This window comes from Pongo abelii, chromosome 17 (genome assembly GCF_028885655.2).
Source record: "Pongo abelii isolate AG06213 chromosome 17, NHGRI_mPonAbe1-v2.0_pri, whole genome shotgun sequence".
In the NCBI taxonomy this organism is placed as follows: Eukaryota; Metazoa; Chordata; class Mammalia; order Primates; family Hominidae; genus Pongo; species Pongo abelii.
This window is the reverse complement of record NC_072002.2, coordinates 40,276,322-40,395,978: the sequence shown is the minus strand read 5'-3', so window position 1 is coordinate 40,395,978 and position 119,657 is coordinate 40,276,322. Positions and strand designations below refer to the sequence as shown.

Sequence of the window (119,657 nt, the reverse complement as noted above, 5' to 3'; positions counted from 1 at the left end):
AAAGCACACTTCAAAATATTGTTGCTTCTGATATTTTCTGCCTTGTGAACAAAATAGAGCAGATGAGCAAATGGTCCATTAAATAAAGCAAATAGTCCATCAAACTAAGCTAATGATGAGAATTAAGATAATATTCTTTTAATTGGAGAAATTTTGTAAAAGCCCAAAGTATGAGACTTAAAAGATGTCTGGAAATTTAGCTATAGCAGAAACTCTTTACAACTGGCTACATTACTAACTATGAAACAACTCTGTCACTTTCTCCTTATCAATAAAATAGGACTATTAAAAAATCTGCAGCAGAGTATTCTGAGCTTAATATGTGTTTATGGGCATAATTACATAAAATGGTGCCTGGTGGGTAGTAATAGCCAGGTAAGTTTAGCTATTATTGCTTTCCATGTGTTGTTTAATATATGCAGTTTTCCGCTGGAGAGGATCTTAAAGTTGGTGAAATCAACTTTAACCAAAAAAAGAAAAAAAGAATAATTTCCTTAAAAGAGGAAAAATTTGATTCCCTGAATTCCAGATACTTAAATCAGAACTTTAATTGACTTAAACAATTTATTTAATTATTAATACTTTTTTTTTTTTTAAATGTAGGGACTTGGTTTCCCTATGTTGCCCAGGCTGGTCTCAAACTCCTGGTCTCAAGCAATCCTCCTGCCTCGGCATCCCAAAGTACTGGGATTACAGGTGTGAGCCACCACATCTGGCCTTTAGTTGACTCTTGAAGCAGTTTGTACTTATTGCCCCTCCATTGCTTTTCTTCAGTATTACAGTCTTGACAAGTTTGGTTTGACTGCAAAAAACCAGTAATTCCTAATGAAAACAATTCACTCTAACTGGTTACTTTACATTATTATGATAAACCAACATTTGTCCAAAGTGGTTTCTTGAGAAGTGTTTTGTGTACTTGTTAAATTACGTTTCCTTTTTATTTTGAAATAGTTATAGATTGACAGGAAGTTTCAAATACGGTAAGAAGAGGTCTCCTATATCCTTCACCCCATTTCCTCCAATGGTAATATTTTACGTACATATAATATGGTAACAAAACCAGGAAATTGACATTGGTGTAATGCACAGAGTTTTTTCAGATTTTGCCAGTTTTATATACACACCTATGTGTATGTGGCGGGGAGGCCTATGCAATTTATCATGTATAGATTGGTATAATGACTATCATAATCAAGATACAGAGCTGTTTCACAACCACAAAGATCTGTGGCGTTGACTTACAAGACATACCCATCTCTCTCTCCCTCTACCATCCCTGGCAACCACTAATCTGTTGTCCATCTCTATAATTTTGCCATTTCAAAAATTTTACATAAATGGAATCACACCCGATGTAAGTTTTTAGTGACTTTTTATTTTCTAAATAATTATAGACTCACAGAAATTTGACAGGACAGTACAGAATGGCCCCTCATACCCTACACTTAGTTTCTGCAATTTGTTACATCTCATACAGTAAAAAACCAGGAAACTGACTTTGGTATAGAGCATGGTTATACCATTAGAAGGCATTTTGTAAATGTCACACTGTATGATAGTATACACTTCAGAAATATGATAGCGTTAAAATGTTGACAAAGTTTAATTAACACATTCAGATTTAACATCCTCACTAAAATATAACAGCTGTGTACCTTTGGGTAGGTATATTTCACTTCACTAAAACTCAGTTTTCTGACCTGCAAAATGGTGATAATACTTATCTTCACAAGATTGTAGTGAAGAACAAATGAAATAGTCCATTAATGCACCCATGGCTGTGCCTGACACAGAGTAACCACTTAAAAAAATGTTAACTATTGTTATTTATCATTAAGTTCACGAAAAAGTAAAGATTACTCTGTAAGAGAGAAATTAGGAAAAGTAAAAATGTAGCATGAACTCATTTATACTTTAAAAATGTGTATTTGTAAAAATATGTGTATCCAAATGTATAAAGAGTGAAAGTACTTACCCCAAATTTATAAAAGTGCAGTTCTTTGCAGGAGGCCAGGAATTAGAAAATGGGACGACATGGTAGGGACAGGGAAGTTACCATTTTAAACTTTATATCTGTATTATTTTAATTTTTTTTTTTACCACAAGCATTGTTTATTTTTATAGTTAACAAAAACCATAAGAAACAGTTTAATGCCTAGAAGCTGCAAGCGATTGCAGTTTTGATAGTTTGGACCAAATCTCCCATTGAAAACAACTAGAAATACTAGTCTAAGATATATTTTTTAAATGTATATGCTGACTCTAAAGAGCTAACAAGGAATGAGGGTTTGTGGTGCCAAGATAAAGAAAAGTAGGAAAACCCAGAAGGTTAAGTGAGAAGTAAAGCAGACCTTTCATAGACCTTTGGAATTCAAAGCCTATTAAGGTAGAGGGGTGATGGTAAATGTCTAAGTTTTTGTTTAGAACCCAAAGAGCCACAGCCCAGAAGTAGGATTGAACCAAAAATAGACCTATTCTACACTTGGCTGTGGTCTCTGCACAGATCAGCCTCCACTCACTCATGCACCTTGCTCTGCTTCTTCTCTGACCATGTGTGACAAACCCAATATGGCTGAGATTGATAAATTCAGTAAGTAAAAATTGAAGAGAACAAAAACAAGACTAAAATCCACTGCCTTCCAAAGAAATGATTATACAGGAGAGACAGTTACGCAAATAGTAATGAGGACTGTGCTGCCAATATACACTACATCCCACAAGCATTGCCTTCTTATTTTACTCCTTTTAGCTGTTTTACTTTATAAGATGCAGAGAAGTGGGATTGAGTTTAAATGACTGTGCTACTACTCTTCACATCAAAGAATCAAGAAGTATTGAAAACAAAGTCTATACCTGCCTCTCCTATCTGCCTGTCTGACTAGCAGGGAGCAAAATGAACTTCCTTCAGTATTGGTGAAGGAAGAAGCAGGGTGGGATGACGTTGAAATCTAGAGTAAAAACTGTCCAAGGTGTCCTGTAATGCTGAAAAATGCAGTTTAATCAGAGTGCCTTTAAAAAATGATTTTAGTTATTTGTATACACAATTTCTTAAATAAAATTTAGCCTCTTTGAAAAAAAAATAGACCTATTCTCACAGGGACTAATACCCAGTTTTAAATAATCTCAATCCATAATTGGAATAAAGCTGTAGTTTTCAAACTGTGGCCCACACATTTTTGGAGGTACTCAAAAACCTTTCAAGGGATTGACAATGACAAAATTATAGTAAAAATATTAAGACAGTACTTGCCCTTTTCACTGTGCGGATATTTGCAATGACAGTGCAAAAGCAATGGTGGGTAAAGCTACTGAAACCTTAATATAAATCAAGGCAGTAGCATTAAACTTATTCTATGGGTTCAGTATTCCTTATCCAAAATGCTTGGGACCAGAAATGTTTCAGATTTTGGATTTTTTCCATATTTTGGAATAATTGTATATACATAATGAAATATATTGGGAATAAGACCCAAGTTTAAACACAAAATTCATTTTTTATTATGCTTTATAAACATAGCTTGAAGGTAATTTCATAAAATATTTTAAAATAATTTTGTGCATAAAACAAATGTTGTGTATATTGAGCCACAGGAAAGCAAAGATGTCATTATTTCAGCCACCATTGGACAATCTGGTTGTTTGACACCCCCAGCATTCCTGACTGAATTTATATGCTACTGATGAGCAATCATTTTCTTACACTTATTCACATATAAGTAATTAACAATAAACAATATGACATACCATTAATACAGTGAAAAAATAATGCTTTCAGGGCAATGAATCAGCACAGTATCATTACCAGAATGCCCATTAGTTGTCAAACAAGAGCAACAAGAAACAACAGGCTTTCAGTCTCCACCTGCTATGCTCTGATTTGACTGAAAGGTTACAATGCGCTATAATTTATTTTTTTTAGGTGAGAAGAAATGTCAGAAGCAGTTCAGGGACCATGAAGTGGGTCCTCTAGGAATAAGGAAGCATTCTGCTGGATGCTTTTTAAAAGGTTTCCTCCGGAGTCATCTGCCTCATTAATAACTGTTTTTGTGTTAGAAGTCTCTCTTTGATATTATAAACGGACATGACTTCTTGTTCTGTTATGAATGCGTCTGCTTTAGTTCTTCAATAAGCCCATTACACATTTTCACCATGTTGTCTACAGGCACTTTTTCTTTAGTGTTAACGACATCATCTTCTTCGTCACTGTTATCACAGTCACCTTGATTCAGAACCATTTAGCATTTATCATTAGCCAATGACTGAACATCTGGAGCCTTGTTATCAATGTTAAAAACTTCTTTGATATCCACTTCCTCCAGCTAAGTGACTGTATTAGGCTCTTATTGCATTGCTATAAAGAAATACTGAGCCTGGATAATTTATAAAGAAAAGAGGTTTAATTGGCCTAGGTTCTGTGTAGGAAGCTGTATTAGGATTTTCTAGAGGGACAGAACTAATATATATATTTTATATATATATATATTACATATATATGTATATGTGTATATATGTATATATGAGTTTATTAAGTATTAACTCACATGATCAAAAGGTCCCACAATAGGCCATCTGCAGGCTGACGAGCAAGGAGAGCCAGTATGAGTTCCAAAACTGAAGAACTTGGAATCTGATGTTCAAGAGCATGAATCATCCAGCATGGGAGAAAGATGTAGGCTGGGAGGCTAGGCCAGTTCCACTTTTCACATTTTTCTGCCTGCTTAGCTTATATTCTAGCTACGCTGGCAGGTAATTAGATTGTACCCACCCAAATTAAAGGTGGGTCTGCCTTTCCCAGCCCACTGACTCAAATGTTAACTTCCTTTGGGAACACCCTCACAGACACACCCAGGATCAATACTTTGTATCCTTCAATCCAATTAAGTTGACACTCAGTATTAACCATCACAGAAGCACAACAGCTTCTGCTTCTGGGGAGGCCTGAGGAAGCTTCCAATCATGGCGGCAGGCAAAGGAGGAGCAGGCATCTCACATAAGAAGAGCAGGGGCAAGAGAGAGTGAGGAGAGAGGTGCCACATACTTTTAAATGACTAGATCTCGTGAGAACTCGCTGTCATGAGAGCAGCACCTAGGGGATGGTGCTAAACTATTCATGAAGGAGCCACCCTCATGAATCAGTCACCTCCCACCAGGCCCCACCTCCAAATTACGATTTAACATGAGATTTGGCTGGGACACAGATCCAAACCATACCAGTGATGGACTCTGAAGATGTATTTTTGCATATCTAAGGAGGGCAGATGTCATTTTTTTCCTCACTTGACATATGAAATCCTTCAAAGTCACTATTTTGTTCATCATCATGACTGAACATAGTCATAGGCCACAGGTTGTGCCAGGCATGCACAACTGTGTCTTCGGTTACTGTTCCTAGCATTCGCAACAGCATGTATGGCATCCTTTATGCTAAACTCTTTTGAAAACCTTCTAACCCATGACTCTGTTCACTGTGGCTGGCATGCTGCTCAAGAAAGTGTTTTTAAAATATGTATATTTCACTGGTCTAAGGATACCCTGGTGAAATGGCTGAATTAATGAAGTCACATTTGCAGGAAAATACATAGCATAAATACTATTATTATTACTATGTTTTTTGAGACAGAGTCTCTGTTGTCCAGGCTGGAGTGCAGTGGTGCAATTTCGGCTCACTGCAACCTCCACCTCCCGGGTTCAAGTGATTCTCCTGCTGCCTCAGCCTCTCAAATAGCTGTGATTACAGGCATGCACCACTACGCTGGGCTAATTTTTGTATTTTTAGTAGAGATGAGGTTTCGCCATATTGGCCAGGCTGGTCTTGATCTCCTGACCTCAGGCTATCTACCTGCCTTGGCCTCTCAAAGTGCTGGGATTACAGGTGTGAGCCACTGCGCCTGGCTATACATATTTTTAAAGAGAATTTCAACTGGAGGATGAGCAGAACTGTTGTCAAAGAGTAAAAAAATTTTCAGTTATCATTCAGTGTAGTTTGCCTGCAGTGAGCATGAGCTGCTGGTACAAAATGTTTGTAACACCAATCTGAAGAGATGTTTCTGGTGATCCATAACTTTTTCTTAGCATAATAATGGACTGGTAAGAGTTCACTCCTTGAAAACAGCAAGAATGCAAGTTTTTGTCTATCACATCAAGTTTATATTTATATATGCCTGCTACATTAGCACATCCCAACACAGTTATTCATCCTTGACATCCTTAATTCCTTTAGGGGCTGTTTCATCAGCTATAGTCAGGTTCTTTCTGGTGCAATAATGCCAAAACAATGATGTTTTATTAGCATTATAGACTTGTTCTGGGATAAGATTTTCATCAGCAGTAACTCTGGGATAAGATTTTTATCAGCAATGACTTTGGCAAAGTTGTGAATGATTTTTTTCACTGATTTGTGATCATCAGATACTTTATCACCACAGAGCTTTAAAATTTTAATGCCATGTTGTTTCTTAAATTTCTGCAACCAGCTTGTTGAGTATTCACAGTCCTCAGTTTTCACTTCATCATGATAGATCTTTACTTGTTTCCTGATCAGCATACCATTAAGAGGCATGTGTTTACTGCCACACCAGTGGATCCATTCTTTCAATACATAATTTTGATCCTCATTTTTAGCTTTATGTAGCATTTTTCTATTTTTGTTTAACTTCTGTTAATCATTTTCAGCATAAAACCTCAACAGTTTATTTTTCTGTTTCTTCAGGTCATAGATAGTGGTCATTCCAACACCATACTCTTGTAATTCATTTAACACTTACACAGCTGTCCAGTTTTTCCAACAGTTTGACTTTTTATGCTATAGATAAACATAAATGCTTTCTTTTTTTTAATCACTGTTACCCATAGGGGTAGCTGTAGGCTTTTTTTTTTTTTTTTGACATTTTCTGTAATATTTTTATACCACAGAGGAGAGAATAAGCAAAAAACAAAAATAAAAACCAGTGGGTAATACACATAGATCTTGGCCCATGTAGAGCATGGTGGGGTACCTGGTATTGGCGCATCTGGCCTGCATATGTGCAATTTTATTATTATTTGTGATCATGCTTGGGTGGGGAATCTGGGTGTGTGTGGAAAAAATACAGCTGAAGGGGGCTGAGAGGAACTTTTTTCCATTGGAAACACTGAATAAACTGTATTGTGCACTGTGTTTTGATTGCAACTTGTCATATGAAGCCAGGTGTGGAATTTTCCACTTGTGGCATCACATCAGTACTCAAAATGTTTCAGATTTTGGAGCACTTCAAATTTTGTATTTTTGGATTAGGGTATTCCACCTTTAATACACATTATATTCTTTACCACTTTTTCATTTTCATGAAAAAAGCCAATTTAATTCTAGAAGGTCATTGTATACATAGTAAATTATTAATTATATTCGGTTTTGACTTCAAGTAACTATCTTTTTGATATTCAGAATGACAAAATGAGAAGTACACATAAAGCACTTCTGCTGCTGCCTTCAAAGTAAGATGGTTAGCTTGAAGAAAAAGTAGTTGTGTGAATCTTTGCGTTGCTAGCTGAACCATTTCCCTTTCTCATGGAACACTATTTGTACTTTAAAGAATGATGGACAGGCTGTTCATGGTGGCTCACGCCTGTAATCCCAGCATCTTGGGAGGCCAAGGTGGAGGATTTCCTGAAGCCGGTAGTTTAAGGCCAGCTTGGGCAACAAAGTGAGACCTCATCTCTACATAAAATTTTTTAAAAATTAGGTATGCATCTGTAATTGCAGCTACTTGGAAAGATTGCTTGATCCCAGGAGTTCAAGGCTGCAGTAAGCTACGATTGTGCCACTGCACTCTGGCCTGTCTGAGAGAGTGAAACCCTATCTCTAAAAAAAATAATAATAATAATTTTAAAAATGAACAAATTTTGGTTATTTAGAGTTAGATACTTATGCAGACATTTGAAAATGAACAAAGTGAGCTTGTCACTTAAAAAAAAACCCAAAAAAACAGGTCTTATCAGTTTCCTAGGATAAAATTCAAGTTTTTAGTAAGAAAGTTTTGAAGAGTTTTATTCATCACTATGAGGCTTGACAACTTCTGAATACTTACTTTACTTTAGAGATGAGATTGATAGTGATATAAATGTGATTTTTGATATAGTACATTTAGAAGATATGCATAACTCTGTGAACCAGTATTTTCCAATAACCAAAGCATGATACACACTTATGCATCATAAATTAAAGAGACATTCACATAGATAGAACAATGTATTTTAATTTTTTTTTTTTTTTTTTTTGAGATATAGTCTCACTCTATTGCCCAGGCTGGAATGCAGTGGCGTGATCTCGGCTCGCTGCAACCTCTGCTTCCCAGATTCAAGCAATTCTCCTGCCTCAGCCTCCTGAGTAGCTGGGATTACAGGCACATGCCACCACATCTGGCTAATTTTTGTATTATTTAGTAGAGATGGGGTTTCACCATGTCAGACAGGCTGGTCTTGAACTCCTGACCTCAGGTAATCTGCCTGCCTCGGCCTCCGAAAGTGCTGGGATTACAGATGTAAGCCACCTCACCTGGCCTGGAATTTCTTTTCTTTAAGAATGTTGAATATTTGCCCCCAATCCCTTCTGGCTTGTAGGATTTGTGCTGAGAGAGGTCCACTGTTAGTCTGATGGGCTTCCCTTTGTAGATGACCCAGCCTTTCTTTCTGGCTGCCCTTAACATTTTTTCTTTCATTTTGACCTTGGAGAATCTGATGATTGTGTGCCTTGGGGATGATCTTCTCATGGAATATCTTACCGAGGGTCTCTGGATTTCCTGAATTTGAATTTTGGCCTGTCTAGCTAGGTTGGGGAAGTTCTCCTGGATGATATCAAAAAATAGGTTTTCCATATTGATTCCATTCTTCCCATCTCTTTCAGGTACCCCAGTCAGTTGTAGATTTGGTCTCTTTACAAGCCCGTATTTCTTGGAGGTTTTATTCATTGCTTTTTATTCTTTTTTCTCTATTCTTGTCTACCTGTCATTTCAGAAAGACAGTCTTCAAGCTCTGAGATTCTTTTCTCCACTTGGTCTATTCTGCTGTTAATACTTGTAATTGCATTGTGAAGTTCTTGTAGTGTGCTTTTCAGCTCTATCAGGTCAATTATGTTCCTCTCTATTCTGGCTATTTTGGCTGTCAGCTCTTGCATTGTTTTATCATGATTCTTAGCTTCCTTGCCTTGGGTTGCAACATGCTCCTTTAGCTCACTGAAGTTCATTTTCATCCACATTCTGAAGCCTGTTTCTGTCATTTCAGCCATCTCAGCCTCAGCCCAGTTCAGAACCCTTGCTGGAGAGGTGTTGTGGTCATTTGGATGAAAGAGGGCACTCTGGCTTTTTGAGTTTTAAGTGTTTTTTGTGCTGATTCTTTCTCATCTTTGTGGGCTTATTGACCTTCAATATTTAAGTTTGTTGACTTTTGGATGGGATTTTTGTGTTGTTGTTGTTGTTTGTTTATTTTTCTTTTAATAGTCTAGCCCCTCTTCTGTAGGGCTGCTGCAATTTACTGGGGGTCTGCTCCAGACCCTAGTCACCTTGGTTTTCCCAGTACCTGGAGGTATCACCAGTGAAGGCTATGAAACCATTGAGGTAGCAGCCTACCCCTTCCCTCTGGAAGCTCCATTGTAGAGGGGGTACTGACCTGTTGTCCGCCCAAATGCACCTGTAGGAGGTGGCTGGAGACCCCAGTTGGGAGGCCTAACCCAGCCAGGTGGAACGAGATCAAGGATCCGTTTAAAGAAGCAGTCTGGCTGCATTTTGGTAGAACAGTTGTGCTGTGTTGGGGGAACCCTTCAGCCCCTGATCAGTTTGGGCTCTCTAAGGACTGCAGGCTGGATCAGCTGAGGTGCCTAAGCAGCAAAGGTAGTGGCCCTCCTTGCCCTCCAGGCACTCCATCCCAGGGAGAAATTAGAACCTCTGTTCACTGTAGAACACTGGTCGGGGGTAGCTGGAGGCCCCAGCTGGGAGGACCTGCCCAGCGAGGAAGAATGGATCAGGGTTTTACTTAAAGAACCAGTCTGGCCATGCACTGAAAAAACAGCCGTGCTGTGCTGGGGAACCACCTATGCCTCAGTTGGCTTGGACCTTCCAAATCCTGCAGGCTGGAATAGCCAAGTTACCCAAACAGCTAAGGTGGCAGCCTGCCCCTCCTCCCAGGCACTCTGTCCCAGGGAGAAATCAAAACTCTGTCCATAGAATACGGGCAAGGGAGGCTGGAGGCCCCAGCTATGAGATCCTGCCCAGTGGGGAGGAATGGATCGGGGTCCCACTTAAGGAAGCAGCCTGGCTATACTTTGGGAAAACAGTTGTGCTGTGCTGGGGGGGTCCCTTCCTGTCTGGACCATTTGGACGCCCCAAAGCTGGCAGGCTGTAATGGCTGTGTGGTCCAATCAACAAAGGTGGTGGCCCACCCCTTCCCCCAGGCACTCCATCCTAGCGAGAGATCAGAGCACTGTCTATAGAATATGGGTGGGGGTGGCTGAAGGCCCTGGCTAGGAGATCCTGCCCCATGAGGAGGAATTGGATCGGGGTCCTGCTTAAATAAGCAGTCTGGTCATGTTTTGGTAAAGCAGCTGTGCTGTGTTGGGGGATCCCTTTCTTGTCTGGACCGTTTGGACTCTCCAAAGCCCATAGGCATGCTGGAATGGTTGAGTCTCCAATAGCAAAGATGGCAGTCCGTCCCCAACCCTCTACCCCCGCCCCCACCCAGTCCTGGCTCTGTTCTGTCTCAGGCAGGGGCTACCCTGTTGCCAGTGGCTGGCTGGAATTCCAAGCCAGTCAGTCATATGAAGTGCTGTGGAAGTGAGGGCCCCTGGATTCAGCCCTCTTCCTAGGGATATTTACCGACCTCCTACCTTAAAGTTGCAGTCATTTTTGCTGGAGATCCCAGGGCTGGAATATGTAAAGCTCCTGGGTCTTTGTGAGTGCCTGAGCAGTTGCTTTGCTGAGGCTCTAGACAGCTCTGTGTGTCCGACCCCCAGGCCCTAGTGGAGTGGGTTTACGAGGGGGTCTCCTCATTCAAGGGTTGCAAAGATCCATGGGAGAAGTGTGGTTTCCTGGGGTCACACATTCACTGACCGCTTCCCTTGGCTGGGGCCGGGGGTTCACTTGACTCTGTGTAGCTCCTAGGTAGGCTGTCGCCTTGCCCTGCTTTTCTCTGTTCTCTGTGGGTCGAGTTGTTTCCCTGATCAGTCCCAACGTGAGTACCTGGATGTTTCAGTCGAAGGTGCTGTATTTACTCACCTCTTTCATTCCTCTCTGACAAAGCAGGAACATTGCCATCTTGGACAAACAGCACCATTTTAAGTTGCCTTTGATTAAAAAACTGCCTAAATCCAGCCCCAAACACATCAGCCTAATGGCTAATGTCCGCATGACCATAAACCACAAAGACATCTCCAACCAAAAACATTCCAACCCTGAGATAAACTCCCTTCCAACCAGAAACATTCCGAGCCTGCGATAAGCTCTTCCTCCTTAAACCCTTAAATACACTTAGTCTGTAAGAGAGAATGCTCCTGACCTAAATAGGCCAGAAGCCCCTCTCAAGTTTATTCTCCAAAAGAAATCTGTCTTTGTCTGTTGAGCCATTTTCATGTTTCTTTCTGCTTTCTCTGACCCTGGTACTCTACATGAGTGCCAAGCACGGTAGCTGCTTCTTATTGGCTATCTTGACCCCACTGAAACTAGGTTATACATTTTAACTTAAAGAAACTACCATTTTTTGAGTGTTGGTCTAGTATCAAGGAATATCCAGTGATTTGAAATCATTGAATGATTGATCTGAAGTTATCTAAAAAGGCTATTTAAATAATACTCCTCTCTTTCCTAATATATATCTTTGTGAGGCTAGATTTTTTTCCCCATATTTCAACCAAAGTAACATTTTAGCCGTTTGAATATAGAAGCAGATATGAGAATTCAGCTGTATTCTATTAAGCTAGACATTGAAGAGATTTGCAATGTCACGCTTTTCACTATTTTTTTTAATTTGGAAAATATAGGTTTTTTAATAGAAATATATTAAATATGCCAATATATAATGAGTTTATTTTTTCATTAATAAGTAAGATATTAGGCTGTGCATGGTGGCTCACGCCTGTAATCTCAGCACTTTGGGAGGCTGAGGCAGACATTCAGACTGAGGTCTGACTTGAGGTCGGGAGTTCAAGACCACCTGAGCAAGATGGTGAAACCCTGTCTCTACTAAAAATACAAAAATTAGCTGGGTGTGGTGACAGATGCCTGTAATCCCAGCTACTCAGAAAGCTGAGGCAGGAGAATTGCTTCAAAGTGGGATGCAAAGGTTGCAGTGAGCTGAGATCACGCCACTGCACCCCAGCCTGGGTGACAGAGCGAGACTCTGTCTCAAAATAAAAAAATAAATAAAGTATCTTTTAATTTCTATTTTGGTAATATTGATAGAACCCATGAGGGAAAAAAAAGCTACTTGAGGTCTTCAATAATTTTAAAGAGGCAAAGTGTTCTTGAGGCCAAAAGCTTTAAAGCACTAGGATAAAGCATTGCTAGTGTCCCTGGATGACTAGCTGCCTTCCAGAAGCAAAAGTAAATCCTCTGTACAGGAAAATAATATCATGCAGAGTCTCAAATAATTGTTGCAATTTTTCATATGCAATATGTCCTGCTCCATCAAAAATAGCCATGCACACAAAAGACGTGTTGTCACCAAACAACAAGGGAAACAATAGGAAGTAGAAAGAGATGAATATAAAGTTCAGATAATGAATTTATCAGATATATATTTGTAAAACAATTAAGATAATTATATTCAAGGGATTAAAGACAAGATAGAGATTTTCAGCAGGGGCTAAAAGTGTCAATAAACAGTCCATTGGAAATTGTGGAAGTGAAAACTACATTAATGGAAATTGAGAGCTCAATGAATGGATTTTAAAATGGGTCAACCTGGTTGAAGAGAGAAGTGAAGAGCTAGATGATAGTTAAAAAAAAAAAAATCTGTATCAAAGCATCCAGAGATAAAATGATAACACTGAAAAAAAACATATTGGATATGTTGAAAAATCTAATGTATGTATAGTTGGGGTACCAGAAGAATAGAGATTTTAAAATAGAGTAGAAACAAAGTTAAAAGATACTTGGTTTAGAATTTTTTCAAAACTGACAAAAAAATAAACCAACAAATTCAGGAAAAACTGTTACCACCAGGCAGAATAAAATTCACGCTTAGAAAAACCACAATAAATCTGCTGTAAACCAAAGACAATGACAAAATCTTAACACTATCCAAAGGAAAAAAATAGACATATTACCAAAAAAGGAGCCACAATAGGACTGTCAGATGATATCCAGGCGGTTACAATGGAATTCTGTCTTCAACTTGCTAAAATGAAACAAATGCAAACATGATATTCTGTATTTAATGGAAAATGTTCCAGATTACAAGGCAAAATTAAGGTATTTTTCAAAAGCAGAAACCAGTCACCGACAGACACTCAGTAAAGGAAATACAAAAGAATCTTCTCTAGACAGAAAAAAATGATCCAAGATGGAAGTTTGGAGATGCAAAAAGAAATGAAGAGCATTAAGGATAATGTATATGCACAAATTCAAATAAACATTAAATAAACTCTTATGGGTTTATAAGAGTATTAACATTTGTGACAAAATAATATGTAAATTTGGTAAGGGGGCAAATGGAGTTAAAGTGTTCTAACCTCCTTTCATTATTGCAATAAGTAGTAAAACTTCTAATTTATATTCAACTCAAGTGGTCCGGAAGGCATGTTGTAATCTCTGGGAAAACCGTTAAGAGAATCATATAAGAATGTTCGCTGGGCGTGGTGGCTCACGATTGTAATCCCAGCACTTTGGGAGGCCGAGGCAGGCGGGTCACTTGAGGTGAGGAGTTCGAGACCAGCCTGGCCAATATGATCAAACCCTGTCCTTACTAAAAATACAAAAATTAGCAGGGTGCAGTGGTGTGCACCTATAGTCCCGACTACTCAGGAGACTGAGACAGGAGAATCACTTGAACCCGGGAGGCGGAGGTTGCAGTGAGCTGAGATCGCGCCATTGCACTCCAGCCTGGGCATCTCAGCGAGACTCTATCTGAAAAAAAAAAAAAAGAAAAGAAAAAAAATGGGCCCAGTAGCTCACGCCTGTAATCCCAGCACTTAGGGAGGCTGAGGCAGGTGGATCACAAATTCAGGAGTTCAATACCAGCCTGACCAACATGGGGAAACCCCTTCTCTACTAAAAATACAAAAAATTAGCCAGGCATGGTAGTGCACAATTGTAATCCCAGCTACTTAGGCTGAGGCAGGAGAATCACTTGAACCCGAGAGGCGGAGGTTGCATGAGCTGAGATTACGCCCCTGCATTCCAGCCTGGGTGACAGATCGAGACTCCATCTCAAAAAAAAAAAAAAAAAGGATCGTATAAGAATGTATAATCATAAATAATAAAATAATCTAAAGAACACATGAGAAGAAAGATAAAGGAACAATAAGAGACTTGGGTAATAGCCAACAGTATTATAGTGGATTTAAAGATGCTATATTAATATTTATATTCTCTATAATGGAATGAGTTTTTTTAAACTTTTATTATAAGTTAAGGGATACATGTGCAGGTTTGTTAAATAGGTAAACTCAAGTCATGGGGGGTTTGTTGTAAGGTTATTTCATCACCCAGATATTAAGCCTAGTACTCATTAGTTATTTTTCTGGATCTTCTCCCTCCTCCCACCCTTTACCCTCTGGTAGGCTCCAATGTCATTTCCCTCTATGTGTGTGTGTGTTCTCATCATTTAGCTTCCACTTATAAGTGAGAACATGTGGTATTTGGCTTTGTTGCTTCAAAGGGCATAATCTCATTCTTTTTTATGGCTCCGTAGTATTTCATGGTGTATATGTTTCACATTATCTTTATCCTATCTGTCATTGATGAGCATTTAGGTTGATTCTCTATCATTTCTACTGTGACTTCTGCTGCTATGAATATATATATGCACATGTCTTTATGATTTAGATTCCTTTTGGTATATAGCCATTCATGGGATTGCTGGGTCTAATGGTAGCTCTGTTCTTAGCTCTTTGATGAATTGCCACATTACTTTCCACAATGGTTGAACTAATTTCTACTCCCACCAACAGTGTATAAGCTCTCCTTTTTCTCCACAGCCTCACCAGCACCTGTTATTTTTGACATTTTCACCACAGTTATTCTCACTGGTGTGAGATGGGATCTTATTGTGGTTTTGGTTTCCATTTCTCTAATGATCAGCGATGGTGAGCTTTTTTTAATTTAATTAAATTAATTAATTAATTAATTTATTCATTTATTTTTGAGACGGAGTCTCGCTCTGCCACCCAGACTGGAGTGCAGTGGCGTGATCTCGGCTCACTGCAAGCTCTGCCTCCCAGGTTCACGCCCTTCTCCTGCCTCAGCCTCCCAAGTAGCTGGGACTACAGGGGCCCGCCACCATGCCTGGCTAATTTTTTGTATTTTTTTAGTAGAGAGGAGGATTCACCGTGTTAGCCAGGATGGTCTCGATCTCCTGACCTTATGATCTGCCTGCCTCGGCCTCCCAAAGTGCTGGGATTACAGGCGTGAGCCACTGTGCCCGGCTGGCGGTGAGCTTTTTTATACGCTTGTTGGCTGCGTGTATGTTTCCTTTTGAAAAGTGTCTGTTCATGTCCTTTGCCCACTTTTTAATGGGGTTGTTTTTTTCTTGTAAATTTAAGTTCCTCATAGATGCTGGATATTAGACTTTTGTCAGATGTGTTTATTGAACAGATATTTCTTTCCCCATTGTTTATTTTTGTCAGCTGTTGAAGACCAGATGGATGTTAGGTATGTGGCTTATTTCTGGGCTCTCTGTTCTGTTTTATTGGTCCATGTGTCTGTTTTTGTACCAGTACTGTGCTATTTTGGTTACTGTAGCCCTGTGGTATAGGTTGAAGTTGGGTAGCATGATGCCTCCAGCTTTCAACAGTCAAGCTGAGAGCCAAATCAGGAATGCAATCCCATTCACAATTGCTATGAAAAGAATAAAATACCTAGGAATACCCCTAACCAAGTGTATTAGTCCATTTTCACATTGCTATAAAGAGCTACCTGGGACTGGGTAGTTTATAATGAAAAGAGGTTTAATTGACTCACAGTTTTTCAGGCTATAGAGGAGGCAAGACTGGTGAGGCCTTGAGAAACTTACAGTCATGACAGAAGGCAAAGGGGGAAGCACACACGTATTCATGTGACAGGAGAGAGAGAGAGAGAGAAGGGGGGAATGCCATACATTTTTAAACCATGAGATCTCATGAGAACTCACTCACTATCACAAGAACAGCAAGGGGGAAATCCGCCCCCATGATCCAGACACCTCTGACCAAGTCCTTCCTCCAAAAGTGGGAATTACAAACCAATATGAGATTTAGTTGGGGATACAGAGCCAAACCATATCATTCCACCCCAGCCCCCCTTAAACCTCATGTCCTTCTCATGTTTCAGAACACAATCATGCCTTCCCAACAGTTCCCCAACGTCTTAACTCATTCCAGCATGAATTCAAAAGTCCAAGTCCAAAGTCTCATATGAGACAAGGCAAGTCCCTTCCACTTATGAGCCTGTAAAATAAAAAACAATTTAGTTACTTCCAAGATACAATGGGGGTACAGGCATTGGGTAAATGCTCCCATTTCAAATGGGAGAATTGGCCAGTATAAAGGGGCTACAGTCTCCATGGAAGTCTGAAACCCAGCAGGGCAGTCATTAAATCTTAAAGCTCTGAAATAATCTCCTTTGACTCCATGTCTGACATGCAAGGCATGCTGATACAAGGGGTGGGCTCCCAAGGCCTTGGGCAGCTCCACAAACCTAGGTGACAGAGCAAGACTCCGTCTCAAACAAAACAAAACAACATTAAAGAGCAAAGAAACTTCGAAAGTAAAATGATGAAAAAGATACATCATGCAAACACTAAACAAAGAAAGCTAGTATAACAAAGTAGACGTTGGATCAAGATGCATAGCCAGAGAAACTTGAAGGACATTTTGTAATGATAAAAGGTTTAGTTTACTGGGATACCTAACAATTCCTAATTTGTACCTAGTACCAATCATTGTTGTAGGAGATTTTAACAAAGTGTTTTTTTTTTGGTAATTGATAAAATAAGCAGACAAAAAATTAAAACCATATAGCATATTTAAACAACCCAACTAATAAACTTGGCATGCTCTTTCACTTGTGTCTATCTCTCTGTCTCACACACATACCCCAAACAACTGTGGACTAAACATACATTTTGAGCAAATGTGGAACATTTACAAAAATTGGATATATGGTAGACCATGAGGCAAGTTTTGCAAATTGTAAAGCATTAAATGCATATAGAATTTTTGCATCCCTTCCCCTAGTACAGTTAAGCCAGGAATCAGTTACCGGCACCATAACTAGAAATTGTTTCATAACATTTATTTTTGAGACAGGGTCTTACTCTGCCACCCAGGCTGGAGTGCAGTGGTACAGTCAGATCTCACCATAGCCTCGAACTCTTGGGCATAAGTGATCCTCCCACCTCAGCCTCCCAAGTAGCTGGGACCACAGGCACATGCCACCATGCCCAGTTAGTTGAAAAAAATGCTCATGGGCCCAAGCAATCCTTCTGTCTTGGCCTCCCAAAGTGATTATAGGCATGAGTCACCATGCCCAGCCCACAACAGTTTCAATATGTATTTGAAAATTTTTTAATGTATTTTGAAATAACCAAGGGTCAAAGAAGAATTCACAATGGAAATTAGAAAATATTTTGAACTGGATCATAACAAAAATATAATGTATTAAAACTTGTGTGATGCAGCCAAAGCAATGATCAGGAAGAAAATGATAGCATTAAGTGCACACATTAGAAAAGAAGAAAAACTAAAAATCAATTACCTCAGTATTAATTTGAAGATGTTATATTAAACAATAAGATACTTGAGATTCAGGAAAATGTCAAAACCCATTTCAAGGAAGCTAAGAACCACAATAAAATGATGCAAGTGCTCGTAGATGAAATAGTTATTATAAAAAAGAACAAAACTGATTTGATAGAGCTGAAAAACAAACTATAAAAATTGCATAATGTAATTGTAAGTACTAACAGCAGAATAGACCAAGCTGAAAAAAGAATCTCCGAGCTCAAAGACTGGCTCTCTGAAATAATTCAGTCAGTTAAAAATAAAGGAAAAAGAGTAAAAGAGAATGAACAAAACCTCCAAGAAATACATGTTTATGTAATGAGACCAACTCAATGACTGATTGGCATCCCTGAAAGAGATGAGGAGAAAGCAAACTTGCTTGCAGCTTGGAAAACATATATTAGGATTTCATTTATGAAAACTCCCCCAGCCTTTCTAGAGAGGCCAGGATTCAAATCCAGGAAGTGAAGAGAACCCCCATGAGTTATTACACAAGAAGACCATTCCCAAGACACATGATCATCAGATTCTCCAAGACTGAAATACAAGAAAAAAATGTTAAAGGCAGCTAAAGAGAAGGAGCAAGTTACTTACAAAGGGAACCCCATCAGGCTAACAGTGGACCTTTCACCAGAAACACCACACCACAAGCCAGAAGAGATTAGTGGCCTATATTCAAAATTCTTAAAAACAAAACAAAACAAAAAAACCAATAATTTTGTATCCAGCCAAACTATGCTTCATACGTGAAGGAGAAATAAGATCCTTTTCATTCAAGTAGATGCTGAGGGAACTTGTTACCACCAGACCTGCCTTACAAGAGGTCCTGAAAGGAGCACCAAATATTGGAAGGAATGACCATTACCAGCCACTACAAAAATACACTTAAGTACACAGACCAATGACACTATAATGCACAAACAAGTCTATATAATAACCAGTTAACAACACAAGTGCCTTTTAATTGGGGCCTTTAGCCCATTTATATTCATGATTAGTATTGATGTGCACAGATTGAGCCTGAAGATTGATCCTGTGGGCAGATTGCTTGAGCTTAGGAGTTCAAGACCAGTCTGGGCAACATGGTGAAACACCATCCCTACAAAAAAAATAGAAAAATTAAGCTGGGCATTGTGGCATGTGCCTGTGGTCCCAGCTATTTGGGGGGCTGAGGTAGGAGCCTGGGAAGTCGAGGCTGCAGTGAGCCGAGATCTTACCACTGCATTCCAGCCTGGGTGACAGAGCAAGACCCTCTCTCAAAAACAAACAGACAAACAACAAAAAAGGAAGACCCAATGGTATACTCTCTGCAAGAGACCTGTCTCACACACAATGATATCCCATTGGCTCAAAATAAAGGGATGGAGAAAAACTACCAAGCAAATGGAAATCATAAAAAAAGCAGGAGTTGCGACCGTAGTTTCAGACAAAATAGACTTTAAACCAAGCATATCAAAGAAGACTAAGAAAGACATTACATAATGGTAAAGCGTTCAATTCAACAAGAAGACCTAACTATCCTAAATATATATGCACCCAACACAGGAGTGACCAGATTCATAAAGCAAGTTCTTGGATACCTACAAAGAGACTTAGATTCCCACACAAAAATGTTGGGAGATGTCAACACCCCACTGACAGTATTAGATCATTGAGTCAGAAAATTAAGAAAGATATTGAGGACCTGAAGTGAACACTTGACGAAATTGACCTAATAGACAGCTATAGAACTCTCCACCCCAAAACAACAGAATATACATTCTTCTCATTGCCACATAGGACATATTCTAAAATTGGCCACACAAGTGTACGTAAAATAATACTCAGCAAATTCAAAAAAACTGAAATCATCCCAACCACACTCTTGGACGACAGCACAATAAAAATAGAAATTAATACTTAGAAAATGACTCAAAACCATACAATTATATGGAAATTAAACAACCTCCTCCTGAGTGAGTTTTGGCTGAACAATTAAGGTGTAAATCAAGACATTCTTTGAAACTAATGAGAACAAAGATAAAGCATATCAGAATCTCTTGGACACAGCTAAGTCAGTGTTAAGAGAGAAGTTTATAGCACTAAACGCCCACATCAAATGGTTAGAAAGATCTCAAATTGACAACCTAACCTCACAACTAGAAGAACTAGAGAAGCAAGAGCAAACCAATGCCAAAGCTTGCAGAATATAAGAAATCACCAAAGTCAGAGCTGAACTGAAGCAAATTGATATAGGAAAAACCATAGAAAAGATCAATGAATCCAGGAATTGGCTGTTTGAAAAAATTAGTAAGATCAATAGACTGCTGGGTAGACTGATAAAGAAAACAAGAGGGAAGATCCAAATAAACACAATTGGAAATGATAAAGGGGACATTACCATTCATCCTACAGAAATACAAAAAGCATCAGACACTACTATGAACACCTCTAAACACACAAACTAGAAAACTTAGAAGAAATGGATAAAGTCCTGGACACATACAATCTTCCAAGAATGGACCAGTAAAAAATTGAATCCCTGAACAGATCAATAACAAGTTCCAAAATTGAATCAGTAATAAAAAGCCTATCAACAATAAAAAAAAAAAGCCCAAGATCAGAAGGTTTCACAGCCAAATTCTACCTAATGTATAATGAAGAGCTGGTGCCTTTACTACTGAAACTATTCCAAAAAATTGAGGAGGAAGGACTCCTCCCCAACTCACCGTATGAAGCCAGCATTATCCTGAATACTAAAACCTGGCATGGACATGACAAAACAAAACAAAACAAAACAAACTTCAGGCAAATATCCTTGATGAAAATTCATGCAAATATCCTTAACAGAATACTAGCAAACCAAATCCAACAACACATCAAAAAGCTAATCCACCACAATGAATTAGGCTTAATCCCTGGGATGCAAGGTTGGTTCAACATATGCAAACTGATAAATTTGATGAACCACAGAAAAAGAATTAAAAACAGTCCAGGCATAGTGGCTCATGCCTGTAATCCCAGCACTTTGGGAGGCTGAGGCGGATGGATTACCTAAGGTCAGGAGTTCGAGACCAGCCTGGCCAACATGGTGAAATCCCGTCTTTTCTAAAAATACAAAAAATTAGCTGGGTATGGTGGCAGACACCTGTAATCCCAGCTCTCAGGAGGCTGAGGCAGGAGAATTGCTTGAACCTGGGAGGTGGAGTTTGCAGTGAGCTGAGATGGTGCCATTGCACTCCAGCCTGGGCAACAAGAGTGAAACTCCGTCTCAAAAAATAAAATAAAATAAAAATAAAAAAGAATTAAAAACAAATCATGATTAATCGATGCAGAAAAGGCTTTCTATAAAATTCATTATTCCTCTATGTCAAAAATCCTCAATAAGGTAGGTAGTAAAGGAACATACTTAAAAACAATAGCCATCTTGAGAAATCCACAGTGAACTGAATGGGCAAAAGCTGGAAATATTTCCCCCTGAAAACCAGCAAAAGGCAAGGATGCCCTCTTTTACCACTCCTGTTCAACATAGTATTGGAAGTCCTGGCCAGTGCAATCAGATAAGAGAAAGAAATAATAGGCATCCAAATAGGAAGAGAGGAAGTCAGAATACTCTTGTTTGTAGATGACATGATTTTTTTTTTTTCTTTTTGTGATGGAGTCTCACTCTGTTGCCCAGGTCAGAATGCAGTGGCGCGATCTCGGCTCACTGCAACCTCTGGTTTCAAGCGATTCTCCTACCTCAGCTTCCTGAGTAGCTGGGACTACAGGTGTACACCACCATGCCCAGCTAATTTTTCTGTTTTTAGTATATTTGGGGTTTCACTATGTTGGCCAGACTGGTCCTGAACTCCTGACCTCGTGATCCACCCACCTCGGCCTCCCTAAGTGCTGGGATTACAGGTGTGAGCTACCACACCTGGCCACATGATTCTATATCTAGAAAACCCCATATTCTCTGCCCAAAAGCTACTCGATCTGATAAACTTCAGCAAAGTTTCAGGATACAAAATCAACATAGAAAAATTAGTAGCATTCCTCCCAACAACATCCCAGCTCACAGCCAGATCAGAAATGTAATCCCAGTTACAATTGCCACAAACAGAATAAAATACCTAGGAATACAGCTAACCAGGGAGGTAAAAGATCTCTATAATGAGAATTAAAAAACACTACTGAAATCAGAAATGACACAAACAAATGGAAAAACATTTTGTGATTATGGATTAGAAGAATCAATATTGTGAAAATGGCCATATTGCCAAAGCAATTTAGAGGATTCAGTGCTATTTCTTTCAAACTACCAGTGACATTCTTCACAGAATTAGAAAACAGATGGTGGCTCACACCTGTAATTCCAGCACTTTGGGAGGCCAAGGCCAGTGGGTTACTTGAGCTCAGGAGTTGGAGAGCCTACCTGGGCAACATGGTGAAACCCTGTTTCTAAAAAAAAAAAAAACCCACTATTTAAAAATTCAGATGGAACCAAAAAAGAACTCAAATAGCTAAGCCAATTGTAAGCAACAAGAGCAAAGCTAGAGTTATCACATTATACAACTTCAAACTATACTAAAGGGCCACAGTAACCAAAACAGCATGGTAGTGGTACAAAAACAGACACATAAACCAATGGGACAGAATAGAGAGCTCAGAAGTAATGTCACACACATACAACAATTTGGTCTTTGACAAAGCTGACAAAAACAAACAATGGGGAGAAAAAGAGTCCCTAGTCAATAAATGTTGCTGGGATAAGGCTAGCCATATGGAGAAAATTGAAACTGGCCGTCTTATCTTACACCACATACAAATATCAACTCAAAATGGATTAAAGACTTAAATGTAAACCTAAAACTTTAAAAATTCTGGCAGATAACCTAGAAAATACCATTCTGGACATAGGAATGGGGCAAAGATTTCATGATGAAGATGCCAAAAGCAATTGCAACAAAAACAAAGATTGACAATTAGGATCTAATTAAACTAAAGAGCTTCTTCACATGGAAAGAAACTATCAACAGTGTAAACAGACAAGCTACAGAATGAGAGAAAATGTTTGCAAACTATGCATCCAATGAAGGACTAAGATCCAACATCTGTAAGGAACTTAAACAAATTTACAAGAAAACAACAAACAACCCCATTAACAAGTAGGCAAAGGGCATGAACAGACACTTTTCAAAGGAAGAGATACATGTGGCCAACAAGTGTATGAAAAATGCCCCAAATCACTAATTATTAGATAAATGCAAATCAAAACTGCAATGAGATACCATCTCACAACAACCAGAATGGCTGTTGTGAAAAAGTAAAAAATAAGAGGTACTGGCAAGTTGGTGGAGAAAAGGGAATGCTTATACACTGTTGTGGGGGTGTAAATTGGTTCAGCCATTGTGGAAAGCAGTATGGCAATTCCTCAAAGAACTTCAAACAGAACTGTCATTCAACCCAGCAATCCCATTATTGATTGTATACCCAATGGAATCTAAATTATTCTATCAGAAGGACACATGCAGATGTATATTCATTGTAGCACATCTTTTACAATAGCAAAGACATGGAAATGCTCATTAATGATAAATGCTCATTAGTGATAGACTGGATAAAGAAAATGTGGTACATGTAGACCATGGAATACTATGTAGCCATAAAAAAGAATGAGATTATGTCCTTGGCAGTAATGTGGATGGAGCTGGAGGCCATTATCCTGAGCAATGTAACACAGGAATAGAAAATCAAATACCACATGTTCTCACTTATTAGTGGGAGCTATACAATGAGAACACGTGGATACTAGGATGGGAACAACAGACACTGGGGCCTACCAGAGTATGAAAAGTGGGAGGAGGGAGACGGAATAGAAAGAAAAAATACCTATTGGGTACTATGTTTATTACCCAGGTGATGAAATTATTTGCACACCAAACCACCATGATACACAGTTTACCTACGTATCAAACCTGCACATGTACCTAAACAAAAGTTAAAAAAAAAAAAAAAAAGGAAGATACATTTGAAAGGACAAAAAACAAACTAAAAAACAAAAACCTCCCCAAACCCAGGATATTAAACCCAAGAAAAGTGGAAGAAATGAAATAATAAACATAAGGATCGGCTGGGCGTGGTGGCTCATGCCTGTAATCCCAGCACTTTGGGAGGCTGAGGTGGATGGATCACCTGAGGTCAGGAGTTCAAGACCAGCCTGGCCAGCATTGTGAAACTCTGTCTCTACTAAAAATACAAAAATTAGTTGAGTATGGGTGTGGCTGCACGTGTAATCCCAGCTACTCGGGAGGCTGAGGTAGGAGAATGGCTTGAACCTGGGCGGTGGATGTTGCAGTGAGCCAAGATCACGCCGTTGCACTCCAGCCTGGGTGACAATTTTATGGCTGACTACTACTTGATTGTTTATACACGCCACACATTTTTTGAGACTCTGTCTCAAAAAAACAAACAAATAAAAGATAAGGGTAGATAAAATGAAATAAAAAGTATACAATAGAGAATGAGAAGAAAGCCGAAGTTTGGATTGTTGAAGTCTAGTCTTGAACTCCTGGGCTCAAGCCATCTGCCCACATCGGCCTCCCAAAATGCTGGAATTACAGGCATGAGCCACCATACCTGGCCAATTTTAGCTCTTAAGTATAGGTCTTTGTTTATATTTACATATGGTATTAGGTAAAAGTCACCTTCGTTCTTGTGTAGATGGGTATTCAGTTGCCCAGGATCATTTCTTGACAAGACTATTCTTTCTCAATGGAATTATGTACAAGTGGTAGCTTTTTAAAAGGTGTATTCTGGTATGTAATCTGAAACCTTATCAGTGATTTTTTTTGTGTGTATTCTGTTACATTAAAGTTCATTGGTCTGTTTTGTACTTGGAATAGAGTTGTATTCATCTTTGTTTTTATTTTCTGAAGTTGTTCAGATGATTTTAGGTCCCTTAACAGCTGCCAAATAACTCATAATAAGTTTGTTAATTTTTACAAAATAAAGCTTGCCCTCTATCTCTACTATCTGACACGTGAGAACACAGCAAAAAGATGGCCATCTGTGAACCAGGAAGAGGGCTCTCTCCAGAATTCCATCATGCTGGATCTCAAAACTTCCAGCCTTCAGATTGTGAGAAATAAATTTCTAGTGTTTAAACTATATAGTCTATGGTATTCTGTTATAGTAACCTGAACTGAGAGAGAAATTTTCTACTGTGCCATTTAACCCTCTGTTGTTTCTTTTATATATTTTAAAAAGTCATTTTCTTTATGATTTCCTTGGGAATAACAAATAACCTCTTAATTTACAAGAACCTAGTTTGGCTTACTACCAACTAAGTTTCAAAGCACACCTGTGTGTGCTCCAGTGTAGCTTGTCTTTCTCCACTTCTTTGTACTCTTTTTGTCGTACACATTACATCATTATATTTTATCAGCCCATCAGCATAGCTTTATAATTATTGCTTCATGTAGTTGTCTTTTGATATGAGAAGAGGAGAGAGTTACAAACAAAAATATATTTATACTGCCTCTTATATTTATCTATGTAGTTATCTTTGCCAGTACTCTTTATTTCTTTGTATAGATTCAAGTTACTTTCTAGTATCATTTTAGTTTAGCGTGAAGGATTCCCTTTAGTATTTCTTGCATGACAGGTCTGCTAGTGATAAATCCTCACAGTTTTTTTTATATGGAAATATCTTAATTTCTCCCTTTTTTTGAAGGATAGTTTGCTGTGTATCAAATTCTTTGTTAACATTTTTTCTTTTTTTTGAGAAATATTGATTTTGATTAAACATAATTTAAACTCTAGGCATCCACCATCTTTAAGCCTAACATTAGCAAAATTGTTGATATAAGGCACAGTTTTTTCCCCATACTTGTTACCTGCCTCTAGCTTTTTTAAAAAAAAGTTTATGGAAATCTTAAAGATAAAAATAGAAGTCCGAGGCTGGGTGCAGTGGCTCATACCTGTAATTCCAGCACTTTGCAAGTCTGAGGTGGTAGAATCACTTGAGGCCAGGAGTTCAAGAGCAGTTTGGACAACGTAGTGAGGCCTCATCTCTATTTTATTTAAAAAAAAAAAAGAAGATCAAGATTTTAAAATGTGTTTTAAAACTCCTACAAAACTTGTCAAAGTTGTTCCTTATTTTACAAAATAGCAACCAGTAAGGACAATAAAGGATATTAAAAACCATTACAACGGCATTTAAAACATGCAGTTTGTTTGATGTTTACCTTAAAAACATAAGTTGTTTTAAATAAAAAAGGAATTTAAAAACTCTAGAAAGAGGCTTCACATTTTATGGAGTTTTTCTTCTGCCATCTTTTAGTTGATGGTAAAGAATGAGGAATTTGCTTCTGCTCCTACCGTCACTGTTTCTCAGTTTATAAAAGGGATTTTTTTGCTTCTAATCTGTCTGGGGACATCTGGCTGGGTAGGGAGTCATAGGAGGTGGGTTGTATCATTTGGAGGAGGGGCCTTGCTTAAATTTTCTTTACTCCCCTCACATGAGGAGATGGGGGAAGATATTGAGAACCTGTACTTGTCTATATAATGTATGAGAGTTTATAACATCATTTCTTGATATCCCCTGAGGATTCTACTGCAGTCACTGGGAGGGATTTAGTTAAGTGTGGTCCTTAAGTGTTAGTAATATTAGCCCTGACTATAATGATGAGATCATCCCTATATCATCATCATTGTGGAAAATACTCTAAAAGAACCCTGGCAGCAGACTCTAGCCCTTAATTGAGGCAAGAGAAATGTGTTTAGTAAATGTAAGTGTTACCAGTGGAGGGTCTTGACTATGAGTCATCCAGGTTCTTGGTGTGTTGGACAAAGAATTGGACAAAATACCAAACAGAGCAATGGGAGACGAAAGCATAGATTTATTGAAGTCAAAGTACGCTCCATATGTACTGTTCAAGCCTGGGAGCAGGCTTGAACAAGCCAAGAGCCCCAGTTGCAAATCTTCTGGGGTTTAAGTACCCGTTAGAGATTTGCTATTTTTTTACTAAGTAATGAAGACTTGGCCCATGACCAGTCGGACTCTGAAGTGAAGTTATACCTTACACAAATGAAAACTTGGCCCTCAACCAATCTGAGGCTGATGTGAAGGCTTGGCCCCTGACCAGTCAGAGACTGAAGTGAAGTTATGCCCTCTGCAGATGAAGACTTGGCCTGCGACCAATTGGAGGCTGAAGTGAAGGCTTCCTGTCTCTAGACCCTATTCTCCTGCCTCACAAGAACATTTTGTGTGTGTGTGTGTGTGTGTGTGGCACACACACATACATGTCATGTACATACATTATATACATTATATATATACATATATATACACATTATATATATACATATATATATATATGTATATATATATGATTCCCTCTTATGCTAGTGCTAGAAGAAGCATCCTAGGTCCTTAAAATGTCCCTTATCTACATGTCTGCCTACAACTGCATGCTCCTATAAACATGGAATAGCAGACATTTTGAAAGCTAAAGTTTTGGAATAACTGTCCTGGGTGATCTTTCAGCATTAACCCAAATATTGGAAAGCTGTTGGCAGTTTTGTTCTGTCCCCTGAGATTTCTGATGAGAAGTCAGGTGTTAATCTTATTAAGAATCCTGGCTTATTAAGAATACGGTGGCTCACGCCTGTAATCCCAGCACTTTGGGAGGCCCAGGCGGGTGGATCAGGAGGTCAGGAGATCAAGACCATCCTGGCTAACATGGTGAAACCCCGTCTTTACTAAAAATACAAAAGAAAATTAGCCGAGCATGCTGGCGGGCACCTGTAGTCCCAGCTACTCGAGGCTGAGGCAGGAGAATGGCGTGAACCCAGGAGGCAGAGCTTGCAGTGAGCCGAGATCGCACCACTGCACTCCAGCCTGGATGACAGAGCGAGACTCCATCTCAAAAAAAATATATATATATATTTTATATGTAATGAGCTCTTTTCTTGCTTTCAAGGCTATTTCTTTGTCTTTCAACAGTTTGACCATGTTTAGGCATGGATCTCTTTTGGGTTTATTTTACTTGGAATTTGTTGCACTTCTTGAATACACAGTTTAATTTTTAAAAATCAAATTTAGAAATTATGGGAATTATTTGTTCAAATAATCTTTCTTTTTCTCTTTTTTCTTCTGGAACTCCCATAATGTGTATACTGGTGGGCTTGATGGTGTCCTGCAAGTCTCTAATGTTCTAAATACGGTTAATTTTTAAAAATTGATACATAATGATTGCCCATATTTCTGGTTTACATATGGTATTTTGACACATGCATACGATGTATAATGATCAAATCTGGGTAAGTGGGATATCTATCACCTCAAGCATTTATCATTTCTTGTGTTGGGAACATTCCAAATCTCTTCTAGCTACTTTGAAATATACAATAAACTATTGTTAAATGTATTTACCCTACTATGTTGTAGAACATTAGAATGTATTCCTTCTCACTGTAATTTTGTACTCATTAGCCAACTTCTCTTCATTTTCCTCTATTTTCTTTTTTTAATTTTGTTTTGAGATGGAGTCTCGCTCTCTCCCCCCAGACTAGAGTGCAGTGGTGCGATCTCGGCTTACTGCAAGCTCTGCCTCCCGGGTTCACGCCGTTCTCCTGCCTCAGCCTCCTGAGTAGCTGGGACTACAGGTGCCCGCCACCATGCCCTGCTAATTTTTTGTATTTTTAGTAGAGACGGAATTTCATCATGTTAGCCAGGATGGTCTCGATCTCCTGACCTCGTGATCCACCCGCCTGGGTCTCCCAAAGTGCTGGGATTACAGGCGTGAGCCACCGCGCCTGGCCATTTTCCTCTCTTTTCTATGCTTCCTGGACCCTTGTAAGTGGCATTCTACTCTCTACCTCTATGAGATTAATTTTTGTTTGTTTGTTTAGCTCTTACATGTGAGTGAGAACAAGTGATACTTGTCTTTCTGTGCCTGGCTTATTTTATTTATTATAATGTCCTCCAATTCTATTCATGTTGTGTCAAAGGATAGGATTTCATTTTTTTATGGCTGAATACTGCTTGATTGTTTATACACACCACACTTTTTTTTATCCATTCATCCATTGATGAACACTTATGTTGATTTCATATCTCGACTATTGTGAATAGTGCTGCAATAAATGTGGGAGTGCAGATATCTCCTCAACATACTGATTTTCTTTCTTTTGGAAGTATACCCAGCAATAGGATTGGCAGATCAGATGGTAGTACTGTTTTTAGGTTTTTTTTGAGGAGCCGCCATACTTTTTTTCGTAATGGCTGTACTAATTTACATTTCTCTCAGCAGTGTGTAAGTTTCCTTTCTCCACATCTTTACCACAATTATCTTTTGTCTTTTGAAAATAGCCATTCTAACTGGGGTGAGATAATATCTCACTGTGATTCTGATTTACATTTCTTCAGTGATTAGTGGAGTTGATCAATTGCATGTATTCTTTTGAGAAATGCCTATCAGATCATTTGTTCATTTTAAAATTGAATTGTATTTGCTTTTTTGCTATTGAGTTCCTTATATATTCTGGTTATTAATCCCTTATCAGATGAATAGTTTGCAAATATTTTCTCCCATTCCTTAGGTTGACTCTTCACTCTTGATTGTTTTCTTTGCTGTGCAGAAGTTTTTTAGCTTGATATAATCCAATTTGTCTATTTTTGCTTTTGTTGCCTGTGTTTCAGGGGTCTTATCCAAAAAATCTTGGCCCGGACAGGCATGGTGGCTCATGCCTGTAATCCCACCCAGCACTTTGGAAGGCTGAGGTGGGTGGATCACGAGATCAGGAGTTTGAGACCAGCCTGGCCAACATGGTGAAACCCTGTCTCTACAAAAATTAGCTGGGCGTGGTGGTGCACGCACCAGTAATCCCAGGTACTTGGGAGGCTGAGGCAGGAGAATTGCTTGAACCTGGGAGGCGGAGGTTGCAGTGAGGTGAGATCATGCCACTGCAATGCAGCCTGGGCAACAGAGCAAGACTCTGTCTCAAAAAAAAAAAAAAAAAAAAAAATTTAAAAAAAAATCTTGCCCATATCAGTGTTCTGAAGCGTTCCCCAATGTTTTCTTCTAGTAGTTTCATGTCTTACATTTAACTCTTTAATCCATTTTGATTTGACTTTGTATATGGTGAGAGATTGGGGTCTAGTTTCATTTTGCATGTGGTTATCCCATTTTCCTAGCACCTTTTATTGAAGATAATGTCCTTTTCCCAATGTATGTTTTTGGCACCTTTGTTGAAAATGAGTTCACTGTAAATATGTGGATTTATTTCTGGCTTCTCTATTCTGTTCCATCGGTCTATGCATCTGTTTTTATGTTAGTACCATGTCTCTTTTTATGTTAGTACCATGTTGTTTTGGCTACTATAGCTTTGTATTAATAGTATATTTTGTATTAATAGTATTAATAATATATTTTGTATTAATAGTATATTTTGAAGTCAGATAGTGGGATGCCTCCTGCTTTGGTTTTCTTTCTTTGGTTTCTTTCTTTTGGTTTCTTTCTTTTGGTTTCTTTCTTTGGTTTTCTTTCTTTTCTTTCAAAGCTTAAGATTGCTTTGAGTATTAAGGATCTTTTTGTGGTTTCATACAGTTTTTTTTCTATTTCTGTAAAGAATGTCACTGGTATTTTAATGGGGATTGCATTGAATCTATAGATCATTTTGGGTAGTATGGACATTTTGACAATATTAATTCTTCTAATTCATTAGCATGGAATATCTTTTCATTTTTTGGTGTTTTCTTTAATTTCTTTCATCAGTGTTTTACAGTTTTCTTTGTAGACATTTTTTACTTCTTTGCTTAAATTTATTCTTGTATTTTGTTTTGTTTGGTAGCTATTGTGAATGGGATTGTTTTCTTGATTTCTTTTTCAGATTGTTCACTGCATATATAAATGCTGCTTTTTTGTATGTTGATTTTGTATCCTGCGACTTTATTGTATTCGATCTTATATGTTTCTAAATATAAAATCATGATTCTGCAAACAAGTATAATTTGACTTTTTCCTTTCCAATTTGGATGCCCTGTCTTTCTTTCTCTTGCGTAACTGCTCTGGCTAGGGTTTCCAGTACTCTGTTGAATAGGAGTAGTGAAAGTGGACATCCTTGTCTTTTTCCAGATTGTAGAGGAAAGGCTTTCAATTTTTCCCTGTTTAGTATGATGTTAGCTGCAGGTTGGTCATATATGGCCTTTATTGTTTTCAGGTATGTTTCTTCTATACCCAGTTTGTTGGTTTTTTTTTTTTTTCATGAAGGAAGGGATGTTGAATTTTATCACATGCTTTTTTAGTATTTATTGAAATGATAATATGGTTTTTGTCTTTGTTCTGTTAATGTGATATATCACCTTTATTGACTCATGTATGTTGAACCATACTTGCATCCCTGGCTAAATGAAGTTAACTTTTTCCTAATTATTTTTTCTGTTTCTCACACTATACAATCTCATTTGACATATCTGCAGTTTACTGATTTTTTTTTCTTCTAGATACAATCTCATTTGACATATCTGCAGTTTACTGATTTTTTTTTCTTCTAGTTCTAATCTGCTTTTGAGCCTTTCTCGTGAATTTTTTATTTCAGATTTTGTGCATTTCAATAATTTTTTTGTTTTTTGTGGTTTTTAATAATATTTATCTTAATATTTTTGGGGGTGAGAAACATTGTTTTCATATTTTTCTTTAATTCTTAAGTTTCTTTCAGTTTATTAATCCTTTTGTGAAAAATCTATGCAGTCAGCACAGATAAAGTCATTAGTCATTGCAGAATCCATACTCCTACTGTTACCCAATCTCTAGCTCACTTTTTGCTGGCACCATTGGCCTTTGCAGTCCACCTGACTTTCTTCCTTCTGTTCTTGCATTTCTTTTGGTGTTTTCTTAAGGTCTTTTTCTTCTCATACAGGCCATGTCTTGTAAGTCTATATTTGAGTTCATTTTTCTTTGCATAATCCAAGGAATTATAAAATCATGCCAAAGCCAGTTGTCTTGCCACCACTAAAATAGGTTCTGAATCCAAATTCAAAGATGACATCCAGTGTGGTATTGTACATTTTGGCTAGTTTCCCCCAAATTTCTGTCTTAGGTACTGTTGCTTTCCCAGGGTGAAGGACACTGATGCCCATTTGTTTCCTCTGAAGTAGTTGGTAGGTCATGAACTTCCTCATTGAAATAGTTTACTCTTTTGTTTGTGATGGCAGTCGATCCTTAGGCAGCCAGGAAGTAGGAGAAAAGTTTCTTTAATTCTTGAAACATCATTTTTTTTAGTTCTTTGAATATATTTACAATGGGTGATTTAAAGCCTTTGTATAGCAAGTCTAATATCTGGGCTTCCTCAGGGGCAGTTTCTATTGATTGCTTTTTCCCCTTGTTTACAAGCCACACTTTACTGATTTTTTTGCCTGACAATTTTTTTGTTGACAAGTGTACATTTTCATGGTACCATTAATATGGCAACTCGTAGTCTTCCCTTTCCATCATTTGTTGTTGCTCTTCTATTAGGACTTTGCTGTGATAATTATCTAAAGTCTATATGAAATTTCTACTTCATTAGCTAGTTATCAGGTAATGTGTGGGTCAAGACTTCTTTTTAAATGCCTTGAACCAATGTATCTCTCTCTCTTTGCCAGGGCTTTATGTATATGTTGGGGCATAATTTCAATTCTCCATCAGTTAAAAACTCTGCTTTCATTTTAACTTCCTGCTTTCTCAGATCCTCAGGGTCAAACAAAAATGAGAGATTAGGGCCTTTGCAGGTTGTACCTGGGTATGTGTGCAATTCTGAATATGCATGTGGCCTTTTACAGCTCCAAGAATATGACAGAGCTTTTCAAAGCAAGTCTCCTGTGTACATCTCATTTCCTTAATTTTCCTTTTCAGTTTTTTTTAACTTATTATTATTTTTTTGAGACAAGGTCTTGCTCTGTTGCTCAGGCTGGAGTGCAGTGGTGCAATCCTAGCTCACTGCAGCTTTGATCACCTGGGCTCAAGAAGCCTTAGGCTCCTGAGTAGCTGGGACTACAGGCACATGCCCCCATGCCCAGCTAATTTTATTTTTTATTTTTAGTAGAGATAAGGTCTCACTCTGTTGCCCAGGCTGGTCTTGAACTCCCGCGCTCAAGCAGTCATCCCACCTTGTCCTCCCGAAGTGCTGGGATTATAGGCGTGAGTCACCGCACCTGGCCTTTTTTTCAGTTTTTGGACCAGTCTCTTGTTTACTCCAAATGGGATCTCTGTCTCAGGCAGCTGCAATGTTAAGCAATTGCCACTGTATATTCTTAGGTCAAGTAAAGACATGTCCTATGAATCTAGTTTTGTCAGAGACCTGCCTGACAGGTCAACTAGTGACAGATCTCTGGGGATGCAGCTTTGCTGTTGCTAATTCCAAAACTGTTCTGCCCCCTCCAGTGACTGGTATACCGCTGATTTTTACAAGTACCATGGTTGTGAGTCTGCTGGTTTTCAAGTATGCCATGGAACTTGGGAGAGATGGATGAGTATAGGGCAAGTTAAAGAGTTACAAAGCTCACTATTCTTACTGAGATTCAGCCATTTTCTTAGATATACACTAGCCTTTGCAAGACTTTGGTTAATTTAGGATATCTGCAAAAGTTTATAAAGACCTTTTTTCCCCCATTTTCCTGTTGTTTTATGGAGGATTGGATTTACTGAGGCAAAGTTCTAACTTCACCATTTAGGAAGTGAGGCAGGAGAATAGGGTTTAGAAACAGGGAGTCTTCAGCCTCTGATTGGTCACAGGCCAAGTCTTCATTTGCAATAGGGTGTAACTTCACTTCAGCCTCTGATTGGTCAGAAGCTGAACCGTCACTTCAGCCTCTGATTGATCATGAGTCAAGTCTTCATTTACATAGGGTGTAACCTATAGGAAACCTCTAAAGGGTATTTAAACCCCAGAAGATTTGCAACCAGGGCTCTTAAGCTGCTTGCCCAAGCCTGCTCCCACTCTGTAGAGTGTATTTTCACTTCAATAAATCTGTGCTTTTGTTGTTTCATTCTTTCATTGCTTTGTTTGTGCATTTTGTTCAATTCTTTGTTCAACATGACAAGAACCTGGACAACTCCTAGTCAAGACCCTCCACCAGTATCAGAAGTGCTTCTCCCAATGTCTGTCTGTTTTTTTTTTGAGACGGAGCCTCGCTCTGTCACCCAGGTTGGACTGCAGTGGTGTGATCTCTGCTCACTGCAACCTCTGCCTCCCAGGTTCAAGCTATTCTCCTGCCTCAGCCTCCCGAGTAGCTGGGACTATAGGCGCATGCCACCACACGTGGCTAATTTTTTGTATTTTTAGTAGAGATGGGGTTTCACCGTGTTGGCCAGGATGGTCTCATCCCTGGACTTCGTGATCCACCCACCTCAGCCTCCCAAAGTGCTGGGATTACAGGCATGCGCCACTGTGCCCAGCCATGTCTGCCTTTTAACTGGAGTCTTTTGACTATTTATTTTTAGTATATCAATAGCTTGGCTTGAAATCTATTATCTTACTTTTTCTGTATTTGTTTCATAAAAGTTTTTTTCCTATCCTTTCTTGAGTTATTTGAATACTTCTTAGTATTCTGTTTTATCTTCCTTATTGACTTAATAGTTATACCAGTTTTGTTTGTAAATATGATTATTTTAAAGTTTATTGATGCTAGGAAGTATCATGTTGGGGTCCCTGGAGGTCCTTTGTATCCTTTTAGAGGTCCAAGGGGTTAAAAATATTTTTGTAATGACAATAGAGGTTTTTTGTCTTTTAAAATTCATTTTCTCTTATGAGTGTACAATAGTTTTTCCAGAGTCTACATGATGTGTGATGATCTCATTGCCCTGACAGCTAATGGAGTCTCTGCTTCTGTTTAAAAGTTTCCAAGTTTTAATTTTTAATTAGGTAAATATTAAGAGATATTACCCAGCTAAACAAAAGGGCTTTGAGGCACATGATAATTTTTAAGGATGCAAAGTATTTCTGAGACCATAGAGTTTGAGAACCACTGTTCCTGGGTTTGCAATGTGCATATTGAACTTATTATAGTGTACTTATAAATAAAATTGTACCCAACAGTGCAGTTTTATTTTCCTCTATGTTTTGTACTGGCTTTAGCATGAGTTTTATCTCTATAGGGTATAATCTCCACAATATTATATTATTTTTCTTTTAAGGAAAACATATAACAAATATAATTGTTAGGTTAGTTTAAGACACCATATTTTGTAATATATTTAATAATTTATCAATTTTTACTGCATAATGTCTAATTCAAACATAAATGTTATATTGGAAAACAACATTGTATTGGCTTCCTATTGCTCATCTAACAAATTATGACAAATTTAGTGGTTTAAAACAACACATATTTATTAATCTCATAGTTTTGGAGGTCACATGTCTGAAATAGGCCTCACTGGGCTAAAGTCACGGTGTCAGCAAAGCCAGGAATGGCCGATTTAATCTTTCTCTCAAGAAACCCTCTCTCTAATTCTGACTCTTCAGCCTCACAGATTCCCATTTAAGGACACTTATGATTTCATTGGGCTCATCTGGATAATCCACATTAATCACAGTATCTCAAAGTCAGTTGATTAACCATCTTAATTCCATCTAAAACGTTAATTCCACTTTGCCATGGAACCTAACATAATCACAGGTTCGGGATTAGGAGGTCGTCATTTTTAAGGTGATGAAATTATTCTGCCTACTACACGAATTCATAGCGAAATCAGTTAACAGATAGTATATTATAATCCTCTCTATAAATTGTGAAATAGTTCAAGAACAGTAATATTCTTTTACTAAGTGCAGAATAACTGCATATCATGCCCAAGGGCACGGAACATGCTAAATGTGAAAAAAGAACATGTGATATTTAAGGTCAGCAGATTTCCCAAGGATAGACTGCCCTATCAAGTACTTTGGATTATAGTCCTAAAATGTCCATTTTTCCTTATTATATTATTACATTGCAAATCTTGTCCTTGTTTAGTAATTTACAATATCCCATTTATTTTTACACATTTTATATGTTAAAATTGAGACAGTCTTAAAAGATCTAATGGAAGGTAATCATTTAATTAAAGGATCTAATGTAAGGCACAGAGGCTAGTGCATAATAAATGCTAAATAAAAAAACATTATTTGTAATAGCTTCTTAGATATGGTAGCTGTTTTTCAGGAAGTCCAGTGAGATACAGAAATGACCTGTCCAGTATTATGCCATGGGTAGAAGAATTGGGAACTCCAAATCTATGCATCTTTCACAAAGAGTGAAAGCTTTCCATAGGAACTAATTTTTTTTTAAAGCAATACTTTTCTATATCATTAAACCCAAAAATATAATTGATTCAGTTCATACTTAATTAATTCTATATTTGGTACTATAAGAAGAGATGAAAATACCTCCAACAGGCTTTGTTATAGTCTACTTTGAATGAAATCTTCCATAGTATCAAAAATAAAAGTCCTTTATGGAGAATTGGGAAAGGTGATTTGTTCTTGCCTGAATGATTATATAAATATATAGATGTATGCTTCTTTCTTTACAGTCTTGAAATCTGTGGGAGCCACAACTCAAATTGACTCATCAAATGCCACAGGGACTGTGAACAGAAATATTTTGAAAGATATTACCTGAGGGGTTTTGCTCTGAGCCCAATTATGAGCAGACAGGCTTGGTCTATGCCTTCTCAATGTATTCTAAGAATTTATGACAGCTCAGGGGCTTAAAATATCAGCACATTTGGTAGTGCAGATACTCTATTAATTCTAAAACAATACATATTAAAGAAATGCTTGTATGAAAGCAAAATTATTTTAGTTACCTATTAGTACATATTTTTTGTGGATTAAGATAATTTTTAATGCCATGATTATATAGTTTCACTAAATATTGAACATATTACAGGAGCACTTCACTTTGTCAATTCATAAAAATATATTTAAGGAATACACGGTCAGGTGTGGTAGCTCATGTCTGTTCTCCTAGCACTTTGGGAGGCCAAGGTGGGTGGATCGAGACCAGGAATAAAGGAGTTCGAGAACAGCCTGAAAAAAATGGTGAAACCCTGTCTCTATCAAAAAATACAAAAATTACCCAGGCATGGCGGTGCATGCCTGTAGTCCCAGCTACTCGGGAGGCTGAGGTGAGAGGATCGTTGCAGCCTGGGAAGTCGAGGCTGCAATGAGCTGAAATTGTGCTACACTCCAACCTGGGTGACAAAGTGAGACCCTGCCTCAAATATATATGTGTGCGTGTGTATGGGGGAGGGGGTGTATTTTAAGGAGTACAAATTTATATAAAACAGTTTAAAAATTGAAACAAAAAATCAAACATGAACAATTTTATTTTTTTAATCTTTGTTAAATCTGCCTACTTCATATGCATTAGTGTGAGTAATCAAGAACTGTTCATACAGATTATTTTTCTTATTCTGACCCACTGTATATGTTCTTCAATTTAGGATTATTCCAAACTCCTTCTACCTCTTGGTTATGTGAGTTGGATTCCTTCTTTAGATGTCTCTCATTCAAGAGCAGTTTAAATAGTGGGACTGATTTTTTTGGTTGGGGAGATGGTTGCCTGAATAGCTTACCTTTAAGTCCTTAGAGTCCTTTCCCAGTCTTAGGCCAACTTCCCATATTTGTTCTCCTTTTCTTCCATAACTAAATGCTAGGGACTGTTTATTCTCCTCCTTCTACCAACTCTGCTGCCACTCAGTCTACCTTGGGATTCCTCTTAAAACTAGTGGTCAGGTGAGATGGGACTTATTATGTTCCCCTAAGTATTCCCTAGCTCAGGACTCTTAAATTACAAATGCCCCAAAATTTTAAGAAAGATCTTCCAGGCTTCAGTCTAAATCTTTCCTCTTTCCGAATTTTCTATTTTTCCAGGTCAGGCTAACTGATTGGATTGATTGGGTTTTAGCAAGGAAGCTTGAGGGTGAAGTAGTTCTTTTTAAGTATCCTCTCTCAAGGAGATCATTTGTATTTCTGGCTGGACTTATAGAACAATGCTTTTCAACTGATTTCATGTGATCAGACACAGAAAATAATGGTATCTTTATGGCATACATGGTATCACAGAAAAGACTGTGGCTATCCATGCCTGCAGACTACGGGTGCTCTAGGCCCTACCCTGCTACTCTGAAGAAATAAACACCTCAGGCCAACCTGTAACCTGTTTTCAGTGGATTTCCCTTTCTCACCTTTGGGAAGCTGTAATTTAAATAAAGAAGGTAACTATCTCCGGGTGCCTCCCTGGAATAGAAGCCCCCTTGGACTACTTATTTTTTTGCTGGGATATGGAAATTAGACAAGTTTTCCTATTGGTTCATGTTGCCCTTTGAAGTTTCAGTGCTATCTGCCAAATGCACAGAACCGGAGCAGTAGGACTATTTACGATTCATGTTTCCTATTGAAATACTGTTCTTAGCTACTAAGTACTAAGGTACTTTTGTGTCAAGCATTGAGACATGACTCTGCATGCTAGGTGTTGAGTGCGCAGTGATAGTGGTAGACAAGTATTGGTTTCCAAATTTGACAGAACTTTTCCAATTTGGTGTGATTACCTTAAGTCCAGCTATACCAGAGTGTTTTCTTCGAGGCTTAGAATAGTGAAAGACAACAATTAAATTTTTAAGAGTAATTGCTGTCAATAGGAGCATAAACTTTCTTCCCTTTATTCTTATGACAGCTTGAGTCTTTATCCTTTAGGTCGCAGTTTAAATATAATCGGGAAGACTTTTCACACTAACTCATACAGGTTTCCCTGTCATTCTGTTAGTTCCCCCCCTTTTTTTTTGGCTAGTTTTTCTTGGGACTTTGCATATATACATATTTGTTTGTTTCTGGTCTGTTAGTCCCATTAGTGTATAAGCTCCTTGAGAGGAGGTTTCATGTCCAGCTTATTCACAATTGTACCCTAGGTTTCCAGTATAAAGCCTAACAAACAATGTATCCAGATTTAATCAATGAAACTCTTGACATTTTTGTGAAAAGCATTTATTTGATACATAATTTTTCTTTTTCTTTTTTTTTTTTTTTTGAGACAGGGTCTTGCTGTGTCACCCAGGGTGGAGTGTGGTGGGGCAGTCATGGCTTACTGCAGTCTCCACCCCCTGGGCTCAAGTGATTCTTCCACCTCAGCCTCCTTAGTAGCTGAAACTACAGGTACACACCACCACACCCAGCCAATTTTTAAAATTCTTGTAGAGACAGAGGTCTCACTTTGTTGCCCAGGCTGGTCTCAAACTCCTGGCCTCAAGTGATTAAATTTTTAAAATAATGTATTTTTTCTTTATTTTTCCAATTTATATAAAAAATGGAAATATTTATTTTTATTATTCATTAACGTTGGGTAACACTTTATATAAACTTTCCCTTTGTGTTATATGGAAGTCTAAATTTACAGAATACTTTAAAACCCCACGGCAACACAAAATCCACATTTGTCCGTGTTCCTTCCATAATTTGAAAACTTTGCCTTTTTCCCTTACACTGACTTAAAGCCTGGCAGCTTGGGCCTAATTTACAAGGCACTAAGTAAGTACTCTCTTAAAAAACAGAGAGTGAGGATGCCCTGTTTCACAACTTAATTCCAAAAAGCCAAGTCAGACGAAATCGACCCACTTTCCTGCTAAGGGTTTGTCCCAAGAGGCAAGCTCTTCTCTGTCCGCTCCAGCCAAGCTGGCCGATTGCCCCTGAGCACTGGACACAACCTTGGTGTCCCGGTTTCGGGCCAGGGTTACTTTCCAATTGTTAGGCACGACTTTGTGCGTGCGTGCGAGACCGTGGACTCGGAGGTGCGCATTTGGGGCGTAGCCGAGCCATTTAAACCACGAGCCATTTACACCAGCGAATCCGCGTTCACCTTGTCCTTCCACCTCTGCCCTATCTCGGCAGATGCTCCACGGATTTGCACGAACTGCCGAGTCTTGACCTTCCTCCCCTCTCCGGGCTGCCCGGACAACTCGGGGCGGCCACTTCTTGCCAGGAGGCGTAAGTAAGGATGAAGTTGGAAAAACTGAACTAGGTCCAGGGCACGCTCTGCAACACAGTCGGGGAGACGCTTCAGAGGGCCGGAGAGGGAGGCAAGTTGCAACGGCGCGAAGGGGGCGGGCCGGCTTGGGCTGCTCGCATTTCCTGTGACAGGGGCTGCCCCAGCCTCTCCCTCTCCCGCGGCGGCGGGACCATTTCCTGAATCGCTGAAGCGGAGGGAGGACTAGGGCGCGACTCTACCATTAGCGCAAAGGGCCAGGGGGTGCCCATAAGGAGAGGTCGGGGGATGCGAGGACGGTCAAGAAAGTTCGGCCGGGGCTAGGGGGTCCCCCAGAGTGCGCAGAAGCGAGACGTCCCTGGGCCAGAGTGCCTCCTTCAGGCTTGCCCCGCCGCCCGTCCGCTTGGCCCCGGAGCATCCCCCCTCCCCGCATTCCCGAGGTGGTTCAGCCCGAGAGGCCGGCGTCTCTTCCCCAGTTTGCCGTTCACCCGGAGCGCTCGGGACTTGACGATAGTGGTGACGGCGGCAACATGTCTGTGGCTTTCGCAGCCCCGAGGCAGCGAGGCAAGGGGGAGATCACTCCCGCTGCGATTCAGAAGGTGAAACCGCGCGGGGTTGGGGATGCCAGGCCCTTCCCGCCTCTGGGAGAGACAGACGCGGAGGAAGGGCCGGGCCCAGAGTCGACTGGGCCGGGCCAGGGGCCGAGGCGGAGGCGGGCCTGCTGGGAATCAGCCGTGTGTGGGAACCCGGAGTGCCGGCTGTGCTTGAGTGGGTGGCGGAAGAGGGTGAACCGGTTTTTCTCGAAGTCTTTCGCGTATTTGCGCGCTTTTCTACAGACACAAAAGCCCAAACAGCCGCCGCCTGATTTCTCTAGGGATGGGGCGGTGTTCGGGCTGCGGGGCGCGTGCGCCCGGCGGCGGCCGCGCAGGGAAGGGCGTGTGTCGGACCGGCGGCCCCGCGCGTTGCCCCGGAGTTACTTTGGCGTCGCCCCGCCCCGCGCGCCCCGGCTGCTTCGTGCGGACCCCACCGCGGGTCTCGGCAGGCGGAGGGGAAGTCGGATCGCTGGTCGCCGCCCTGCAAACTCAGCCGAGTTTGGGAGCACTCAGGAGGGCTTGGGGAACGCTGGAGGGAACCTTAGTAGAGTTTGAGGAGCGGGCAGGGAAGGTCCCCATGGACTCTGGGGTTATCCCCAGAGCCTCTTCTTCCCTTCTGCATCGCCGCCTATTCATTTATTCTGCAGCAAATATTTATCGAGCGCCTATTTTAGGCGCTGAGGCTACTGTGGTGAGTCATGGTCCCTGCCTTCCTGGAGCTTACAATCTAATGGTGGAGACTGTCGTGACCAGTTAATATAAGTCGTGATAAAGACACAGGGAGCTGCCTCCTTTTTAAAGGATAGAGCTGCTGCAGTCGCTGCTGTGTTACTGCCAGTCGGAACACAAAGGTTCTTTATTGTCCTCTACCCCTTGTTGCCTACAAGCAAGGCAGCATTCTAAATTTTACTGTCCTAGACTTTCTAAAGTTGCTGCTGTATTTAGCAGTTTACTTTAAATATTTTTGTTTTGTTTTATGCTGTGTAGCAAAGATCAAAATAGAAAAAAAGGTCAAGTTTTAGTACCACTCAGACCACGTTGATTATGCTAATCGGTTTCTGTTTACTGTCAGGTTCATCGTAGTGTGGCTTTTGACATTTGCCCAACTGTTGCTTTATTTTATGAACAAACGGGCTTGGCAGTGCCTGGAAATGCAGTGCTTTCATATAGTGCTCTGAGTTAAGTCTGCAGCCTGGCAAACAGCTCCAAGTACACACTCACGCAAAACTGCGTTTCTGGAGGGCTCACCTTTTTTATTTTTGTACACAGGGAAAGTCCAGAGTTTTTCTTTTTTTCTGTAGTTTCTGTTACATAAGTTTGAAGATATTTATCATGGATAATGATTAATTCGGAGGATGCTGATCAATTATTTTCCATTCTCAACTGAACAGAAAAATGGGTTCCAAATTAATTGCCTTATTCTACAATGGGAGAGATTGATATTAGATGTGAGACAGATATTTTAATGGTGAAGTTCAACAGTTTGAGGAATATACTGGAGATAATAAGCTGCGAAATCGTTAGGTTGAGGACTGGATTCGTGCGTTTTAAGGACTTTTTTTGGTCATCCAATGATTCTATTTAAGAAATAACTGCATTTATTAACAGATCATGTTAGTGGTTTTTTTTCCCCCAGTAAGTGAAGATTATGATTCACGTGCAGAAAAAAGTGACAGTTAATGTTAAATGGATGTTCCTTTTATTTAGGTCGCGTGATTATGGTATTGTGCTAATACTTTTGAATACTTTTGAATCCTGGTAGGGTGGGGCAGGTTCTGGAGGAGCATCTCCTGAGTCCCTTGATCTTACAGCTGAATCAGCCCGTGAAAACTTAAGTGACTTGCCCAGAATGGCAAAACTGGCACTGAAACTAACTGGCCTTTTAATTGCTACAATCAGTACTCTTTCTTCAGCTCCACTTTACTTAGATGAATTATTTAACCCTCAAAGCCAAGATTGCTTTGAATGTTAAAAGATGATAGAATGATAAATCGGTATGTTTTTCCTCTTAAAACTTTTGAGACAGCATAATTATGAAGTAAACTCATAAAGTCTGTAACAAATATACATGCATAGAAATTATTATGTTTAATTATTATCTCATAATTGGAGAGTCACAAAACCATTCTGTTATAAAACTTGGAAACTAACCAGCTACCTCATCAAGACTCCTGGGCTGAAGTTTTCATGTATTTATTTCATTCTGGAGAAGGACAGAATTTTTTCTTTACTGCTCCAAAGCATTAGAATGATGAAAAGCCAACTCGGACTCTTAACTTTTAGTCTTAATTGGCTAAAGCTTCTATTACAGATAGCAGAGGTAATTAAATGTTGATATAAAAGAATTCAGATTTTCCCTTCTGGGCTTGTTTATCCAGAGGGAGAATAATTGGAATATTAAAACATTATTGATTAAACACGATATCATTCCAAAGGTGTAAAAGTAAGATTTTTTTGTGGTGAGCTGTCATATATATTAAAAAGACACAAGGGGATTCAATTTCTGTATAGATGAAACATTTTTAGAAATCTGAAGGGAAAAAACTCAGTTATTGAAAAGATTGTCCATATGAACTGTGCATGGCATATTTTTACAAGAGATTGAAACAGTACGTGATGAAATTTTATGCAAGAGAGCTGCTGATACACTAATCTTGCTTTAAATTATATTTGTTATTAAAATGAATTTTAAAATACTTTGTAACAGCGGATAGCAACATTAACAGAAAGTCATTTTAAGGAAATTTTGTTTTTTTTATGTTTCCATGTTTGCTTAATGATTTATGATAGTAATGATTGTTTGAGGGGGGACAGTATTTTGTTAAGGGATAAGCTTTAGAGTTCTTGTACAAGTAGTATTTACTAATGCCCTCCCTTTCTGAATTTTCTAGTTTTTATTTTACTTAATGCACTAGTTTTATGCTAAACCTTTTCTAATTCTGTTTCAGATGTTGGATGACAATAACCATCTTATTCAGTGTATAATGGACTCTCAGAATAAAGGAAAGACCTCAGAGTGTTCTCAGTAAGATTGATAAGAAACTTTTTTTTTTAATTCAGTTTTTTGTATTGGTTAATTTTTTACTTTTTACTAACAGCTTTATTGAGATATAATTTACATACCATACAATTCACCTATTTTAATGTGTATAATTCAACGTTTTTCAGTATATTCATAGAGTTGTGCTGGTATTAGTCAGTTTTACAGCATTTTTAACATCCCCAAAAGAAACTGGGTATCCTTTGGCAGTCACTATCCCCCACCCCTCACCCCGTGACAACCACTAATCTACTCTCTGTGTGAATTTGCCTGTTGTGACATTTCATATAAATGGATTGATATACTATGTGGTCAGTTTTGACTCACATTTTTCACTTAGTGTAATACTTCCGAGGTTCATCCATGTTGAACCATGTTTCAGTACCTCATTCCTTTTTACTGGCAAGTATTTTTTTCCATTATGCAGCTGTACCACATTTATCTATCGGTGATGGCCATTTGTGTTGTTTGTACTTTTGACTAATTTTGAATAATACTGCTATGAACATTTGTGTACAAGCTTTTGTATGACTTGTTAATTTATAAAAGAAAACTTTGGGAGGAGATTGGGTATCACTTCGTTTCTTATACTTCTTACCCTGCACATTATACAATAATGACTTAAATATATGTATAGTCTGATCTGTGGAAAAGTTAGATCTTCATTTATATAGGGTATTGAGTTGCATCCATGTATGTAGTGGAGAAAACAAAGCTTATATCTAATAAATAGAGAATTGATTGTCATTCATAAGGGCCAAACTTTCTTACTTTGAAGTGACGTATCTGAAGTAAATAATATGCCCTAATAGAATCTGATGTGGTAGAATAAGTTGAATATATTATCAAAAATATTTAGAATAGAACAGCACTGTCCATTAGAAATATAAATGCAGGCCACATGTGTGATTTTAAATTTTCTACTAGACACAGTAAACGAGTAAAAAGCAGATGACATTAGTATTAATAATACATTTAACCTATTATTTCCAAAATAGTATCATTTCAATATACAATTAACATAAATATATTGAGATATATTGCATTCTTTTCTTTGTTGTTCTACATCTTGAAAACCTATTGTGTATCTTGCTTCAATAACACATCTCATTTTGGATTAGCCATATTTTACTGTGTGTAGTGGCTGCTATATTGGTCAACACAGCTGTAAAATACAGTTGACCCTTGGTATCCATGGTGAATCGATTCCAGAACTCCCCATGGATACCAAAGTCCCAGATGCCCGTGTCGCTGATATAAAATGGTGTAGGATTTGCATATCACCTACTCACGTCCTCCTGTAAACTTTAAATAATCTCTAGATTGCTCATAATACCTAATACAATGTAAATACTCTAAATACTTGTTATACTATATTGTTTAGGGAATAATAAGAGAAAAGCCTGCATGTTCAGTAACAACCATCCATTTTTTTTTTTTTTTCCCAGAATATTTTCAGTGCATGGTTGGTTAAAGGATGTGGAATCTGTGGATACTGAGGGCTGACTATTTTATTCTCACCCTTGTTTTGGGACGCATCTGTTTTTCCTAGAGACCTCACTGGTGTATTCTCAGGCAGATAATTCCCACCAACCTTGGCCCTTGCTTTGTTTGGTTTTCACATTGTATTGGTCTCTTGCTGTCGTTTGATTTACCCTCTATTTAATTCCAAATTTCCATTACTTTTTCCCCTTTGTTTAAAAGTATTTTTAAATGTAAAAAGTCAGATATGGTTATTGTAAAAAAAAAAAAATTATAAAGTATAAGTTTGTGGAGATAAGGTCACCTTTTACATGCCACTGTCTTATCTCCTTCCCTTCCATAGGGGTAACTGCTTCTAATGCTTTACTATGTATCCTTCCAAACATTTTTCTGTGTATGTACATATATGCGTTCATATTTATGCATACACGTTTATAGATATTGTTGTTTTTAATATTTATGTAGGTTCAGTTTTAGAAATGGAATTACTGGGTTGAAGACCATACTAAGTTGCCAAATTAGCCAGCAAAAAGATTGTATTGGTTTGCTTTCTCCCAGCCAGGTTTTTAGAGTCCTAGCTTTCAGCTACCACTGTGAGCAGTGGATATTAGACATCTTTAAAATATTTTTGCACATCCAGTTGCTGAAAAGTGGTGTTTTAAAGAACTTTTTGTTTTGGCCAGGCACGATGGTTCATGCCTGAAATCCCAGCACTTTGGGAGGCTGAGGTGGGAGGATTGCTTTGACGACATGAGTTTGAGAACAGCCTGGGCAACAGTGATATCTGTTTCTGCTTAACACCAACAACAAGAAAAAACAAAAAGCCTTTTTGTTTTGAAATAATTTCACACTTACAAAAATGTTTCAAAGATAGTACAAAGAATTCCTGTATGCGCTGCACTGAAGTTTTTCAAACGATAACATAGCCCACTTGCTTTTTTATTCATTTCTCCCCCATATTGTTTTTCAGAAACATTTGAGAGTAATTGCAGATATGAATCCCTCTTACTTTTAATAACCTCAGTGTGTATTTCCTAAAAACAAGCACATATTCTTAAATTACCAGAGTATAATTGTTAAAATCAAGAATGCAATACTATTATCTAATATTTAGGGCTTTTTTGAATTTTGCCAGTTGTCCTATTAGTGCTTATTTTCTGGTGCAGGGTCCAGTGCAGGATCTGGTGTTGTATTTGTCTTGTCTCTTAAGTATACTTTAATCTGGGGGGTCTTTTAAAAATATTCCATGATTTTGACATTATTGAATAGTATAGACCAGTAGTTTTGTGGAATGTCCCTCATTTAGGATTTGACTGGTGTTTCCCATGATTAAATTCACACTATACACTTTTAGCAGGAGTACCACTGACATGATATTGTGTCCTTCACAGTGCATCCTCAGTAGCCATATGTTAGTAGTTTGTCCCAATATTGGTGATAACTTTGATGACTTAGTTAAGGTGGTATCTGAACTAAGGTGGTATCATAACTTTATGGTTTGTTCACCATAAAGTTGTTATTTCTTGTAATTCATATGTATCTAATACCTTGAGGCACATTTACATTGTTTCTCATCATAACTTCAACACACTAATTTTAGCATCCACTAAAAAGCCAATGATTTTTGCCTAAAATAGTTATCACTTTAAGTGGTTACCAAATGATGACTAAATCTATCATTCCTTTTACTTTTACTTAAGTCCTACTGTGAGGAAGAAATTTGTTCTTCTCCTATTCCTTCATTCTTTCATTCACTTATTTATCTCTAAATGGACTTAAAACATTATTACTGTATTCTCTAGGTTATAGTCTCTTACTTTATTATTTATTTTCTTTAATTCTTCCAGATCTGGCCAGTGGGAGCCCCTCAGGCTGGCTTTTTGATATGTCTTCATTATTTTTTGAGCATTTTCTTATTTTCTTATACCACAAAATGTTCTAGGCTCATCCTGTTTTTTTTTCCTTTGCAGGTTGGTAGTCACCCGTTTCTCCAAGCCCTGGTTCTTTTTTTGGAGAATGATGTTTAGAAACTAAGATCTGAGTGCTAGGTTATCTTACTGTTCAATCTTTTGTATGTTTTGCATTTTATACGATTGTTTCCATTACATATATTATTGCTTAGATGAATCTTGTCCATATATTTTGAGAATGTTCTTTAAAAAATTAAATAGCTGATCTACTTCTTTGGTTTAACTGTGGATAGTAAGGAGATCAATTCCTCAAGTCAGCCATGGAATGTTAAAGCTTAGAGGCACTCATTAGAATACAATCATGTGCTACCTAATGCTCTTTTGGTCAACAATAGACCGAAAGATTATAATACCGTATTTCTACTATAATACCCATAAGATTATAATACCATCTTCCTACTGCACCTTTTCTATTTGGATAATTGTAGATAAACGAATACCATTCAGTACAGTACAGCCAACAGTATTCAGTACAGTAAAAGGCTTTTCAGGTTTGTAGCCTAGGAGCAATAAGCTATACTATATAGCCTATGTAGTAAGCTATACCATCTAGGTTTGTGTAAGTACTCTTGATGACGTTTGCACAACAACTATGAAATCACCTAACAACACATTTCTCAGAATGTATCCCCATTGTTAAGTGATGAATAACTGAAATTATTTTTACCTTTGGTTTTTAAGAACTCCACGTAGAGCCAAGGGTAGTATATGTCACGGATAGTGTATGTTTAGGTCTAGAACCAACTGAGTCAGCAAAATTTTCAACTTTTTCAAGTATATATATATGGTCATTTCCCTCATTCTCTACATATTGGATTAGACCTCATTTTCTCACATATACTTGGTGAACAATTTAAGCAAATAGGGCTTAAATTGACTTAGGGAGAATCTTAAATTCTGCCCTTTTTGGTGGATTTAATTTCATTCTTTTGTTCTTCAGATATTCTTTCTTTCTCAAGTTGTCAGTATTGGTTTGTGAATAAAGAGAAAAACAACTCCTCCTCTCGACTTTAACGGGTGTTCTTGTTTCTCATTGTAGGAGAAGCAAAAGGAAAATAAAGAGAAACGTTAATACATGACAGCCATCTTGGAATTGATACTCCAATTTTAATTTAACAACTCCTTAAGATGCGATAACTTTGCCTGAAACTGTTTTCTTTTTAAATTAAAAATAACTATGTATTTTATGAAAGCAGTATGTGCAAATTAGAAAACAAAACTATGTAAAAATAAGAGAATGAATACCATATTCTTACTACCCAAAGACTTTTCAGTGGTAGTACCTTTGTGTATGTTGCTTTATCAACACTATCTGCAGACACACACAAATTCAAATATTACACTCGTGAGTCAGTGGGCTGAATCACTTGTGGAGCCCATATGCCTGGACCCTCTTCCTTTAAATTCTGGTAACACATGTGAGAATGTGTTACTGATTCACTGTGGTGTTTAATTTGAGCATTTTCTAAATCAACCTACGTTTGCTTAAATCAGTTCTTATTTTTTGCATTTTAGGGTGAGTCCAGCCTATTCCAGAGTTGCATAAATCTCAAACAGCAAAAAAAATTAGTGTCGATCATTCATCATAATTTAAAAGAGTTGTTTAAATCTGTAGTTTGGAAGATAACTTTTATTCTATAAAGTGTATTCCCATTGTCTAATAAATATAGCCTCTAGGTAAGGTTTATTTTATAAAATGAAATTACTTCCAGCTTAATTTTGTAATTACGTCAACAAATATAGTGTCCATTTTATTCAAAGTAATTGATGAGTTACTCTTAGTGGCCTCTGTGGGAGGTGAACTGTCTCTTTTAATAGGTTAATAATCATGGGTATTTGAGAATATTTGTCATATTTACCAAGACAGTACCATCATCAAAAATAAAATACTAAATATATTTTATAACAGCCCTTAACTTATATACTCCTTTTTTTCTTCATATCAACATATACTCTTTTTTTTAATTTGTTTTTCAAGACATAATCTCACTCCTTTGCCCAGGCTGGAGTGCAAGTGGTATGATAATGGCTCACTGCAGCCTCAACCTCCTGTTCTCAAGTGATCCTCCCACCTTAGCCTCCTAAGTAGCTGGGACTACAGGTGCGTGCCACCATGCCCAGCTAATTTTTCACTTTTTTGTAGAGATAGGGTCTCACTTTGTTGCCCAGGCTTGTCTTGAACTCCTGGGCTTAAGCGATCCTCCTGCCTCAGCCTCCCAAAGTGCTGGGATTACAGGTGTGAGCCACTGTGCCCGGCCCAACATATACTGTTTTAGGAATAAAACATTAAGAAAGTAAACTGTTTCAGTGAGAAACGTAACTATATATAGAATAAAAATGTTCAAAGTTTCTGAGGAAAATATATTTAATATCATTTTTATTATCATTTCAGTATTGTCAGCTGAGTCCAGATTCTCCTAGAGTATTTGCTGATTGCTTTTTAGGTGACCTATATACAAAGTTATAAAATGAGTATTTACTACTTTTTTGTTAATGTTCATCTTTAAACCTTGAATCATCTTAGAATATGTTTAATTGGGCTGAGTGTGGTGACTCACGCCTGTAATCCCAGCACTTTGAGAGGCCGAGGCAGGCAGATCACCTGAGATCAGGAGTTCAAGACCAGCCTGGCCAACATGGTGAAACCCCGTCTCTACTAAAAGTACAAAAATTGGCTGGACGTGGTGGTGGATACCTGTAATCCCAACTGCTTGGGAGGCTGAGGCAGGAGAATCACTTGAACCTGGGAGGTGGAGATTACAAGTGAGCCGAGATCGCGCCACTGCACTCCAGCCTAGCTGACAGTGAGATTCTGTCTCAAAAGAAAAGAAAAGAAAAGAATATGCTTATTTGATGAATGCTATAAAATAATGCAATTTTACAGAAAATAAACATACTGAAGTTAGAAAAGGCCAATTAAAATTTTTCATTTTTACCTACCTGCTTATAAGAGGGAAAATGACTTGGAGGTATTAGGGCAATTGGAGAAATTTGAATGAGTTCTGTGGATTAAATAGTAATGATATATCAATGTTAATTTCCGCATGATGGTTGTCCTGTTATATAAGGGAATAGCCTTGTTTTGGGAAAAGCCTTGTTTGGGAAAGCCAGTACTGAAGTATTAGAAGTAATGTATTACTGACTCACAAATGGTTTTGGAAAAAAGTGAGTGTATATGTATGTGTGTGTGTATTTAGAGATGATAGGAAAAATGTGGTAAAATGCTAATCATTAGAGAATCTGGTAGAAAAAATATACAAGACTTTTTGCTATTGAAACTTTTCTGTAAGTTTAAAATTATTTCACAATTAAAAATTGAAAAGATTTGACAGTTGAGAGAAGGTTGGGCAAATGTCTTAAAATGAAACTACTTCATAAAAGATGCTGGGTTTATAGATTTTAAAACTGTAGGCAACTTCAGTGTCCTGCTTTAACTCCATTATTTTACATAAGAGACCTTAAGAGTGTGGCAGATTAGATGTAATAGTAGTTTCACACTGGCTTTGTCAAGTACTAATCAGCATGATACTAAAATTTTTTCTTAAAGGGTCATGAATAAACCATGTCTGTTAGTATGGTTTGGTCAGTGGTCCTCAGCAAATCTCATCTCATGCAACCATACTAATACTCAAGCAAAGGAAAACTTGAAGGCCTAGACTGAAACAGGTTATGTGTTCTAATTAAAAATGGCTTGTTGGTTTTTTAAAAAATGGCAAGATATGGAACACTATATTTTAAGTTCCTTCCTAGATCTCTACAGAATAATGAAATAGTTCCAGCTAGTGGTCCCTGTTAGTGCTGCTTGAATAATTTCAACAACACAATTAACCATTATGTATAATTCAGTACAATATAATTATTACTTTGTCCATTTAATGTAAAGTTCACTATCAAAGATGTATCATGTCTGATTGGGCAACATAGCGTCCATGTGAGGCAAAGCATTAAAAGCATGGCCTTGTTTGTGAAAGCGTTATTTTAAGGTCAGCAAGAAATAGTGTTTTTTCCTTTCTTATGAAAAAAAAAAAAAAAAAAAGCTGTGAAACCTGTTGTTTGTAACAGGAAAAAAAGTAGCAAAGAATATGCTAGGATTTGGCTGGGTGCAGTGGCTCACGCCTGTAATCCCAGCACTTTGAGAGTCTGAGGCTGGCTGATTGCTTGAGCTCAGGAGTTTGAGAGCAGCCTGGGCAACATGGTGAAACCCTGTCTATTAAAAATACAAAATTTAGCACTGTGTGGTGGCATGTGCCTGTGGGCCCGGCTACTTGGGAGGCTGAGGTGGGAGGATTGCTTGAGCCCAGGAGGTCAAGGCTGCAGTGAGCCATGATTACGCCACTGCATGCTCCAGCCTGGGTGACAGAGTGAGACCTTGTCTCCTAAAACTTAAAGTATAATAATAATAAAAAAAAAAAACCAAAAACAAAAAAACAGACAAAACCAAAAACGAACAAAAGAGAAACTTGGATTCCTTTTATGGTGTCTGTTTTAGAAAATGAATTAATTTGGAATCTGAATTAGAGCACTTTAGCTGAATAAACTTATTTTTATTATTTTAATTTGTATTTAGCATTTTTAGTAAATGAAATTTTAAGAAAGCCTAGCAATTTGATGCAGGTTTTAAGTTTGTACTCATGGGGCTTGTATGGCTGCACTGAGACAAAACACTAGTGATTGGATCACTGCTAATTTTAATATGGCTTTGTCAGTTAATTTGTTAAAATTGTGAAGAGAAGCTTAGCTAAACTAATTCATAGGTAAGATTACAATAAGCATGTTTAACCACATAGTGCTGATAATGAATTTGCTTTATTTTCTTAAAGTTAATCTTGAGTGTTGTTGGTGTTATAACATTTCCTCCATCTTTTGTTTTAGCATATCTCTTTTTTTTCTGTAGTTGGAGATTGCCTATTCATTGCCTTCTCTATATGCTGTGTCCTGATAGATGGGTAGTATAAACACAGTGGGCATAAATTGTTGGTCATTGCTACAGTAGTGAAAAGGAAAAAAAGGTGTGGTTCCCACCCCCTTTCCTACATTTTAGCAGAACATATTGACTGTACTTGGGTTTGAGGTTTTTAGCAAAATGAAAATGGCAAAAGGAAAGGGATAAGCATATTTCTTTTTTTTCTTTTTGAGATGGAGTCTCACTCTGTTGCCCAGGCTGGAGTGCAGTGGCATGATCTCGGCTCACTGCAACCTCTGCCTCCTGGGTGCAGGCAATTCTCCTGCCTCAGCCTCCTGAGTAGCTGGAATTACAGGCGTGTGCCACCATGCTCAGCTAATTTTTGTATTTTTAGTAGAGACGGGGTTTCACCGTGTTGGCCAGGCTGGTCTTGAACTCCTGACCTCAAGTGATCAGCCCACCTCGGGCTCCTAAAGGGCTGGGATTACAGGTGTGAGCCACTGTGCCCAGCTGGAATAAGCACATTTCACTGGATTCCTTTATTTAGTTCTTTTTAAAAAAACTCAGTGTACTAGTATGGGCCTATTACATATGTCAGTTATTCCGTCTGCTAGCTATGCAATCATGTACAAGTTATCAACCTCTCTAAACATTAGTTTCTCATCTGTAAAATGGAGAAAAGAGCTCCTGCCTCGTAGTATTGGTTTGTGGATTGAAATATATATGCATATAAAAAATTATAACACTAGCATACATGGTAAGATCTCTGAGCTCATTATATTTAAATATTTATTATTTGGAACTTTTGCAGTGTAGGAAAAATTGAAGTGCTATTGATGTTCAGGTAACAAATTTTTAATGAAACTTTAGAAATGATTACGGTGCTGTTTGTACTTAGGTAGGAAGAAAATTATTTTTTAATACTGATATTTGTTTTGTTTTAATAGGTATCAGCAGATGTTGCACACAAACTTGGTATACCTTGCTACAATAGCAGATTCTAATCAAAATATGCAGTCTCTTTTACCAGCAGTAAGTACCTTTAAAATCATGTGAAGTAGACAATCTTTATAGTTACATATGGTATGGCACATTTTTGTTGAATGATTTTTAAGTTTTGTTTAGTAAATCCTGCTTTACTCTGAGAACATGAAAGTATTCTATGTTATCTAAAAGCTTTGTTTTGCTTTTATATTTAATTTGAATTCACCTAAAATTGATTCTGTCCCTGAGAAGGTTATATTCATTTACCTGTTTACCTACCTACCTATTTTAATTTTTAATTGCACAAGTAATTTGTTAATCTGAAGTATTTCACAGCAAGTCCCAGACATCTTACAGTTTGACCAGTAAATACAATATTTCCATATGCATCTCTATCAGACAGGACTATTCTCATACCCAACTAAGTTAACCATAATTTCTCTCTGTCTTATAATATTCAATCTATTTTCAATTTTTATCCGTTATCTAAAACAAACCTAAATGTTTTACACTTGATCTTAGCCAAAAGGCCGAGAAGCGATTAAAAACTCTAAATTTTTTAATAGTTGTTTGCCTCAGAATCCAAACAAGGTACATGTAGTGCATTGGTTGATATGTGTCTTAGTCTCTTTTAATCTGTATCATTTTATCTTTTTAAATCTTCATTTATTTGTTAAAGGAACTGGGTCATATGTTGTGTAGAATTTTTAACATTCTGGATTTGGCTAATTGTATTCTCATGGTCCTTTAATGTGTTCCTTTGTTTCTCTTATTTCATGTAAACTGGTAATTAGAGAGACTTAATTAGTGAGGTTTAGATTTTTGATAAGAGTATTTTGTTGGTGGTGCTTTGTATTTCCCATAATATCAGATCAGGAAGAATATGTTTGGTTGTTCCATTTTTAGTAATGTTAAGATTGATCAATGGGTATACTTGATACCAGCCTGATCAGTACATTATAAAGTTCCCTGTCTACCTATCACTTAATGGTTTTAATGGTCATTGATGCTTGTGGACCAGAACCTGTATTTCACTTTGGGATCACAGAATGGTGAATTTCTAATTCTATAATCCCTCTTGCATTTATTAGCTGTAATTATTTTAAAAAGATAAACTTCCTTTCATTAAATATTTGGTTATCCCGAAACTAGAGAGTCCCCATAGGAAAGTCATGATAAATGCTTGATTCTGTCCTTTTATCAATTTTCAGAATGAGTTGGTCTCTAGCAACCTGTGTAGGTTACCATTTTAATATTTTTGTTTTTATTATCTGAATTTAATACATTTTTGGATGTTTAATGTTTAAATCCCTTGCAGTCATTCTTTGTTATGCTGGAATTTTGTTTCTCTGATCAATGGAAGCCTCTTCATTTGGCTCCTGTGTCCCTCTGACGTGACTCAAGTATTTCATAGCTTCTTTGTTTTTGTGATTTGCTTTATGCTACTTTATATAAAACATATAACAATGTAATGGTACCAAAACTACCACTAACAATAAGATGCTTGTCCCTAAGATACATCCCCCTGGGGATATTTTAATCAGTATATTTAGTTTTGAAGTAGAAATAGTTCTTCATGTGGCAGTTGTCATCAACTTGACTACCAGCTAGGTAGAACTTATTTTCGTGAATAATGTGAGGAATAGGTTCAGTTTCATTTGTTTCCATTGGATAGTTTTTTGTCCCATCATTATTTCTTGGAAAAACAAGATATTTTGTCATGCAATCTATGTTGTATCAGGTGTCCATATATATGGGGGTCTGTGTCTGATCTGTTTATATCGTTTCCTTGGTCTGTTTTTATGAATTCCACTCTCTTGTCATACTTAATCTTACTCCTTTTTTTTTTTTCAAGAATATCTTGGCTGTTGGTTCTTTGCATATCCATATACACTTAAACATCAGTATGTCAAGTTATATACACATATACGTAATCCTGTAGGGATTTTCATTCAGATTACCTTGACTGTAAATCAATTTGGGAAGACTTGATATCTTTACAAAATTGAGTCTTCCAAATCGTGAGCATTGCATATATTTTCATGTATTTAGTTCTTTAATGTCTGTCAATGAAGTTTTATGATTTTTCCCTGTAGATGATTTGCACATCTCTCATTGGGCTTATTGCTAGATACTTAATACTTTATATTTTTTGAGGCCACTTTAAATCGAATCTTTGTCTTCTAAGTTTTATTTTCTAGCTGCGTTTGCTGTTTACATGGAAATGCAATTAATTTGAATCTCACATTGTTGTTCAACTCTTCTAAGTTTTTCTGTAGATGCTTTCAGTTTTCTGTATTCATGATCATATCGTTTGTGAATAATCAGTTTTGTTTCTTTCTTGTCAATCCTTACACCTTTTATTTCTTTTTCTTGCCTTGCTTCTCTGGCTATGACCTCCATTACATTCCTGAATAGAAGTGGTGATAGAAGACGTCCTTGTCTTGTTCCTGATCTCAAAGGGAAAGCTTTCACTGTTTGACCATTAAGTATGATGTTTGCTGTAGTGTTTCGTAGATAACTTTTGTCAGATTAAGGAAGCTCCTTTCTGTTTCTGGTGTGCTAAGTAAAAATTTATGTCTTGAATGGATGTTAAATTTTATCAAGTACTTTTATTGCATCGAATGAGATGATTATAAGACTTTTTCTTCTTTAATCTGTTAATGTGGTAAAATATACTGATATACTTTTAATGCTCAGTCAATCTTGCATTCTTGTAATTAACCTACTTGTTGATGACCCACTTGGTCATGGCGTTTTTAAAGAAATTGCTATATTCAGTTCGTTAAAATTTTGTTTAGGATTTTTGCGTCTTTGTTCGTGAGTGTGATTGACCTGTAATTTTCTTTTCTTATAATGCCTTCATCTGGTTTTTATTTTGAGGTTATGCTAGCTTTATAAAAGGAGCTGGAGAATTTTCTTTTTCTTATCCAGAGAATTTATATAATATTTCTATTTCTTTGTTAAATGATTGGTACAATTCTTTAGAAAAGCCATCTGAATCTGAAGTTTTCTTTGCAAGGAAGTTTTTATTTACTTATTTATTTAATTGTTATAGGACAATTTCTATATTTTATAAATTGCCTGTTTTGATAAGTTGTGGTTTTTAGCATTTTAATAAATTTGAACATTAATTAGCATGAAAATAAAGTAAAAGCTCTTGAAATAATCTTATTTTCCTAATGTCAACACTATCTGTAGTGATAATTTTCTTTTTAATGTCATTATTTGTGACTTCTGCTTTAAAATATTTTTGATCACTCTTGCCAGATGTTTTTTATGGGCTTTTTAAGTCTTTTCAAAGAATCAACTTTTGGTTTTGATTGTGCTCTGTTGCAGCATTTTTCAAACCTTTTGGTCTCAGAACCCTGTTACATTCTTAAAAATTATTGAGGACTTAAAAGAACTTGATGTAGGTTATATTGTTAATATAAATTATAAATTTTTCTCAGTTGTGAAATTAAAACAAATCTAAAAAATTTGTTAAAAATAATAAACTTATTGCATGTTAATATAAATAACATTCTTTAAAGGAAAAATAACTATCTTTGTGAGATGAATGGCATCATGTTACGTTTTTGCAAGTTTCTGTTAAATGTCTGGCTTAATAGAAGACACTATATTTTCACATCTACTTCTGCATTCAGTCTATTGTATCTTGTTTTGGTTGTAGCAGAAGAAAATATAGTCTCACACAGACATGTAGTTAGAAAGGGGAAGAATATTTTAATAGCCTTTTCAGATTTTTGTGGATAACCTTGTTTGATATTACAGCAGATCTCAGTAAGTGTTGTGTTTTTTTTTTTTTTTGTAAGGTTAGTTGCAGTGTGGAATCTTAAATTGTATCGTTACATTTTTCTTACTCTGGCACATTTAAGCCCATTGGTCTTTATTACACTTTGAATAGATTTTTGCTCATGTACAATTTTATAACATCATGCTTTGGTGATTTGGAAAGTATAAGTTTACTGAGTTAAACAGTTCTTCCAAACATTAACATTTTTCTGTGTGATACCAAAGACTACATTGGTTAAAATCACCTCTAACTCATCAGAAAAGTGCCTAAGTTTGGGGATGCTGTCAAGCTCAAGGTCGTAGATAAGTTTGCACATTCCAAATTCTTGCTTGGAAATTCAAATCTGATCTTGGCAACAAATGTTATTAGTTGATTTTCTTGCTCACTATGTTTGTTTCTGAGAAAATGTCTGCCAAATACCCACGCCTAGATAAAAATAGTTAACAATTGTTCTTTCAAGTAAAAATGGTATTCAGTGAAAACGGTGCCTAGTTCAGCTGGCAACTCAATCACAAACTGCTTTTTCTTGATTATTTTACTTTGTGACAGATAATGTTTATTATTTTCCCATTTTGTGACTGAATATTTATTTACAAGACATGGAGAATTTACTAAATAATTTTTACTGCTTCATCAAGCACATTTTAAACTGAAACTATCTTTTTTCTTTCTTCAACTGCAAGTGTGTGGCAGCCAGTAATACCTTGACTAATAATAGTTTGATGTCATTGCCTTGATTCATAACGAGGTTCCAGCAATTATATCCACTATTGCTTTTGTACCATCATTATAAATGTTCACTTAGCATAAAAGGCAAACATCATCTTGTTATTATGGAAATAGTTTTGCCCTTGGGCACCTCATGTATGTTTTTGTTTATGATTAATTTCTGATCTTTATGATTTTCTCCCTTTTACTTTCTTTTGGTATATTTTTTCTGTTCTGAGTTTTAGATGAATGCCTCTTTCATCAATTTTCACCTTTCTAATGCATTTAAAATGGACGTGTTTTCTTCTAATCATAGTTCTGATATGTAGTATATTCATATTTATTTAATTCCAAATATTTTCTAATTTTCATAATTATTTTTTAATGCATTGGTTGATAAAAATACATTTCTTAATTTCCAAACATGGATATTTTATTTTCTTGATTTCTGGCTTTATTGCATTGTGGTTAAATAACATTTTACGATTTGAGTTCTTTGGAATTCCTTGAGATTTGTTTTAAGGTCCAGCATATGGTCAGTTTTTACAAATGTTTCATGTGTATTTAAAAAGAATATGTATTGTTTAGCCACTGAGTGCAGAGTTCTATATATGTCTATTAGGTTAGGTCAAGTGTGTTAATCTTGTTTGAATCCTCTGTAGCCTTAATGATTGTTGTTTTTTTAGTCTTTCCAATGTTTTGTTTGTTTGTTCTATCAATTACTGAGAGATGTATGTTTAAAATGTACAAGTCAAATTGTGGATTGACTGATTTTCCTTGTAGCTCTTTTAAGTTTTTCTTTTCTTTCTTTTTTTTTTGAGACGGAGTCTCGCTCTGTTGCCCAGGCTGGAGTGCAGTGGCATGATCTCGGCTCACTGCAAGCTCCGCCTCTTGGGTTCACACCATTCTCCTGCCTCAGCCTCCCGAGTAGCTGGGACTACAGGCGCCCGCCACTACACCTGGCTAATTTTTTGTATTTTTAATAGAGAAGGGGTTTCACCTTGTCAGCCAGGATGGTCTCGATCTCCTGACCTCGTGATCCGTCTGCCTTGGCCTCCCGAAGTGCTGCGCACCACCTGCAACATCATTGTGAATTATCCCTTCTTATCTTTAGTAATGCTTTTAAAGTCTACTTTATGTGATATTAGCATAGCTAAATAAGCTTTCTTTAGTGTTTGCATGGTATTATCCTCCTTTCTGTTTTCTTGTGTTAGAGAAACGATATTATGAGTAGGTTGTAGTGTTTTTTTTTTTTTTAACTCTGTGTAGCAATCAAAGTGCTGGGATTACAGGTGTGAGCCACTGTGCCCGGCCAATAATTAATTTGTCTTTTATTATTCCTTTTTTTTCTTTCTAGTTGGGAAATCATATTACATATTTACTATTCTTTTAGTGGTTACTATATAGATTATAATATACATCCCAATCAAAGGACCATAAAATACTTCATTTCTGTTCCTTCCCTCAATGACCTTTTCGTTGTTGTTGTAATGTATTTTAAGTCTCTGTGTGTTTACCCACAAGTGGTTGTTATTACTGTCTTTTTTTTGAAGTCAGTATTCATTAGATTCATCCACATAGTTACTTACCATTTCTGATGGTTTCTGTTCCTCCTTTCATTTATGACCTTCTAGCTTAGATCACTTTTTTTTTCACCTCCTAAAGAACATTCCGTAGTATTTCCTTTAGCACTGCTTTGCTGGTGAGACATACCTTCAGTATTTTTGTTTTGTTTTGGTCTGGGTCTGAAAATGCCTTTATTTCACCATCATTCTTTTTTTTTTTTTCCTCTGGAGACAGTGTTTCACTCTGTCACCCAGGCCGGAGCATAGTGATATGATCATAGCTCACTGCAGCTTCGAACTTCTGGGCTCAAGAAATCTTCCTGCCATAGCCTCCTGAGAAGCTAGGACCACAGGCATACACCATCATATCTGGCTGATTTTTGTATTTTTTAGAGAAATGGGATCTTACTATATTGCCCGGGCTAGTCTTAAACTCCTGGCCTCGAGTGATTCTCCTGCCTTGGCCTCCCAAAGTTCTGGGATTGTAGGCATGTGCCACCACACCTGGCTCACCATGATTCTTAGAAGACATTTTCCAAGGACAGATACTAGGTTAGTTGTTTACTATTAGCACATTACATTTATCCTTGCATTGTTTTCTGTCTTGTATCTATTGAAAATTCAGATATCAATGTAATTGTTGGTATTTTGAACATAATCTGCTTATTTGACTGCATTTAAGAGTTTTGCTTTGTCTAGGATTTTTAGTGGTTTTAGTATGTTTAGGTGTGGATTTCTTTTTTCTTAATTAAATTTTTTTTCTCACACTGTAGTTAGATATTGGAAGATTTCTTTCTAATTATCCTGCTTGGTGCCTGTTGGGATTTCTGACATCTGTAGGTTCATGTCTTTCATCAGTTTTGGGAGTTTTCAGTCATTATGTCTTCAAGCAAATAATTCTTCCATAAGACTCCAGTTAAACTTAGACTAGACCTTGTAACTGTATCTTTATGTTTCTTAATCCCTTCAGAGTTTTCCAACCATTTATCATTCTAGGTATATTTTTTTCTGACCAGTTTTCCAGTTAATTTTTCACTGGGCCTAATCTGTTATACGTATCCCTTGAGTTCCTAATATATATTTTTCTATTTCTAGAATTTGTATAAGTTCTTTTTTAGATCTGCTCTGGCATTTTAAAAATATTTTCTGCTCTTTGCTGAGAGGGCGTTACTAACTATAGTTTGAGATACTTGAGTCTGAAAAAGAACTATTATGTTTTAGGATGATTTTACTTAAGTTTTCTAGAATGGGGTTTTTCACTTCATTTCAGTTGAATGGGATGGGAATTAGAAATGTGTTCATAAGTATATGTAAGTTTAACTTTCAGTTTTTTCCCATGTCATCTAAAGAGAAGAATTATTTATTTATAGTTCTATTTCATGTGTTTGGAACTGGCCAAGATCAAGCACTAGCTAGAATCTAAAAGTCAAGAATCTAAACACTGAGAATAAAAGGAGAAAAATAACTTCTAATGCCAGTGCACTAACACTTAGGCACTTTACTTCTTAGTTTCAGCCTTGTGTCTTTTTTCTTAATGCCAAAGCATTATAACTTTATAATGGAACTTACTCTTCACCTTACACATATTTTAACAGACTTGTTTTCTTAATTTTAAGCCAGGAGACAGCAAATAGCAAAAATGGGAGAAGTTGTTCTATAAGCAGACATATATACATGCAGTGTTACTTGACAGCCAAGATGGCATAGAAATAGACAAAATTTATAAAAAGCTGACAATTCAAAATGTGTACTACTCTGGCACCATTTAGTGTAGATAGATAGGGCCCTATCTATCTTGGTAAACCTTGCAGGCATCATTTAAATGTTGGTTCTCAGAGTTGGTGTTTACTTTCTGAAACAACAAACTATTGACGTAATTATTTTCATAATTAGGAACCATTTTTAATTTATTTTTATAGGTTTGTGGGTACAAGTGCAGTTTTGTTATGTGGATTTCTTGTGTAGTGGTGAAGTCTGAGCTTTTAGTGTACCCATTACCCCCCAGTAAGGAACACTGTACCGAATAGGTCATTTTTCAATCCTCATCCCCTCCCCCCACCTAGGAACAATTTTACCAGTAGAAAGTGTGACTATTTTTTTGTGTATGCAGATTTTTCCTTCTCAAACATACTTTGAAGAAATGGCATTTCTACGTTTTAATTTCATATTAGTTATTGTTAATTTATTTTTTATCATCTGCTAGTATTAGCATATACAAAGTGGTAGGCACCATTTGTTTAGAAAAGAATTATGAGAGAACAATTTCAGTCAAGAAAAGTTTTTATTCATTAATGTTTCTTTGAGAAAAACTTGGGGAGAAAATAATTCTTTCTATTGTGATAGTTCATTTTAAGGCACACAGTCTGAAAATATTTCTGTATAATCAAACATTTTTAAGCTAGAAAGAACCTAGATAATCATATAATTTAGTGTTTCTCAGCCTTGGCTACACATTAGAATTATGTGGAAAGCTTTAAAAAACTTCCAGTAACTTAATAGATCTGGGCTGAGGGCCCTGTCACAGTATTTCTTTTTCTTTTTTTTTTTTTTTACTTTGGTAGGTCTTTGTGGCAGACCTGTCACAGTATTTCAAAAGCCTCTTTGGTAATTCTAATGTACAGTTAGGTATAAAGAACCTTAAATTTCTCTGCCTTTCAAATGGAGTATCCAGTGACATTTTGAGAATTTCAGAAAAATATAATTCCTGTTCCTGTGGTGTCAGCTTCATTTGATACTGTTTAACATGAATCATTTTTATAATATGAGAAAGATAATACTTATTATATATTTTATTAGAATGCTGTAAAACAGTTCATGGTGTCCAGCATGTAAAGGTACTCAGTGAATATTGGCAATGATGATAATAATAAAGATATAGGTACACATTGGAGGATATCAATGGAAAGGGGCATTAGATTCTGGAGTATTTGAAGTAGAACTAACAGGATTCAGTTACTGAGTAGATGTAAAGCGTAGAAGAGAGTGTTTGGAGACTCAACTGATGGTGATGCCATCCACTAAGTTGAGTACATAAAAGCATGTCTTGATTTTAAAAGAAGGCTGAAAGCTGATTGGAATTCCTTATCATGTTTTTACTTAATTCATTATGAGTACTGAGTTTGAAATATCCCCAGTTTAGCCAAATATACTTCTTGAATTTTAAATTTATTTAAATATATACTTAAAATTTTTGTAAGTATCTTTACAAAGATATCTGTACAAAGAATAAAAGTCTGACCTGTTAATAAAAATTGATTGAGGCTATGTAGTCTTACATTTTATATATTGTTTGAAATTAAGTTGCATTTTTTTTTGGTAACATCATATTTGACATTCTGAGCAGAGCCCTTGGGTAGCATGTGATTAGCTGTTTCTTCCACATGCTTTAGTAAAGATGATAATATTAGTCTTCAGGTTCAGCAACTGTCCTGGCAAAGCGTCTGTTAAGGTACTTCTCTGACTAACATTTGATCTTACAGAGTTTCCTTTTTACAGGTGTGATTCAAGTAAGGTGAAGGAACACATGCTTAGAGCTGTGGAACATTTTGAAGATTAGCAGGTCGTATTACATTTGTAACATTTACTAAATTTTTAGCATAGGTAACTTTGCTATGGTTAGAACGCCAAGGACTACAAAAAGCCATACAAAAACCTACTGTCACTTCTGTCTTCCACCTGCTTTTTATGCAATAAAAGCCAATATAAATATATACCTTGCTGTTTTCTACACAAGTAGAACTTGCCATGTACCCTGTTCTGTACCTTGTTTTTTAATTACAGTAAAAAAAAGAAAGCATCTATATTCTCATTTAAAGTTATAGAAATAACTTTTCTTAAAATTTGGTATTTTAATAATGTTTTAAGTGTTTGATAAACAGGATAATGTTGTCTTATTTCAGGGGTCCCCAAACCCTAGGCCATGGACTGATATGGGTCTGTGGCCTGTTAGGAACCGGGCTGCAAAGCAGGAGGTTAGCAGCAGGTGAGAGAGCATTACCGCCTGAGCTCTGCCTTCTGTCAGATCAGTGGCAGCATTAGATTCTCAGGAAGGTGAACCCTATTGTGAACTGTGCATGCAAGGGATCTAAGTTGCATGCTCCTTGTGATAATCTAATGCCTGATGATCTGAGGTGGAACAGTTTTATCCCGAAATCATCCCTCGCCTGCCCCTCCCACCATCCGGCCACCATCAGTGGAAAAATTGCCTTCTACAAAATCAGTCCCTGGTGCCAAAAAGGTTGGGGACCACTGGTCTTTTTGGTAAGCTTGATAATACCGACTGTTTTCTCCTTTGAAACTTATTCTTTAGCTTCCATGATAGTTATCTTTTTCTCTCTCTGGCTGCTCAGCTCATCATCTTTACCATGCCCATTAAATGTTGCTATTCCATTCTTGAACATTTTCTCATTGTATGCACTCTTCCTGGGACATTTTATCCATACTCATGGTTTCCTATATTCTTGACTTCAGGTGTTCCATCTAAACATCGATGGTTGCCAAATATAGATCTTTTTTATGAGTATGAACCATGAATCCAGCTTCCAATAGACATACCCATTTGGACATTCCACAGGCCTCTCAAAACAATATGGACAAAACTCATTTCTCCTCAGTTCCCCCTGTTGTTCCCTGCTGTAAAAAGGGGGGAAAAGTTTACAGGAAGTATTTTCATATTTTCTGTCTCAAGCAAGTAGTATTAAAAACACTTAGTTCTCTTAGTCAGAAGCTTGGTGGTCATCTCAGAGTTCTCCCCTTTCTTTCACCTGCCATAGCTTGGTGTCCAAGTGTTTTTCTTTCACTGGTACCTAGCATGGTGCTGCACAATTAAAGGTGTCTAGTTAAAACATTTTGATATTTAAAAACAGGAAGCAAGACTGTGGGTGAAATGTCCCTGAAGTGTTTATTTTTGTGAGTTTTAGTACAAATTAAGACATCAGTATCTTTCTGATACTGAGGTGAGGAAGGCTGTGTTGAGAATAAAAAGCAAAAGAGAAAACTCTAAAGAAAAATAATTGATTCCTTTAAGAATGTATAACAAAACTTTTTATATGCCAAAAAATTCTATAATTGAAAGACAACTCAATAGTTATTGTACAGTATAATGTGCTGTTTTAGAAATACTTTGTATTCAGAGTACATTTGAAACAGCAGAAGGTGTGATTACTTCTGCCGTTAAGGATTATGGAAAGTTCCACAAAGGCAGTATTCCTGTATTTCATAGAGAATTTGTCTATTGGGGCACATTTTTCTGAATTGATATTATACGGAGCATTTCACCAACATCATTGCCTACCTTCTTTTTCAGATATCTTAGGAAAAAAATCATGTTTACTGTTTGCTGGACAGTATATATAAAATTCAGAAGACTAATTGAGTCCAGATAGGTAAAGAGATTGGATATATCTTACTGTGAAGAACAGAAATGTGTGTGTGTGTGTGCGTGCACAAATTTCCAGAACTATATTAAAATCAGCGAAAGTAACTTGCAAAAATGCTAGGGAACTGAAAGACTGTCCCTTTGACATTAGGGATGACTCCATGGTTTTCAGAAGGGCAACTGGAAAGATGGAATTACCATCACTGAAACTACGGATAAGGCGGCTTGAGGGTGAAGGGAAATATCAGAGATTTCATGTCTGATAGACTTCCAAATGGAGATGTGAAGGTGGAGTAGGCAATTTTGATAATTAAAAAACATGAAAGTTGGCAGAATGATACTGCCTCCTAATTTAATTCTCAAAGTGTTCATATTGCACGATCATTTTTCATTCAACAAATATTTATCGAGTACTTCTATTTGCTACTAGATGATTGGGGGCTCCAGTAATAAGCAAATATAATCATGGGCGCAGTCCTTACAGAACTTAAACCTGTAATGGGGAAGACATACTTTAAATCATTACACAAATACATTTGAAATTACAGCCATAGTAAGTGTTATGAAGGAAGAATATCTGAAAATGTTGGAGCAGACAGTGGGGACCTTATAATTCTGGTGCTCAGGGAAAAGGTGACATGAGGTGTAATTCACATACAATAGAATTCATTCAGTTTAAGTATATAGATAGATGAGTTTTGACAAATCCATGTAATCACCGCTATAATGAAGATAACAATGTTTATCCCCAAAAGGTTTTCCAAATATCCCTTTTCTGCCCATTTTTAAATTGAGTTCTATGTATATAGACTGAAAAAAAGGGCTTAAAATTTTAAAATGGTCATATATATATATCCATATATATATAAATATAAAATCCATATATATATATCTCCATATATATATATGGATTTGTAGGCATTCTTTATATATTCTGGAACAAGTCTTTTGTTGGCTATATATATTTCAGATATCTTCTCCCAGTTTGAAAATTGGCTTTTTATTCTCTGTGGTGTCTGATGAACAGTTTCTAATTTAAATGAAGTCCAACTTATCAATATTTTGAAGGGATAATTCTGTATCCTGTTAAAGAAATATTTTCTTATGTCATAGTCATGATGATATGAAGATACATGTATATTTTCTTGTATAAGTTAGTTTATTCATGATCCATTGCAAATTAAATTTGTATATAATCTGAGATAGGACTCAAGTTTCTTTTTTTCCTCCATGTGATAGTTGATCCAGCACCATTTATTGGAAAGATCATTCTTTAACCATTAAATGTAGGTTGTTGCCTTGTGACTGTATATGTGGGTTGTTTCTTAATTCTCTGTCTGTTGGTCTGTTTGTCTGTCGTTGTACTAATTATGTCTTATTTATTGTAGCTTATGATAAATCTTTGTATATTCTAGTGTTCTTCCCCAAGATTTTCCTGGCCATTCTGGGTCCTTTGCATTTTCATGCAAAGTTTAGAATCGGCTTGTGAGTCTGCAAAAAGCCTGTGGAATTTTTATTGGGATTGCATGGAATCTTGAGGTCAACATCAGGGTAATTGATTATCCTCTACAATATTATTAATAAATCTTCCAGTCAACAAAGATGGCATATCCTTCCATTTTGTGAACTCTTTCTCTCAACAGTATTTCAGTGTAGAGGTAATGCACATTTCTTGTTAGATTTATTCCTAGTGTTTTGGGTTTTTTTGGATGCTCTTATGCTATCAGTTTTTAAATTTCAGTTTCTAATTGTTTTTTGGAAATATATAGAAATATAGTTGATCTTTATATATTGACCTTAGTTATTATATTCACTTATTCTAATGGTTTATTATAGGTTCTCTTGGGTTTTCTATGCACTTAATTATGTCATCAGCAAATAATGACAATTATAAGTCTTTTTAAATCATTATTTCTTTTTACTTTGTTTTCTATTTTCTTTTAGTCTTTATACCATTGCTTTGTGTTGGTTTATTTATTTTGTTGAACAGAAATGGTGATGTATATTCTTGTCTTATTCCTGAATTCAAGGGGAAAGAATCCAGTATTTCATTAGTAAGATGACGTTGGCTGTAAAATTTTTGTTTTAAGAATGCTCCTTTTATTCTTAGTTTCTGAAAGATTTTATTGTGAGTAGGTATTGAATTTCATTAAATTCTTTTTCTTTATCTGTTGAGATGATTATATGGATTTTACTTTGATGATTTGGTGAATTACGTTGATTAATTTTCAAAAGTTAAATCAGCTTACATTCCTGTAATAAATTTCATTGGTTATAATGTGTTATCTTTTTAATAAGTCTGGATTTGATTTGCTAAAATTTTGTTTAACATTTTTGTGTCCGTGTTCATGAGAGATGTTTTGACCTGTCATTTTCCTTGTGTCCTTGTCAGGTTTTGGCAGCTTCATAAAGAATTGGGAACTGATCCCCTTCTTTTTGTTTTCTGGAACAAAAAATTGATGTGAGGTATTATTTATTCTTAATGGTTTAGAAGAATTCTCTATTGAAGCTATCTGAGTCAGGAGATTACTTCAGGGAAGATTTTAAGTGATGGATTCAGTTTCTGTAATAAATAGAGGATTGTTCCAGTTTTCTATTTCCTGTGTCAGTTTCTATAAGCTATGTTTTTCAAAGAAGTTGTCCATTTTACCTAAATTATTAAATATATTATCATAAAGTTGTTCTTAATATCTCATTTTCCTTTTACTGCCTATATTAATATCCCCTTATTTTCCTTTTACTGTCTATAGCATATGTACTGATGCCCCCACTTTTAATTTTTCTGAAATTGGAATTTCTGTCTTTTCTTGATTATTTCTGCTAAGGGTTATTAATTATTAATATTCTCAAACAGCCAGCTTTTGGCTTAATTTTCTCTTAATGCTTTTTATTTCATTGAGTTTTGTTCTTGTTTACATTATTTCCTTCTTTGTACTACTTTGGGTTTGATTTGCCATATTTAGCTACTGAAAATAAAGGATGATAGTGTTATTTTTCAACTTTCTTTCTTGTAAATACACATTTTAAAACTATAAATGGTCCTGTAAGCATAGCTTAAACTGCATCTCACAAATTTTGATATTACATTTTCATTACCAATTAAAATATTTTAAAATTTCCATTGTGATTTCTTCTTTTATGAATCATTTTGTTACTGATTTTTTTTTGGAGACGGAGTCTCGCTCTGTTGCCCAGACTGAAGTGCAGTGGCACGGTCGGCTCACTGCCAGCTCCGCCTCCCAGGTTCACACCATTCCCCCTCCTCAGCCTCCTGAGTAGCTGGGACTACAGGCGCCCGCCACCACGCCCGGCTAATTTTTTGTATTTTTAGTAGAGGCAGGGTTTCACCTTGTTAGCCAGGATGGTCTCGATCTCCTGACCTCGTGATCCGCCCACCTTGGCCTCCCAAAGTGCTGGGATTACAGGCATGAACCATCACGCCCGGCCTACTGATTTCTAATTTAATTCCACTGTGCCCGGCCTACTGATTTCTAATTTAATTCCACTGTGCTCAGAAAATATATTTTATATGATTTCAATCTTTTGATACTTATTGACTTGCTTTATGGCCCAGTATGTGATTCAGTTCAGTCAACATTCCTTGAGTACTTGAGAAGAATGTGTATTGAACAGTTACTGGATTCTGTAAATACAAATTAGGTCAAACAAATTGGTTACTAGTAATGTCAAAATTTTTTTATATTCATAGGGTTTTTTTTCTTCTATAAATTACTGAGAGAAGTATCTTAAAATCTCCCAACTGTTATTTTGGATTATTCTGTTTTTCCTTTTAGTTCTGTCAGCTTTCACTTTATAAATTTTTGAAGCTGTGTTGTGAGATGTATACACATTTATGATTGTTAAACGTTCCTGTTGAACTTTTATCATAATGAAGCATCTCTTTATCCCTAATAATTTAAGCCAGCTATTCAGTATTAACATAGCAACATCATCATACTTTTAATTAGTATTTGCATGATATCTTTTTCTGTTTTTTCTTTTAATATGTCTGTTCCCTTGAATTTAAAGTAGTTGTGTTGTACACAGAATATAGTTGTGTGTTTTGAAATCCAATCTAATGTATTTGTTATTTAATTGGAATGATGGGTCTATTTACATTTAATGTAGAACATGATATAGTAGGATTTGTGTCTTACAAGGCAGGTATTTTTTTTCTATTTGTTCCTTTCTTCTCTTTAATCAAGCATTATTTTTTCTATTTGATTTTACATATAATTTTACAGTATACATCTTTAATATGTGTGCATGTATTTTTAAGTAGTTGCCCTAGAGATTAAAATATTCTTCATTAAAATATTAAAATATTAGTTTATTAGGTTGTAGTCTAAATTTATACTTTTAACACTTGTTGAAAAATGCAAGAACCTTATAACGGTTTAATTTCATTTACCTCGTTGTCTTTTTCTTTTTTTAGACAGAGTCTTGCTCTGTTGCCCAGGCTGGAGTGCAGTGGCGTGATCTTAGCTCACTGCAACCTCCGTTTTCTGTGCTCAAGCAACTCTCCTGCCTCAGTCTCTCGAGTTAGCTGGGATTACAGGTGCCAGCCACCAAGCCTGCTAATTTTTGTATTTTTAGTACAGATTGGGGTTCATCATGTTGGCGAGGCTGGCCTCGATCTCCTGTCCTCAAGGGATTCCCCCGCCTCGGCCTTCCAAAGTGCTGGGATTACAGGCATGACCCACCTCACCCGGCCTAGCCTAGTCTTTTGTGTGTCTTGTCCTATACTTTATTTTTCTACTTTGTTTAAACCAGTAGAGTCATTGTTACTGTTATTTTAAATGTTAATATTAATATATATTTATCCACATATACTTTTCCATTCCTCTTAAGTAACCTGTCTAGTTCTGTGCTTCCATGTGGGGCCATTTTCTTTTAGCTTGATATATTTTGTTCTCTTATAACAAGTGTTTTGTTAACTTTTGTTCATCTAAACTTATTTTTATTTCATCTTCATGTTAGAAGGTATTTTTTTCTTAGTGTGGAATTCTGGGCTGGTTGGTTGATTTTCTTGTTTTTTTTGTCTTAGCGCTTTACAGATGTCATTTTGTCATCTTCACTTTCTATTATTTCTGATGAAAAATTAGTTGTTAGTTTTATTGCTGTTCCCTTCCAGGTGATATGTCTTGTTTTCACTGACTGCTTTTATTTTTTTCTGACTTTAGTTTTTAATACTTTGATATATCTGGGTTCAATTCATTTCTTCATTAAATCTCTGTTTTGCTGTTTCTAAACTAATGATTTCTTAATTTCAATGATTATATTTTCTTGTTCTGGAATTGTCATTTGACTTTCTTACAGAATTACGGGGCTTTGCTGAAATTCTCCATCTGTCCTGTGTTTGTTTGTTTATTTATTATTTATTTTTTGAGACGGAGTCTTGCTCTGTGACCCAGGCTGGAGTGCAGTGGCGCGATCTCGGCTCACTGCAGCCTTCGCCTCCTGGGTTCTAGCAATTCTCCTGTCTCAGCCTCCCGAGTAGCTGGGACTACAGGTGCACGCCACCACGTCCGGCTAATTTTTTGTATTTTTAGTAGAAACAGGGTTTCACCGTGTTAGCCAGGATGGTCTCGATCTCCTGACCTCATGATCCACCTGCCTCGGCCTCCCAAAGTGCTGGGATTACAGGCGTGGGCCACCGTGTCCAGCCTTATTTATTTCTTGAACATACCAATCACAGTTATTTTAAGTCTTTAGTAACTCCATAATCTTTTTTTTTTTTTTTTTTGAGACAAAGTTATGCTCTGTCTCCCAGGCTGGAGTGCAGTGATGCGATCTCAGCTCACTGCAGCCTGCACCTCCCAGGTGCAAGCGATTCTCATTTCTCAACCTCCCAAGTAGCAGGGACTACAGGCACGTGACACCGTGCCTGGCTGATTTTTTTTTTTTTTTTTTTTTGGTATTTTTAGTAGAGACAGAGTTTCACCATGTTGGTCAGGCAGATCTTGAGCTTCTGGCTTCAAGTGATCTGCCTGCCTTGGCCTCCCAAAGTGCTGGGATTACAGGTGTGAGCCACCACATCTGGCCTGGAACTCCAAAATCTGAATGACTTAGGTATCTTTTTAAATTTTCTGTTATTTCTCTTGGTTGTCCATTCTTTTTTTAATTGAGGTACAGTTTATATAAGATTTACCATTTTAACCATTTTAAAGTACAGAATTCAGTGGTTTTTAGTATATTCACAATTATGTAAGCATCATAACTATCTAATTTCAGAATGTTTTCACTACCCTAATAAAGTGAAAACTGTTGGCAGTCAATCTCAGTTCTCCCCCTCTCCCCATCCCCTGGCAACAGCAAATCTACTTTCTGTCTCTCTGAATTTGCCTAGTCTGGACATTTCTTATAAATAGAATCATACAATTTATGTGGCCTTTTGTGTCCATCTTCTTTCACTTGGCATAATGTTTTCAAGGTTCATCCATGTTGTAGCATGTATAAGTATTTCTTCTTTGTGGCTGAATAATATTCCGTTGTATTCATATGCCACGTTTTGTTTATCCATTCATCAGTAGGTGGACATTTGAGTTTTTTCCAGTTTTTAACTATTATGAATAATGCCACTGTGAACATTTGTGTAGAAATTTTGCGTGAGTGTGTGTTTTCAATTCTTTTTAGTATGTACCAGGAATGGAGTTGCTAGATCATATGGTAACTGTTGAAGTTTTTAGGAACTGTCAAACTCTTTTCCACAGTGGCTGTACCCTTTTACATTTCCACCAGCGTATATGAGAGTTGCAATTTTTATATATTCTTCACAACACTTGTTATTTTTCTGGACTTTTAATTTTTATGTTATTGCAGCTATCAAAGTGGGTGTTGGTCATTTATTTTTGTTTTTTAGAAAGCCTTGCAATTTTTAAGAGTGTTAGACCTTGTGGTTGAACAATTATAGAAGCTCTAGTTTGTGTTACTTTGTTCCAAAGAGAATTAAGTTTTCCTTTGGTATGTGAAGTACTAGGAGGTTACCTTGAATCTATTAAAGGTTGTTTATAAGACTTTTTAGGGCTGATCTATTTCAATTTTGACCTTACTCTTAAGGAGTAGCTGGCCCTTCTGTAGTCTCAGCAGAGAGCTGAAGTTATTTATGAAGGCTCCTCTAACTTGGTGGGGCCTACACTCCAGTCTTTGTCTCCATAGCAGTGAGCAGCAGCTGGAATCTCTGCTGAGCTCTTAAGCCTCCTACCTGCTATTTCGACTAGTTTTCTTGAGTGTTTCCCCTCTTGTGGTCCTTTCTCTCTGGAAATTTATTCTTTAGTTTCCAGCTCTTTGATAGTCAAAAATTCTGACTCTTTTTTTCCTTAGTCCAATTGGACTGCACTTTCTACTTGAGCTGTATTTCCCTGTTACTCAGCAAACTCAAGGAAAAAGCCAAGATAATTGTGGAGCTGGTCTTATATGCTTCCGTTCTTTCAGGAGTTGTAGCCCCTTCTGTTCCTCTTTGTGTAAGTCACTCTTTAGTGCCTTCAAACAGTTTTTACTTTTTGTCTAGATTTTATGAGTTTTATTTAGCTCAGGGTTAGTTTGATACAAGTTATTCTAGCATGGTGGTAACAGTAATGATGTTTTATTAGTTGAATTACAAGAAAATGACCTCACTATTAAGAGTGAGAAAATGAATTTTTAACAGAAAATTTGGACAAGAATATAGGAAGGAGGATTTCTGTTTTCAGACAGAAGAGGGTTAAGGTAGCCAGGTTTGAAGGATGATAAATAAGGATGATTAAAAGTTAGATAATATGACTCATATTATTGTTTTTTTTTTTTTTTGGTGAAAACTGAACAAGGTTTTTAAGTGTTTAAAGAATACAAGTTGGAGAAATAATATGAGAATTTAAGAGAAAATAATAAAGAGCATTCATCTGGATTTAGTTGTGAAGAAATTAAAATTCTGATTTTAAAATGTGTGCTATTAGAGTAGACTTGTTTATTTCTGTAAATGTTGGTGATTATTAACTGTTTGGAGGTTTGAGTATTTAAATGTGATGGCCAAATAACAATGTATATCTATTAAGTGTGCCAAAGAGAATTGTGTTCACAAAATGGAAAGGTATACAGTAACTGGCCATTTTTAAATGTAGGAGGAAGAGAACAACTGATAATACAGGAATGGACATTACATTTAGAACATCAAAGTACAGAAGGAAGGCAGAAATAGATTCCTAAAGAATAATGCCTCCCTCTCCTCCTACAGGATTAAAAATGGGGGTTTGGAGCGAAACTAACCGTTTGCCTTCTCCACCAAAATATCCCTAAGAAGGGACCCAGGTGTGGCAGACCGCCTCATATCTATGTTTTTCCTTTTGCCCTTTTGTGAACTCTGAAGGTTAGTCAGTGGTTTTCTTCAAAATTGCATTAGGAAATTTGCCAAGGGCATCCTTTTGAGGCAGCTGTCTCTGTACCCTTGGAGGCCATCAGTAATGTTTCCAATCTATAGCAGTAGTCGGCACAAAAATGTTGAACTGTTGTCTTCATGTTTTAAAACATTCCTCTGCTGCCACTATCCTCCACCCCGAAATAGTGTAAAATATGGCACATTTTGGGACTTAGAGTCCTTTCATCATTTTTTGTTACTGTACATTTTTAGGTAAAATCCATCATTAATAATAAGTATATCCAATACATCAATAATGAAAGGACATTTAATTTTTTTCACATAGTTTAGATAATAATAGACACATTAGAAATGCTTATAAGTGAGAATTTTTTGTATAGAATGTTAACATTTTAATTTTCACTATTGAGATTTTATAAAGTAAATATGCTTTAAAGTTTTGGGGGTTATTAACTATGTTCATGATGAAAATGCATTAGAAGAATTTGAAATGCATTTGTGTTTTTGTTCTTATGCAATTTAGTAACATAAGCAAATTTTTTACCCTATGCATCTTTCATATATTAGTCTGTTTCTCTTGTTTTACTAAACTGTCTTCTTTCAGCCACCCACACAGAATATGCCTATGGGTCCTGGAGGGATGAATCAGAGCGGCCCTCCCCCTCCTCCACGCTCTCACAACATGCCTTCGGATGGAATGGTAGGTGGGGGTCCTCCTGCACCACACATGCAGAACCAGATGAACGGCCAGATGCCTGGTAAGTTTTTCTCCTCTAAGACATTAACACCAGAGTTGCTTAGCAACTGAAACGACATGGGGGCTCAAGGGATACTAGATTGTTGATGACAAAACTGCTTTGAATGCCCCCGAGTACAAGCTCTCTTAGAGTTTGTTAGCTACAGAGCTACGTGACCTGTATTCAGTGTTTATCAGGCTGCCCTTGGGCTTCGATGTAGCTGACACACACCATTCCTCTGATGAACAGAACTGGCTAAATTTAGTCTGTCTGAAACTGCAATACAGTTGGCTTTAGAAGCTTTTTGGAAAAAAAGGCGTTGCACCATGGCTTAAGAATTAAAGTCTGTTTAAAAAAGATATTATAACATTTCCCTGAGTTTTTATTTACTTAAATATTGATTGATCTCAGAAACAGTATCACTGGGAAAAACACATGGGGAAAGAAACAAAACAGTCTCTGAAGTGCTGGTGTATTTAGTATTTCCTTATTGATAATTGAAGCTGAATCTAAATTTTTTTAATACATAGTTTATAGCATAACATAAATATTGGAATTGATTTTAAAGCAAAAATTAAAGGCTGAAAAGTAATGTAAACTTCCTTACATTATTTATACACTGAGCCATTCTCTTTTCTATTTGTCAATTTTAAGTGTAGGGTCACTAGGTTGATATGTTTTAAGACGTTGGATGGTGATTTAGTTACCTTTGGCTGGTTTGAAATTTTAATCAGAAAAGTATCTTTACACTATTTTGTTTTTGTAACAGTAGCATCAACCCATGGCCATAATTTTTGGTAGAATATTATCTACATTAGGTATCAGAATATTTTTACTTTCTAACACAAAAGTTATTTTCATTGATAAAGAAGGCATTATACAACTAGCAGTAATGGAAATAAAATAACAGAACAATTATTAAAATTAGTAATTAGCATCTTTAGGATACTGTTTTCTATAGCCGATTGTGTTGATTGATAGCATTGGTGTCCAAGGATGATGGGTGCAGTAAGGAAACAAAAGAGAGCACAGAGCAAAAGAGACAAGGTAGCCTGGCTTATAGAAGATTGAGGTGTGACTGATCGTATAGGAGGGAAGTGGTGTTTCAGTGGCTGTCTCCTATTTCCTGCTAAGTCTTGCAACATATATGGCACACATCCAGTATGGAGGTAGGAATAAAGACATCACTGCTTTTCAGTTTGTAGTCATACTGTAGTCAAGAGAAATCTTCTTGCCAAGTCCACATTTAGTTCACCAGGACACACTGTTTTTAGAACTGGGAAGGTAGTGATAGTGCAGGTTAGCTAGTTAGGAGTTTTGTGACTTTTTATGATGGTACTTTGAATTAGGATTTTGACTTAAATTCTCTATATAACATAGAAGCCTAAGGCCAAAGAAGCATTTGAGCAGCAGTACAATTATGGTTAACATGACATTTTGGTTTTATGTAAGGCCTTCTGAAGTATATTCTTTTATAAGCTAGTTATTATCAACCACTTATGACCTGGGTTGTTCAGAATACTGTAGAGCTTCCAAAACAATAGTTAAGAATTTCTCCAGGCCAGGCGCAGTGGCTCACGCCTGTAATCCCAGCACTTTGGGAGGCCACCGGCGGGTGGATCACGAGGTCAAGAGATCGAGACCATCCTGGCCAACATGATGAAACCCCGTCTCTACTAAAAATACAAAAAATTAGCTGGACGTGGTATTGCACGTCTGTAATCCCAGCTACTCAGGAGGCTGAGGCAGGAGAATCACTTGAATCCAGGAGGCGGAGGTTGCAGTGAGCCGAAATCACGCCACTGCACCCCAGCCTGGCGACAGAGTGAGACTCCATCAAAAAAAAAAAAAACACAGAATTTCTCCTAACAATAGTTACGGAGTTACAGTTAAGCGTAGGAGAAATTGGAAGGCCAGTAACTTATATTTTCTTTATTTGTTCCTTATAGCGTTTAGCCAACCTTTTTATGCACACAAATTTGCATCTTGGCTCTTGTTTCCTATTTCAGTTTTGTTTTTAATGTATATTTCATTATGTAGACTCAGTTTTAGAGGTACTTATGTTCTCATTGATCTGGGTCAAATCACTACTCAGTCTCAGGTTCCCTTTTTTAAAAAATTATTATTATTTTTTTCTTTTTGAGACAGAGTTTTGCTCTTGTCACCTAGGTTGGGGTGCAGTGGTGCAATCTCGGCTCACTGCAACCTCTGCCTCCCGGGTTCAAGCGATTCTCCTGCCTCATCCTCCCGAGTAGCTGGGATTACAGGCGCACAACACCACACCTGGCTAATTTTCATATTTTTAATAGAGATGGGGTTTCACCGTGTTGGCCAGGCTGGTCTCAAATTCCTGACATCAGGTGATCCACCTGCTTCGGCCTCCCGAAGTGCTGGGATTGCAGGCATGAGCCACCGAGTCCAGCCTAAAAAAATTAATTGATTTTTTAAAAACTAGGTAATACATGCCTATGGGACCAAAATCAAAGGATACCAAAGGATGCCTAGCCGCCACCTCTCCAGACAGTTCTAGAGAGGCATTGGTTTCTAGTTGTCCTTCAAGAGATATTCTCTCGCCGGGCATGGTGGCTCATGCCTGTAATCCCAGCACTTTGGGAGGCTGAGATGGGTGGATCAGTTGAGGTCTGGAGTTCAAGACCAGCCTGACCAGCGTGGTTAAACCTCATCTCTACTAAAAATACAAAATTAGCTGGCGTGGTGGCACACACTTGTAATCCCAGCTACTTGGGAAGCTGAGACAGGAGAATTGCTTGAACCTGGGAAGTGGAGGTTGCAGTAAACCAAGATCGCACCATTGCACTCCAGCCTGGGCAACAAGAGTGAGACTCCATCTCAAAAAAAAAAAAAAGAGAGAGATTTTCTCTATATAAAATAATGCATGTGTATTTCCTTTATTTTTATTCTTTTTTTTTTTTTTTTTAAAGTACAAATGATAGCACTCATTAAATACTATTATGTATCTTTTCTTTCTCAAAGATATATCTTGGAGACCATTATTTTATTCCATATGTAAATAGATGCCTTATTCTTTTTGGTCTCTATATCATGTTCTTTTTTACAAGTTTAGTTTATTCGAACATTTAGGATGGAAACATAGGCTTCTAGTCTTTTGTTATTATGAATTATACTGTCATGAATTTGCCTGTAAAAATATATATGCACATATATATGTATTTTGTGTGTCAATACACATGCACACAAAAATTTGTATATCTATAGCATAAATTCCTGGAACTGAAATTGCTGGGTTAAAGGTATATATATTTTAAAAGTTGACAGTTAGTGCCAAATTGCTTTGTGTAAAAATAGTAATATCCATCAGTTCTGCATTTATGAATTTCACATCCATGGATTTAACCAACAGTGGATTGAAAATACTTGGAAAAACAAATTGTGACTATACTGAACATGTACATACTTTTTTTTTCTTGTCATTATTCCCTAAACAACACAGTATAGCGACTATGTACATAGCATTTACATTATGTTAGGTAGTACATGTAATGTAGAGATGATTTAAAGTATATAAGAGGATGTACATAGGTTATGTGGAAATCCTGCGTCATTTTATGTCAGGGACATGAGCATTTACGAATTTTGAAATCTGTGGGTGGTTCTGGAACCAATCTCCCACAGATATTGAGGGACAACTACTTTATTTGAATTGTTGTTTGTCATCACAAATTTCCTCAAGCTTGATCCCACCCTTGATTCCACAAGCTTGATTCCCCATGAAATATAAGTAAGATTTCTGTTCCTTCAACAATGGATGAAAGTGCTTCTTTCTTCATAATATAGTTAGATCGAACTTTTGATTTTTGAGAATCTGAAAGGTGAAAGTTCGGTCTCATAGTTTTAATTTGCCTTCCTATTTTAAGTGAAGCAATCAATCTTCTAATGTTGATGAACCTTTTTGTAGTTTTTGTGTGAACTAGTCATTCCCTCATTATGTCCTTTGCCCATTCTTTTACTGGTGGTGGTCTTTTACTTACTTCATATGTTAAGTAATTAATTTGGTCTGGGTCTGTGATCTATCTTATAAATAATATTTTCTTATTTACCTTTTTATTATTTAATTTTGAGTTTTTTATGTCGTGCAAATTTTTAAGTTTTGTATAGTCTAATTTATCAATGTTTTATGGCTCAGGGTTTTCTGGCATACTTAAGAAGATCCTTCCATTATTATTTTTAAAATTCTCCTTTTTGAAATTCTTTTATGGTTTCTTCTTTTTAAATGTTTAAGTTTTCCATTCATCTAGAATTAGTTAGTGGAAGAAATGAGATAGAGATCCAACTTGTTTTTTCCAGATGGCTCCCTAGTTGTCACAATAGCATTTACTGAATTAGTTTTCTATTGCTCACTAATACTTAATATTACTGTGATTATTTACTCAGCTATGTATTTGGGTCTATATTTAGACTCTGTTCTATTCAATCGATCTGTTAGTCTGTTCATTTATGTTCGCAGTCAATTACTCCAACCTTATATGTTTTGCTCTTTTATAAAGAAGCTAGTCCTCCCTTCTTTTTCAGAGTGCTCCTGACTTTTCGAAAGCATCAATTTCTTAATCTGAAAATGGGAATAACTACTTCACAGTATTTGCTGTCTTTTCCTATAAACCATTTACTTTGCTATCGATTAATTATTGTTTGGTATTACTATAATAATGCAAAAAAAATATTATTTCCAGGTACTTTTGTATGGACCATCTGTTTAACTTTCATATTTTGCTTCTGATCATTTTTCTTCAAAGGGCCTAACCATATGCCTATGCAGGGACCTGGACCCAATCAACTCAATATGACAAACAGTTCCATGAATATGCCTTCAAGTAGCCATGGATCCATGGGAGGTTATAACCATTCTGTGCCATCATCACAGAGCATGCCAGTACAGAATCAGATGACAATGAGTCAGGGACAACCAATGGGAAACTATGGTCCCAGACCAAATATGAATATGCAGCCAAACCAAGGTAACTAAGCTTTATGTCCTTCTTGACTAGAGTGCTCTATTAGCCTTTGAAAAGTAAAATGATTGTTGTCAGGTTCTTAGCTGGTTCATAAAAATAAAAGTTTAAAGTGAGTGACAGTCATGCCCATAAAAAGGAGACGTTGAGTTTGAAGCTAGTTTAAATCTCTTTGCTCAATGTAGCTTTTTAAGCTTATTTATTTTTATGTCTTTTGGACAGTTTGTTTGAGGTTCTGTATTGTTGAGAATTGTTTTTTAAAGCCAGTCAATGAAGAACCAAACATTTGGTTTAGCTAGAAAGTTGAGAAAATAAACACTTGCTCCTTCATTTTACTTATTAAGGATGTATTAATTTATATGAATTCCCCTTGATTTATATGGATGTTTTCTGATGCTATGTTTCAGCGTTAAAAAGTAATTCTAAAATAATTTGCCATTAGAATGTTCAGTGGAGGTGCTGCTGTACGCGTCTTAGAGTGGTATAAGTCCATTAAAGTTTATTACCAATCTCAGAATGAAATTGTACCATGTTTCTCTTTTAAGTATTCTGTGAATAATAACTAAAAGCCAGTAAGTGGCGCTCTGTTCTGCTAATTGTCTGTTAAAACATTTGGCATATTTCCAGCTTAATGCTATTTCAGTTACAAAATGTAATAAAGACCGTAAGATAGAATTAAATGTATTTGGAATAAAATTTTCTAGATTTTGATTTATAAAATAAACCAGAGCACTAAAGTGTACCCAGATAAAAGAAGTTAATGTTAATCTGTTGATAATTCCTTATGATGAAATAATATAATTTTAAAATAATACAGATTTTTAATAATTTTCATGAGATATACTGAAAGCAAAAGGAGATAATAGAAAAAATTGCCAATCATTGTAGCTTCACAAAACTGGCACTTGCTACATTTTTTTCCCCCAAAGTTACTTAATGCTTACGGTAGAATTATTTTTGTGTTTTTATTAGGTCAGTTAAAAGTCCAAACAACAGCAAGATCCAGTCAGTGCTAGATCAGAAGGGAGTTCATGTGTTTCTCTATACAGTTTGGTTACCAGGAGAGAGAACAGGAAAATTGATGATTCTGACAGCAACTCCATTAATGATGGCACACTTCTTAGAAACTTATAGTTAAGAAAAGGTATGGTGTGCACAAAAAATGGATGTTGCTGCAGCATGGTTTGATATGACATAATAAGATTTGAAGAAAAAAAATAATGCATATAGCAATGTGCATATTGACTTTTTGGAGAAAAGTATTGAGGTGTTTATAGAAATTTTTTGTTCTTAGGGACCAACTTTTATTTTTTAAAATGTATTTTGTAAGTATGTGTAGGTCTTCCTTTTACTATAGTACGGTAGTTTATATCACTTTTTGCCTTGTTCTCATAGTTTATAAATTTCTTCTTTTTTATTTTTATTTTGTGTATTTTGTTAAAAGAATAGAAACAACGTCTTGGTATGTTGCCCAGGCTGGTCTTGAACACCTGGGCTTAAGTGATCACCTGCCTTGGCCTCCCAAAGTCCTGGGATTACAGGCATGAGCCACTGCACCTGATCAGTTTATGAATTTCTTAATAGAAAATAGACTGTACAGAAATGACCAGGTAGAGATCTGAAGAGATTAAAGACAATTTTCAAAAAGAAAATATGGTTAAAATCATTGAGGAAATTTTTATTTTAATTTTTTAATTTTTTATTTTTTTTTGAGACGGCATCTGGCTCTGTTGCCCAGGCTGGAGTGCAGTGGCACAATCTCTGCTCACTGCCAGCTCCACCTCCCGGGTTCACGCCATTCTCCTGCCTCAGCCTCCCGAGTAGCTGGGACTACAGGCACCCGCCACTACGCCTGGCTAATTTTTTTTTTTTTTGTATTTTTAGTAGAGATGGGGTTTCACCGGAAATTTTTATTGTTTTAAAAATCTCTTTAGGACAAATAAAAAACTTCATTTAAATTTTGATATTTCAGAATCAAAAGAACACAAAATTACAGTTAGCAAAAAAGAAAGTTATACAGTGTTCTGGCAGCATCTACTTTTTTAATCATATGAGTTTCTTATAAAAGCATTTTAATTATATGTTACCTTTTAATAAAGAAGTTCATGGTGAGTTTTATTAATGAATTTTTTTACTAGATGCTAGAGGATGATCGAAGAGTTTTATTAATGAAGTTTTAATATTTATTTCATTATAAAACATTTTCTTAGTTTTTATAAAAATAAGCTGCATATTTTACATTAAAGTTTTTCTTTTTATTATTATTTATTTTTATTTGTTTTAATTCTGCAACTAAGCTAGTATTATTGCAAAATGTTTTTCTCTGTGTTCTCTTAGAGGGTCCATTGCTTCCAGGTGAGCAATTTAGCACAATTTTTTTTTTTTTTTTGAGATGGAGTCTCACTTTTTGTTGCCCAGGCTGGAGTGCAGAGGTGCAATCTCGGCTCACTGCTGCTTCCGCCTCCTGGGTTCAAGCAATTCTCCTGCCTCAGCCTTCCTAGGGGCTGGGATGACAGGCGCCAGCCACCATGCCCAGCTAATTTTTGTATTTTAGTAGAGACATGTTGGCCAGGTTGGTCTTGAACTCCTGACCTCAAGCCATCCATCCACCTCAGCCTCCCAAAGTGTTGGGATTACAGGCACGAGCCACCGTGCTGGGCCCAATTTTTATGTTAATTTGTTTCTTAAATTGCTGGCAAAATGTTGCGTAAGTATAATAGTCAATCCAACATATATTTTCCCATGTTATTGTCACTGTTACCCAGATAAAGTTTATTTTTTTGTCATTTTGAACCTTAAGAGAAAGACCTGGCTGGGCGTTGGCGCCCCTTGCTTGTAACCTCAACACTTCGGGAGGCTGAAATGGGAGGATCATTTGACCCCAGGAGTTGAAGACCAGCCTGGGCAAGATGGCGAGACTTGCATTTTTTACAAAAAGAAATGTAAAAATTAGCTGGGCATGGTAGCTTGTGCCTGCAGTCCCAGCTACTCAGAGGTGGAGGCGGGAGGTTCACTTGAGCACAGGACTTCAAGGCTGTAGTGAGTTTGCTGGTGTCACTGCACTCCAGCTTGGGTGACAGAGCAAGACCGTCTCTAAAAAAACAAAAAGAGTAACTCCAGTTTTCAGAGTAAACCATCATCTTCCTACATAAACTTATTTGCATATAGAGCATAAACTTCACTAGAATTCAACAAGCTCTATAAAAGCAGGAAGTGTGTTCTTTGCTGTATCCCAAGTGCCTAGAAAAATGTCTGAGGATGGACACACAAAATCTTATTTATTTCTTTCATTTCTTCGTAAAAATCAAGTGTTATATGATCACCTGTCTGAAAAATATTTATTTAATAAAGCAAGAAGTACATTCAGTGTATGAAAAGGCAAATTGTATGGAAGGGATTTCTGAAGGTGTTATATTGGACCAGATATCTGTGTATTTTTCATTATCAGGCATTAGTAATTATAGCTTTCCACATTTAACAGAATTTTACTAATTATATATTCAAATATAAAGAATTTTACAAATTGCAGTGCTTGTGTTAAAGAGTATGTTTTGTAAGTTCCATGTGTGTAATTCTTTAGATTTGGATATGTCTTGGCCCCCTGTAGCTTACTGTATGCGGGACCTTTGACTAAATTACTTAATTTCTCTAAGTAAGATTAAGTGAAATGATGCATGTAAAAATCCTGACTTGGTAATCATTTGCATAATTTTTATAAAATCAGTTGGCCAATCATCAAGCTTTTTTAAAAAGGTGAACAGGAAAACATTTGAGATTGGTTTATCAGCTACTGTCTTATTTTAGCCACAGCATCTAATTTATTTCCGGTTGTTTTAATAGTATTAAGAAAGTGTTGATTCACGTGGCTAAGTTGCAAATGACAATATCTTCAAAACACTGTGCTTTCTGTCAGTGTACTCTTTGGTTAGACTGACCCAGAGGCTTGACATGAAAGTAGGAGGAGATTTTTCTTTCAGTACCTAAACTGTTCACATTCGTTATATAAATATGAAGGGCAAAGAGTATGTATTGCCACAGCTGAGATTGTTTTCTTATTATCTTATTATCTCTTACTATTACACAATGGATTATTAAGAGATAGACCAAAAGGAGGTGCTTGAGATAAGCCTAGCATTTACTTTTACATATGTATTTTTACATGGTAGTTTATTTCCTTGTACCTCTGCTATTCGTATATATAGATCTTTCTCATTTTTTAAATGGCAACATTCTTTGTATGGATGTATTATAATACAACAAAGCCATTTTCACTTTTGATAGATGTTTCTAGTCTTTTACTATTACAAATACTTCTGGAAAAAATGTCTTTGTACCTATGTCTTTGATTACTTGTACAAGATTTTTGTAGGATAAATTCTAGAAATAGAATTATTAAAATATATGAATACTTTAAATACTTGAGAGACATTGTCAAATTGTTTTCAATAAAGGTTGCATGAGGCCACATTCACATTCCTACAGCATATAAAAGTGCTTATTTTACTACATACCCAGTGACAATCTTCCTATTTGCTAAATATGTAGGGGAAAACTGTAAACTTAATTTCTTCAATTACTAGTCAGGTTGAATAACTTCATATGTTTATTTGCTGTTTGCATGTTTTCTATGAATTGCCTGTTCATGTCATGTATTCTGTGGTTTGTCTGTTATTGAAGGAGTTGTTTATAGGTTAAGTCTGTTTGCCTTACGTGAATTTCACATGTAAAAACATTTTGTTAGTTTTAAGAGATAGGAATTTAACTTTTTGTTGTTGTTGTTTTTTGAGACGGAGTCTCGCTCTGTCGCCCAGGCTGGAGTGCAGTGGCAAGATCTCGGTTCGCTGCAAGCTCTGCCTCCTGGGTTCATGCCATTTTCCTGCCTCAGCATCCCAGGTAGCTGGGACTACAGGCGCCCGCCACCATGCCCGGCTAATTTTTTTTGTATTTTTGGTAGAGATGAGGTTCCACCGTGTTAGCCAGGATGGTCTCAGTTTCCTGACCTTGTGATCTGCCCGCCTTGGCCTCCCAAAGTGCTGGGATTACAGGCATGAGCCACTGCGCCTGGCTGGAATTTAACTTTTTAAAATAGTTTGTTTTAGTGATAGGATTCTGAAATGGTAATATTCATGAAAAAATGTGATTATCTCCCAATTATATCGGAACTTTGACCCAGCATTTGCTAAGTTATGGTATCAATAGATTTACTAATTACTAGTAAAATACTTTGGAAGGTTCAGTATGCTTATTAGATTATTAAAAGGCCTGAGAAGATTTTTATTAAAGAAACTGATTTGATTTCAGTTAACATGAGTATATTACCATGGAGCTTTTCTTCTTCTTCTTTCTTTTTTTTTTTTTGGCATATTACTCACCAAGGTAACAGCTAATACTCAGTGAGTACCTGTTAGTGCCAGGCACTAACAGAAACAAAACTATCAAAATGCTTTGCATGTCTTCTTTAATTCTCACATCCTTGAGGTAGTAGGTAAGGTACTATTACTATCATTCTGTGCATGAGGAAACAGACATCCTATGGAAATACAGGCAAGCCTTGCTGTATGCGATTCCGATATACATGAATATCAGTTACTGCAGTTAAGCTAAATACAGGCCTTGCTGTATGCGATTCTGATATACAAGAATATCAGTTACTGCAGTTAAGCTAAATAACACCTGTTCCCCTAGCACCACCATTTGAATTTCAGTTACCATAGTACATTAAGAGTAATTGTATAAAGTATGAACTCTTAGCTGCTCCTTCTTCAGTCTACAAATCACTACATAAATAACAGATGCCTGTCATGATAAGTGATGGATGTTACTTTTAGATTTTGTCGGTGATTGGTCACTGTGCATCTGTCAGTTCATGCACATACAGCAAAGCTTGTTGTTGTGTTTCTTCCTTGGCTCCCAGCAGTAAACCTATATGAGATTTTACAAACCTGGATAATTGAAAGAGGGACTTGGCCAACATAGATAAAAGTGCAACAAAGAAATGAAAAATGATAATGCTGGAAATGAAACCCAAATTCAGTGTAAATGGAGTACTGAAGAAATTGCTGACTGTGGGAATGTTGACATTGCTGCCATTTCAGAGAATCTGGACATACACTGCAGGTGCTTAATGAAGGAGAACTCATTGATACAAATGAGAGAAGTAGTTGTGATGAAAAGGATGAAGATGTCCCAGAGGAAGCAAGACTGGCAAAATATTTCACATTAAAGAAATTCTTGGAAATATTTCACAACTTTGAAAGTGTAAAGGATAAAATGTTGGATGCCAATCCAAACTTAGAAAGGAGTGTGACAATTTGCTAAGCTGTGGAAAAGAGACTTACTCTAAATCGTCATATATACCATTAGGAGAAGGGAACTACTTTTCAGATTATTCTTGACAGGATTTTTACAAAGAAGTGAAACACTTTAATTCTCAGTGTTTCTTTTTTTTTTCCACTTCTTTTTTTTTTTTTTTGAGACGGAGTCTTCCTCTGTCACCCAGGCTGGAGTGCAGTGGTGCAATCTTGGCTCATTGCAACCTCCACTTCCCAGGTTCAAGTGTTTCGATTCTCCTACCTCAGCTTCCCGAGTAGCTGGGATTACAGGCACATGCTACCATGTCCAGCACATTTTTGTATTTTTAGTAGAGATGGGGTTTCACTACATTGGCCAGGCTGGTCTTGAACTCCTGACCTCAAGTGATCCACCCACCTAGGCCTCCCAAAGTACTGGGAGTACAGGCGTGAGCCACTGCACCTGGCCAATTCTCAATGTTTCTAATGTTTAAAATTACAGTGAATTAAATATTTTCTCATTTCCCTATGTATTTTTAACTGACAGTAATAGAGTTTTCAATGTTTTGACCAAAATTTTAAAGGCCATGGTATAATTATGATTTTTTTTCCTACTGATTATTAAGATCATATTGCATGATTTCAGCTTGCATGGTCATTGATATGGTCTGATCCTACTATGCAAAGTGAAGACTATAAGGTTTTATAGACACTTTGGGAAATGCTAGTAAGTTCCTAACAATATGAATGTTATACGGTTAAAAGCTTCTCATTTATCTTAAGGATTCAGATACAAATATGTCAGATGATATGTGTTATGAAGAGAAATATGCAAAGTAAAAGGAAAAAGAAAAATAAGGATGTATGCCATTTTAGGGTGGTGAGCAGATACCTAGAAAAAGAATGTGGCACAGCAGATGGAACAGCAAGTATGCACTGGAGCATACTTGGTGTGTTTGAGGTATAGCAGGGAGACCCGTTGAACTGGAGCAGAGTGAGTGAAAGTGGGAAGTCATAAGAAATAAGGTCCAAGAGATAGTTGAAGGCTAGGCCTTGAAAGTCTTTTAGTCCATAAGGATTTTAGATTTTATTCTGTGGAAGGAGATATACTGCTGGAAAGTTTTGAGCACTGGAATAACATGATCTGAATATATGGTTTTCAAAAAATGCTTTTGGGCAGCTGTATAGAAAATGGGCTGTAATTGGGCAAGGGCGAAATAGGGAGACCTGTTAAAAGGCTCTTGTTGTATTTAAGAGATGATTGTGGCTTTAAATAGTGTGATAGCTATGGAGGTAATCAGAAGTAGTCAGTTTTGGGATATTTACCATGTATTTTGAAGGTAAAGCGGATTTGCTGACAGATCAAATGTGGAGGACAAATGCAAAGTTTGTGTTGTCCTCTCCTTGAACAGTCAGTATGTGTTGTGTTCCTCTCACAGATGTGTGATAATACACACAGGGTATATTGCTGACCAGGGGAGTTTCCCTTAGCCTTAGTGTTCAGAGTTTTTATTGGGACTGTATTATGTAGACTTGATTAATCACTTGTCCATTTGGTTGATCTCAGTCTCCAATCTCGATCCTTTACCCCCCTGCTTGACCCAAAACCCCCATTCAGGATGAAAGGAGCTACAGGAAATCCCAATTAAGTAAATTTACTAAATTTTTCTGATTTTTTTCTGATTTTAGTAATCAGTAAATATTTCTGATTATTAAAATAACTAATGTTAAATTTGAAAAATCTTGGCCAGGTGTGGTGGCTCATGCCTGTAATCCCAGCACTTTGGGATGCCGAGGTGGGTGGATCACCTGAGGTCAGGAGTTTGAGACCAACCTGGCCAACATAATGAAACGCTGTCTCTACTAAAAATACAAAAATTAGCCGGACGTGGTGGTGTGCACCTGTAGTCTCAGCTTCTCGGGAGGCTGAGGCAGGAGAATCGCTTGAACCTGGGAGGCGGAGGTTGCAGTGAGCTGAGATTGTACCACTGCACTCCAGCCTGGGTGACAGAGCAAGACTCTGTTTCAAAAAAAAACAAACAAAAAAACTAAAAAATATGAAAAGCATACAACATAAAATAAAAAACACCTCTTACTTCACTATATTTTAAATTATTAGGCAAATTCACTTAAGTATAGTAGCTTATACTTAGAATCCTTTAAGCAGTACTACTTGTAATTATGTAATTTAAAAATATATGTATTTAGTTATTTTTCTTTAGACTCTGAGTTCTATGAAGTGAAGAACTGTGTCTTGTTCTGTTCACTGCTTTATCCTGTTTGTTGACTGATTAGCTAGATATAGGTATCCTCTTGCTATTACAGTGTCCCCTGAGGGACAAAATTGCCCACAGTTGAAAATAACCAGCTTGAAGAAATGGTTAGTATGAATAACTGTGTAAAGATGGTCTGTGTCACTAAAGAAACAAATGACAATAACAAAATTGTTATTGATATTATTTTTAATACCTTTTAAAACTTTTATGAGATTTTTTCTAAAGTTCTAACGTTCTGAAAGATTTTGTATCTTTTAATGAGCTGTTGTTCTCTTTACTAGCTAGAATCATGTTTCCATTTTTTCATTGGTTGCTGGGAAACTCAGCTAAATTTGTGCTTGGCTGCAGTGAACTTACTGAACTGGGCTAGTCATCCTACATTTTGTTACTTGCTCTTGTTCTTTTATCCTTGATATTGTATCTAAACATCTTATTAACTACTAAAAATTCTTGATGTGGACAGGTGTATAATTTAGGTAAGTAAAGAGTCCTGTTCTTTTTAAGCAGCTATTTAAGCAGATAGTAAGTTAACTAATTGAGTTTTTTGGAATACAGGGATTCTTGCAAATAAATTATTAGAAATAACTCCAAATAAGAGCTATAATTGGGTTAGTTTGAGATTAAATGGTTAAGGAACAAATAGTAAAATGTGAGCAGTAAATGATGAAATATGAATGTGAAAACAGGCCTGAGGAGGGTATTATCTATGGAGTTTCATGGTCTTAAGCTTACAGAAGATAGGTGGGGTGAAGAAATTTCTTATATTTTAAGATTTTTGTATTACAGTGATAGAGATGTATTATACAGAACTGTTTTCATGGGAGATAGTGGCATGGGAAAAGTATGATTTGAATTTGGAGAGGAAGTACACATAGTGATTAAGAGCACGGGCTTTGGACCATTTAGTAGCTATGCAACTTTAGAGCCTTTCGTAGCAGTACAGCTTTGGGTAAGATCCTTAATGTTTGTGACCCTTAAATGTTGTTGTCTGTGAAGAAGTTGATAATAATACTACCCGTTTCATAGGGCTTTGGGGAAGATAAATAATACAGGTAAAGCTATTAGCTTAGTGCCTGGCTAATAATAAGTGTTCATTAAATGTTAGCTGTCATTTTAAACAATATTATTTGAAATAATTTGTAGATTAATGATACAATTTTTATAAAATTTTAGTGTATTGGTTTGCATCTGAAGATGTGAAATACATGTGTATATGTATGAATGTTCTATATATATAGAATATTTGTAAAATTACATGATTCAGAATTGACAGATTAAAACAATGTTTTCCTTATAGTTAAGTATTTAAAAATTATTTTTTTCAGTCTACCTAATTGTATGTCACTATAGACAGTGACAGTGTTCATCACATCTCTATATTACCATGGCTCCTAGCCTGGGGTGTTGTACCTAATAAGTACTCAATAAATTTGATCCTTGACCTACTCTTCAAAAAAAATTCTTTTTTTTTTTTTTTTTGACCACTGACTTAAGATAAAATTAAGTATTAACCATCTCATTGGAGAAAAGAATTCCAATAATATAAAATATGGTAATTTGGGAGATTTTTACATGTGTTTAAAATAAAGGATGTTATTTTCGTAGAATATCTGTTAGAATATAAAACTCAAAATCGGAAGAAATAATGTGCTAATGATAAGTGTTTGTTATATGCCCTTGCAAAACACTTTCAAAAATATAGTCTAGGTAATTAAGACATCAGTAGGGTCTTTGCATATGTATTATCACACTTTGTAGTGCGTCTTAACATCAAAATGGTTTATGTAAAAGATGAAGAATAACCTTTAAGTCTGTAGTAATGTATGATACCAATGTTTGCAGGAAATGGTTGTAGAAGACGCATTTTATAATGCTATTTCACTCTGCAGTACAAATTTTTAGAACATATTTTGGGGTAACCTTTTGAGTTTTACTTCTCTTAGTTTCATTAGTATCTCAAGAGATAATATACATTGCCAGTGTAGCATAATTTCATTATCCTAAGAAGGAAAATAATATACTTCCTAAACAATCATAATTGAAGTCATAAAGTCATAATTTTTTTTTTCTTTAATGGATAAGGCTTCGAGGAAAATTATGAAATGTACTGTGCTTTAGTAGTGTTAGCTGACTCCATTCTCTCTGTGGTTTAGGCTTGATCATGAATGATGTTGGGATCCTCTGAGGGAGAGAAGTGACAGTAAAAGAAGGGTATTAATTGAGCTCTTTGGGATTGGAACTGCTCACAGTCCCAAAAGATAAAGCACAAGTGGCATGGTCTTTTCTGTCTAGGGCTTAAGCTACAATTACTTTGCTCTCCTTTAGAGCAAGGTTTAGTGTTTTGTTATGTATCTTTTTGGATTTTTTTTTCTTTTGGCTACTGTGGTTTTGCTTTCTTTTTGGTTCTAGTATTATAGGTTTTAGTTATATAGTTACCTTCTGTTAAGACAAGAGGTCTTTAGACAGTGTTGGAGAAGAAAAGGCAAAACCTTCATTTACTGAAAATGAATTACATAAATGTCCGATCAGGTTACCTATTAAATTATGAATGTTAGTGTTTAATAGTTTAGTATATGCAACATATATTTGAAAATTATAACTGCTATTAAACTAGTGTTTTGGAACTTTTTTGTTGCAAATTACTTGCTTCGGAACTACTGAATTTGTTTTGTGTTTTGTTTTGTTTTGGTTTTTGAGGCAGAGTTTCACACTTGTCGCCCAGGCTGGAGTGCAGTGACACGATCTCAGCTTACTGCAACCTCTGCCTCCCGGGTTCAAGCGATTCTCCTGCCTCAGCTTCCCGAATAGCTGGGATTACAGGCATGCACCACCATGCCTGGCTAATTTTTGTACATTTTAGTAGAGTTGGGGTTTCACCATGTTGGCCAGGCTGGTCTCGAACTCCTGACCTCAGGTGATCCACCCACCTTAGCCTCCCAAAGTGCTGGGATTACAGGTGTGAGCCACCACTACTGGCTTACGAATTTGTTATAGCTTATTTTTTAATAGAGGCAATGAAAAATAGAACAAACATGTGCTTCAAAATAAAATGTGAGGTTTGTCTTATTCTCAGTTTTTATCTATTAGCTGTGTAATCTTGATTTTCAGATTCCTTGGCTAAAAAAATTGAGAATTAGGGTCCTTACCTCTGGTAGTTGTTAGGAGTTTATAGGAAATGACTGTGAAACCATGTAACTGGCAGTGTTGTAGGGTACCTTCAGTATTAAGTTCTCTTCGCCTCCACTCTCAACCAGCCACTTTGTCTCTACTAAGAGTGTATTTCCTTGTTGAAAGAAAGGTCCCAGAGTTTTTGAGAGGCTTACGTTCACATTTATGAGAATGAAATTGAAAAGAAGGAAAAAAGAAACAGAAGCACGGAAGGCAAATAGGAGAAAAACAGCTCTGATAAAGCACTCCTTCAGATAAAACAGTTCTTCTGATTGGAAATGTGAAGTCTTTCTGCTTACATCATTGCTGCTGTTGTAAGTCAGTAATATATTTGAAGAGGTGGGCTTGTTTTGTTTTTAATTGTTTGTTAAGTAATTAAGTAGTGAACTTTTGGCTCATTTGGGCAGTTTCATCTGTGAAACCTTTCCAGGCTGTCTAGTACTTTGCCTTTTGTACTTAAATTTTCTCCGTGTCACTCAGCGGGGAGGAGGAGTATGTAGCTATATAAAGCAGCAAGTTGGGAAAGGACTCATCCATACTTCTGAGATAGTAATGTTATAATGGCAAAATGATGAGTTCCCCATACCGTAACTTGGCCCAGTCAACCTCTCAGGAGCTGCTTAACGTTGTTAGATGGCAATGTGGGACTTGATGGCCATTGTTTATTGTTTCCTGTGATACGTTTTTACTGTTGCCAGTGTGATACTATAGCAGTGGTAGTTTGGCTACCCCAGTATTGCTCACTTTGGAAACTGTAGTTCAGATTTCTTAGCCTACAGCTTGTTGCATGTCTCTGCCTGCTTTTAGAGGTGTGAGAGTCTTTATGTAATGTATGTGTCTTTTAACATATTAAGCACTATAGCCATTTGATTTCAAGGAGGCCTTTTTAGGTTATAAATCTTGTAGTTGGGAAAGGGAAAGAAGACTTTTTAAGATTTTGTCCTAAATTAAAGCTTATGAAGTTCTATTAAGTGTTTGTATAGTTTCCCTGTCTACCATTATATAATGAGTGAGTATTGAAAAAGAGAACAAAGTAAAAATCTAGAGATTTGGTTTCTTTCCCTTGGTTTGACCACTGTTTTGCTGTGTGATTTTGTAAAGTTTACTTTTGGTTTATTTTCCAGTGTAGCATAAGGATGATATCTTCTCAAGAAAGATGGTATAGATAAATATTAGATAGTGTGTAATGGAAAATACACACATTCAGGATGTTCATATATTATATGCATTTTGTTTTAAAAAATGACTTAAGAATCATCTTCCAGTGGATTTCAAGTTAACCACCATGGATTGGTTATTTTCTTTTGTTTGCAGATTATTTTAGGCATGTGAATTTTAATTCAAAGACTTATTTTTATTATTTGAAATCAGTTTTTACTGCCTTTAATTATATATTTTGGGGACTGTATGATAAAAGATTATCTTATTTCTCTTGAGATGTTAAAGTTATATACAAAAAATTATGTGTATAATGTTGTGTCTTGTTTCAGGTCCAATGATGCATCAGCAGCCTCCTTCTCAGCAATACAATATGCCACAGGGAGGCGGACAGCATTACCAAGGACAGCAGCCACCTATGGGAATGATGGGTCAAGTTAACCAAGGCAATCATATGATGGGTCAGAGACAGATTCCTCCCTATAGACCTCCTCAACAGGGTAAGATTCCATTTGGAAAATTTGCTACTTAATGTAATTGAAAGGCTTTAAATTTTAATGACCTTTTAATCTAGACAAAGTCAGGGCGTTTTCTTTTTTTTGGACAAAAGGTAGGGTCCTAGTAGGTACAAAGGGGTCACGAAGAAGATAGGAACTTCTTATCTGTTATTTTCTGGAAAAAGTTATATCATAAAATTTTATATCGAAAGCTCACTAATTCACAACAGAAAATACTGTTTTGTTTTTGAAAAGTTATAAAATAAAGGGTCAGGAATAAACCCAATTTTACTTCAGAGCACTGTAGTATCAAAATTAAAAGGAAATAAATTTGCTGCTAGTTTGAACCTATTTTTAAGAAGTTAGCATTTGTTTTTCTGAGTTGGTATTTTTTGATACTGCATGTATGGTCTTAACATTGATTTTAGTAAATGTGGTATGTGGAGCTGCTGTGTTTGTATGCGTATGTATATGAATAGCTAAAAGTGTCTGAAATGCCAAATTATGAGATGGGAATCTATAGTTGAGAAATAATCTTTCATAATATCAAATTAGAAAGCCTTTGATGACGTAGAGAACACATTATTTATCTCTTGACTGGTTGTGGTTTTTCAGGCCCACCACAGCAGTACTCAGGCCAGGAAGACTATTACGGGGACCAATACAGTCATGGTGGACAAGGTCCTCCAGAAGGCATGAACCAGCAATATTACCCTGATGGTAATCTCTCCTGATGTTAACTTTCCCATTTTCTATCCCTGCCTAATATTAATGTAGAGAGTTATTTAAAACATTTCAATGAGGACGAAGAAACTAACAATTTGTTTCTTCTAAATTTTGAAACACTTCAGTACTCTAAAGTACCAATGATAGCATTAGTTTATAATCTAATTCAACGTATATTTTGTGTAGCTGTTCCAGTAGTACCATCAGGAATCACAGTCTGTCATTGGAATCCTTATATAAAAGAGGATCCTTTTGTAATATATCTAGGGTTGTTTGATTTCAGCCAAAGCTTATGTTTATTGATTTACTCTTTTTTTAATAAGAGCTTCATTAAGATACAATTCACCTGCCATAAAGTTCACCCATTAGTTGACTTGTATTAATTGTACAAATACATAGAGTATATAGTTCTTAAGTTATTTTTCCAAGTCTCATCATTTTAATTAATGTTTCATACTTCTCAACAAACTAAGGTTTACATTAGTGCTTGCCTTTGAGAAAAATTTGGGAGACTAAATTATATCTGTAATATAGCCATATAGAGATTGAGTAGAATGGGAAAGGCAATTTGGAAATAAGATTTTTAGTTAGGGTTTTTTGTTTTTTGTTTTTTTGTAGAAGGTGACTTGTGAAAAATTGGTTAGTAAGATGCACTGTACTTTAGGAAAATTTGAATAGCAATAATCCAAGCATACAAGTAGGTTTTCACAGTACAGTTTCATAAATTTTTCTGTATGCTTGAAAATTTTATAATACAATGTAGAAGAAAAAATAATTCAGAAATACATTGCAAAATGATGTGGGTTGTTAGGATTTGCCAAAAGCCTTATTCATGTATATGATCCTTTGTTGTAAATATAAATTACTGAACAGAGAAACTAAGAAACTTAAAGCTAAAGTATTAGCAGCCATTGACTAGCAGCCCATGTAAGCTAGCAAGAAGATACAATTTAGGATATTTGAAAAAACATCTCACCTGTCATTTTTTGTTAATACATAAAACATAAAGATACATTTGTACTTAAGGACATTGGTTTTTGTTTTGTTTTGTTTTTCTTTTCATATGTAAACATGTATTAAGATTTTTTTAAATTAAAAACTTTAGTAAGGTTGTTGTAGACTATACGTATTTTAAAGACGTGAAATCTACTTTGTTGAGTTATATGTATTAAGAAGTCTGCTGAAAATAAATGTTTCTGTTTTTTAATTTTTAATTACATTTTAAAGAGTTAAACTTGACATTGTTATTTTGATCCTGGGTATCTCTTGAAATGTGACATTTGTATTGTTATAAGTATAACCTTTCTGTTCAAAATATATTGGTTTGTTATTTTGTAAATATCAAAACATTAAGGTTACTTTAATTCATTTTATTAGTGGATTTTAATTTGAAGGGTATCGTTTTTGCATAGGTGTGTATTACTTTATATCTGACATTTACATAGAGTATTCTATTTATGTCGACAATTAATATTTGTAAACAACATTGGCTCTTTTCTCTCATGTCTGGATATTTATGTTAGTAAATATATAGATTAGGAATTGGCAAACTTTTTCTGTAAAGGGCCAGATAATAAATACTTTAGTCTTTGTGGGCCATATGGTTTTGGTCTCAGCTACTGAACTCTTATTGTAGCATGAAAGCAGCTATAGACAATAATGAAATGAATAGGCATGACTGTATTCCAATAAAATTTTATTTACAAAAATATGCCACTGGCCATATTAAGACTGCAGGCCATAGTTTGCCAACCCTTCATGTAGGTATTTATGAGTTGGCTTGGGAACATTAGAATACTAGAGCACTGAGTATAATGTTCATTTGTAATTTTATTCCTGTGTCCCTAATTAGGCATTTTTGTAAAATTGAGTTTAGATTTTAGGTAACTAAAAGGTTATTTCCTACATTTTCTTAGTGAAACTTTAAAAAAAAGAGTGAGAGTATTATTTTTCACTAGAGTCCAGTTATCTTGCAGGTAAAATTTATTGTGCTTTAAAACTAAAGATATACTCTCTCAACACAATATTAATTTTATGAAGATGTGTGTTTATGATACTTGAAATATTTTCTAAAGATTTCCAAAATGGCAGCATTAAGATATATAATTTTGCATCTGAAGATACTTTGAGATACTTTATGCAAGTAAATGTTAGAACGTGAAAATTTTTCAGTTTCTTTCAGGGGAAAAACTTATGGAACTCTTTTATATTTTGCATTGTTTTTAGCATATGCTGTGGAATTGGAGACCAGCAGAACAGGTGTTTGACAAAATATGATAATTGCTTCCTTTGTTCATTCTAATTTAATTTAGGTTATTTACATGTGAAAGACTTTTATTCTCTTTTTTTTTTAAATGGGAGATAGTTTTTTTTTCCCTCAATGAGGATTATCAGATTTAAGACAATAAGTGTAATGTTTCTAAAACTACTGCTTTTTGCTTTTAAAAAAATTTGCACGTTATCTCAATATGAAAACAATCACATTGGTAAATCTTTGGCTAATGCAATTGAAATTATTTTTTATGTTCCATTTCTTTTTCTTTTTTTTCAATTTTATCTGAAAGTTTAAATATTTTTAGGGTTTTCACTCAGTGGCCATTAACGTTTCTTCCTGTCTCTTGTCGAATTGATGTAGGTCATAATGATTACGGTTATCAGCAACCGTCGTATCCTGAACAAGGCTACGATAGGCCTTATGAGGATTCCTCACAACATTACTACGAAGGAGGTATCTATATACCTTCACACACATACACATATATATCCCCTTCTACAGGAATGAAAATTCTTGCATAAGACAACTTCTACCCATGCAAAGCTCTTGTAGAATACTAGTTGCTGGCTTTCTTGAAAGTTGCAGGGAGCCCAAAACAATCAAAATAATTTCCTTACAAATATTTAAAATGTATAACCATGACTTGCCATTTCTAACAATAATAAAAAGACTAAAACATTAAAGATAATTTTTTCCTCAGTGGAAATTTTCTATTTGAACATAAATCCATCAAACTTTTTTTTCTTGTGTGTGTTTACATATGTATAATTTTACATATAAGTATAGTGCCTTTAGGAAACAGCTTGCTGATCTCGTGTAGCTAGTGTGTGCTCTTGTAGCTGTCTTTAATTTTGTCTTTTTTATTTTATTTAGCATAGTCATGATCTTATGACTGTGATGTTCCAGTAAATGTAATGCTCGTATGGCAGAGACGCTGAAAATGCTGCAGTTCAACCTTGCAAAATTGGCTTTAACTGCAGTTTGTTTGGCCGAAATCCTTCTGTTTGGTTTGAGTTTTTTCTTTGTTTTGTTAACTTCTAAAAATCAATATGGCATTTCATTTTGTTCTTGTGTTGTTGGCTATGCATCTTAGAGGGAAAAAAGTTACTTAAGCAGACTTCTCAGTTTTTTTTCCTCTTCTCCAATTATCCTGTAGGAAATTCGCAGTATGGCCAACAGCAAGATGCATACCAGGGACCACCTCCACAACAGGGATATCCACCCCAGCAGCAGCAGTACCCAGGGCAGCAAGGTTACCCAGGACAGCAGCAGGGCTACGGTAAAGCTTTGTACAGTTTATTTTTATCACCAAAAAAATGTGGTGCTGATTGTTTTAAAATATGGAAGTGGATATTTAATACTTATTTTTCCAAGAATTATCACTTGAAAATTCAGTTTTAGACTAGTCTGCTGTTAAAATGTTGGTTTAAAATGTTGCTCTTAGAATAACTAGTAATCTATTTAAAAAGAACTACAAACTGGAGATGGTTCATTGACCAAAGGTAACGTGTGGAGTCATTTAAAAGACAAGAAAAATGAATTATCAGACCTATTTGTCATGCCTAGCCCTGTGTGTGCTTGGAAAACTGATGATTGGATAATTATTGGCCATATGTATATAATCTGCTTAGCAAATTTATTTTGAAAAACTAGTGGCCAATACAGTTTTTTTAAGACATACTGATTTTTTTTTTGAGTACAAATGAGATCTATTCAGAATGCATAAAGAAAATGTTTTTGTCATTCCCTAAATAGCAATATACGTATCCATCGGGATGAATTATTGCAGCTGTGTATCATACAGAATTTGGGGGAAGTGTAGCAATATTTTCCTATTATATACTCACTTATAATACCTACTACCTGTATATCTGACTTTAACTTATTAGATAGGGAGTGGGGAATGATGAGGACCTGATATTTCAGTCTTAACTCTCAGGCTACTATAACCACTTTAGATACAACTCTATTGAAAGAAAAGTAGCTGCTTATGAATACTGACTCCATCTCTTCCTAACAGGGTCTCTTTCACATCCGTAATATCTTATTATTTTTATTCATTGACTTAAGCTCTGCCATTGCTGTGGACATCTCTGTCTACCTGTGATAGCAAATCTTAGAACTAAGGTCAGACTGAAATTCTCTTGCCCCCTCAGCATACGTGTTGAAACTCAGTCAGATATTGGGAGTCAGGTATTTTTCTAAAAATGTCAAGTTCTGATTTCCAAATTCTAGATGTGACTTTAGAAATATTCCATGGATTTTTTTTTTTCTTTCATAAAGGAACTTTCTTGCCCTTCCCAAATGGCCTTTTCATTTTGTGACTACTTAGTATTTATACTTTGAATAAATACAATATTCTGGTTTTATTGCCTTTGCATGAAAACAGATGTAATGCAGCTAAATCAGGTAAATTCATTGACTTAAGATAAATACCTTCAATGGTAAGAGAGGGTGAAAGAAAGCTTAATTTTTGTTAAAGTATTATAGTTAAATGCTGTTTTGTTAGACATCAGGAATCCTAAGATAAATTTCTATTTTGTTTATCCATAGGCTTGTGTTGTCAAAAAAACTTTATTTCCACTAGAAATAAAGTTTTAATAATTGAATATATAATAAATAATAGACTGATATAATTTATTTAAGCTTGAAAACTTGTTCTCTTTTGACACTTTTCTCTGAAATCAGTGTTTTTATGGCAGGTTTTAAATGGCTACGATAGAAAACATTTAAGTGTCAAAGCTTTTCAGCTTATGCTTTTTTTTTATTGACGGAGTTTCACTCTTGTTGCCTAACCTGGAGTGCAGTGGTGCGATCTCTGCTTGCTGCAACCTCTGCCTCCCGGGTTCAAGCGATTCTCCTGTCAACCTCCCGAGTAGCTGGGATTACAGTCGCATGCCACCACACCCGGCTAATTTTTGTACTTTTAGTAGAGATGGGGTTTCATCATATTGGTCAGGCTGGTCTCAAACTCCTGACCTCCCACCTCAGCCTCCCAGAGTGCTGGGATTACAGGCGTAAGCCACTGTGCCCAGCCCAACTTAAACTTTTTAAAGCATTCTTTACAATGGAAAGTAGTAGAGTTTATAAAACAGACATATTGTTTAGCAAGCCAAGTCAGTCCCCTTGCCATCTCTGGAATTTGTAATCATTTTTATGGGTAAAGTATTAAAGGTGATTAATTCTCAGTGTGACTTTTGAATCAAGTTTTTTCATGTGCAACCTGTGGGTTTTCAAGTTTTTAGTTTCTATTTTAAAATATTTTGGTAATAAATTTGTCAATGCATAGTATAGACATATACTTTTGGTGATTGCAAATATAAATCTAGAGTCATACAGTTGTAAATATTGTTTATTTCTCCACTTTATTCAGAAGTTATTTCAGTATTTTTCTTTGAATCTGCCTCTTGCTTTCTCTTTTTCCTCTTGCTTATACTGGTTAACGCTACCAGATGTATTGATTAATTTTCTTATTATCATGGAGTTAACCTGCTTTACACAACTCCCTGAGTCTTTTTTACCCATTTTGAAATATATTTTGTAATGGCTAGGGCATAGTACAATAATTATAGTGAAGTAACATTACAGTATTTTTACTCTTATTATTGCCATCCAGATTTATTTCAGAAAGCATTTGAGGAAATCAAGGTACCAAACTATCTTTTTTTAGTTTAGATAGAAAAATATAGTAACATCTCTCTAGTTCACATCCTTCCCTGAGTTCTAGGGACTTACCTTTTTATGTGGGTTTTTGTTGTGTAAATTATTTTCAGGTCCTTCACAGGGTGGTCCAGGTCCTCAGTATCCTAACTACCCACAGGGACAAGGTCAGCAGTATGGAGGATATAGACCAACACAGCCTGGACCACCACAGCCACCCCAGCAGAGGCCTTATGGATATGACCAGGTAAGTAGTTTGACCGGCTGCAGAATTGCCACATTGTTTGTTCACTCTCGATTAGGTGAACTTTTTTTTTTAATTTATTTAACTTGAAGGCTTCATGTTTCCCTCATGAGGGAGTGTTTATGGTACATTTGTTAACAAAAAGTGTTTCACTTTTGAGATTCATGCTGTTTAATAACACAGTTGATCATAGTTACTCTATCATATAAAACATGGCCTTAACATAAGACAACAACATACATATTCTCTCTCTCTCTCTGGTCTTTACCCTCAGGCATACTTTGTTTACTGAGGGCAAAGTATAGATACAGAGTTTATCATATTTACCATTTTTGAGTGTACATACAGTTGAACGTTAATAAATTCATTTATTTCTCCCTCCTTGATCCCTTCTCATCCCTTTTCTTCCCAACCTCTGGTAACCTTAGTGATTTCTATAATCCTCCCTGATGTTTATTGCTGAGACTTTGCCTGACCTGCTGAAATGTGGAGTCCATCTGTGTCGATGCTTTCATTAGCACTCCACTTCACTCCAGCATATCCACTACACTTCCTTCACACTCGTAATATCCCATCTCTTTAAATTCAAACTTTCTGCCCTCTGTTGCCTCCTTCCACACACATAACTAATATTCCAACTGTTATTTCTCCCCTGGCATTGTACTTTCAGATATGTAGAAGTGTATCTCATCCTAGGATGACTGTATTCCCTTGAACCCAGTGTTCATTTAAGTTTCTTATTTTTGTCATTAAACTCCTCAGACTTGTACCACAGTCATTGTTTTATGAATGTACTCATATATACTCTGAATTATTGTGGAAATGATTTATTATTATGGCAATTCCTTTAGGCTGGTTTCAGGTTTGTCTGCACTTTTCAGTGAAGGTGGTCTGGTTTGTTCACCACTTAAGCTATCTAAAATAGGTTATTTTTTAACATGGAACTGTCTTTAATATGCAGTTTAGGCTTTCAAGGCCAACGTCAGTATCTGGTTTGAGGAAAAAGTCAGATGCAGTGGTAACTAGAATTTGAGGCATGAGCAGTTCTTTTATCAACCCTCTCTCATGCCTATAACCCTCTTGTATTGACACTTCTTATTTAAGACAAAGGAGGTACAAAAAGCGTTAAGAACAGATAAGTAATGTTTTTCAAAAATATACTTGAACAAAACAAAAGGATCAGTCGGAGATTTTATTAAGTTTTAGAAGTGAAATAAGTCATGGCTAGTGAGTATTTAAAGGCAGGATTCCTGAGCAGATAAAATTTAGGCTCATTGTAATCTGCAGGTGAACTTTTTAAAAAGTGAGATTCTGTTCATGTATTCCATCACTCAACAAATATTTATTCTCCATGTGTTTGATACTGTAGTAGGTCCTACGGAGGTAAAATAGGCAACCAGCTGTCTTGATCTTCCTTGACCTCACTTTAGCTATTGGCACATTTTCCTTTTTCACTTTAAAATGGTCTTCTTTAGCTTCTATATTTCCGAACCATTTTTTTCCTCTTGCGTTTACATTGATTCATTCTTTATTGTTTTTATTGGTTTTCCTTTTTATTTTACCCTAATATCAATTCCTGACTCTGTGTTTTTTTTTCTAGCCTCTGAATCATCCTGCCCTCTATTTTCAGTATGCTTAGCTCTTACTTCTCAACCCAGTTTCAGCTCCTTTTTATCCAAATGTACAGAACATCTCTCGTCTTTGGATTCCCTCAGCTTTAGCATGTTGTAGACTAAACTGATCATTTTCCTTTCTAAGTCAATATATTTCCAAATCTCCTAAACTTCAAGCCATTCATTAAGCAAATGTTTATTGAGCAGCCATTATATGCCAGGTGCCATGCTAAGATTGGGAACATATTGGGAAATAAGATAGACATGGACTCAGCCTTTATGAACTTAAGTGTAGATGGCATACAGGCGGGTAAACATATGATATGATACAGTGTGATTAGTACTTAGATAAGGAAAGCTAAGATTTATGTGGAAGGAGCTTCTAACTCAGATCTTGAGAAATATTCCTTCAGAAGTACTATATGTAAGTGTGAAGTACCAAGGATGAGCCAATATTAGCCAAGTAGATGTGGATGATGAAAGAAGAGCATTCACAAAGGGACTAGTGTTAAACTGTGTGTAGTTCAGTAAAGCAGAAGCATGGGGAAGAAGAGACAAGACTGGAGAGAGGTGTTGGAGTTAGCTTAGGAAGGCTCTTACAAGCCATATTAGGGGACTTGGACTTTATCCTGACATCAGTGTGGAGCTTGAAAAGCAGTGTATATAAAGTGTGTAGCAGTGGCTAGCACTTGGTAGCTATGATAGATACATGATTTACTTCTTTTATCATCATAATTATTCCACTCTCTAAAGTTCTCAGGAATTTGGGACTGTACTGTGGATAAAGACTCATGGTGTTTGAGTAGTTGCTAACCACTTCTCCTTCCCCACTAGAAAAGAATATGAGGGGGGGAACATTTTAGCTATTTTAGTGCCAGTAGTGTTTCCACATTAACCTAATGTTTAACCTTATCTTTAGCCCCTACCCAAAGACCTATTGATCTCTTTATTTTAGGAAAAATAGTACGTTCACCTCTTGATGGTTGAGGCAATGGAAAACTAATGAAGATTCTGAAACCCAATACTAACATAATTATAGTTGTAGTTTAGGCAGATGAATCTTGCAGCAATATGCAAGATAAAAGGGGAGAAATTAAAAGGGTGGAAATTGTTAGGATACTTCCCCATCGGTCCTCCCTATCCCAGTAAACAGTGGTTCCATTCTTCCTGTTCCTCAGGTTAAAAATCTAGTCATCTTTGACTCCCCTCTTTGCAAAGCAGACATCCAATTAGGAAATCCCCTCACCTCTTCCTTCAAAATATATCCAATATCTAGCCATTTTTCACAGTCTCCTTTCACCCAAGTCAAAGTCACAACTAGCACTCATCTGGACTGTTGCAATATATCCTCCTTTTTGGTTTTCTTGATTTTATCGTGCCTTCTCTACAAGATACTCTGCACATGGGACTCAGAGTAATGTTTTAAAGACATTAGTCACCTCTCTGCTTACCACCCTATGGTGTTTTAAGTAAAAGCCATATGATATACTGGCCTACGAGGCCGTATAGGACTTGTGCTCCCACCTCCTACGCTACCCTCCTTGTGCCTGCATATTTATATCCCAACCACTCGCTGCCCTCATTCACTCTGCTTCAGTCACACTGGCCTATTTGCTGTTCCTTATGTGCATCAAGTGAGTTTCTACCTGAGAATCTTTGTATTTGCCGCCCCTTTTTCTGCCTGAATGCCCGCAGTGCCTCCAACCTCACTTTATTAAAATCTCTGCTTAAATGTCATCATGTCATATCAGAGAGTCCTTCACTGACCACCTAAGTAAGACATAACACCCTCCATTGCATCACTCTTTTTCCCTGCCCTTTTCATAGTTTTTTGAACAGCTTAATTGAAGTATAATTTATATACCATTAAACTGCATGTAATAAAAGTGTACAGTTTGATTTTTTTTCACACGTATATACACACCTGTGAAACCATCAGCAGAATCGAAATAATAGGGTATCTATCATGCCCAAAAGTTTTCCCTGTGCCCCTTTGAAATCCCTCCACTTGCATCACCTCTCCAGACCATGTTACTGATCTTTTAACTAAACTGTGGATTAGTTTACATTTTCCAAAATTGTATAGAAATTGAATAATATAGTATGTTCTGGTTTTTATCTGGCTTCTTTTACTCAGCATAATTGTGTTGATACTTATGTTGTTTGTGCCAGTAATTGTTTATTGCTAAGTAGTGTTCCATTATATGGCTATTTGTTTGTCCATTGAGATGGGACATTTGGGTTTACAGACACAGTACTATGAACATTCATGGACAAGTCCCTGGGGACATTTTTCTTGGGTAAATACCTAGGAGCGGAATGGTTGGATCATATGATAGGTATATATTTAATTCAACAAACTGCCAGAATGTTTTCCGAAGTAGTTGTACCATTGTACATTCCTATCATTTTACATTCCTACCAGCAGTGTATGATTTCACCCATATCCATTGCCAATATTTGGTATGAATCAGTCTTTTAAATTTCATTTATTCTAATAGGTGTGTTATAACACCTCATGACTTTAATTTGAGTATCCGTAAGGACAAATGATGTTGACCATCTTCTCTCACTTATTTGCTACCTATATTTCTTTTCAGGAGTGTCTGTTTAAATCTTTTGCTCATTTTTAAATTGGAGGTTCTTTATTTTTTTATTATTGAGTATTAAGAGGTCTTTGTATATCCTAGATACAAGTCCTTAATCAGGTATCATTTGTACATATTTTCATCCTGTCTGTTTTTTCATTCTATAAATAGTGTCTTTCAGAGACAGGAGAATCTAAATTTTGATGAAGCTTAGTTTATCAGTTTTTTTCTCTTATGGATTATGCTTTTGGGATCATATGTGTAAGAAATCTTTACCTAACTGAAGGTCACAAAGATTTTCTCCTGTACTTTCTTCTAGAAGTTATGTAATTTTAGAGTTTACATTTAAGTCTATGATTCATTTTGAGTTGATTTTTATGTATGGTGTGAAGTATGAAATAAAGTTTGCATGGCGTTTTTTCTTTCTGATGCATAGCTCATTTTCTCAGCGACATTTGTTGAAAAGACTGTCTTTTTTTTTTTTTTTTTTTGAGATGAGTCTCGCTCTGTCACCACCAGGCTGGCGTGCAGTGGCGTGATCTCAGCTCACTGCAACCACCGCCTCCTGTGTTCAAGCGATTCTCCTGCCTTAGCCTCACGAGTAGCTAGGACTACATGTGTGTGCCACCATGCCCAGCTGATTTTATTTGTTTATTTATTTATTTTTATTTGTATTTTTAGTTGAGACAGGGTTTCACCTTGTTGGCTAGGATGGTCTTGATCTCCTGACCTCGTGATCTGCCTGCTTCGGCCTCCTAGAGTGCTGGGATTACAGGCGTGAGCCACCGTGCCCAGCCAAAAACTTTTACCTACTGAATTGTCGTTTTACCTTTGCAAAAAATCAGTTGTCCATAAACATGTGTCTGTTTCTGAACTCTATTCTGTTCCATTGATCTGTTTATGTATCTTTATGCCAGTACCACACTGTATTCATTACTATAGTTTTATAAGTTTTATAGTTTTAAAATAAGTTTTATAATCAGGTAGTATTAGTTTTTGAACTTTGTTCTTTTTATACAAAGTTGTTTGGCAGTAGGTTCTTTGGATTCCATATAAATTTTACAATCAGCTTGTCAGTTTGTACATAGAAGCTTACTAGGAGTTTCATTGTAATTGCCATGAATTTATAGATTAATTTGGGGAGAGCTGACAATATTATTTAGTCTTCCAACCTATGAACATGGCATATGTCCCTTAAAATTTTTGTTAACAGTGTCATATAATTTTCACTATATAGGTCTTAACATTTATTTTTCTAAGTATTTTATGTGTTTTGATGCTATTGTAAATTTTTTAAAATTTTAATTTCCAGTTATTAGTTGCTAGTATATACAAATAAAGCTTATTTGTGTGTATTGATATTTTATCAAAACTATAACTTTACTAAAATCACATCTAGTAGTGTTTTTGTAGATTTCATTGACTATTCAAACATAGAAATCATGTTGTCTGTGAATAAAGACAGCCTCCTTCCTTTTCAATCTGAATGCTCCCCCATGTTCCTTCCCCACCCTCCTGCTTGCCTCAACTAGAAACTCCAATACCATGTTAAATAAAAATGGTGAGAGTAGACATCTTTTGTCTTGTTCCTGATCTTAGAGGGAAAGTTGTCAGTTTTTCATCCTTATACAAGATGTTCATGTAGGGTTTTTTGTGGATGTCCTTTATCAGGTGTTATATTTCTAGTTTGCTGAGAATTTTTATTGGGAACGAATGTTGAATTTTGTCACATGATTTTTCCTTATCTATTGAGGGAATTATGGTTTTCCTTTTTTAGTTTGCTAATTTTTGAATTACATTGTTTGAGTTTCAAATGTGAACCAACTTCATACCTGGGATAAAATCTATTTGGTCATGATGTATATCTTTTTTATATATTGGGTTGATTGGCTAAAATTTTGTTAAGAATTTCTGCATTCTGCATCGCTTGAGTCCAGGAGTTCAAGACCAGTCTGGGCAACAAAGCAAGACCCCCCCCACCTCTATAAAAATCTAGCCAGTCATGGTGGCATATGCCTGTAGTCCCAGTCAGATGTGTCCTGACTTAACAGTGGTTCAACTTAGGTTTTTTGATTTCACAATGCTGTGAAAAATGATGTGCGTTTAGTAGAAATTCTACTTCCAGTAACCATACATTGTTTTATACTTTCAGTGCAATGTTTAATAAATTACATGAGGTATGCAAAACTTAGGATATTTTCAACTTACAGTGGGTTAATTGGGACATAACCCCATGGTAAGTCAAAGAACATCTGTATTTTCATGACAAATTTTGGAATCTGTTTTTTTTTTCTTGTAACATCTTTGTCTGGTTTTGTTACTGAGGTAGCACTGGTTTCATAGAGTGAGTTGGGAAGAATTTCCTCCCTTCAGAAAATTGGCATTATTCTTTCTAAAATGTTTGGTGCAAGTTACCAGTGAAGTCATCTGGGTTTGTAGTTTTTTTGGTGAGAAATTTTTAAATTATAAATTTAATTTGTGAAATATAGGGGGTATTCAGGTTATCTGTTTTTTTCTTGAGTAAATGTTTTGTGTATTTTTCATAGGAGTTGTCCATTTTATCTATGTTGTTGAATAATTTCTTTATCATCACTTAATATCTCCATAATCTGTAGTGATATTACCTCTCTCATTTCTGATATTAATAATTTGTGTCTTCTCTCTTTGTCCTCATTTATCTGGCTAGTTTTAATCTACCTATTGATTTTTCTCAAAAAGCAGCTTTTGATTTTATTTATTGCCTTTTGCCCATTTGCTTTTATGTTTCTTTGATTTCTGCCCAGAACTTTATTATTTCTTTTTTTCTGCTTACTTGGGTTTTATTTGTTCTTCTTTTTCCGGTTTCTTAAGATTGAAGTTGTAGTCCCATTGATTTAAGAACTGTCTTTCTTTCTAATATAGATGTTTATTTCTAAGTACTCTTGAACTGCATCTGATGCTGTTATTTTTAATCAGTTCAAAATACATCCTGGTTTCACTTCTTATTTCTTTTTTGACCCACAACACATCAGAAGTGTGCAATTTCATTTTCAAATATTTGGAGATTTTCAGATCTTTCTGATGAATTTACTCCTTTACCATTATCAAATAACTGTCTTTATCCCTGCCAATATTTTTTGCTCTGAAATCTAGTTTGTCTAGTATCAATACTGCAATACCACTTTTCTTTTGATTAGTATTAGAATAATATATTTTTCATCCTTTTAACATATTTGTTTTTATATTTAAATTATATTTCAAGTAGACAGCATATGTAGTCAGTCGGATCTTGCTTTTTTTAAATCCAACCTGCCAATTGCTGCCTTTAAATTGGGGTTTTTGACATGTTTAGTGTGATTATGGATATGATTAAGTGTATCATCTTTATTTTTTCTATTTGTCCCATCTGGTTTTTGTTCTTCTTTTCCTCTTTTTCTGCCTTCCTTTGATTTTTCTCCTGTTTTTAACAAAAACAGCTTTATTGAGATATAAGTCACATATCATACAAGTCACCATTCTAAAGTATATCATTCAGTGGTTTTTAAGCATATTCAAAAAGGTAGACTGGGGGTGGTGGCTCACGCCTGTAATTATAGCACTTTGGGAAGCTAAGGCAGGAGGATTGCTTGAGCCCAGGAGTTGAAGACCAACCTGGGCAACGAAGCGAGACCCCACCTCTACAAAAAACTAGCCAGGCATGATGGCATGTGTCTGTAGTCCCAGCTCTTCAGGAGGCTGAGGCAGAAGATTGCTTGAACCCAGGAGGTCCAGGCTGCAGTGAGTTGTGATTGTGTCTCTATGCTCCAGACTGAGTGACAGAGCTAATATCATGTCCCAAAAAAAAAGTACAGCCATCACCACCCTCTAATTTTAAAACATTTTCACCAACCTGATAAACTGTATACCTATTAGCAGTCACTCCTCATTCCCCTTCAACTACTCAGCCTTAAATACTTAAATACTCAGTCTATAATTTCATTTTCAAATATTTGGAGATTTTCCAGCAACAGTAGTTTACTTTCTATCTCTACGGATTTGCCTATTCAGTACATTTAAGATAAATGGAATCATACAATATGTGGAGTTTTGTGACTGGTGTTTTGTTTTTTTACTTAAAATAATATTTCCAAGGTTCATCTATGTAACGTGTATCAGTGACTTCAAGTGATAGTATGCCTATATATTGTGTAAGAACCTTAAGGTAGTCTGCTTTTCTTCTCGATCTTTGTGTTATTGTTACAAATTTTACTTCTGTGTATGTTATAAACCTCACAGTATATTGAATTTATTTTTGTCTAAAAAAATCAGTTAAAGATACTTAAATAATAAGGAAAAAAAATTTTAAATTGATCCATGTAGTTACCGTTTTTGGTACTCTTCATTATTTATGTATGGATTCATATTTCTATCTGGTATGATTTTTGTTTGCCTGAAGGACATTAACATTTCTTGAAATGCAGGTGTACTGGTAATAATCAGCTTTTGTATGTCCGAAAAAAATGTTTATTTCACCTTTATTTTTGAAAGATATTTTCTCTGGGTATAGAATTCTAGGCGGACAGTTTGTTTTTGTTTTCTTTCCATACTTTAAAGATGCTCCACTCTTTTCTTCCTTACGTTGTTTCCAAGGAGACATTTGCTGTCATTTATCTTTGTTCTTTTGTAGTTAATATGTCTTTTTTTCTCTGTTTTTAAGATTTTCCCTTTATCAAATTGTTTGATTGAAGAAATTTCTCTCTTGCCCAAATTGTTTTGAGCAATTTGATGAGAACATGCATTGGTGTTGATTTCTTCATGTTTCTTATGCTTGGAGTTTGTTGAGTGTTATCTCAGACTTTGTCGTTTTCATCTCTAAAAGTTTGGTTTAGGTCTTTTTAATATTTTCCGTGTCTGTCCTTAATTGTTTTGAACATATGGAATACAAGTATAATTCTTTTAATATCTTCTGCCAACTCTAATATAAATCTATGTCATTTTAGGGTCAGTTTTAATCAGTTTTTTTCTCTGTCCTTTGTGTGCGTGATAATCTTTGATTGGATTCCAGACATTGTGAATTTTATGTTGGGTGATGAAGATATATGTATACCTAGAGATATTCTTAAGCTTTGCTTTGGGATTCAGTTTAATAAGTTACAAACAGTTTGAACTTTCTGAAATTGCTTTTAAGATATTTTAGGCAGGACAAAGAGCAGTGTTTAGTCCTGGGCTAAATACTCATCACTGATAAGGTAAGAGCCTTTTGGGTGTTTTGCCCAATGGCCTTTGAATTGTAAGGCTTTTTACTCTGGCTGGTGGGAATAAGCACTGTTTCTGTTCCTATGTGACAAACAAGTATTGTTTCCCCTAATCCTTTTGGGTGTTTCTTGCCTCAACCTTGGGTATTTTCCTCACACATTTGCATATCTGTACTATGCTGAATAGGAGGAGGGTTCCTCTGCAGATCTCTACAGTTGTCTCTTTAGGCAGATCTTTCTTCTAGGGTACTCTGTCCTGTTAACTCTAGCTACCTTTTTCTCTCCAGACTCTAAGCCTCATCTCCTTAAGTCAGAACATCTGGCAGACTCAGCCTCAGTTCCCCTTCGTGTACTGCAGGCTGGAAACTCTCAAGGTAGTTAGCTGTGGTAGTCAGAGGGCTGGCCTCGTTTGTTTACCATGTCTCAGGGATCATTGTCCTTTGTTGGCTCTGTCCTGTGTGTCCTGAATATGATTATCATATGCTTTGTGTAGTTTTTTTTTTTTTAATTGTTTCAGGCTGCCAGATAAATCCATCTTGAATAGAAACATGCATTAATTTTTCAACATAACATTTCTCTTCATTTGACAGATTATTTTGTTACTGTTTATTGTCATATTGTTCTTCCCCGAGAATGTAACCTCTTTAAAAGCATCTCTTTGTTTTTATTACTGTTGAGTCTCTGTCACCTAGTAGAGCACAGCACATAATCAATAAATATTGGTGAATAAAGTATAAACAACTGAGTAAATAAGGCCATTACTTTCTAGATTTGAATGTGTGATCACAAGACCAGAGATAAGAGGAAACCCCTAAAATGTTGTGAAGGAATAATGTTAAGATTTTAAACTGATTAGGTAAATAGAATGAAGGAAAGAAATGTAAAGATGTTGGTATTGCTCAGATTTCTACCTTAGGAACTCTTCTCATTCAATACACTCTCCCTAGGCATTCTCATTTATTCACAAGGTCTCAGTTCACCATGCTGTTGACTCCCAAATCTCTATTTATAGTCTCAATCTCTCTTCTGGAAATCAGATGCCTACTCGACAGCTCTGCTTAGGTGTATCATAGGTATTAATTCAGCAGAAACAAAATAAATTTATAATTTTTTCTACCAAAACTTTTCTGTGTTCTTTATCAAAGAGAGGGGTACTATCACCAAGCTAGAATGCCAAGTGCCTGTTTGATATTTAAGTGTCCCTCCTTTTCCTCCCTCGTCTAATAAATGACAAATGTTAGAGCTTCCTTTTTGAAAAGCATTTGAACCCATTCATTACTCTCTAACCTACACCCTTATCTTAGTTTAGACCATGTTCATCTCCTGTCTTCATCACAGTAGGATCTTCCATACTGTCTTCTTTCCTGTTAAAATTCTTTATACTGTAACCAGAGGAATTTTTTTAAAAATTGAAGAAGCAAAGAGAGAGAAGGTGAGGCTTAGAGTGTTCAAGTGATTTACTCAAGATAACAGAACTGAGGAGTGGTGAAGCTGCATGACTACTGCTGAGTGCTGAAAGCCCGTGCTCTGTTCACTGTCATGCTGCCACCCATATTGTTAATGAGTACTTGAGTAGTTCACAGAGCATTTTCATGTTTTTCTTCTTGAATAACTTTTTAAAATAGAGATTATAATTACCCTTGTCAGATGATAAAATTGAAAGTCAAGGGAGGTTAAGCAACTTGCCCAAGGATAAGAAGCTGTTAAATGGTGACGTTAGCACTAGAAGTTGGTTTCTGGCTCCAAAACCCATACTTTTAATCCTTAATGCCACCTTGGAATTTGTTAATGGTTGCAGATACACAACCTACCTTTTTAGGCATGATTGTGATTTTGTTTGGTCCTAGCATTGTGATCAAGTATGGGCCAAGTTACTTAGACTCTCAGTGCCTCCATTTCTTCATCTATAAAATGGAGATAATATGTACTATATAGATTATAGATGGACACAAAGCATTTAATACAATGTGTGACACATACTAAGGTATTATTATCAGGGTATATTATTAGCTTCTACTCCTCATTATTGCATATTCTTTCTTCCCACTTCCCTAAGCATTCTATATTTTATCCTCCGTGCCTTTGTTTCAGCTATTTCTTCTATTTGAATTGCCGCCTTTTCTTTTCTTTTTTCTGCTATTCAGATCTTATTGTTTTCTCAAGGCTCCCACATTCTTGGGAATATTTTTCTAATTAATTTAGGCTGTGTTAGCCTTTTCCTTTCTGAACTCTCTTAAGTTTGCTAAGACTTAAGAGAACTTATCTGTTTTGTAATTATACCTTAATTTCTGAGTCTTCTCTGTTTTCCATATTTATGATGATGATGAGTATTTGTTCCATAAGTGTTCACAGTTGCTTAGATATAATTTATTTGGTATACATTATTGACCTGGTCTCTTTCTTCAAGTAGTTCATAATATAGTAGATAAATTACAGCTTATAAACTATGGTACAGTGGTTCTTAACCTCTTCTGCTTTCACATCATTTATATTTGCAACTCACTTCCATCATTAACATCTCATTTTACACATTGACTAGGGGAGCATTTCCCTCCATCATTGAGAGTCACTGATTTATAATTCTAAAAAGCGCTTTCTCATGTCCTCTCTTATTTAAGCATCATAACAAACAAATGAGGTACAGCAGTTAATGTAGCCATTAACAGAAGGGAAATTGTGATCCAGAGATATATATGTTACTCTCCCACTGATGATTGAAGAAACTGAGTCTCACAGAGCTTTTTTAAGACTCAAATAAGAAGTTAGCAATAGAGTTGGAACTTAAACTCAGATTTAGTATTTAGACAATCTAACAATGGAATAATAAGCTCCAGTATGCTAACCAATAACTTTCTTGTTTTAAACCTTTCATTATGTTTATTTGAAACACATATAGAAAAGAGAGTAATATAGTGAATCCCTGTGTACCCATCACCCAACTTCATCAGTTTATCAACATTTTGCCAATGTTGTTTTATCTACCCCTCTACACTATTTTTTTCAGAGTATTTTAGAGCAAATCTTAGATGTGATATCATTTTACCCATAAATCCTTCAAGATGATCATTGATTTAAATTCAGCTGAATATAACTATGTAAAACACACTAGTGTAAAATCCCTAATCTCCTTTTTTTTTGAGACAGAGTCGCTCTGTTGCTCAAGCTGGAGTGCAGTGCAACCTTCGCCTTCTGGGTTCATGCAATTCTCTTGCCTCAGCCTCCCAAGTAGCTGGGATTACAGATGTGCGCCACCATGCCCAGCTAATTTTTGTATTTTTAGTAAAGACCGGGTTTCACCATGTTAGTCAGGCTGGTCTCGAACTCCTGACCTCAAGTGATTCACCCGCCTTGGTCTCTCAAAGTGCTGGGATTACAGGTGTGAGTCACCATGCCCGGCCCATAAAATCCCTAATTCTGTTTAATTCATTATTCCATCGTATATATGGTGACATTCAACACATTGTCATGTGTATTTACTTCTGTGGAAATGTAGATTTTTAGGGTGCCGTTTCTTACGGTAGAGAAGTATTTTGAGTCTAGAATGTTTTCGAGTTACATTATTGTGACGTGCGGAGAGAGTTGTTTAGCCAAAGGAAACAGTTAACTAATTATATGCTTCCAGTGAGTCATGCTTTTTGAAAATTAGTGCTTTTATGAACATCTGTTTTAAACACATTTAAGAAATTTTTAATAAAATACATATTTCATAGTATGTCTTTCTTTTTTTCTACCTTCTGTTTTAGAGGAAAAGATGTTGCTTCTCTTCTCCAAAAGTTAACCTGAACAGATGTATACCGGACATTGTTTACCCCCCACTCACAGAATTGTGCTGCTTCATCATGTCCTTTGTGCTGCTTCATCATGTCCCTTTTATCTATATTCCCTTTCTGTCTCATCCTGTCATCCTGAGGGTCTTCAAGTCTACCTTATTAAAAAAACAAAACAGACAACACAAAAAAAACCAACTTTATTTTATGTCCCTGTGGCCTGTCTAAATACCTCTACTGAACTTTGTTGACCTCAGGGAAAGGCTCAATTATTTTGGTACGGATAGAAGGTTCTTTACCTTTTATGTCCCACATACCTTTCCATTTTCACTTGCCACTTATTGCAAATACCCTTGATGTTCATTTGTAATAATTATAACAAGCTAAACACTCACAAAGTTGTCACACTAGCATGATTTACACCCTAATATATATATATTACATCAGAGTTTAGTACTAGAACTTCTCACTCAATGTCTGCTCATTCAACAAAACTCACTAAACATTTAAGTTCCCACTCTGACAAGTATTATTCTAGACTCATTTGCTAATCCCTAGCATATTTTGGACTATGAAATTCATTTGCAATTGAATATAATATCAGAAGAAATTACAGGGTGATACTGTGTACCTAATGATATAAAAAAATTTTGTTTATTGTAGGTACGGCTGCTTTTTTGTGGTATGACAGTGTTAGAAATGATTCGTTTGTAATCTTCTTTGCCTGTTACGGTCAAACTATTATCTAATTATATTTTTAAATTTATCTTTTAGGGACAGTATGGAAATTACCAGCAGTGAAAAAGTACTTACATTCCAATAGCCAGTATCTATTAGCAGCCATATTGTCACCTCAGCACTGTGGACACCTCCCTGTGAAGAGATCCTTCCATTCCATCTAGTTTTTGGAAAAACCTTGTGGATAAGTGGCTGTTTCATCAGTAAGCAGCCTTTGTGGTTTAGTTATAAAAGGCTTTAGTAGCTCAAAAATACTCTTGATTTCACATTTCTACTCTAGATGGCAACATTGGACAGAAAATGCAATGACATAACCAATTTGTAATGATTTTGGAACTGTGTTTCAAATGGACTGTTACAGACTGAAAGGTGTGAACAGCTTTGTATGTTTATGAAGGGTAAGGGAATTTAATACTTTTCCACAGATTTTTTTGTAAGGGGAAGAGGGAAATGTACACTTTTTACAGCAGCAATATTTTGTATATTATGTTTATTTCATGTGGTGAATATGCAAGGCGGTACACTACGCACTGGACAGAATCAGAAATCCTCTGTTAATGTGGACTGGAGCATGGTAGATGCTTGATTGTTTTGGTCTCAAAATGGTGTGCTATAAAGATAAAGGTGAGGGGAAGACAAAGCACACCATATGTCCACTGTTCTGTTCTCATAGAGGAAATTCAAATCCCTTTTATCTATTAGATAATCAAGGGCACTGTGATACAGTTTTGAGTAAAAAGACATTTTGTAAAAGCCTTCCAGTTTTGTGTATTAAACCTTTTTATAAAGATCATTTATAATACTGTTTTAAAATGTGAGGCAATAAGAATTACTTTGTGTTGGATCTGAGGAGGCTTTGGTAAAACAGTTTCATATATATGAAAGTGGTAATCCTCTTCTAAAATAGCAATAACTGAAAATGAAAGTGTTAATTTTACCTTGTTTGAGTTATCAGGGAACTTAGTAAGTAATATCAAAGCATTTTATAAATGATATCAAAGAAGAGTCAACATTGATCCAGTAATTTTATTTTGTAACATTGAGGGATAATTGGTTATTAAACTGAATAGTTCAGGAGACTTTACAAACCTTTGTTTCAACTTTCTTATCTGGAAATAATATCATTTATAAAGGGACACTTTTATGTTTTTCCCTTTTTTATGTTGGTTAATATAACACAAAGAGATATTTAGGAAAATGCTTATTGATGAGGCTTATTCTATCTGTTTTTAAAGCACAGAGGTTGCATACTAGATAACCTTGTTTATTAGCATGGCATATTTTAATCATTATTTGAGACTGTCCTGTGCCTGATTATTTTAGCTAAATTCAGGGAGATTGCGTAGGGCAGGAAAGCATGCATTGAAAAATTTCTAACCACGGTTATTTAAGCATAATCTGAAAACATCTAGCCCAAAGGTAAGTTGCTATTTTCATCACAGTTGCCTATGCCCAGGGAATAAGATGTATTCTTTATAATTGAATTGGTTTTTCCCACTTCTAACTGGAAACAAAAGAGAAGGGGTGTCATAAATTTGAATAAGCAGAACATACTGTTCTCTTAATACTGTAATCAAAAGGAGGAATTTCAGTGGGTCTCTGTGTGTGTATGAGAGAGAGTGTGTGTTTGTGTGTTTCAAGGTCAGAATAGGTTTTTTTGTTTTTGTGTTTTGTTTTTTTTTTTGAGATGGAGTCTTGCTCTTGTCGCCCAGGCTGGAGTGCAGTGACGAAATCTCAGCTCACTGCAACCTCTGCCTCCCAGGTTCAAGCAGTTCTCCTGCCTCAGCCTCCTGAGTAGCTGGGATGACAGGCACCTACCACCACACCCAGCTAATTTTTGTACTTTTAGTAGAGACGAGGTTTCGCCATGTTGGCCAGGCTGGTCTCGAACTCCTGACCTCAGGTGATCCACCCGCCTCGGCCTTCCAAAGTGCTGGGATTACAGGCGTGAGCCACCGTGCCTGGCCAGAATAGGTTTTTTCTTTCAACTTGATCAGTAGAAAATGGACATCAAGTTTGAACAGATAAAGCATGGACAGCCTTATTGTGATTGAAATGCTTGTAGGTTCTGTGCCAATTTTCCACCACTGTGTACTTTGTTGCTATTTAAAACTGTATCAACTCTAACGGAAGAATAAATTATTTGTGATTTTAATTTTCTCATTTGTTTCTTTAAATTAGATCTCTTTGACTCTCTTGTTTTGTCTGGAGACTATGCTGTGGGTTTTTATATAAGTTAGTCCAGTATAAGCAGACTATATTTGTATTCTAGGACTTTATCAAAATTCTCTTGCCATGCCCAAGTTAATTAGAATTAACCGTTCAGTAATCAGCATGTTGTGTAGGCTGTTTGTTACAGAATTCTTTCTCTGAAAATGAAGTCCATGAGGCTATAATCAAGATGACTGAATTAGATAAATGAGTTGAGGAGACAAAATTGTACTGAACCCAACCTGGTGTAGATACGTTATCTCATTTGAAATAAGCTCAACTGACATTAAGAAATAATTTGTCTTGCCAACCCATCTTCTGTTGTCTTATTCTCCTTTTAATGGAAACTAAAATTGCAATTTTAATAAGCAGAATTTCCTCCAGGACTTTCTTCCTGGAGACTAGTGCATTTGCAAGGTTTAATTGTTTTGTAACAGTCCTATTTCGTAAAAGTTTTTAATTGGTGGTGACAAAAATTACCTTACTCCTCTGATACCTAGTAAGAGGAATAACTTTACCAGTAGCTGTCTACTAGATTTGACATTTCTGTACAGACTATATATTCTACAACTGAAATTTGCATTTTATCAAAGTAATAATATCATACTATCCCGTAAAATTCCAGAAACAAAGTATTACCAAGAAAAGAGTAGGGTTACTATTAAACATTTCAAAATATGCTAAGTGTGTTAGTTCTGTTATTTGGGAATATGTTATTACTCTGTAGCATTATTCAGGTGGCACATTGTTTTTGGTTTTGTCTTAAAATTTTTTAACGGAATTTTTAAACATACACCCAAGTGTAGAGCAGAGTATGGTGCGATGCGCCGCCATGTAATGGTAACCCAATTTATATACTTAGCAACTCATGGCCACACTTCTGATTGTTCATACACTAACCCCCAAATAGAAGCAAACACTGTGTTATTTAATCACTTAAATATTCCAGTAAACATATCTAAAAGTACTTGAAGATTCTTCTTGCTCCTAAATTCTGTGTTTTCAATGTTAACATTGAGTTAGAAACCATCTCAGAATTTGTACGTATAAGTCATTGCCTTTTCTTTCATTTTAAAAAGTCATTCATGTTAAATAAAAGATTAATAGACATACATTATACAAAGAGTTAACATTTTTCATAATTTCATCCATTAAAAGTCACAATTATTAAAAATTTGGTACTTTTCTTCCAGTTTAACTTTACACAATAAGCCAACCTATATGTTATTTTTTAAAACAAAAACGGAATTATACTACATACTATTTTGCAACTTTCTTTTCTTTTTAACTTAGAAATATCTTGAATGCTCCCTGTTCCCTTGTTGCCTCTTAATTTTTTATTGTTGCAGAAACAAAGCTTTTATAAGCTATATTGCAGAGTTGTTTTTTGGGGGTTTTTTGTGTGCTGTTGGGGTATTTCTATACAGTAAATTTTTAATATCTTAGATGTAAGGCTATGGATGTTGAAAAAAGTATCACCATAAAAGTTGTATCACTGGCAACACCAGTTCATTAGTCTTACTAATTTTTGCAATTCTCATCAATTTTTTAAAATGTTATCTCTGAATTTTATTTGAATTGTATTTATTTGTAAGTTGAGCATCATTTTAAGTGCCTATTACACTTTTTTTTTGGGGGGGGTATGAAATGCCTTTTAATGTTCTTTGTCTGTTTTTCTGTTGGGATGTTTGTTGTGTAAGAGAGAGGAAATTACACACAGACACACAGAGATGTGTGCACATACATATAAAATTACATATGTCCCTATACAGTTAATCCTTTGTCTCTTCTATTGTTGCAGGTCTCTTCTGTCCATTATTTTGTAACTTATGATGTCTTTCACTGTATTAAAGCTTTAAGATTTTATGTAGTCAAAAGTTTGGCTTATGACTCCCCCCTAACTAGCAAATTTGTAAAACTTTTCCTCATATTTGCTTCCATTTTTCTGAAACTTATTGTACATGATAGAATTTAGGACATTAATTTTTTTCTTATGGATAACTAGTTGCTTAAGCATCATTTATTGTATCATTTTTCCTCCAGTGATTTGAGAAGCCACTCTATTCCTTTAATTTAAAAAAATTAATTATAGTTAAAGCTATTTATTTATGTTTTATATATTCCATTTCAAGGACTAGTTAAATGCATTTAACTGTCTAATATAATTGGCGTAAACTTGTGAGTTGTTTTTCTCTAACACAGTGTTTTTTTATTTGATAAAAGTTATCTGCAAAGTTATACATAATCACTAGCTTTTTTGTTGTTTGTTTTTGGTAAAGACAGCGTCTTGCTTTGTTTCCCAGGCTGCAGTGCAGTGGTCCCATCTTGGCTCACTGCAGCCTCTGCCGCTCAGGTTCAAGCGATTGTGGTGCCTCAGCCTCTTAAGTAGCTGGGATTACAGGAGTGTGCCACCATGCCTGGCTAAATTTTTTTGTATTTTTAGTAGCGATGGGGTTTTGCCATATTGGCTGGTCTCGAACTCTGACTTCAAGTTATCCGCCCACCTCAGCCTTCCAAAGTCCTGGGATTGATTACAGGCATGAGCCACCATGCCCGGCCCTTAGCTTCTTAATAGTAAGAAAATTATTGAAGTGTGTTTTTATGAAGAATGACTACAACCTTTTAGAGATTTTTGCTTGTTGATGTTTAAAAGCTCTTTCATTTTTTTTGTGCCCTGCTAATGGACTATCTTTTTAGCTGCCCCAAAGTATCTCTGTTTGATTACTTAAAAAAGAAAAATAAGATATCAGTAGAAAACTTTGTTTTATTGTTTACAAATTGAAGTCTCAGAAATAGACAATGCAATATAATTTTTATTAATAAAGACCTATAATTAGAGTGACAATGTAATTTATTGCCCAATTTGATAACCTTGAGAATGGGAGATTGTTTTACATATATATATACACACATATGTATATATGTAGACATGTGTGTGCATTACATATATAAACATACAGGTGCATATATGTATGTATATGTGTATTATATATGCGTATATGTTAGATATATGGGTAAATGTGTACATATTTTTTATTTTGTCTTTTCCTGATAGAGATCCATAGTTTAAGAACTTAGAGCCGGGCGTGGTGGCTCACGCCTGTAATCCCAGCACTTTGGGAGGCCAAGGCAGGCAGATCACCTGAGGTCGGGAGTTCAAGACCAGCCTGACCAACATGGAGAAACCCTGTCTCTACTAAAAATCCAAAATTAGCTGGGGTGGTGGCACATGCCTGTAATCTCAGATACTCAGGAGGCTGAGGCAGGAGAATCGCTTGAACCCGGGAGGGTGGAGGTTGCAGTGAGCCGAGATTGCGCCATCTGCACTCTAGCCTGGGCAACAAGAGCGAAACTCCGTCTCAAAAAAAAAAAAGAACTTAGATATGTGAGTTGATGCATTTATGTTATAATTTTGAACTGTGATATCATCCTGAGAGGGTTTCTCATGATATAGTATATTAAAATATTATTTAGTATTAAAATAGATGAATAAGAAATCCTGAATATTCTAAAAGGTTATCATTTTTGTTCTTTCCTAGGAATAATGATTTTCCTCCATCATTATTATTATTATTATTATTATTATTATTATTGTTTTTTTGAGACGGAGTCTCGCTGTGTTGCCCAGGCTGGAGTGCAGTGGCGCTATCTCGGCTCACTGCAAGCTCCGCCTCCTGGATTCACAGCATTCTCCTGCTTCAGCCTCCCGAGTAGCTGGGACTACAGGCACCTGCCACCACGCCCGGCTAATTTTTTTTTGTATTTTTAGTAGAGACGGGGTTTCACAGTGTTAACCAGGATGGTCTCGATCTCCTGACCTCATGATCTTCCCGCCTCAGCCTCCCAAAGTGCTGGGATTACAGGCATGAGCCAGCGCACCCAGCCCCTCCATTATTGTTTTGGGTGGATGCATGGCTGCCTACTTAGAGACATTTAACATCCTCCTTTGCAGCTTGGTGTGGTCATATGACTTTAAGTTCAACCCAGGAGGCTATGAGTTGTAATGTGTACAGCTTCCAGACCACATTCTTAAAATGGCGCTTTCGTTTTTCTTTTCTTTTTTCCATGGGCTGGAACATGACCTATTGTTAGGGAGCTTTGGTTTTATAGATAGAAAGATACTCCAGAGAATGACAGTGTAGATAGAATCAAAAGTCCCCTGAAAATGGTTGTCATGAAGCCTTCTCCTCTCCCGCTTATCAGCTTGGACTTCGACATGAGAGAAGTAACACTTCTATGTTATTAAGCCCTTTGTGATAGGAGCAAATCCTGTACTCTGATGTAGGGTGATGCAGTAGTGGCCAGTTTATATTACTCTATGATATGCTCTGTATGGAATCAATTTTTAGGAATGACAAGTGAGTGTACTGTGTGTTTAGCATACATTATAATAATTCCATTCATGTTTGTGACTAGTGAAATAGGCCAAAATTATGTAACATTTTCTCTGAGATCACTCTCTGCTTTCCATCAGTTGAATGAGTGGGAATGCCACATTTAATAACAATAAATTTGGTTAATTTGAAAGTATTGGTAAAAATATAGTTAATATTGATCTTTTTTGGCATCTGTATAATTATAAATTTTATAAATATCATGTTTTCTATGTACTTATTTTGAGCATTTTGTAAGTAGGACCTCATAAAATCTCTCAAGATTTTAACTTCGTTTTGACTTATCACTTTAATTGATTCTTTGAATTTTTTTCTCTAATGCTTTCTTGCTGCTTCCTTAGTTTTCTGACTTTCACTCTATGGCATGTGTACTTTGATTCTAGTTTCTCTGCCATCTTTTCTTTGAGGATAAAAAAACATGCACCAAAA

At 36.2% G+C, this 119,657-nt stretch overlaps 1 protein-coding gene and 1 pseudogene across 7 annotated transcripts; one reads left to right on the top strand and one right to left on the bottom strand.

Annotated features, from left to right (window-relative positions):
• Positions 1-31,726: 31,726 nt before the first annotated feature.
• On the bottom strand, positions 31,727-32,093 carry LOC100449941 (small ribosomal subunit protein eS24-like; annotated as a pseudogene).
• A 7,647-nt stretch (positions 32,094-39,740) lies between these two features.
• On the top strand, positions 39,741-114,778 carry SS18 (SS18 subunit of BAF chromatin remodeling complex). 7 transcript variants are annotated; one of them, XM_024235780.3, is made up of 11 exons: positions 39,741-40,008; positions 43,456-43,532; positions 52,850-52,934; positions 73,290-73,443; positions 78,195-78,416; positions 91,635-91,802; positions 92,415-92,519; positions 95,161-95,253; positions 95,957-96,079; positions 98,574-98,707; positions 112,660-114,778. In XM_024235780.3, exons 2-11 carry the CDS (start codon positions 43,456-43,458, stop codon positions 112,684-112,686), a joined length of 1,188 nt encoding a protein of 395 aa, XP_024091548.1. In that variant the 5' UTR covers positions 39,741-40,008; the 3' UTR covers positions 112,687-114,778.
• Positions 114,779-119,657: the final 4,879 nt, after the last annotated feature.

What these genes read in the sequence shown, in the direction of transcription:
- SS18 (XM_024235780.3), top strand. Translation starts at nt 43,456, where the DNA reads ATGTTGGATGACAATAACCATCTTATTCAGTGTATAATGGACTCTCAG. An exon ending in AAGACCTCAGAGTGTTCTCA is followed by an intron (nt 43,533 to 52,849) that starts GTAAGATTGATA and finishes TTGTTTTAATAG; the next exon opens with GTATCAGCAGATGTTGCACA. An exon ending in ACAACATTACTACGAAGGAG is followed by an intron (nt 95,254 to 95,956) that starts GTATCTATATAC and finishes ATTATCCTGTAG; the next exon opens with GAAATTCGCAGTATGGCCAA.